The following is a 144,179-nucleotide window of genomic DNA, read 5'->3' on the forward strand; positions in this document are numbered from 1 at the left end:
TAAATCCACTGGAAGTTGAAAAAAAACTGTGATGTTATTGTGAAAAGTTTGGTGGAAACAAATAATTAAGTATCTTGGTAACAAAACCCAAATATGTTTTGGGCTTAGCCGGAGGTGCTGGGGGGGGGAAATATTTAACTGCTTGGAAAGTTAGGTTTAAATTTTTTGGTTTTCGTGACATCACTCTGGCCGCCTGTTCTGTCAACAACGGGCGCAAACAGCGCGAGATAAGGAAGTGGAATTTTGTGAAGCCACAAGGGGGGACTGCATTGAAAACAAAAACAAGAAAATCTCGAAAAGTGGTGAAGAACAAAAACCCAAGTCAATGTCAGTTTCAAGAATATTTTTTTTTGTTTAATTAGAAGCCGACACAGGTTTAAAAATAAAAAGTGAACTGCAGTTGTTAGGCACAGTTTTCATCACCGTCATCATCGTCGTCGATAACAACCAGAACATAATTGACCAATAACATCATCTGGCAAACTCATGTAAGATGTTGGTGAATACGTGTTAAACTGCCAGTTTGAGGGATACAGTTCAATAATAACTTGTAACGTCTAAAACGATTAAAACAGCAAAACTTGTTTTTGAAAGCAAATGTACACAGCGTACACGCGCACACACACACACGTAGAAATAAGTGGAAATACATTACAATGTCCGTACTGTAAAATACGTGCGCTACTTTGCGTGCAGATAACATGATAATAAAGTGTGTAGAGTTTGTATTTGTAAGACGAAAAAAAAACCTTAAATAATAAAAAACAAACAATAATTACATCTCATCAGTCTGAGAGTATGGACGCATCAAAAGAACCGATAAAACACACACACGTATATATATATCTTTAACATACTTTTTTCCCCAATGAGGTGAGCGATGGGAAAAAAAAGAGAGAAACTACGGGAACATGGTTTGCGAGAGTTGGCACGGCAATGGAAACGTCGCAACAACAAAAAAACCCCCATCGGGAGAACCCTCGTGGGATAATCTCACGTCGTTCCACACCACGCGGGAGAGGGCCGGGAGGGGAGGCTCCACAGAGCGACGGAGCCAAGTTGACGTCCGTCCCCCCCGCCACGAGCTCCCCCCCCACTCTGTGAAAATCAAGAAAGCCGACGAAATCTCACCAAAAGAAGCACCAAATCGGCATTCGGCCTGAACCCACCCAGGCGGACAAGTGGGGGTTTATAAATGGGATGTCAGGCAAACAGCACCGCGCCATTAACGGCTAAAGTATTATATGTTTAGTAAATTTGTTAAAATTACAGTAAACGCAAACGAAACGCAAAGAGAAAACGGACCGACCGACTCCGCGCGCACACGCGCCTGAAGCTAATTAAAGAGTAAAGGAATTTCTAGACGACAAAAAAAAGGATGGGGAGGTAACTGGCAGTGCATCACGTGATTTACTCCCACAGTCGTGTGATTGGTCAGCCAAGGTCATTCGCCACGGGCTGCCACCGCCGTCGACGGATCGCGTTAAGTTCATTTTGTTTACCCAGGTACCAGGTGAGAACTCCGGAGACCAGGATAGTGGTTTCATTTGCAAGAACGACTGGGGCATTAGTCTGGTGAGTAGGGGGCGATGATTACTGCTATGTATCATTCCAATTGAGTGACTGCGGCGTAATTTGCGCATTTGGTCAAATTTGGACCCAGACTTCGGCACACAATTGCCTACTCTTGCGAATGACGTCCAGGTCGGCATTTTTAACGCCAGCTGTGAGTGAAGAAGACGTCGCACGTAGTACAGTATTGTTACTCCGGTCAATATACACCGCAGTATTTACCAGTACGGCCACCGTAATTCGAACCGCGAACCTCTGCGGCAAGTGGCGAACGTGCCATCGCTGCGCCGTGATGAAAACAAATGTGTGGTTTCTTTTACAAGTACAGTAACGCAGTAATCGTTTTATATATATATACACACATACATATAGATATTTGCGTCGTCAGTTAACATTTGCAAATTTGTAAATACATTTGTTTTTCTACATAGAGAAATAGTTATAAAAAATACGTCCGTTTTTTTCCCCCCGTTTGAAGCCAGTGTTAAGAAGAAAGCCTGCCAAATGTACAGCTCATTATTATTTTCATGGAAGGACATTTTTGAAATCTCCTCCGACCAGCGTAACAGCAAGACCCAGGCGCGCACACACGCGTGCCTCCCTGCTGTAGGTTTTCTATCGTAGCTGCCACCCGCTCTCGTTTTAAGGCAACGCTCGGTTCGATCGCAGACAACGCGCACCTTGCACGCAAATCCGCCAAAGAGCTCCCCACGCGATGAAACTAAAACATCATCCCGCCGCGGAATGTTTTCCTTAACTCGTCAGCAAAAACGTATCGGTTCCACCGCTTGTCAGTAGTACTACCAGTTACGCTTTGAGGGGTGGTTCACATTGCGATGGCGTTTTGCGTCGGGTACGATTGGGGAAAAAAAAGAATAGGTGAAACTGGCATCGCTCTCGTTCTGACGCAGAACAAGAGAGTGTGCGCGTGTGTTCGTGCGTGTGTGAGAGTGTGTGTGCATGTGGTTTTGTCTTGTCATGCTGGGCAGAAAAGATGGCACAAGAAGTTGCTGTATTCACAGAATTATCTTTGATCGTGCATGGAAAATACTCTGTTAATATTCCTCCAATGGGAGAGAGGTTTGCAGTTTATACTTCTTACGAAGGACACAGCGGTTATCTTGAGCTTGCGGATGGAGGTCCTTGCCTAAAGTCTGAGGTTTGTTTAGAAAAATAGATGGGTCTGTAACCGAGTTCCTCGTGAGAGCGTTAGAGTCGGCCAAATTACCTATAAAAAAATCTTCAGTGCGCAGCCCATGAAAAATTCACATACCAGCATTAGCCATCAACTTCATGAAGTAATTTTTTTCTTTCCGTAATTTCATTCTTTTTTCTTCTTTAAAAAAATGAGCCAGTGCAGTACGACGGACGAGTGAAATGATCGCAAGTTTGGGGACCACCGTCGCTCCGGGCCGGCACATCCGGCGAGCGAGCGAGCGAGCGCGGGGGAACCAACCGGTTCATCAAAGAGGTCATCGTTTATCGGATGGGCCAGCGGCCCCCCCAAACCGCCCCCCGCCCCCCCACCCCCGTGCCCGCCCGCCCAGGCCTGGCGCGCTGCTCCCTCACATCCTGCCGTTGGGGTAAATGAGCGGAGAGTGCACCATGGCGGCGTAGGCCAGTCGGCTGCGGTGCAGAATCTCCTCGTACGACACCGACGCGGGCGACAGCGTAGGCGACGAGGAGGTGGACGAGGAGGTGGACGAGGACGTGGAGGAGGAAGAAGAGGACGAGGACGACGACACCGCCGACGGTGACGAGGGCGACGGGGTCACGCGCCCGTACGCCACCTGCGGCCGCACGGGTGCCGGCAGCAGCAGCGGCCGCCCCTGAAAAGTGGCCGGCACCAGGAAGGGGTTGAGCGGCAGCCCCGGCAGGATGGGGATGCCCGCGGCTCGCGCCTTCAGAAGCTGCTCGGGGATCGGCACGGGTTGCAGGCGCCCGTCGTGGGTGCCGGAGAAGGTCACGGTGCTGGCGCCGCCACCGCCACCCGCGTCGCCGACCGCGGCCTTCGTCTGCGGCAGCAGAGCCATGCTGAACGGGCTCAGGTAGAACTGCGGCGCCACGGCGGAGCTCAACGCCTCCCCCTCCGTCTTGAGTTTTTTGCTCGGCGCGTCGCCGCTGCCGCCACCACCACCGCCATCAGACGCCGTCCGTTTGCGGGGGCTCGTGGCGCCAGCGGAGGGAGGCTGCTCGGCGTTCTGCTGCTGCCTCGCGGCCACGGTTTTGTCCAGGAACACCGGGCCGGCGCCGGCGGCGACGCCCGGCTGGGACTGCTGCTGCTGCTGCTGCTTGGAGGCGATGCCGCCGCACAGGCGGTTGAGGTCGAAGAACGCGTGCGAGATCAGGGGAAACGACGCGAATGGCATCGCCTTCAGGAACTCCGGCACGGCCGGCGACACTGGGTGACCCTTGACCTTCGACGCGTCCATCGCCGGCGACGGCACCGGTGGGGGCGGCTTGGGCCGCGCCGCCGCCTCCGGCTTAGTGCCCGACGCAAGCTTCTGCGGCGTCACCGGCTTGCGCAGACTGAGGTCGGTCGGCTGCTCGTCATCGCTGCACGGCTCCGCCGGCGCCCCGGCCACTGGACCCCGCGCCGTCTGCGGCGGCGGCGGCGACCGCAGCAGTGCCGGCGGCGAGCTCGGAAGGCGGTCGTCCAGCTCCGGCCTGCGCCGACTGGCCTCCTGCTCGCCCCGGCACCGCGGCGAGTGCCGCAGCGAGTCCCTGGCGTCGGCGTCGTGCCGCGCGCTCTCCGCCGACAGCGCCGCCGCATTGAAGGGGTGGGCGAGGTACGGCAGCGTGAAGTGCTTCCCGTAGAACTCGGTCAGGCGGCTCACCTCCTTGGAGGAGAGTGCCGGGTCGAAACCCGCCATCTCGTCCGCCTCCCTGCCCGCGCCGGTGCCCAGATGCACGTGCTGGATCACGGTCGGCCTCTTGCCAGAGGAGGCCGCGACGTTCAGGGGCGACGGCGGAGAGTGCGCGTCGGGAGCGTCGGCGCCGCCGCCGCCGCGCAACGCCAGCGGCGGCGCCGCTCCCACCGGCTTCATCGCGCTCACCTGCGCCAGCAGCTTCTTACGGGCGAGCGGCGACATCGCGCCCGGCCCGCCGCCATTACCGCCGCCGCCCGCGCCGGCCACCGGCTGCGGCGACGGTGCCGCCAGTCCGGTCGCGGCCGTCATCCCGTTCTTTGCGGGGCCTCCTTCGGCGGCGAGCGAGCTCAGCTCGGGGCCCCCGTCGTCGGCCGCCTGCGGTTGGCCCTCGCGGGCGGCCGAGCCAGCGTCGGTGGCGCAGCGCGCGGGGCCGAAGTCGGAGAACTGCGACATGATGATGTTGTTGACAAAGTGGCCGAGGTGGCCCTGCACCGTGCGGGCCTGCAGGAGGCCCGGCACGGCGTGGCCCACGGCCAGGCCCCGCTGCTCGCCGGCGCCCGCCTGCCGCTTGAGAACGCTCTGCAGCCAGTCGTCCTTGAGGATGCTCGCCGACTCCTTCTTGAGCTCCGGGATGACGAGGCCGCTGACGAGCGGCACGGCGGACGGGCCGTCCTCCTTCGAGTCGGGGTGGAGGGCCCGCGTGGCGAGCTCCACGCTCTCTCGCTTCACCTGCGAGAATCGATGGGGATGGTTTAGTTTTATTGGTATGTTTTAAAGGGGATTTAGATTTATTTTTTTTACCCTTCTTGTACTTTTAACTATTATCGTGTTTCGTATTGTTTGTTGATGTTATGTTCTTGCCCGCCCCTCCTGGACATCTGTCAAAAGGAGCTTTATAGCTCATCGGATTCCTCCAGTATCAATATTCTGATTTAGACCTGCCCTATCCTGTCAGACCTCACGAGCTCGGCGGGTTTGAGCCCGAGTGGGCGTTGTGGGGCAGCAGTGGGCAACGAAGCAAAATACGGTGTTCTCTGTACTTCCTCCTCCTTCATCAACCCGCGGTGAAGTATGGTCAAACAAGCCACTTGAACCGACATTGCATGGTGGGTGGGGCCTTCATGGAGCAGTGGACCCGACAAACCGGCTAGAGCCATCCCCGAGTAACAACGAGGCGAGGAAGAACACAAAAAACTAACACCCACGTAACAATCGCCACGCACAAAACAATTCTCGCGATTCACCCGACCCGCCGAGCAATCGCACCTCCTTGTCCTTGAGCACCATCGCGCTCGGCCTCTTGACGGCACCGTCGGCTGACTCTCGTCGGACGGCCGCCCCCGCCGGCGCGGCGACCGCGTTACCCGCGTCGGACTCCAATCGCCGGAAGCGCTCTTCCTTCTCCTCCGCCGTCATCGTCGCCTCCTCCTCCTCCTCCTCTTCGCTCTGCTGCTGCTTCTTCTTGTCGCCGGAGGAGGAGGAGGCGTCGCTCCGCTTCCGCGGCTTCACCGGCGGAGGGAGCGGCTTGTCCTCCTCGCCCTTCACGTGCCGCTCGTACGGAAGGATGAGCCTGCGTGGGACACGCAACGTTTACATTCCGCGTCGCGGGCACCGGAGGCAGGTTTGGGAAATGGCAGCGCGGGACAGTGTCCCGTGTCCCCCCCCCCACCTCCCACCTCCCACCCCCTCGCACCTCTCGTAGTGGCGCCGGGTGCACGTGGCGGCGCTCGTGCTGCCGCGGTTTCCACCCAGTGTGTCGTAGATCTGCTTCCAGAGCCGCTGTGACGTCACCTGAGCGAGACGCGTGGCACAGGGACAGCGGTTTGCGACGCGGCCGCGGGGGAACGCTCGTGTGCGTGCGTGTGTGCATGCGTGCGTGTGTGTGCATGCGTGTGCGTGCGTGCGTGCGTTGTCGTTTCGTCCACCCCAGGAGTAACTTAATTTGCCCGCCCGTGAACCGCGAATCAATCGCGATGTCCGGGCAACCTTCATTGAGCTTAACTTATTCTGACCGGAAGGAACCGTGTGGGACGTTAAGTTGTTGACAGTGACCTACGTACAACCTGTGACCTCCCTGACCTAGGCCAAAAGACCAGCACTGTAAATGTTCCCTGTGCTGATATCTACTGAAAGTTAAAAACACGAATGAAATACCTTAGCTGCATGTATGCAATAAATAAATAAATAGCGCGATTAATCTTCCATTCAAAAATGGAAGCAGACCTTTCCGTGAGAATTCTTGGCCCGGAGAGGCTCTTATCGGTGGCGAGATGTTAACTACCTCGCCTGGTATACAGAGGGTCGTGGGTTTTATGATGTCTCTCTCCCCATGGTCGCGTGTTTTTTTCCTCCGGGTACTCCGGTTTTTCCCTCCACATTTAGAGTCAACACGTATTTAGAGCATTTGGCTGCTATTAATTTCCACATGATAAACCACTTCGTTGAGCTATCATTTGTGGCCAGGTCGCTTTCTGAAAAAGAGCAATATACAGCTCAGTGGGCCTTACCTAGTGAAATAAAACATAGTTTAGTTTTTTTATAGTTCATATTAACTGCTCACAATGATCAATGAATATTGGTCACCGAGAAATGTTAAATGTCACCGTGGTTTCACGAGCGGAGGGTGAGTGTGTGTGGTCATTGGTTTCACACAAATTTGCTTGAATTTGACACGGCTGACCGGCAGTTGCGTGCGCCGTATAAATAAGGGGGCAGGTCCTGGAATAAAAATACTTGCTAACCCACAGATGTATAATTGATTTTACGATAACCCCGCTGCCAGCTCATCCATTGGGGTACTTTGCAATCCATTGGTGATCGTTTCTATTTGAATCATCTCCCCACCGACCGCTGCCACACAACGGGTTTAATAATTCACGAGTTTCATTCCTTTTAATCCGCCCTCCCCCCTCTCCACTTCAGCCTGTGTTCTCTACGCTTCCCAGGACAACACCTCAAACTTGCTAACTTATCATTAATTTCATGAATTTGTTTGAGTTATTTATATCACTATTTCACCTGGATAAATCCCTTGAGATAAAACACTCGTTTGCAATTGTGTCCAGGGTGTACAACATACTGCTAGAGCATCCATACCCATACGCACCCCCACCCATACCTACCCAAACCCATACCCACCCACCCCCATCCATACCCACCCACTCAAACTCAAACCCACACAAACCCATACCCATCCACACCAATAACCATTCACCCAAACTCATACCCACTCAAACTCATCCCCATCCAAACACATACACACCCACCCAAACCCATACCCACCCACTCACCAAAACCCATATCCATACACACCTCCACCCATAACCACCCAAACTCATAGCCACCCACCCAAACCAACCCACCTACCCCAATTAATACCCACCCACTCCCGCGGACGATCGCAAAAGGACGAGCTAACGGGTCGCGTGGGTGTAGTGATCGACGGTGATCGAGACCAAGAGAGCAGACGTACCGCTTCGTAGCCGCCGAGCTCCTGCACCGCTCTGAACATCACCCACAGGTCGACTGCCAGAGGGAGAGACAAACAGAGGGCGTGACACACAGGCGTTAATCTCGTGATGACGACAAGTCACGGTGCACGCGCTTACGATGGGACAACACCGGAGGGATCCGCACGGATAGGTTATCAAATCTGCAATTGACGAGAAAATCCCACGATGACATAAAAATGCGTGGTGGGACAGAAAACAAACGGATTTAACGACACGCAAAGACGATTCAACACGAAACGCAAACATGCGTAAAAATCACACGGCCGTGTGTGCATTACGCAGAAACCATTTCCTGAAGAAGTGCATCGTGGTCTCTTGGTCTAGGTCACAATCAAAATGCACAAAGGGGGAAGTGCTTTTTATTTATTTTAGTTTGACACGTATGGTTTTCCAGCCTTCGTTATACAGCAGACTCTCGATTATCCACGCTAAGGACGAGGAGGACGGCCGCGGATAATTTAAAATCGCGGATAATCACGAAAAAAATATTCATTTTCCGCGGATCTCTGTGCTAAAAAAACTAATATACATATAAATGAGTGAATTTTGAAGCACACTCGATTTAGAACGAATGCTGACGATCAATGCACGTGCTCAGTGATAACACTTTCCTGCTCTCGCGCAGAAGAGTCCGCCCATTGAGTGGACAGCAGCAGAGCTGCGCCAATCAACATCAATCAAACTTCCGCCCACTGATGTAAAGATATACAACTACTCTACTGTAGAGGCGATCACGTGGATTTCGGATTAACCGGACCACATATTTGTTTGGTTTAAGCACGTGACTTGCAATACAAATTTCCAAGACTAACAGTGTATAACTGTTTTTCGATTATTAATTTGGGCTTAAGGGAAAATCCATGCGCTATTAATTTTTGGCAAAATCTCACAGATAATCAAGAGTCTACTGCATTACTCAGTGTTTCTCATCATTTATAGGCTTGACACTAAAATGTGCATTGCATGTACAAGCCCTCTCAACCCTCACGCAGTATTGGAAACCACAAGTTCACAAGAACTGCATTGTCATCCATCTGCTCTCCTACGATCGCATGGGGCGAACAGGTTTACATAACACAGGACACGTATACGTACATAAGACTTAAATTACTTAAGCAATTTTGTCAATCTACTGCTGGGCGAAGGCCTCTCAACGCACTGTCAGCACGGGATAATAGAGGGTGGACACACAACCGGTTCAGATACCACTTGCTGCCGCGGCTGGAAATCAAACTCGGGTCACCAGGTTCACGGCACAATGAGAGCGAAGCACAGCTTCACACTCCCCCCCCCGCCCCTCATATTCTGTGATCAATAACGCAAAGGTAAAGGTGCAACCCGTCAACTGCCAGACTCATACCACTGCCACAATAGCCAGACGTCTTGGAAGAGATGGCGAATACCCACAATGTATCTCACCACGCGTGACCTGCCGATTGACTCGCTGTGGCGACCGATGACACAATTCAAGTTTGATTTTCACGTCCGGTGTTTTGTTGTTGTTGTTGAGAACTTCAAGAAAATCCCCAGATCTCATTATTCGGGCAATCGAACCTCACAGCAGCGGCTTCACGGTGTGGCGGCGGGGGCCGAGGGGGGGGGGTGTGGGGAGGCGATCGCGGGGGAACGCTGCCACGGGAAACACAACTATTTAAAAGAGCGGGCGGAGGAAAGTTTTCCCCCCCCCCCGTGTGCTGGGTTAGCCCACGGTCGCCCACGCTCGCCTGCACGAGGGCAACCGACCACGTCGCCAACATCGCAGGCGCGAGCTGTGACACACGCACCCGCCCGTACGTCGCCTTATCTCATCCCGCGCGGCCCGATATCGCTCTGCTCTCGGGAGAGTAACGAGCGAGCCGGCACGCACGCACGCGGTACACAGCGGGAGTCTCCGTGCGTTCCCCGCCGTAACGGACGTTCAGAGGGGAGTGAGTGGGCAAGGGAGCAAGTGAACAGTTGAGCCAACGAGTGAACGAGTGAGCTATTGAGCCAGTGAATGAACAGGTGAGCGAGTTGGTGAGTGAGCGGGCCATTGAGCGAGCGAGTGAGTAAGCAAGTGGGCGAGTGATCTAACAAGTGAGATCGTGAGTGAATGAACAAGTGAGCGCATGAGCGAGGTAGTACTGTTGCCAAGCGAGTGATGTGTTGAAACTGTGAGCAAAAGAGCGATCGAGCAAGCATGCAGGCGAGTGCTCAAGCGCGTGAACGAGGCGAGTAGAAGAAATTGGACGCGACCGCTCACCCTGCTTGAAGCCGAGGTTGGGGATGCGGCCGATGGGGGTTTTGCGCGTCCGCATGAACCCGTGCAGCTCCCGCAGGAAGTTCTCCTCCTCTGCCGTCTTCTCGCCCTTCCCCTGCGCGCCGCCGGTCACCGCCGCCGCCGCCGCCGCCGCCGTCGCCGCAACCGCCGCGGTGACGACTGTGGCGGACGCCGCCGCCGCCGCCGCAGCCGTCGCCGCGGTGACGCGAGCGGCCGAGTTGGTCGCTCCCTCCCCCGGAGACGCGGCCCCCGCGGTCGGCGTGGCGGCCAGAGACAGAGCGGCGGCGGTGGCGGCGGGGACGGCCACGGTGGCGCCCCCGGCCGGGGGGCAGGCTCCGCCGGCCTTGGGCTTTGAGGCGCCGTCGCCAGCGCCCGTCCTGGTGGACGAGCCGCCGCCGCCGCCGCCGCCGCCGCCGGACTTGCTGGCGGCGCGCGGCCTCGTGGGCCCGTCGGCGCACGTGTGGTTTTTGAGCTCCGACTTCACCTGCGGGGAGTGGCGGTGGCGGCGCTGCGGTGAGCGGGAGCGCGTCGGCGGCCAAACACGGTGGCGGTACCGGATCCGCCTCCCTCTACCGTCTCGTCCCCCATCCCACTTCGGTCTCAGCTGCTGCAGTCATCTTTAAGTTATCATTATCATCACAATGATAATTCGCGTGATTATCATCATCAGCCCTGACCTATCACAGCTGGATTAATGCCCACCCCGTGTCGTGTAAGTCACAGTGTTTGTCATGACCATACTTCACCACGACCGTCAGTGCGGGTTTGTAAATTAAAAGCACCCAAGACCGGTTTGAATATCACTCGCCACTGATGTTAGCCGTGATCTGCAGGGCGTGAACCGCCGTGCCAGCGTTTCCCGCTCTCTCAAATGTGCTCTTTCTACGAGCATCCTCCTGTGCCATTTGCGCTGATCTGATCACGCGATTCCCTTCTGCATCTCCCCTGCAAGTCGCTTGCCAGGTCTCCCTCGCACAAGAGACTCGTCAAACTCGGTGGCCCCTCCCCTCGGATATAAAAGAAGTATAGCGAATACGAACGAGCGAACGCATAAATTGATGAACGAATAAATGAAATGATCGACCCAACAAATGAATGACTTGCCAATGCCTTCAGACCTGCCCCCCCCGCCCCATAGCCTTGCCCGCTGCCCCTGCTCCTACCTTGCCCTTGGTTTCCTGCTCCTCGGTGGAGCTCCTCGAGTCTCGGCGACACCGCGAATCCGAGCGTCCGAACCGCGCGCGTCTCTTCCGGGGACGGCCCTTCAGGTTCGGAGCTTCCGGCGGGCACGGGGGCGATAGCGGTAGTGCAGGAGGGAGGGAGAGAAAGGAGGTGGGTGGTACGGGGGGGGGGAGGGGAACAAGAGAGAGAGAGAGGGAGAGAGACGCGCACGTTAAATCGCGCCGACAGTCATTTGTTGTCGCCGTTGTTGGCGGTGGTTTGGAAGAGCACAGCACGCGCTCCCTCCCACTGCCGTGCTGCACTGCCGAGTTCCCTTTTCAGAAGTGACGCACGGGTGCACGCACGCACGCGCGCACACACACGCACACACGCACACACACACGCACACACACACGCGCACACACACACGCACGTGCTCATTACCCTACGGCATGCTCACACCACCGCTACCGCCACCAAGACGGCGTCGATAGCGACGCTCTCAGCGTGGCAGCGCCCGCCCTTTGCAACAACTGCACCCCGCCAAAACCGCGAGACCTTTTCCAAACCAAAATGAGTACCACTCTAACCCCCACGCATTGCTTGTGCGTGCCGATTTTTAAAAGTGCTTTGAATGTGGATTAGAATAGGCCCGAATTATTAAGACAAAGCAAGCGTGACCGTCAGTGGTCACAACCAGCACTGACTTAGCCACCGGCCGAGACCATCGGACTGTTTTAAAAATAACACCGCTCGCCCGTCGCGGATTGGACAAATTGATATGCGATATTTAATTCGCCAAACAATGGAGACACTTTTGCGGCACGGCCCCGCGTTTCCTGCCACATGCACGAATAAAAACAAACGCCAAGCCAGAGAACGTGCCCCCCCCCCCAACCCCCTTAATCCAAAGTCGGGACCCCCCACCCCCCCCCGTGCAGGATTCCTAAGGGACCGCTAGAAGCCAACCGTGCACTCCAGATGAAGCCGTGCAGCCCGGATCGCAAAATATTTCTGCACCTGGCACACCACATCCAGTATACCTCTCGCTATGGATCATAGCCATGTCCACCTGCGACCCGTAAAACATTTGGCAAGACACGAAGAGCTGCTTGTAAGAGAGAAGACGTTTAAGCCAAAAAAAACAAAAAGCCGGACCCCCCGGATATCGCCACGCGCACCGCATCAGGGCGGAGAACGCGACGGGGGAACGCAACGAAGAACGCGATGGAGAACGCGACGGGGAACGCGACGGTGGAAAGCAAACGTTACCCATGGTGGCGGCCACTCGGGCAGGCGCGAGGAACGAGGACGAAGATGACTCGGGAGCAAATTTAGCGAGCAATCGCAAGGGAGTCAAGAGTTTTACCACCTCCTCATTTACATCTTGCTATCAGATAAACACGCTGAGGTTTTGGAGGAGTGGGGGGGGGGGGCCGAGGGGGGAGGGGCGACGCGGGGTGGGGGACCGCAGCGTTATAATGTGGTCGCGAGCTGTGTGCGCGTATTACGGGATACGCTGGACCTCCACGCTTGCGCGGCCGTGACGTCAACGCCCTGCGAGCCGCCGCCGCCGCCGCCTGTGTCATTGAGAGGAATTAACGCAGCCTGACAAACACGACGCGGTGATTCCAACGCTGCAGCGGCCGCCACCGTGTACGGGTTGGGGCTGGGGCGCCGAGGGGTGGCAACGCCGCTTGGCGCGCTTTTAGAACGGCGCTAAATGTGCTTCGCTGGAAAAGGAATCGGTCTTTTTTTTGTTACAGTGTGGTGGCCACTTTCTGTGTTTACGACGGCCGATGCGGATGCAGGCCAAAGCGATGGTGTCCCGTGCAGCAGCGGCTATCGCCGGCTGTTACGAGCGAGAGGGAAGTCACGGAGAAAACATTTTAATCAACGGCAACAAAAGAGGGGGGGGGGGGGGGAAAACTAAAGAAGGAAATAAAAGCGTGGGGAATTACCAAAAGGCACGGAAGAGCCTTTACAATAAAGAGCTCCGGGCGTTCGTGCAGCTTCGGAAAACATTTACGAGCGATTACCGCGATGATTAATTATTGATCGGGCATTAAACAAAGCGTGACATCAAAAGTTGTTTACTGTAAAAGCACACAGCATAGTTAAAGGCACAAATACGGAAGGCCGAAGTGAGTGCGGGTCCGTGTGTAAACACTCGGCACCGACTAGCGTGTGACGGTGATCGCATGGCTCGCTTGCATGCGTCTGAATTCAGGGCCGTAATTGGCTGGCGTTTTAGCCACGCAAAAGTGTGAAGAAAATATTAATTCCGATTAATAATTATTTTGAAAAATCTTGAAACGGTGTCTGTATAGCATCCCGCAAACATTGTCTCACCGTCACGTGCAGTGACCCACTTCTTAGAACAAAAAAAAAACACTGCCGCAAAAAAAAACCCCACACATCCGTCGCCCCACATCATCAACAGCAGCAGTTTCTCAAAATCAGTTTCCCACTGCTTCAATTCCAGATGCAAATTCAGCTTCACGACAAAATGTTGGCCCTGTTCCGCTATTTAAGTCCAAGAAAATGTTTGCTCTCAAATTATATTCCACTTTGCAGTAAAGTCGTCCGATTTTCCATGTTTTGAATTAAAAAGTAGAATATCGGCTGCACCGTTTGATGCAGTACGGATTTGGCGACAGTTAACGGCGCACTACGAGCGCGAAGGGTTTACGCATTTCCCAGTTTTTTTGCTACAGTTGTGCGAACGCCGTCATGTCATGAGAACCGTGTGTGTCTCTTAGGAACCCACACGGAGTAGCAGCACGACAACCATGTGTTCAGAGCATGGTATCCACAGAAGCAGACATCGCAAAACTACTTTTGAGATTCGTTCAAGCGACTTCTTATTCTGCACTCGGAGGGTGGCAGCACATTCCCACTTACCCTGCCCAGGAGAGATATGACCGTTCATTTGCATGATCGTCAAAATTTTATTTAAAAAAAATTTGAGACCTGAATATAAATAAAAATGTACTGCAAACTTTACTTTAATACTGTCATTGGTAACCGAGCTGAAAACATCAACTCACTACACATAAGAACGTCTAAACCACAGGCGGATGAAACCCGGATTCAACCGTGCTATAGTTTTGAAAATCGGCATTAATCAGTAACCGCACGTGACCAGGTGGTGCAAGCGATAAGTGTGTGGATGCATCACAATCGGCAGGGTGAGATTTGACATCCCAGTCAGTCCCAATCAGGGTTCGACTCGGCCCCATTGCTCTTCCGGGGGGGTCAATAAAATGAGGGACCATTTCGTGAAAAGCCAAAGGCGGTTTTGTCCCCCCGAATGGAATTGGATGGGCCACGGTATTGTGACATTTCCACCGCTGGGCTCAAGGCAGTGAAATGGGGCACGAGACCAGTCCCACAGACATTTGAGCGGAAATCCAACATGACCTACTTTCACTCTGAGTCACCAACACAACCCCATCGCGTGTGAAGCCCGGCCACTTGGACACAGCACGCACAGACAAGAAACCCACAGAGATGCCGCGTAGGTACCGGCGAGAGCCTGTATGTTGAACTTCTTTTGTACCGTACGTAGCCAACCATGCTATTGAGAGTGTGCAGTGGGGATCGGGGGGGGACGGACAACAAACTAAACACAAAAATCAGTTCAAAAGAAATTAGTTTTCATTATAAGCCACTTAGTTAAGCTTATAATTTGTGATGACCAAGGTCGCTTCTGAAAAACGGCTAAACAGGAGCTCAGTGGGCCTTACACTGGGTTGAAATATAAAAAAAATTAGTTTTAATTTTTATATCCTGGGTTCGAATCCAGGTTCAAGCCAACAGTGAAAATAATCCGGGTTTCTCAAGCAAAGCGAGTTAATAGTCTCTCTGCATGGTCACCAATGATGGCATCATAAAAAAACCCTCATCGTATTACATTTTGGTTTTTACTTAATTCGGCCGATTCCAGCTCAGAAAATGAAAAACTTTAATCTAAACTTGATGACAGGTTAACTCACTTAGCAGGGCTTACAACACACGACGTGCACACGGGCGTGGATAAAAGACCAACGGACAGAAATAGTTTCGTGATATCATAAGCCAGGGCCGTTTCACGAACACAATGTAACAATAATAACAGTGGCATTAATTTATCCAGGAAGGCCTCACTAAATCTCAACATACTTTTTGAGGATCGTGCTGCTTTGGGATGTTTGGCCAATTCCATTACCGTGTGTGGTCCGGGCCACGTGCCGGAAGAGCTTTTTCAGTAAATACATTTTGGGAAGGGTAAACAACTGGGATAAAAATATCATTTGTCTCATGACAACACAGCACCGGCGGCAGCACCAACCGAGAATGGTGGAATTTGAAAAATAACGTTTTAAATATAGTTGCGCTGAGGCCAGCTGCGTGGCACGGTCGGCACGGTCGGCACGGTCGGCACGGTTGGCACGGTCGACACGGGCCCTGGTGCAAAGAAAGCAATGGGGGCTCCCCAAACTCTGTCCAACATCCCCACCCCCTCTTCAAACATCCCGATGCCCAGGCTCCTCCGGGGCCCATGGGGTGGAGTTGCACTGCCTGCAACCGCAACGAGGCGGAACCGGTGGCGGATCCTCACCAAAATCCAGGCACACGGCGACATCCTCCACCAGGCCCGGGTGCTCGAATGTCTCTCGGCAGAAGAAGACTCGCACCGAGGCGCCCGACTTGAACACGGGGAACTGCGGCGGCTGCAGCGGAGACGTGGGGGGGGAGGAGGCCGGCGGGGGGCCCAGCACCCCAAGCCCCCACAGCGCCAGCGCGGTGGGGTCCGATAGCGCCTTGCCGGGCTCGTGCAGGCGCTTGAGCAGCGCGCGGTAGCGGCAGTACTGCGGGAAGCCCAGGATGAGGGCGGCCGGGCAGTAGCAGTCACCTGGTGGATGGTCGCGGGGTGAGGGGCAGAGTTGGCGTCCGGGTGAGACAAAGGTAACGGTGGTGGGGAAGGGGGAGGGAGGAGGAGGGGCGTAGACACAGGTGAGGATTGCTGAGGTGAGGCAATGGTGTGCAGACACAGGAGCGGAGAACTGGGAGTGCAACGAGACCGAGTGAGAATCACGAACGCGCGCGCACACACACCTCGATTTCATGAAACTGATTTGGTGGGAACAGTGGTGCAGTGGATAGCGCAATGCACTATGATTTCGGCGACCCAAGTTCCAATTCCCAAACCGGTCCTGGCGGCCCCCCTTCACCAACCCACCCCTCCACTGGACAGCGTGGCAAGATAGCACCCACGGCTGACACATTGTGGGGAGGCCTTCATCCAGCAGTGTATAGACTAAGGGCTGTAAATTACACACACAATTTGCAACCGATCCCATCGGAGCTCGCAAGCCAAGCAGCGTTGAGCTTGGATTGTGCTCGGACAGGCAACCATCGTGCACAAATTGGGCGCTGTGGGCCTGCTGTGGAGAGGGCTCTATGTCCCTGTGCAGTGGAGGGGCAGTGCAGTAAAATCCATTGTTGTCCTGTACTTCCACCGCTCCCATTGTCTACGTTCGCCACCTCCGCCAACCCGCACCGACTAGCGTGGTGAAGTATGGCCCAAGTGGCCCACCGCAAACCGCACCCGGTGTGTGGAGGGCAGTGGACTGACCAAAGTAATAATAATTACGATTGAAATTCATAAAGTAGCGGTTAAATAATGGATCTCAGGACACCATGCGTGTAAAGGAGGAAAATAAGTGAAAATTAACCAGAGAGAGACGAGATAGGGAACTAGAGAGAACGAACGCTCCTTTTAAACAAGTGGTGGGATCTCAAGTCTCTTATGGACTGCGAGCTCCTGACCTCAAAGGACAGGGAACTCCAGAGCCTGGGTACCGTCCGGACGACAACCCGCGGGTCACCCTACAGCAGTGTTCTTCACTAATTTTCCAGGGGGGGGAGGGTCACTTTCGCCAATAAGACATCATCAGTGTGAGGGCCGCCACAGATTTGAAACCATTGAGGTTTGACACCACGATGATGATGGAACGTGTTTTCCAATTCGTATATTGTTGTTACCCCACAAGCCAGGGACCGCACTAAAGGCCACCAGGGGCCGCCAGTGGCCTGAGGGACTTGCAATGAAGAACATTGGGCTAGGTCAGTGGATCTCAGAGGTCTCAGTGGATAAATGGTGTGGGCCGATTCAGTCCACTGAAAGCCGTGAACACAAGTAGGATAATTTTTAACTCGTTATGGGTTTGAACTGGAAGCAAATGCAGAGACATGAGCAGAGGTGGTCCTGAAGGAGTGTGAGTGAGTGCACATTCTGGCGGCCGCATTTCAGACGGACTGCAAAATTGCTTTGCATGTGCAACAACAACCGCCATTCATTCTCCAAGTGGCGGTGACGTCACCGCGGCACTTGTGCCAGACTATTATCTAAGTAGGCTTGTGCATGTGCACGTACACATCCGATTAGCACGGTTGGCTACGTATGGTGGCGAAAGAAGTTCAATATACATTCACACACACGATATTGGCGTTGTGTACGGCTTACTGCATGCGACGCATAAATCTACAGGCTCACGTGCGACGCGTTAACACAGCCGGTGCAGAGCTATCGTGGAAAACTTTCGTTTATTTTGACCCGGCTTTGATTCCCCGGTGGTGAGCAGCTGGTTTCATTTTACCCCAGGTCTCTCTTGCAAGAGTGACCTCTCTCTCAGTGGGGCTCTCGCCTGGTTATACATTTCATGCATTGCATATATTTACGCATGTGAGTTTTATATTTTACGTACATATGCGTTTGCGTGTGTAAATAATTTTAAGTCCACTATTAACGGACAGCAATCAGCATGTGTGCAGGTGTTAGTAAACTGACGCATCGCAGAATCGTGAATGGTTCAATGGATTGGGAAGGCCTTCTTCCAGCAGTGGAGTGACCAATGCCGCTGATGATTCACGGCCAGAATTTGCAGTGGTGCACGAAGCACAAATACTAATAGCTCGCTGCCATTAATCACTGCACTGTAATGATAGCAGAGCAATTAGATAATATGACCTGACTTGCCATTGTCTGATACATAAGCCCATTGTGTATAGAATGTGTTATAAGACAGCACAATACTAATTAAAACATGGCATATTTAATTCGAACACATTCAAATTATGTCCCCAAATTCTTAATGAAACCCCAATGCACGCGTGTGTGTAAACATCAGCAATGGGGAGACAAAGGCAGGCCAGGCATGGTGCTGACCACAACACCCCATCGTGCACCATCCCGACTATAATAGGTGCTCACCAACAGCACAGGGTGCCAAGTTGGCAAAAAGTTAACTCCCTCGCCTGGTTTGCAGGAGGTCGTGGGTTCGATCCTAACCTGGACGCTTGTATATTTGGAGTTTGCATGTTCTCCCCGTGGTCGTGTGGATTCTTCTCCGGGTCCTCCAGTTTTTCCATCCACATTAAGAATCAAAATGCGTTTAGAGTATTGGGCTGCTATAAATTTCCTCATCACGAGCCACTTCGTTGAGCTATCATTTGTGGCCAAGTCGCTTCTGAAAAAGAGCTGTATAGCTCAGTGGGCCTTATTTGGCAAAATAAAAATAGTTTAGTTTACGTGCCCCAACGGTCTATATTACGAGCTACACACGGGGAGAATCTTTGTTTTATATTAACAAGCAGGGTGGTTCCAATTTATTTATGGGGCCAATAACACTGAATTGTGAGATAAACACTGGAAAAAATAGCGGGCCATAAAATAACCCACTCTTTTATTGTTGACATATATATAAATCGGAACTTTGAAAGCGTTGCGACCTTTGGTGGCACCAACGTTTAATCTGGCAGCCCGTGGACCACGTGGCTGCCGTGCCTGTCGTGACGTGGGTCGTTGTGTTGGCCACCCCCAGTGCCCGCCTTCATGAGCGCTGCTACTCGCTAACAGCACTTGCCCCCAACAGTCTGTTAAGGCTATACGGTGGGAGGGGGGGGGTCTTTGTCTTTGGTGGTGCGTGGCACCCGGTGACATCCAGCGCCAAACCACTGCGGGGCGCCACATCACAGCGTGGTGATGATGACCCATCCCCCTCCCCCAAGCTTCCACTTTTAACTTCACGCATCACTTCCTGGGCTGCGAAAATCGCTGCACAAAAAAACAAAGTTCGGCCCGTAAAATACCGTGTTCTCCGGATTACGAGACACGCACACCCCCCCCCCCCTCTTGTCGAGCGTGTACTTTTTAAAGCGACCGTTTGTGAAGCGCGCTGTCTTATAGCTCCGCTGTGTGTGTGTGCGAGGCCAGATTTGTTTGATTTTATTGATAACGGGGGGGGGGGGGGGGCACGGGTTTCGTTACTTTCCAGATTGGCCATTTCACCCGGAGAATACGGTAATCGTAATCATTCCTCTTTTTTTCCCAAGACTACAACCACCAAACCTTTGGTTAGCCGCCGGCAGGCCGTCTTCGTTTTCAAAGTGACCCGAATTCGTTATTCGGTATTGCAGGATCACTTTGCATGCGATTATTCTTCATCATTATTATCATCAGCCATGGTCAATCCACCGCTGGATGAAGGCCATCTCATGCCACGTGTGATTATTATGATTCTATCAATTATATATTTTTAGCATTTGTTTAGGTTACATCGGTGGCGCATTGATTAGGAGGTTTGAGCTGAAAACCCGGCCACCTTTGTCTTCCTGACTCCCCCCTCCACCTTCAACTGTGATGACGTAATGGCCTGATGAAGTAATAGTCAAACAGCCCCCTGTAGACTTAACTGTATGGAAGACCCCCTCATCGAGCAGTGGATTGACACGAGGCCTGTAAATTATTGTCATTCTTTTTAATGGACTTATTTTTATCTTAACCTTGTTAGGGTGGGTGGGTGGGGGGAAGGTACAGTTAAAAGTGTGGCATTAAACTAAATGTGCAGCCAGGGCTGTACGAAAACACCACCTGTCCGTTACAATTCCGGGGCGGTGTCTGGATTTTTCACGGAGGAGTTTGGAGGGGTGGTGGTGGTTGTGGGGCCCGCACAAAGACCCCACCACCAGCTTCCTCCTGTAGCCTTGGAACACGCCGATTAAAGTAAGGAGGCCCGCACGGCAGAGCCCACACCGGCTTTGAGGGTTTTTGCGTGAGCAGTAACCACTGCCTTGGCCCAGCCGCCTGTGCCTCCCACTGCTGATGATGGTAAAATGCACCGGCACACCACCACGTGCTCGTATTGAAGGCCGAGTCGACCGAGGGGAAGGGCCCCAAGCGCCGGTTCGGATATTTTACCACTGATTATTTTGATACAAGCCTTTTTGCCCGTCCAAGGACGGGTGTATTCCAGTAAATCTGAAACTTGCAAGCGAAAATCAGCCCTGCGACGTGCTATATTCATTGCATCCATTCGAGTGCAATTTGTAAGGGCGCGGTGAAACGGACCTATTTAATTTAAAGGTTATAATCCCTTGTTCATCACGACGTCCTTTTTACTTTGATGTCTCAGCAACAGCGTTACTGAGATCACGTGATGACGTGAGGGTTCTGCCTTTGTAGTGAGGGTTGTCAGTTGACGCCGAGGAGGGGGGAGGAGGCGCCCCGCCCCCCCACGTGGAGTGACGTCACCTGCTCATGATTATCAATTATCAATGAGGGGGCTGGTCGATGTAGTGACGTCACCCGCTCATGTTATTAATGGAGGGGGAGGGTGCTCCATTTGGAGGACGTTACCCGCTCATGAATATGAATGATGGGGGCTGGTCTACGTGGAGTGACGTCACGAGCGTTAAGGACAGACATTCCTGGGTGATTTTACCTACGTGACTTTACCCAAAGAACCAAAGAGTATGGATCCTTGCAATCACGAAAACTTCAAATATAGGATTATAGTAGGTTTTATTAACACGTGCGGTGGACACACACACACGGAGGGGTGCTAAAACGCTCTGCTGCTGCCCTATAACAACTTCAAATGAACGAATGGCCGTGTCGTCGCGACATGCACTAGCACGCTGGAACTGCGGTTACGCTTTTACTGTTGCAAAAACAACCACTTTTGCATCTCCACGCATATATCACCGGCTCGTCAGAAGGTGATAGATAGTGCTCTACCATTAACAGCCAGACTCTCCCCCTCTCTCTCTCTCTCGCTTTCCTCTAATCTATGTATCAGTTATAAAACAGCCGACCAAGGCGGTCTAAAGTGCAACACCGCGACAGCTTTAAAAAAGGATGTTTAGGGATGGAACATTTGGTGGTTGTGGCGGTGGGGGGCGGGGCCAGGGGGAGGGGCGGGGCCAGGGGGAGGGGGGCGAGGCCAGGGGGGAGTGGTCAGGAGGGGGCGTGGTCAAGGGGGCGGAACCAGGGGGAGGAAGGCCAGGGGGAGGGGGGAGGGGGCGGGGCCAGAGTGGGGGGGGCGAGCAGGCAACACGCCCGCCTGCCCCACATGTGGCTACGCCTATATTTATTATGCCGCACTAATGACATTTAGGAATGCATAACCTCCCGTTGACACAATGCCCATTCTTACCCTGCAATATTTCCAGGCGGCTCGTGCCTGCAAACAAGGAAGGGGTCACAGGCACGAGGTCCCGGGACGAACAGCGGCGCAAGAGCACACAACTTTTGACTCGTTACGGATCGCTCAGTGGCACCGCAATTTAGGACGAATTCAAAAAGAGGCGACGGCGTTTAAGGGCGACAACGGCAGAGCGGCCAGCGGGTCAGTTGCGGTGGCGTGGTGGGTGGCAGGTGGGGGGGGGCAGAGGAGTGGGGCAATGATTTGGACAGATATTAATTTCATGGGGGGGGGGGGGGGATTGATGGCGGTGTGGGGAGCGTTCTGAAATTAAAAGAGTTTTGTGACCGCCCCCCTTCGAATGGGGCGTCGCGAGTCGGGATTTTAAGTTGCGAATATTTCGTGCGGGGAGTTTGAATGAAACCGGCACGATCGATGAGACAAACCGATCACAATAATAACATTGACGACCATGATGCCAATACCGTCATGTATCAAGGAAATACCTGGCGGAGTCTCAAGACTCATTGTCGGGAGGGTGCTGTTGCACTTGGATGTTTGTCCAATTATATTAATGAACGGTTGGTTTATATGAGTAATATACTAGTGTGGTAAAAAGATGGATGACAGGTTTCATGTAAGACACCTCAGAGTAGGGTGGTTTTTTGCCGAAAGGCATTATATATTGCTTTATTACAATTGTCGAGAGGTGGTAGAGGGCCGAACACATCAAACAGAGTTCGAATCCTGACCACGGCTAATATTGGTGGCAAGTGATATTTGAACCAGGCCTTGCCAATCCATCCACTCGCCAAATCGCACTGACCAGCATGATAAAGTATGGTCAAATAACCTGGAATGACCAGCACGGCGTTGGCGAGAGTGCGGTGGGGGGGGTCAACCAGCAGCGGACTGACAACCCGCTTCGTATTTGAACCTTATGGCGGGACCCCGGGGTCCCGAATAAACGGAAGTCAAAATCGTAATTCATACATTTATTTTTGGCGACTCCGTCCCACCGCGCACATAAACGCCGCGACCCGCCTGGCGCGGATCATTCTGTTGTCGTGTCCAAGCGCAGCAGCAGCAGCGAGCACGAATGCGCACAACAAGAGCTGAACAAGCGAATGCGCTCCTAGCTCGGGTATGGGCAGGATCATAAATCTTAACCAAAGCTGCTCAAACTGCCTGCACGACTTAAGTCCTTTATTTGTCATAACGGAATGCATAATAATACAGTGAAACTGCTCTCTTATCTTCATTATTATTTGTGACCTACCAATGCCTGCAGCCAAGATCAATCGATGACAATCCTATTACCTGCAGATATTTACCAGATGAGATGCGCTGCACCGTTAATTCCTCCTGTTTGATAAACTTCTCTTGTCCGTATGCATCTGTGCAAATAGGTTTTTTTGCGGTCAAGCCATAGTCCCCACATACCACTTGGATCAATGCGGATAAGAGGAACGGCGACCCACTACTCTGTAGACTGTAGAGTAACATTGGGATAAACGCTTGTTACAATATGAACAGCCCATTGAAAACGCGTACTATTTAATGTACTGTTTACAAAGTGTGTTCACAAATCCACACTGAGAAACACGAAGATTGACAGAGGGCTGTAAATTATTTTTTTATAGTGTATTTAAATAGAGGTACTGCCGGTAAGTAGTTTTCAGTTTTCAACGCATAGTTTAACAAGACCACACTTGCCACCATCCTTCAAACCCATTGGTGAAAAAGAGCAAAGTTTTTGTTTACATTATAATGTTTACATTATATATAATATATAATATGTTTACATTATAATATGTTTATGCGAGAGCCGGGGGCTTATGGGACCCCGGGGTCCCGTCATAAAGTTCATTTGAATAACAAACAAAACGCGCCGTTGAAAAAAAAATCTCTGCAAAGCGGCTGGAAGTTGCGATGAATGTTTTTACAACAGAAAATGGAAAGTATTTCCACCGATAAAAAAAACCACCACTAAATGTGCATCGCTGTTCATTCGTTCGGGTGTTTTGTGTCCACGGTTATCACCGGGGCACGAGGAGGGGGGTTAGGACAAAGTTTGGGGTTGGGGTACAGGAGGGGAGACGCGCGAAGGAGGGAGGCGGTGGGATGAGGATTGTTTCTGAACGGAATTTGCATCATTCACGTTGGCGGCCGTTTTCGCGCGCGCGCGCGAGAGAGGAGAGAAGCGTGTCGGCACACGGTCCAAACCCGTCCGACGGCATTACAGCTACGGACGTGTCGGCGGCGGGTGCCTTGCCCGCTCGCTCGATCACTCGCCCAGGTCACCCCCGCCCGCAACACGCGGGACTCCTCTGGCCGCCCTCCGCACGTTCCGCGCTCACTCCTAAGCACGGCCCCCACGGATTCAGCAGAAATCTCCAACGGCACCGGACCCGGCCTTGGGAACGGATGCTCATCATGCCCGCTCCGTAAAATTCCTCAACGACTGTTTTTGCTCTGCACCGATGCCCCACACGGATCTCCCTCGAAAACCAGCTGGGCAACTGGCTAAACGGGATTTTCCCTGTTACAAATAAACATTGATTGATTGGGAGCATAATTTTATCCACCTAGTGTCCAATGTTTTCTCAAGGGGCTCTCACCTCTGGTAAAGGTGAATGGCAAAATTGCAGCCCAGAAATTTCTGGCTAACGCCACTGGAGGCAGAATTGGCCTCCTCTGGGCAGCGACACACAAACAGTGGAGAAACAGACTCATCCACAATTTGGATTTCAAAGGATTTACATCTGCATCCCATACAATTTGGTTCGTCAGATATTTATGCGGCGCGAAAAGACAGAAACATTAAAGCGCCGAATGTACACATCTCTCACAAAAATTACGTATTGAGGAATATTCACTCGTATTATTGTCAAAACATCACCATCAGGCTGAAAGCAAATACATGTAACGAGTATAATTAATTTACGAGTGTCAGCCTAGGCAGTTGTGTGAGTGGCTTGGCGGGACGCCAGCGTGCTTTATATGCCGAGTGCGGGGCACACGTGATGGAACGGTGCAGGCGATTCCGCCATCATCGCAGCCAGCCAGTGGGCACGCAGCCTGTGCCCTTCGCCACCGTGTGCGCTAATACCTCACTGCCAGCCATCCATCTGGGTAGCCGGCAAGACGGGCCCGGCCGCACGGCTTCACCAGTCATACGACGAGGCAAGCCAGGCAAGACAGCCTGCGTGGCCAGCCAGCCACAGGGCCACTCAGCCAGCCCGTGTACACGGCCAGCCAGCCCGTGTACACGGACAGCCAGCCCGTGTACACGGCCAGCCAGCCCGTGTACACGGCCAACCAGCCCGTGTACACGGCCAGCCAGCCCGTGTACACGGCCAACCAGCCAGCCACACTGCCAGTTAGTCACACAGCTAGTCAGTCATATAGCTAGTCAGTCATATAGCTTGCCAGCCAAGCAGGAATCCAGTAAGCCATACAGCCACCCAGTTGGCAATCCACAGCCAGCTAGTCACCAGTGTAAATAATTGTATAATTCATTATGTAATGCAAAGTGTGTTTATACAGTTCATATAAACGGTGCACGATTATGCAAATATAGCAGTTTAGTGGTTTGTGCACATGTACATTATGGCAATTTTTTATTCAATTGATAAAGTGTTGGTATTTATCAAACATAATGATGATGATGTTATTTATAACTACATATACAATATACACAAATGTGCATATTATGGGTGTATTAATCAAACTGTGCATGTGCGTGCAACTACGCTGTGTAATTAACTTAACACGCAAGTGTATTCAGCGTATTATAAATGCAAAATAATTACTGCACCTTCACTGCAAACTGATCCGGGGGCATGCCAAGCTGGCACCGCAGTTAATAATTTCGTTGCTTTATTATCGTTGCATGCGCTCACTCTCCAGAGCCATTCTTTATTTTTCCTTTCGTATGTTTTTTTGTTTTACTGCACGGGGGGAAGAGAGTTTGGGGGAGGAAGGGGGCGGATGGAGGGGCGAGGGTGGTGTAGAGAGAGAGGGGAGAGAGGGAGGAATCGACGGCAAGCCCCCCTCTGCACGCACGGCCACTTGTAAATTAGTTCTGCCAGGATAAGAAACGGCCGTCTCGGAGCGGACTGAATGAGCAGTTGTTTTTTTGCCCACAGAATCTCACGGAAATAAATCAAAACGATCTCACCGACCGTTCACAAAAGCCGCGCCGTGCCAACAACGGAGGGTCACGCACAACAACACAAAAACACAACAACAACCACGTGCAAAGAAGCTATGGAGAGGCTTCTGCTGTCGAGACGTGGAGGGCAGACGCAGGCTGCGTTGTCAAATTTAGTTTCTGCCACTCCAACATAATTTTTACTTGCACTGTACCGACCCACTTTCAAGTTTCACTAATATATTTCGCGTGATGAATTGCCTTTGATTAACGTGGTGATTTTTACTAAACGTTTTGGTTCTTTTGCCAGTTGGGGTTTTTACGATGTGAATGTATATGACGACGCACGATAACACGGGATGGGGTGTTTTTTGTTTAGCGTCCGCAGAGATGGCATTTCAAACTTGCCTAAAGACATTTAGAGAAGTCTTAAGTCAAGGACTGTTTTCGGCCATTTTCCCGAGATTCCTTGTTTTTTTGTCAAAACGCAGTCCCCGTAACTTAACTCTGCATCGTGGGGTTCGCGGCCCCGCCTTAAAAAAAAAAGTTTATAACTTTGTGATATATGCATTACGAAGCATAGTATGAAAGTTATCGGGGGGGAGGAGGGAGGGAAACAAGACAGACCCGTTTAGCGCGGACAACTTCTAAGCCGGCTCGCAGGAAACGTGAAATGGGTTTATGCAAACCCACTCCGCCAATATTGATTGTGGGCCCTCCGCGTCGGCTCGTTCCGATAAAAATCACTGGACTGCTTCCATTTTGAGCTAATTTGCCAATTATCCCCTTCCATCCGAAATAAATCGCTTCCTGACGCAACCACTGCGACATTTGAATCGGTCGCAGGAACCGGTGGGGGCCTCCGAGCGAGCGATTATTCGACGACGGGACCGATATGCCAACGACTCGCCGGCAACGATGGGGCCCCCCCCACCAGCCGAGGGAAGCTCCCCCCACCACCGGCGGTCACGATGCAGTGCAGCAAGTGGGATCATGCTAACGGAGTGGGGAGGGGAGTGGGGAGGGGTCAAGACTCAAATGCCCAAACACAAGCAATAAAAATTAAACCCAATACTGTGATGCTACGCTGGTGGCAATGGTGCACAAACACAAATAACAACTCGACACATTTGTCAAAAAACACTGCCCTATGATTTAAAAAAATGCATACAACAGGGGAATAAGACCGACAATGGCCCTACTTTATAGCAACGAGTTTCATTTGCGTTTTTTCTGAAACTCTGGTTCGTCGCGACCCCAACTACAGTATTCCAAATCTCCTTCATTTAAAATCTTAGTCAAGCCCTCGCAGGAACCTGGACGGATTGGTAAATCCATCGGGGTGGCGCGCGACGATGGGGTGCTTGTGTATGTGCGCGTGCACCGCCGTGCGATTTAGCTTGTTCGTCAGTGTCACATTTGCGCCAACAAGAACCTTCATTACTTGTCAACCGCGTGTGCATATTGAAATAAACACTGTATATTTAGTACATGGCCAATTTACGATTTGTATTTATAGACTGGTAGATTTAGCATGTTATCATTTCCATTTAAGTACAATGAGTAAAAGGTTTAAAAAAAAAACAGGTTCAACCGTGGACCCCGAAATGGCATAATCGGAGCTCTATTTAGCCTCAAGTGTTTATAGAATGTTCACGTTTACACAAACACCTATTTATTTATAAATCAATAAAAAATCTCCGCACAACTTTAAAAAAAGCAGATGTATATCCTGCAACAGTCCAGCATACTGACTGGGGCAAGACGCTGTATAGAGGCACAACGGCCACGAACGTTTATGGAGCTTGTCTCGCGACTAAATTGTTTTAGATCGTTATCAAAACACACAAAGGAACGTACTGTAACGCTATATATAGGGAGATTGAGTTTGTTTCAGAATGCTTTTAAATATATATGCCATTGCCTCAGCTTCTAGCCGAGATAGCCTGAAGACGGCAGTTGATTAAGATGCAAAAATAATTATCTACACAAGCAGGACGCCCCTTAGCAAACAGGATGGGACAAAGACTGGCTTCATACGTCCAGGGAAGTAGTTGAAAGGGCCAGACTGTGGGTGGAGAGGGAGGGCACATATGTGGTGGTGGTGAAGGAAGGTCGAGGCGGTGGCCGGAGGCAGGGCCTCCTCGAACAAAAGAAACCAGACGAACTGTCGTATAAAAATAACGCCAACGTGTTGAAAACTACCACGTGTGTTTTCGTGTAAAAACGCCGATCTACACGGCGCGGAAATTAAAATTAGGCACGAGGGCATTGTGGATTTTCAGAAGCAAAGCACGGCCGTGCCTGTGGATTGCATGTTTTATTGAGCTCTGGTGGCAGTCGTGGCGGTGGGTGAGGCAAGGCGATGGGTGTGGGACACCGTTGCAGGCTGGACCCACACTAAGGACCGTACTCTGACAATAAAGAGAATAAAACTTCTAGGGCTGTCCATACCGACCCGTATCAGCAACGTCAAAAGCGATTGAGGCGGGGGGGGGGTCACAAAGCCAGCCACTCAGTCCAGCGCATGCCTCCTGGCAATAAGGCCTTCCCAGGAGGTATCGGGTTACACCGGATCATTTAAGACGAGCTCAAAAATTGTTATGTCATGGTCCAGAAGTCAACACTGTACTAAATTGTGGTGGGAAGGGGGAATGTCTTTTGAATGTGGAACGCTCCTGCATCTCTACTACACGTTTTGGTGCCAATTCCACCTGCGCCGGGTTTCAGTTTCGCCGCCAGGCCAACGCTCTCTGGTGCTGATGATTTTGCTCGTTTTAATATCGGATATATATTGGGTATGTAGAAGTCAAACTGTCTTTCTTTGTTGCGAGGAAAACTTTTTCGACTCGTGTTATTTTCAGTGTCTGTTCTGTTTCTACGTTTGCAATTTGCTGTTTAACGGCGTTTATTCAATTGATTTAAACCCAGGAAAATGAGAGACTAGGTATTAATGAGTTAATGCCTCTTCGTAAATGCTATCTGGATAGGTTTCCGATTAAAAATTAGGATTTTTATGCACAATTTTTGATCTGTTTTCCGTATTTTTGAGTACGCTGCACTATTTGTCAATTGAAGTTTTGTTCATGCAAGTCCCACTACTTGTGTCGGTTAAAAAGTACGGAAGTGATGTAATGTGACAATTTATCATGACATCACTCTCAGATAAATCTGCAACAAATGTTTTTTTCCAAACCATACAAAATGTAATATCTGGGCCAGATTTTTGCATATTTCAGATTAATTTTAACATCGGGAACACCTTCCTAATCTACAGCGATAACCAGGTGGAGGGTAGTTGGCTCAGCGGTTGGCGCACTGCCACGGCTAACATCAGTGGCGAGTGAGATGGGTACCGATCCTGTGCCCACGCCCCCTTCACCAAACCACACTGAATAGTACGGCGAAATATGGTCCACGATAGACACATACTGTATCTGTCAACATCCTTATCAGTTCCTACCTAATGACAGACCAATTCAGATCTTATTGGTCACCCCGTGCCCTTAAACATATCAACGTTCATCCTACCAAGTCTTTCCCATCACAAGGGAAAAAACACAAACAAATAGACAAAATAGTTTTTGTCCGTATGGAAATGGCTGTATGCCGTATGGACCTGAAACACTCAATTTCCCCGGTACAAGAATACGGGGTAAAACGTATGGGTTGACAGGTACGTAGACGCGGCGTGGGGAGGCTTACCACCGTCCAAAGGTGCGTACGTTATTATTTTAATTACAATGACTAACCAGGCACCCAACAATGCAATACGATTGTAAGGCCCCCCGAGATGCAGGGCATCCAGGTGGTTCAACGGGAGAGTGAGCGGCACGCGATCGTAAGGTTGCGAGATCAAAGCCTGGTTGGGAGTTCACTCAACCCATTATCTATTCGGGATCGATACAATGAGTACCATTTTGTGGAAAAGGCAAGTGGATGGGCTATGGACAGACTCACCCACCTCCCCGTCATAGTAATGTGGAATTTGGCTTAGGGCTGTCAACAGGAAATGAACACCGCCTCAGTGCTCACTTGAGCAATAAATCTGTTTGTAATGCCATTAGACGCAGGGCACAGTGAGAGAGACACACACACACACACAAAACAAAAGAAAAAAAACCTACAGCATCGAGCATTTGCATTCACAAGGGACGCCTCATTAGCAATGCGCGGGAGAAAACTATTCGAGAACACGCGGCGGCGATGGCTGTGGCCAACCGGGCCGGCGGCACGTCGAGGGCCCGTGCAACGCCGAGGGCCCCACGGACGAGACGTTGTTGCCGATGGCGCATTCCTCCCCCTCTCGGCGGCAAAAAAAAAAAAAACCTCCCCGCTAATCCCTTGTGCTCGTGCCAACCGCCGGAAAACGCTGGCACGGAAACGGCAAAATACCAACGGGCGCACACGGAGCCCGCAAGCGTATGTGTGCGCAAACAGGACAGCGCGCGGGACATCTGTAATGTGCCCGTTATGAAAAAAGCATGTCTATTTATTAAATTCGCGTGCCCATCCCCGGCGTGACGTTTGAAACAAATTACCATACCATGTTACAGTATACGAGTGTATGTGATATGCTATTTGCACACTTTTTTTTTATATATAGGACCTGTGTCAATCCACTGCTGAAGGAAGGCCTCCGTCATGCCCGGGGTCAGTCATGGGAACTGTTTGACCATGCTTCACCATGCTGGTCAGTACGGGTTGTTAGTAATGAGGACGGCGCACATATATTAATTGCTGCCAACTCAAAAGCCTCAGCCCGGCATCGAATTCAGTGTGCCGGGTTCAATATTATCACAGTGCGCTAACCACCATCGTGTACATTTTTTCCAAGTTCTAAAGGTTAATTACATTTCTATAATTGCCATGCTACCGTGTTGTTAAAGATTACACGCCTGCACTACACGTGGCGTTGTAAACATCAGCATTACCGTGGCGGTGGTGGTGTTGTTGTTATTGTTACCGGTGCCGATAACAACAGCGAACCAAGACACTGCTCAAGAATTTACTAAGCATCCGCGGGTCTGGAATTTGAAATTCACGCAGGCACCAGGCGCAGCTTTGAAGCAACGTTTCCACGGCTAATTTTTCATTTGGCGCCGCAGAAATCGTCCAATTTCCCACCCATGGCTCTCCACACTCCCACGTCCTTCTGCTGTATCCCTTTACTACTACGGCTCACGCTTAGTATATTTTCTCGTGACATATTTCATGACTCTAGAGAACGGGTCGGCAACCAAAATAACACAAAATTGAATTTCAAGAGCCATAATGCATGTAAATACGAGACGGTGGTCCTTAATAAATAATGTCACAAAGCAGTCCTTAAAGTGCCGCATTCGGCTCCGGAGCCACAGATTGCCAACCCCTTGCTCTAGAAGTCTACCTAGCGACACCTATCAACTTTCTGAGGTTCCTTTGGCGTCTTTCCCCTTCAAGGAGTTGGCGACACTTCAACGGGGGGAGGTATAGAGGCAGCTCCAGTCCACGCAATCTCGTGGAAACAAGGCCTTCGTGACCTAGAAAGTTGTTCTGCGGACGCGATAGGAAAGGGACGGGATAGCTGCAAGGACGGCGGGATGGGGAAGAACTCACCGAGCTGCGCGCGCTCCTTCTCCACGTCGCCGAAGTCGAGGCCGCAGACCGCGGCCGTCCCGCGCGTCGACGCGAGGCCCTGACGGTGGGCCCCGCGCGGGGAGGGGGCGTCGCGGGTGCCCGGCGAGGGGCCCCCGGCCCAGGGGGGCAGCTCGACGCCCGAGGCCCAACGCACGAGGTCCCGCAGGCGCAGCACCACCTTCTCGGAGACGGCGAGCAGCTCGTCCTGCACACGGCGACGGACCCGCGAGAGGGAGGAGACGGAGGGTTACTGACGCCGCAAAGCCACGAAAGGCACCACACCGGCATCAACCACCACCACCGTGGCTTCCATTAGGACACCAAACACTTATACTATACCAATGACAAAGATCCCCAGTATAGCTTTAACAGACTGTTGGGGCAAGAGCTGTTAGCGAGCACCTATTAAACCCAGCACGGCACACAAGGGGGGTGGGGTGGCCAACACCACGCCCGGCCGCCTTTGTCTCCCTAGTGGCGATGTTTACACATCGCACCAGGTACCAATTTGAGGCCGAGTCGACCTAGGGGAGGCCCAGAACCAGTTCAGATAATCGTCACTGGTGTCGGCCGTGAGCGGTAATCGAACTCGAGTCGCCGGGTTCGTAGCACTAACCGCTGCACCACCGCTCCTCATACTATACCACCACTGGTGCCACCACCTCCACCACAACCATCATCACGACAGCGAACAATACTGCCGAGTGCAACCAACGCTACGGTAACGCTCCTCACCGCTCCCTCCGGCGCCGCCTGGCGCTCGAGAGGACACCAACCCCCAGCTCTGTGCGCCACCGCCGCTTGTTCGTGCCAAAGCGACTCGCCAAATCACCAGGGTAAATTAAGAGTTTTATTTAATAGTAATAATGTTTGAAAACAAAACACGGCACCGACGATCAACATCCAACAGAACATGCGCAAATGAAGCAAAGTAACGCTAACGGATTAGTAAATACGATCCCACGTGCCGAGTTGGCCGTTACCCAGGCAACAGCAGTAGTGCTTTTTTGGCATTATTATGTGTTTCAAAAGTCAAGGCGTATGCCACTGTGTTGCTCTCCGTGCAATTGACACAGTCACAGCTCAGGTCTAGACTCAAGACTTATTTGTTCCTCTCAAGCCTATAGCTAAAATTGTTTTTAAATACCAACGTGTCTGTATATATTTTTTGGGATCACACGCTATTTATTCGTCTTATCAACGTTTATTTTTTTTTTGTAAAACATGTGGCTGTGTATCAATGCTATGGAATAGTGGAACTGAATGACGTGTAGTGGGTTCAACCGAGTCGCAGACACTCTCTTTGGAGGCACCACATTTATTAACACAATCACACGGGGTAACTACCCCTTAACAGAATAACAACTTATGGCTGTGACCATCACGCTAACTACACTAATTACACCGTGACTAGCTACTACGGACCGGACCACAGCTTGGGTCCCGGTCCACGTGTTGGCGACTCTGTAGAACGCAGAACGTAGACAAAGAGATGTACACACACACTGCAGTGTCGTGGTAAAGAGTGAACTTCATGGAACAATACGCGGGGCGGCAGCCAACCAGGGTTGGGGTCGCGCAAAGGGGGGCGGTGCCAAAAGGATTTTAAAATATTTAACCACACTGAAACAACGCAACACCCCCCCCCACTGACCAATCACAAGCTCACAACACCGCAAAATACACAACGCACCTGAGCCCCCACTTTCTCCCCATCGTATCTCATCAGCCACTGCAAAATCCATATTAATGTGGGTACGGCTCAAAGCAAAGGACGCGCTCGCGAATCACCGCCACCGGGCACACACCTGCCCAGGTGTACCTGGCCAGGTAACACCTGGGCAGGCACTCAAAACGCGACGGCAAACACCGTCTCAGCCACTGTGCGAAAGTTCCAGAGCGATCGCGTCCGAAACGTTGAAAAAGTGATCTCCTGCACGCAAGCTCCGGGGGCGGCTGTTAGTTGAAAACTCGACGTTGTTATTTTGGGTCGTAAGCCACTCTTGCGTTGCTCAGCAGATTATGGAACATTAACGGCCACAATTAAACACGTGGCCGGCCCTGATCGCAATTTAAGAGCGAATAACAGACAAATAAATATTAATGGAAGAGGAGAGGGGGGGGGATGAGCCGACGCGTAAATCCGATCTGATTAGCACGCATCCACAATCCCGACTAAATTTATACCCGGCGTTACTTGAAATAGCGTCGACTCACAAGGAGACATCTCGTGCTTTATTTATACGGCACAAATGGTCCCGGTGAGGTTAACGCATTCATATTTTTGTTCGTGCCTTGCATAATGCTTACGCATTTCTCCCAAGGAGCGGCTGTAGTAGTAGTCGTAAAAAAAACACTGTATATAAAAATCACAGAGCTCCTGCACATGGGTCAACCCACAGTCACAACGGCACACACGCCTCCTCTATCAGATGCGCGGACAAATTGGTCGTGCCTGCAGCTCAAAATTTCAACTTCACTGGCTTCCCCGTTTTAACGACGCTTTTCTCCAAAAAGACGCCGTCCTCTGTTATATACAAAGCTCACACATGCGGTGGTGGCGCTGGGTGTCAACCGGCATGTTTAGCTTCGGCCGTGTCGTCGTACGTCCCCCGTCTCGCAAACTCCGACCAACCTCAAAGCGGCCTTCCGCGTCGAACCTCGTCATCTCCCGAGCCAGACGAGGCCCTCTGCTATCACGGCTCCAGCCGCCTGGATTTCACTGCTTCCTTCCTCTCTCTCTCTCTGCGCCACACGTAGGCGTCGGGCATCGTCCCCTCGTGTCGGACTCTCCAAGACTTTTCTGAGTAATTCTCCCGCGTCTCTGACAGTCCCTTTTTCAAGTTACATTTGCGAGCGTTTCAATTTTTTAAATTAAAGAATGAATGGATCAAACAAGCAGGTTACACGCACTCAAACATAACAGACCTGCCGCATTTTTTCCTTATCCAAGCTCCTCTTGTCCTGTCAGGGCTACTGCTCAGTGCCCCGTGCAATAAAAACGCAGAAATTAATTCCAGATGGTGTGCTCTATTTTCCTTTAACAAAAATAAATCCATATTTCTCCCGAAGCAGGCACACGTGAAAATCATTGATTAGCCTGCACAAAAAGCATTCACGTCACAAATAATTTGTCGTTTAGTTACCGGCCGTGTTCTAATTCTTCCAGCATATGTAACAAAAAAATATAAAAATTATATCCAGGGCTCAAAATTTGCCGCAAGCCAATTTTTTTTGTCAAACTGTACGCTGCCTTGGGAGTGACATTTAGACATTCCACAATGGTGCCCTGCTCTCAATTCCACAACAGCAACCAACAACACATAAATGGGAAGAATTAAAAATTTAAATAGTTACGGAAATTAAGCACAACCACAGCGCTATAATAAACTCGGTCTTGGACTAAACGAGCCAGCACAACTGTGTCTGAAAAGTGTTTGGCAACTACACAGATTAAACAGGGGTTGAACAGGGCCCCATGGTTTAGAGATTGCTCTCGCTAGTAACTTATTGGCAACGCAGCAGCATTATTTTTTATTTTGTTTAACAAGCCTGACTCTGCTGATGAGACCCAGGTCTCTCCAGTTCAGAGTTTGCTTGTTTAAACAAATTCTGCTGGATAATGCTAGGCCAGAAAAAGCGAAGAGGCTGAAGGACTCAAAAGATTTTCTATTCATGTTTGTGACAGAATTAGTTCTGCGTATATATTTAAATTACATATGACGATGCATTTATAGATACCTCACTGATTTCTAATGAAATAATACATTTTCCCCTTTTAGAGCCTAGTCTCAAACAGTGGTCTAACACAGTGGAGTCTAACACAGTGGAGTCTAACACAGTGGAGTCTATCACAGTGGTTAAACAACTGTTTTAGCCGAGGCTCTAAAGAAATCTGTCTCTGGTGTGGACCAATCAGTTTAAAAGTCAATGCATATATTATCAGAGTATATTTTTTATTGTATTTTCACCATAAGTATCTGTGGTTAATGCAGACATAATTCCTTGCAAAAGGTTTTAGTTTGGTGTTTTAACATCTTAACACCTGTTTTGTTGCCAGAAAAAAGGGGAAAAACTATTCTTATATTCTGACACTGGCAAAGGAGGTCCCATGATGATTTCTAATGACCCTGATAACTCCCTTCCCAACAGGTGAATGGATATGAAAGAGCGATAGCTGATGAATAACTGCAATTAGATTGATGGGATACGAGTAGAGGCCTTGAAATAACAAAAATATATATCATCTCTGTAATTCCTCCATATAATTTTATCAGATTATCTATTAAACGGATTTACGTGCATTCCACGGGAAGAAACGTCTCCTCTCTACCCTGTGCACACGCAACTCTCCATTCAGATAAATCACAATCAGAATATTTATTGACACTGGAGGAATCCGATGAGCTGCAAAGCTCTTTTTCATAGATGTCCAAACACTCGGGTGCTGTGAGTGAGCGAGCGAGCGTGGTGCCTTCAGCGCAGTAACGCAACGTTCATTGAAAAGGCAAGGGGGGGGTGGGGGGTTTATTCTTCTTTAAACCCGAACAACGACAACAAAACGAGACTGCCGGGCCTGCCTTTTCACTTAATAGAGAGTGCAGGACACACTGTGCTGCCAGCTGGACCACGACCACTCCTCCCTCGCCCGCTCTCGGGGAGGACGGAAGGAGGGGGAAAGAAGGAGGCGAGGGGTGTCAGTGTGTCCAGTGGTGGATAGCTTTTTTTTTGGGGGGGGGTAATGAAAAGGACAAACAGCCAACGTGTCCTGTGATGGTGGTGGTGGTGCTGGTGACGGGGAGCGACACGGTGGCGGCAGCAGCGACGACACAAGTCCGCTCACGCCGAGACTTCAGTGGCTGCTGACCCAGAGCCACCCCCAACAATCGCGTGTGATGGTGGGCGTGGTGGGACAATGAGAAGTTATGTTGGCATCATTACCAAAGCTAACGCTTACAGCCCGTGCTTTCATATATACAGTATGTATGCTTTTATATATGCTTTTATATAGATATATATCTGTACATGCTGATGCAATGTACGCATGAAACAAGGATGACCCAGGATGCGCCCTCTCTCGGAAGCTAAGCAGGCTTTGAGCCTGGATAAGTTTTGGAATGTGTGATTGACGCGTGGGCTGCACATGATGCACATGATGCAGTAGTGTACACGTTTGAGTGAACACGTGTAGACACACACACACAAAAAGTTGTGTTAGGGCGTGTTCACGTATAATGATACTCGTAACATTAAACTATACGGCACGGGTTAGGGTTACACACTGCCAAAAAGGCACGTTATTAAAAGTAAGCGGACTCATTCTCCCCGGTTGAATTTTTTGAACATCGCCTTTATATTAATGTTACCACCACAGCATGATGCGATTTTCACATTTAGATGGGTAATTCAAAGTGTCCCATGTATAAATGTATCTAAATTTTATAAAACACATTGAACGAGTTCCTTGCACTTTTAAAAAGTCAATGTGCGAGCCACTTCTTAAAATCACGTAGCAAGTATTCTTCTAATTCTATGTGTAACTAAATTAAACGTGGCGTTTATTACCGTGTTAACCGAATGTAACGTTTCTAGACAAGACCAACTAACACACAACTAGTACAGTCATGATGAACGCCCGCCAAATAAGTAAGTCAAATCAAGTTTGGTTATCTTACAGTTAGCGGTCTCCGTTCCTGTTATCCAAGGAGGTTAAACACAAGCTGTGTTGCAAGGGTGTCTCCTGTTGTTACAACTTATTTAGAATGCAATAGAATTTCTCACTTTCGTACCGTTTGTATAAACTCTTACAACATGAAAAACAGTTCTACTTGTTGCTAGCCGCTTGGCCCTTTGGGTCTGTGGCTCAGCAACCGTGATGAGAAATACAACTTTAAAAAGTTACAAAATCTAGACCAGGTATTAAACAAATCTAACATTTGTCAGTCAGATGCGTGTGCGGCATGAGCCACTAATATACAGACGGCAGATACACAAACGTTCCAGATAATTACTACCACGTTATTTTGCGGGTGTATGCTGCCCTGGTGTTAATGATTTGCGCACTGGACTTGCAATCCAGAGGTAATCAGTTGAATCTCCAGTTGAAACAGTTGTGCAATTTTCTTAAATCCCCCACCTCTTTCCACCCAGCAGCATAAATGGATACAGCACAGTCTACGATCGCCTGTGTTGGGGGAAAAGTGTGGGTACTACCACCTCTCTTCCGAGGCGTCTGGCCAGCGTGGAAGAGTAGGCCAAAATACAATTTTAGAGGGGCTCTCTTGAGCGCTCAACTAGCGGAGGCCCGCCTACAAGCAGCTGGCGTGAGTCGGCGATTGTAGGGGTGCACCTTTCACCTTTACTTTACGACGACGCTGCCGCTTTGCAGCTGGAACACAGACCACGCGAGGGATCTGGTCCCAAAAAACATAGATTCATCACTGCCTCCGTGTGCAGTTAAGGGTTGTGATTTCACACATTCCACGGCGAGCCATGGAGGAGGCGGCAAGAACCACCCGTTCCATGCCCTCCATCTATCACCACCACCACCATTCGCAGCAGAAGCGCTCTCCTCCCTCCCAACATCGCCATTCTCGTTGCAAGCCATCCTTGTGTTTTACGTTGTAAAAAAAATGATGGAAAATAGCATGCCGCTGGGTTTTTTTTATTATTCCGTTTTGCCAGAGGTTGAATTGCCACACCGTTCAAGAACACAGCAGCAGCTGACGGGGCCGCGATTCCGTGCCACATGGCAGAGTCTAATGTCGGGAATTATTGCAATCCACGCCACCGACCGTGCCGCCAAAATAATGTCGCATTATTTCCTTTTTTTATTGTTCCGAATGAGTTTTTTTTTTAAGAACAGGAAAGAGTACACAAAGATTCCAGGTACTTAATGGGATTAGGGTTACCACGGCAACATTCGGAATGGAATTTTTTTTAAATCCTCTTTCATACATTACACAATGCCATTATATTAAAAGCAATCATATGCCCCACATACATGACAAGTCCTGATTAGTTCCCAAAAGCCAGATCATTTACCGTACTTTCGTAATTGTGTTCTTGTAAAGTACACACTGTTATTAATTACGTGTGTTACATACCGTTGGCATTCACTTCCATTTTGTTCCATGAATGCACTGTACAGGCATAACGTCATGCAAATCTCAAGCACAATACAACTGTTTGTATAAATACATCTAATATTACTCCAGTGTCAAGGTCTCACTCGCTGTTTGAAGCCACTGACATCAGTGAATAACCTCTATTGAAGTTGCACGGCTAATGAAATCGGTTCATTTTGTGATCATCGAGACGTGAACTCGTACAAAATTATAATCCCATTTTGATTTGAAGCTTTCGTGACTGCAGGAATCCATACTCTTTGGTTCTTTCGGTAAAGTCATTTTAAAAAAAGAATATTTTATACCTACGTGACTTTACCGAAAGAACCAAAGATTGTGTAATCGCATATTCACTTCGACGCAAAGTGCAATTTGGCCATATTCTTGGTTCTTTCGGTAAAGTCACGTAGAAGGGGAAAAATAATAAAAATATAAAACAATCAAATTCTCACGGTTTTTTATTGTTTTATATTTTTATTATTTTATTGTATCCCTTCTACGTGACTTTACCGAAATAACCAAGAATATGAATCCCTGCAGTCACAGAAGCTTTAAATCAAAATGCAATTTGCCCGTTATTATTTTAAGAATGGCATCGGGAGTCGCAGTGAATTCTCACAACCCACACCAGCAGCTGTCACGAAGTTTGCGTCACTGCTCTGAGCGCGGGACATGCTTCGCGTCGTCCTTAGGACCCTCCCCACCACCACCACCGCCCTTCCCCCTGCTCCCCACCAACCCCCGCCTCCCTTGCCTCTGCTTCCACCCCCCACCACCACATTATACCACAAGCGCGTGGGTGGAGCCTTGGGAGAGGTCAAAAAACATTTTGGTTCAGAGGTCGCGACACCACCACCAGCCAATCCTGTGGGGCCGTCAAAGCCCAAGCGCCACCCACCCAGTGACCGCCGAGGCCACGCGGCGAACCGGGCTCACACACTTCGACTTGTACAGCCGCAATCGCCACTAACAGAACGGCTTCCCCCTACTGGGGGGAGACTTTGCCAACGAAAACATCGTCTTGCGGCCGGGCGTTTTGGCAATTAAATCTTAAGTTTAAACTTTTTTTTTCAATGAATCTGGCATTATTGTCTAGGGGATGTTTTCTTCCAGCAGTGAGTGGACTTGACCTTTAGCCGATGGTGATGACTCTGGTATTATTATTAATACGGTTGTCACTCGTACTTAGGGGCCATCCATTGAGTAGGTACGCAAAAATCTGTCAAAACTTGACCACTCCCCCCCTCCCTGTACGCACGCGGACTTTTTACAACCCCTCCCCCCCCACCTGCGTACGGACGATTGACCCCCCCCCACCCCGAATCTTATAGTACGGCCGATAATTAATCCACGCAGAAACGATCAAGGATTAACAATATTAACGTGTTTAAGCAAACAGTCCACCGCCGGAATATCTAACTAATTTGAAGGGCAAAGTAGACAAATTATCGACGCTTCACCACCCCCCCCCCCCCCCGTTTCCTATGCGTACATCCATTGTCAGTAGAACCACCAAACACAAGCGTACGCATTTGGGTTAACCCCCCCCTTCCCCCCCCTCCATGCGTACGTACTAAATGGATGGCCCCTTAATTAGTATTGGGCAGAACATTTTACATCGGTCTCTGCTGGGCACTTTTATGGCCCGTTTAAAAATATCGTGTGATTCTACACTGTTGTCCCAAACACCTATTTGCGAGGATACTTTGGTTTGCAGCACACGAAAATGTTTTATTGCTGATCTTTGGTCATCTTTTAAGATTCAAAGGTGGAAAACTCTACTTCTGGTATTATAGCTTAACTTGAATGTTTGGGAGATGTTGGAGTTTTAAAGATTGTATTGTGAAAGGCCTGGATCCCGATGAGAGTATCATACTAGCTATGGCAAGTCATAGCTAATTTTTTAAGTAATTAAATTATGGGTTTAGTATTCGTAGCAATGTTTTAAACGTATATATGAGGGTGTGTTTTCCACAAAATTAACATCGTTTTGAATTAAATAAACTTCACCGTTACAAAAATGAATTCTGAAAAATACCACCATTAAGATTGAAAGCTGTATATTTTTGTAAAAGCATTGAGTAGAAAAAAATGTTAAGTGTCATTCAAAAAAGCAGGAAGTACTTTTACACAATGTATAACGTAACGGCAAAAAAAAAAACTCCTTCACGGTGAAAAATGTTGCTCATCGTTAAAATGTAGCCTAAAAAAAATGTCACGGTGTAAACGGTTGTCCCAACTTTAGTCACGACAATTTTCCAAGGAAGCTGATGATTGCTTACATGACTCATTTACTAATCACGTAATCCATTTACCACCATCGTATTACTGTATAGTGACAACTTTCGAAATATATATTCTCAACACCCTTAAACATGTTACAGGAGTGACCGTAAAAATGAAGTTTTACAGAAAAAATACCGCAGTTAAATTTAAACACCATATTACTGTAAAACGTCGTTGGCAGACCAATGTTGTAAAGACATTGTTAGTAAACAATGTTAAGTGTCATGCTAAAAACAGGAAGTACGTTTGTACAGAATGCTGAACATGAGGGTAAAAAAATAACTCCTAGTAAACGTTTCCAAAAAATATAAGCGTAAAGGGATAAATACACACTGTACTACCACCACCACCCTATGTGGCTGTCCCAAGGGAGTCTCAACTGGAAGCGAAATTTTCCAAGGAAATAGATTTGTTTAATTGTTTAAGTGACCAATTACAAAATCGATTTACTACTACTGCTCTTGTAGATTATTTAGTCTTATGTAAGTGACACTTTTTAAGGGGGGAGGGGAGAAGACCTTCAACACCTTAAACCTGTTGCAGTCGGGTTATACTTATTTGGCCAACTCCCGTTTCCAAAATGACATTCTATGGCTCTAACACGTGGGGGAGAGAGAGAGGGAGGGGAGAGAGAGGGGGGGAGACGCAAATGTCTTCAACAGATGTCCGTCTTGACAACTGTTCCCTGGAAATACGGCGACACAAATAAATGAGCGCGCTGTACAAAAAAACCTCCCAGAAACCAAACATAGGCTCAAGGTTTTTTTTTTGTGTAAAGACACAAACTCGAAACTGGCAGTGTCTAACATTAAAACCTTTTTTTTAAACCCCACATTTAAAAAGAGTTAACGTGTAATTTAATCTCTTTTGCCTTCTTTAATAAAGACGCGAGCCGGGGTTGGGTGGAGACAGCTGGGGGTTGTGATGGGGGGATGGTGAATGGAAGAATGAGGTTGAAAGTTGGGAGGGGGGGGGGCAGTGGAGGAGTGGAGGGGGGTGATTGGAATTTCTCCACCAGAATCTGTACTGGCGTGTGCAGTGAACACTGATATAGTCATTTCTATATCTAGACGACCCTCGGTTGAGTGAGACAAATGATCACAATTCTACATCAAAGAGCTCTCCATTACGTGTCTGCGCTTTTAATTATCCGGGCCAAAACATAAATACTTCAGTGCAATTAATAAGTAACCAATTAACTAGTAGTACGTGTAAGATGGCAGAGAAAACACCGGTGTAAAAAAAGATTTGTGGAGTTTCTCAATGTTTTATTATGTTTTCGAGAACATGGTGTTTTCATTCCATAAAAATTCTGACATATTCAAAGAAGAAAATTTACTGGTTAAATAGCAAACGCCGTGCATGGTCGGCTGCCGTGCAATGTTTGAACAAGCCCAACTAAACAAACCTCAACCTCGTAGTTTTACATACGTTAGCAAACCCTTTCCCCCGTGAAATCATGAAGGTATTTATGCGTCATACAAGCGTGCATTTGAAGCGCGCTCCTTTGCTCATTAAAAGCAGCGCACGCTGCATTGACCTTCAGCTTGCCAACGGAAACAAAATGCAGAGTTGCCAAGACATATTCCACTCAAGTCACCAGTGCTTGCCTCCCAGTGGGGGCTGGTAGGTTGGTAGAGCCTCTAAGTCTGGGTATCATTCAAAGGGGCCCACCCGTCCCACCAATGCCACTAACGCAGTAATACCATCTACAATTCTACACCCCCCCCACTCAAAAGCCAACCCACCTACCCACCCAGCAAACTCAATCAACCTCGCCATACAGCCACCACTTACGCCACCCAATTAATCAAGACTTCAATCCACTTATTCAACCACCCAACCAACTCCCCCACCTCAGCCTATGAACCCGTCTCAAGTAAGCCCAGCTCAAACCCACTTTCAACCCACCTACCCAACACCACAGCTACACTCGCCCAACCATCAACCCACCCCATCCCTTCCTAACGAAGTACAGTACTTACAAATAACTCCACCAACCCAATTAAACCTTGCCACCTACCCCAAACCCAACTTTTTAAACTCACCAATCCCCCTGATCACACACTCACCCACCAGGCCCAACCTCTCAACCCACAACCCTGAACAGGCGTAAACTTTAATATAAGAATGTAAATAACAGCATGGCCATTTCTCGTCTCCCGCCGCCGTGTTTCTCGAGTGGATAGAATTCCTGTTGCCGTTAAAAGAAGAAGAAAAAAAAACATGCGATTCTGACTTTTTGCGCACACACACACACCACACACAAAAAAAAGCTGTGGCAGCCAGGCCCGTGTTTGAGAATTTTGAGTCTGTGCCAAGCAGGAGGGGTAGAACACGCATTCTACTACTCTGCATTGTACAAAGCAAACAGACGTAGGGAAGCCATCGACTAGCACGGCGCTTTTATGCTGTTAAGTCTAAAAGTGGCCTTTCGAATAATGCTGTTGCACACCACCTCGCATATTATACACCGTGCACTTAACTCATTAGCGTACTGTACCGTATTTACAAATCCACAATCTGCGTTGTGTGCGCGTATTCCACACATAGCTTATTGGGGCAAGTGCTGGTTTTTTCATGAGCACTTGTCAACAGCAGTGCCCAAAAAGTAACAAAACATTGTGTTGAGTTTTTTATTTATTATTTGTGCCTTTGCAGCACCACCAAACGCAATATCGCGGGCATGTATTGTACAGTTTTGAGCACGTGTTAAAAGGGGTTTGTTTTGTTTGGTCATATTCATTCCCGACCGCCTTTGTATCCCCAGTGCTGTTGGCCACACCAGCTTTGAGTTTGTACACGTAGAGATCAAATGTCAGAATCTGTATTTATACTGCAGGAATCCGATGAGCTATAAAGCTCTTTTTTCCACAGATGGCACGTAACAAAAATATACATCGAGCCAAACTTCTCAATACTCGGAGAACTCGTTAAAAACTATCGAGGTTCTATGAGGCTGACAAATTATTCTAAATATTAAGATACAATAATGGTAATGACAAGATTCACGTTGTGTAAATTACATACACTGTGCATGACATTCCATATGTACATGTCACACATACCAGTAGTACTGTATTACAAAAATACTCACATTCGTCGATAACACTGACATTTAAAAGGAAAATATATAATAGACGTTTCGAGCAGTAACCCTTGTTTACAGCACATAAGAGGCCAGACGAGAGACAACGTGGATAACAATAATTGTAGACTGCACGTTTACACCACGAGGGCCTGATGAGAATAAAACAAAAGACAAATATTTTCTGATTATCAGTTTATGTTTTAACCCAATAACAGCCATTGTTTGATCATGCAAACCCATAAATTTACCAAAGGAATACGAATATAACGCGCATTATAAATGCGCAATTACAATTAATGTGTAAAGCACGCAAGTGTGCACGTCGAGCATGTGTGCGGTCGTGTACTTTGCCCGTACACAGGTGGCGCTTGAACACGGCAAACTTTGTGAGTTTTGTTATGAATAAGGGGCGATACGGAAAATATAAAGCGCATTGTTGCAGCAGTATAGATTAACCACGTTGCGCCATCGCCTCTGTAGGCGCGCAGCCACAAGCCTCCGCTTTTCATCGCACGCAAGAGTCGCCCCATTTCAACTCCCTCCCAGAACAATAAATTCGCCGCTAAAATAAAAAAACACCACAAGGGCCGTAACAAAACAACAACAAAAAAAGGCCTGCGAATGCACGAGGACATTTTTTTGTTGCTAAACACTGCGAACCTTAACCGACCCCTTCCACCCTACCACCCACCCATCCCCCTAACCCTGACTCAACAAGCACCGGGAACGCTTGGAGGTGGAGTGGGTGGGGGGGTTGTTTGGTGAGTTTGTGCACGCGCAGGAAGCTGTGGTGCACGGCCACTCCGCTTCTGCGCGACTTGTTTTCCAAAGCGGCATTGACCTTGCCAAGTCACGTGACGTCCGCGCGCATCTCAGCTCCCGTCACCCAGCGGCGGTGGCTTTCCGGCTCCCCTTAGCCCCGCCCCTTGCTCCTCCCCCCAATAGCCCCGCCCCTGACCATTCCCCCCCTCATGCATCCCCCACTCTACGCCCCAAGGCCCCCCCCACCAACACGCTCAAAACCACGCCCCACCCCCCCTAGCCCCCATTCCACCAACCACCCCCTCAACTAATAACCTCCTCCTCCACCACCAACCCACCGCTCTCTACCCATTAATCCTCCAGCTATGCCTCCCCCACCCCTATTTACCCCTCCCATCTAGCCCCAACCAACCCACCGCTCTACTCATTCTCCCGCCCCTCCACCCATGTCCCCCGCCCCCCCCTTTGCACCTATCCCCCCCCCATCTCTACAACCCGCTCCGCCTCGTCACCCCCCCCCCCCCTTATAACTCCCTCCTCCTCCTACCCCCCCCACTTCTCCCCCCATCTACCCACACCTAAAGCATTACAAGAACATAAATCAAAGTATCCACATTGGGCAGGATGACGTGTAACAAAATAAAGCAGCCCATGTATCTTTAAAAGCTTATGATGATTGCCAAATGCAATTTACTTTTCATCGTCACTGCTGCTAACTGTTGCTATAAATAAAAAACACGATTTTAACTGCATTATATTCGTTATTGCTAAACACGGTATGCGCGTGTTAATTTTGATTTCTGGCCTTTTTGCCCGTCCAAGGTGTATTGCAGTAAATCTGAAACTTGCAAGCGAAAATCAGCCCTGCGACGTGCTACATTCATTGCATCCATCCGAGTGCAGTTTGTAAGGGCGCGGTGACACAGACCTATTTAATTTAAAGGTTATAATCCCTTGTTCATCACGACGTCCTTTTTACTTTGATGTCTCAACAACAGCGGCACGGAGATCACGTGATGACGTGAGGGTTCTGCCTTTGTAGTGAGGGTTGTCAGTTGACGCCGAGGAGGGGGGAGGAGGCGCCCCCGCCCCCCACGTGGAGTGACGTCACCCGCTAATTATTATGAATGGCGGGGGGGGGGGGTCATGTGGAGGACGTCACATTATGATTAATGAGGGAGGCTGTTTGATGTGGAGTCACGTCACCTGCTCATGAGTATTAATGTTCATTTGGAGTGACGTCACCTGCTCATGATTATGAATGAGGGGGGATGGTCTACGTGGAGTGACGTCACAAGCGTTGCACACAGACATTCTTGGCTCATTATAGAAGGTAGTAATAATGGGGGGGGGGGGGTGGCCATTTAGAGGACGGCACCTGCTCATGATTATTAATAAGGGGGGCTGTTCGATGTGGAGTGACGTCACGAGCATTAAGGACAGACATTCCTGGGTGATTATATTTGGTATTCATGATTACAAAATATGGCGTTGTATTCTTAAGTATTCCCGAGTTCATATAGCAAGTTCAATATAGCAAGTTAATCATAAAAAAACTTCCACGGGGAGAAAATTATATATTGACGTTTCGGTAGAGTGGCCTTATTCAGGTTTCTTAAGTCAATGTTTACGTTGGTTTTCCACCAGTGGACGCTTTAAATTAAATTACAATGCAATCTGTTGTATTGTAAGTGAATCTCGAGCGCCTTAACATGTTACCATTTCTTGTTATTTTGACACTACACGTGTATTTTACATTGTATATACACACACACTGTTTATGTTGTAAATAAAAGCAATGTGTATGCGTGTCATTGCGTGTTTGTTATTGCATGTGTCACTTGACACCCTTACAAACGAACATGTTCCATCGCAGGGGAATTTCCAGGTACAATATGTACAATTAGCAAGAATCAAAGGTACTGTATTTTTACAAAAAAATCTCATTCGTCAATAACATTGCGTGGCCATAAAAAAAACTAAATCAATGCCCCTTGTTCATAGGACATAATTCTTCATAAAGCACCCTTCTCTTCACAAACATTTGCTTAAATGTTTTTTTTACCAGATCTTTTTTTTATATATATTATCCCATCTATTATCTGGCTTAATTGACCAAACACACTGTGTGCTGGGCCTGCCACAAATGTCTAATAACCCCGTGCAGATGCCAACACTGCATTATTAATGCATTACGTATTGCAGTGTTTAGAATGTACAATAATACTGTACACACACACCGCTTTTTAACACGATACAACGTGTGGTGGGGGAGGTGGTGTCTGAAATGGAGGGCACACTCTCAGCTACCTAGATATAGGACACGCGGTTATGTAATGGTATAACATATAACGTCATTGTGGTAATTAGCTAATTAAGCACTGTATATCGGATTGCAGTCCGCTACACACTTTTTTTTGTTCAAAAGGTCATTTAAATCCAGTAACATGCGTTTAATTAAAAAGAGTTGCTACGTATCATACTCTGAACGGTACTTATTGTTGCGTTGCGCACACCTAATAATTCATTTCCATTTCTTCACGGAAGATTAATAATTTAGCTCTATTTTTGCAGGCACTGCTGTGTCGTTCGATTACGTATTCATGCATCTATTTTATTAAATTTATTAATGTTGTTAATAATGTACAACTATCATGAAAATAACAATATATTTCTAACACCCCCCCCCACACACACACACACCCTCTTTATTCTAAGACGTCTTGGGCTAGAGTGGAAGAGTAGGCCAAAAACACACAGCAAGCAATTGCAGGGCTGCGCCTTTACCTTTTTTTACTTTGATGCCGAAGACACCGTTCTCAAATAAATTACCGTACACACATTTACATTATTCATTCGTGTTCTGAGAAACTGTGAAAGAAAGGTATATGAACGAGCACCGATTACAACTGCTGCATATGCACTCTGATTCAACAGCACTTCCACCCTTTTCTGCTATGATGCTTGACAGTCATGTCACGACATGTCCTATCCACTGCTGGATGAGGGCCTCCGAAACGGTATTTCGGGTGATGGGGTGGGGAAGGGGTATTGAACCATACTTCACCACGCTGGGTGGTGCGATTTGGTGAATGCGGGGAGTATTGACGCGGAACAATAGAAAATACAGTTCCCTTCATCATGTTACTTGCACGCTTGAAAGGATTTGCGTTAATATACTGTATCATTAACGAAGCTTCTAACTCGTATCTTATAGCCCTGAACACACAGCCTCGGTGACATCTACTGGAGGTGTTTGTGTTTATTGTATGCGCAATTGTTTCGCCTTGTGTTATTAAGTAAAAGTTGGGGGTGCGCAAGACGAGATTTGTACCATTTCGCTTGACACCGGGCACAGGACGTCGGTGCAAAGATGGAATGACATGTAAAGGTTTCAGTGAATTTTAATGTCCCCGAACTATTCTTACAAACACAATTCAACCACAACAAAAAATACACACGCAAACATATATTCGCGTGTGTATCGTTAACGTGTCTCGATTCAAAGCAACTCGCATGCGAAGTGCTTCACAAAGCCGGCTTGGTTTGCGAGCTGTGACGTCGGTGCCCTTAATCCGACCTAGTCGTGTTCCAAGTGGCAAAAAAACACAACCTTTCTCCCTTATTTAATGGGAAAAGCAACTTTTCTAAATGGGCAATTGGTTTGTGAGATTTACCTAATTCAATGTCATAATGCATAGCTTAAGAGTATTGCGGTTACAAGGAGGATTATGATGATGGTGAAAAACAACTTAGCTATTTTCCTAAAAGCAACACGTTTTTATTCAGTGTACAGGGTGGTCCAGATGTCTTATGACCCCCCCCCCATTCAACTCTAAAACTTTATATTTTTGCATACCAATTGGCGTGAAAATATAAGCAAATAAGCAAAGGAAAAAAACCGTTTGGGGTAAATTAATTGTGGGGGGGGGGGGGGGGGTCACATCTGAACCACCCTCTACATTACCTGAATCACAAACGTGGGCACGATCAAAGTAACTGGAACAACAGATGACAAGTGCGCCAACGAAACAAGTTCGAAGACTACACTGAAACACGACAAAGGGAACACGTGAATCGATGAGAGAGAACACGCACAAGTTCGAGGTGTCATATTGGCGTGTGAAGAAAAAAGTGGTGGGGGGGGGGGGGGTAGCAGCATGGATAGGACAGACCGTCGCTAAAAAGAAACTATGGCCGGTGGTCAACACTCTTCATACGACGGGAGCGGCAGCCAAACACGTGGGCAGGAGGAGATCAATTCTCGCATTGCAGGATTGTCAAAAACAAATGGCGAGAGCTTGCAGGGGCATCCATCCAGTAGCTGATATAGACCACGGCTGATGATGATGATAATAATATATATACCTTTCATTTATCCATGAGAGCCTCACTGAGTCTCAACACTCGTTTGCTGGAAGAGACTTGCTGTGGGATTGTTTGGCCAATTCTATAAATACGTGTTTGGCTTATGAGACCGGAGACGAGTGTCTGTGTCTTTAAATAATGTGGAGATTTTTGGTGACTACAGGAAAGTGTTTCATCCACACATTACAAGCAAGCGGCATAAAATCCCCACGTCCTAATCTCTCTTACATGGACGGTGATCATATCTTATGTCCCCGAGTATTCGGCAAACGCCCCATGATATCATTCCTCTCAAAAGTAGGCCACCGAGTCGGTGATGGCATACATCTCACGTCAGGCACGGACATAATTATCATTTTACTAAAAGTGTACAACTGTGTAACGTTGAACACGGTACATTTGTTCAAAATAATAATTAAAACATCGCAAAATTTGCAAATTCATATTTAAGAGTGAATAACAAGCACACGCGCACTGTTGTATAATTATAATTCATTATTATACAGGACCTACACTTTTTCTTGGTTCTTTCGGTAAAGTCACGTAGAAGGTAAATAATAAAATAAAATATATTCTATTATGTTTTATCAAATAAAACAATAAAAATAAAACATGTTATGTTTATAATGGTATTATGTTTTATTATTTTACTATTTGATTAATCCCTGCAGTCACGAAAGCTTTAAATCGAAAGATCTACTCTATTTGGTAAACATTCAAGGGAAAAGGTAGGTTAGTGGTTTAAGCACGTTTGCTATGAATACCCCTCCACTACATCAACATGCACTGACAACCATCGATAAAGTATGGTCCAACAACCCCCATGACCGACACACCATTGGAAAACCTTCCTCGAGCTGCGGATGTAGAAGAGCCCTAAATTATGATTACAATACTACTTGTATTATATATATAGATCATGCGACCGTCGAGACTCGTGTCTATTGCAAGGGAGATTTGGGATTAAACACAGACTCTGTCTCTGGTTACCCAAGTCTCACTTGAGAACGAATTGATTTATGTCAACAGTCCCAACCCCCACCCTTGTGAAAACAAGAGACTCCATCAATCATACAATCAAGTGTGGGGGGGGGGAGGGGGTGCCACCGTGGTACATCGCGCAATAACCAGCACCACCACGTGGCACATCACGCAATAATAGTCACCATCAATACAGTGCACATCATGCAATAACCATCACCACCACGTGTCACATCACGCAATAATAATCACCATCAATATAGTGCACATCATGCAATAACCATCACCACCACGTGTCACATCACGCAATAATAATCACCATCAAAATAGTGCACATCATGCAATAACCATCACCACCACGTGTCACATCACGCAATAATAATCACCATCAATATAGTGCACATCATGCAATAACCATCACCACCACGTGTCACATCACGCAATAATAATCACCATCAAAACAGTGCACATCATGCAATAACCATCACCACCACGTGGCACATCACGCAATAATAATCACCATCAATATAGTGCACATCATGCAATAACCATCACCACCACGTGGCACATCACGCAATAATAATCACCATCAAAACAGTGCACATCATGCAAAAACCATCACCACCACGTGGCACATCACGCAATAATAATCACCATCAATATAGTGCACATCATGCAATAACCATCACCACCACGTGGCACATCACGCAATAACAATCACCATCAAAATAGTGCACATCATGCAATAACCATCACCACCACGTGGCACATCACGCAATAACAATCACCATCAAAATAGGGCACATCATGCAAAAACCATCACCACCACAATAGTGCACATCATGCAAAACCATCACCACCACGCAGCACATCATGCAAAAACCATCACCACCACAATAGTGCACATCATGCAAAACCATCACCACCACGCAGCACATCACACAATAACCAACACCACCAAGTGGCACATCAGGCAATAGCCATTACCACCACGTGGCACATCAGGCATAATCCATTGCCACCACCAATAACCGTCACTACCATCAAGCGGAACATCATGAAATTACCACCACGCGGCACATCACACAATAACTATCACCATGTGGCACATCACGCAAAAACCATTAGCTTGCATGTCAAATAATTAATCACCAGCCGAGCTCGAATTACTGTCATTAAGAGAGACGCGCCAAATCTCAGCGAGTCACCGGTCACTGGAAGTACTCATGTGGGGAGGAAGGGTAGAGTGCCAATTTATAATTATTATACTTTTACTATTCATTCACTCGTTTGTTTAAACAGATTGTGTCGCTCCGCTTTATCTCCCCAACAAGAATTTATTGTTGTGATGACAGCCGATGGTCGACAACAATGACCGTGGCATCCAGAGGAAGGCAATGCTCCCGACAGGATGTCCACTGAGGAGATGGAGCGATGATGAAACCAGCTTGCGTTGTGGGTGCTGGGTGGATCATTACATTGTCGGGTCGTGAGTGATTGCTACGCCTTGGGGGAGGGCTTCATTCAGCAGTGGATTGATCACGGCTGATAATCACGGCTTATTTTGAGTCAATGTGCCGTTCATGTTGACACGCTCACCCCCTATACAGTTACCCGAGACTCACAAGGTATTTAGATGCTATATAAACTTAAATGAACGTGTTTTTTTTATTTGGAAGGGGGCAGGGTCGTTTGCTGCAGCTAAACCGATCAACAGATGGCATCGTGACCCCGTGCTTAACGAAGGGAGCTCAGTGCTTGCGAGTGGTTTAGATTAAACGTGCAATGCTTAGTGCTATTACGGTAGCTATTAAGGGTAGGTGGGGTTTATAATTACGGTTGCTGTGCACATGGCTCAAGGGCCCAAAAACACCAAGCGGCCAGCAATGAGGAGCACTATTAAAAGTTGTACTATATAAAAAGTTCACTTCTCTTGAATTGGGCAATGTTATGCGAATTTGGGGGAGGTGGTTTGCTGTGACTTGCATTCGTAAGAAACGTAAATACGCGTGTACAATCGTCTGCTAAATTTGCCAAATTCTGAAAGTTCATGTAAATTCCAAAATTGGCTAAAACAATCCACTGCAAGACAAATGCCCACGTTGCATGGCTGGTGCTGCGTAGCATCTTGGGCTGCACAGGGACAGCTGCCACTGGGTGTCCCCCCTGGGTAAATATTCAACTGTGAAATTAAATTATTGAGATGTGATGGAAGGCCCTAGAAATGCAAATCCTTCATTCTCCCAATGCATCAATGAATAGATAACAGTCTGTGCAAAAATAACATACAGAATGACCCATCACAATATAACGTTGCATTTAACTAGGACTCGTATCATAGAGGGGGTCCTTGTAAGTAATATTAGCAGTTGACCAGAATTCGTTAAAGCAAACCTAGCTCTGCTGATGTATGTTTGCAGAACGTGTGTTGAACCGTACGTAGAGCCAAGCGTGTCAATCAAAAGTGCGGGGTGACTAAAACACTTTAATGTTTAAACTAGTCCAGAGTTTTGCTTATCTTGAATGGATGCTGCACAAATTATGCACTCCTGGAAGGCCGTGCGCCTGATGGGTTGCACAATAATGTACTTTCATATATTTCTATGTGGAGAGATGGATATGTGAAAGGAACTAATTGTCTTGGTTATTTAGTTGCGCTATTTATATTCTCCACAATGACATTATAATTATTATTTTGATCAGCCTATGGGTCTCTATGAACCGTCATCTCCAGCAGAATTATGAAAAAATAAGAACAAGTTTTACACTTTCTGGCAACAAAACATGTGTTAAGATGTTCAAATACCAAGGAAATCGAGTCTACATTAACCACACGTAATTTGTGGTGAGCATGCAAACAGACATGCTCTGATAATAATAATAACAATAGGGTGTTTTTAGGGCCTATTCTCACCAATATCAGACCGCCACAAGGCGAACAGCACAAAGACAATGACACTTAAAACATATCTCTTTTTGTTTCCCGATGCTTTTAATACTGGCGTTAAATAAAAGAATCCCATGTTGTAGCTGCTCACAATCCAGCAGAATTTGTTTTAAGGAGTCCTGTGCCCAAATAAGGACACAATAAAGCCTGCCATTAGCAGACTCCGTGAAAACTATAATTTGTAATTAAACAAATTATTAAAGGGAATGGGGTAAGGCAGTGGGGTTTACGAGCACAAATAAAATAAAAACCAATTAACCCCGTTCATCATTAACACTGCCCCGACAACGGAAAGAGATGTATATAAATATATTTATATTTAAGTTCAGTGTTCGAGCAAACGGAGCCTTGTGATAATAAGGCTCAGTTCGGTGCGAGTCTTTGTGAAGAGTCGTTGTTCTTTAGATGTCAATTAGGCACGCGTTTTACAAAACGAGGAAAAATAAAGAGAGACTTTGATCCGCAGGGATATTTTGTGGTGTTTTTGTTGTAATTGACAACGAAAATCAAAGGTCACAAAGCAAGCGGCCGTCATTTCCGTGCTTTTCCCGCCAAAAAGTGCGGTCACGTGACGGCGACGTTTGCTTAAGTTAATAAATTATATTTTTCAAAAGTCAACGTTTACATTGTTGTTTTACCGACGGCACTCTGAAATAACAAATACAGTAAATGCACTTACGACAATTAAGATTGTGATTCGTAAACAAATGATTACGATTCGATCGAGTGAAATCCGAAGGTAACAAAATCCAACACAATTGGGGCTGGAAAAAGGTGGGTTTAAAATAAATAAATAAAAGTGATATCCGAAAAATAAATGACATCCGAAACTCAATTGACCGACCTATTTTTTTGTTACTACAACTAAACTACCACCGCCACCACCAACAGTGCCGTGACCGCACAGTGTGTGCTCGACAAAGATTCAATTCGACAATTGTGACATCAACGTTGAGAAGTGTCATTGCGACACACAACAACAACATCATCATCACCATCACCACCATCATCAACGTTTCCCTTCATCTAAGCACCCCCCACCCAACTACATTTAAACCGATGATCTATGACGTTCTTTCACAAACACCACCACCGTCAACCACGTCTCTTCTCACAAAAGGAACCGCTTGCAAACGACTCCAGCCCCCCTTAATGCGTAGAACTGGTCAAACTTTACCAATCAATGCACTGGGGGGGCCCTCTACACTAAAGAGAAACAAAAACGACTGGCTGGCAGCTCGATAATGGACACTTTTTTTGTATCTTATCATACTCAGTACTCAAGACTATCCATCGTTCATTTAAAAAAGGGTAATCAAACCCGACGCGTTTCTTCTCATATGAAAGTGCCACTGGTAACAGTTTACACGCCGATGAGTTTTGCGTAGATGCCACACACCAAACGACCAATGGGAGATTTAAAAAAAAAGAGAAAAGTCAAGGACATTTAAAAAAAACAAAAATCTCAAAGCCTCCACGCGTTTTCCCCACCAAATCTCAAATCGCTTACACGAAACCCACCCATTCAAACTTAGTCCCAACACAGCCGCTAAGGTTTGCTTACAAACATTGGAAGATGCGCACAAAAGTCGTGGGCGATTAGAAAACCGAAGTTCGTTGTCGAAGTCCTTGGGTGAATGGGGGAACCTATAACACCTGGGTTGTGTGCATGGTGCTCAGCCCATCCCAAAGCACTATCACAAGACTCAACTTTTGCAATCTCAACGAGACTGGCCGCATACATGGAGAGATTTCGTCACAGGCGGATGCATTACGCCCTTTACACGTTAAATTATGTTACAGTATTAGCTTGTACGCAGCGCACATTCCAAGGAGTGTTTGTACGATGGACAAGGTGATATACCCACACACACTGCTTTAGACGGCAGGATGTGGAATAAAGCTTTAAAAATAATCGTGTGTCCGAGTTGCTTTCGCTAAGTAATTCTCAAAATCTCTGCGCATTGAGAAACAACGAAAATAAGACTCCAATGGGCTTTCATGCAACACCAAACGAAAAAAAACTATATCGGGTCACTGCTACGCTCTCTATATTTAGCAACTACATTGTACACACTCGTGTCAAGCGCGGGTATTTTGTTTGAAAAAAAATACCTGTAATGTGAGTCTTGTGTATCATCAATATCTCGGCACTCCAAACTATTTTTTTACTGCATCTTAAGTTGTACACTATATAAAGTAACAATCATCATCAGCAGCGATGGACAAACCCACTGCCCCCCCCCCATCTCTCAATCCAGATTTATGCATCCAACATTCCTATGATACAGCATTGCAATGTTTTGACTTTTATTGCTTTACGTTTAACATTAGTTTAATCTTTTAACTCAGCAGTTCCGTCTTTCGTGATATTGCAATGTAATGATCCACTGAGGCCACGCACACAGGCACATTTTAAGGCTCCATCTCCACAGTTTCACGTACTCTCTTCAACACTTTCCATTCTTTGGCTGCCACTGCGTAGTTATTTTTGACCATCCTAACTTATAGCGATGGTGTAAGTGCGAATGAATTTAGTTTTCTTAACAGTTTCGAAAATTATCATTCATGCAATAATAAGCACATACACAGGCACAATAACACAGTAACACATATATACCGAGTTACACCACACAACACACAAGTAATGTATATTCTGAACAACGTAAACACCATACGTACTACCCACATCACACACACACACAAATGACGCATCAAAAATACAAATTTTAACATTTCTAAGACATTCATCAAAGCCTCGCCCAAAAAAATATCTTGTTGGGTGGCAGCCATGCCTTGCGCTGCGTCCTACCGAAGAATAAAACACCAGCGAAGCATTTTTTTAAGGCACAGGATACGGTGCATGCAACTCTTATTATACACAACAAACACTAGTTTCACGTGCCCATCCACACTGCCCTAAATATAAATGGGTCTGGTTAGTGCCAACACTTCTCGATTCTTGAAGTCTTTGCCTGTTATCTAATAGCTACTATTGGTGGAACTATTGAAGCTCCCGATTTAAAAAAAGTGGCAATTATGAAACATTTTAAATATATTTTATTCTTATGAAGGCACCATGCAGTCAAACAAGTGCTCTCAGTAGTCACTCTCTCTCTCACGTCTCGTTGTGCTATGAAGGGCTATTGCCCGAAACGTCACCGATTATATATTTTCTTTTAAGGCAGTGTTATTGACGGAAGTGTTGAGTTTCACTGCTGCACTTACTGCCAGCTATGACCATTCACTGGAAAAAAAGATTTGTGATACTGCCTTGGCAGTGTTGTAACAACAAAAACTCAACATCCGTCAATGCCACTGCGCTGAATATATCAAAAAACGTAATGGCCTTTCTTCATAGTAGAGATGAAGAAGGGACATGAACATGTAATGATGCCCTCTTTAATGTAGAGTTGTTGATACATTATTAGGGTATTTATAATTCAATGGGCAATACTACAGCCATCCACATGACCACCCTTGAGCCATGAATGGCTCAACAGCCTCGACATTAACATATAGCCTTTGCTCATCACACCCCTACCCAACGGGGCATTTGAAGTGAATAGGAGACATTGGACCCCATCACAAACAAAACCAGTGCCTTGCTTTGGCACAAGGGAACGAGGCCTGCTCACTGACACGCAGTCGGCGAACGGCTAATGAATCGGACGAGCGAACCAGAGATGGACTTTGATCGTAATGGAGGAGTTTGGAGAAAAAGACAGAAAAACAAAAGCCCGTTTCAAATAAAATTAAGTGTCGACACAGTCAATGCACAAAGCATTTGCATTCCTCTATTTTTAACAAAAATCCTTAATAGATGTGTGATGACATTGCACAATCGAGAGAAATGGTGGCAGTAGGGGCTTTAGAAGTCCTCCATGCAGCAGTGGACGGATCGATCATAGCTGGTGAAGATGACGATTAATCGATGGCCACCCGCATGATTTTACACAAACACATCACGCTGCAGAGACCATTTACGTCAGCATCTCCCCGACCTTTAAAACATTGAGTCGCAACATATCATGTTTTGCGTCTGCAGTGTTGTTATTGAATCCTCCCTGCTATATAATGAAGGGCATCATCAAGGGCATTGATTGCATAAGTTAATCGCATCTACCTCTACGAGTCTGCATGGCCGAGGCTGATGAGAACTGGAGAAGCTGACCGGGCTGGGTGAATGTGAATTAACATTTGTCTGCTTGCATGGGCCTTGGGCCTGGATTAAGGAGTTCTTTGTGGTCCTGGGTGGATGGGTGACTGTGTCATGGCCTCAGGTAAATGAGGCTTAATGCTTACTATTGGCTTCAGCGAATGTTTTAATCAATATTATCCCAATGGCTTGGTTGAATTGGTTATGGCCTGGGAAAATGGACTAATCAATGTCGTTCCGCAGGCCTGTGGGTAAATTGGACATGGCCTGAGTTGGGTGGCTGGATAAAAAAAAACAGGTCAGCCGGGCAATGTTGATTGTGGTCACCTGCATGCGTGGGGGTGCATCTCCCCATGATTGTGGTACAGCTGGCTGGGGCGGTTGGAAAAAACCTGGATCAAAATTGTCTGACCTGGTTTTATTAATGGTACCCCCCTGCGTGTAGGTACAGAGGGAGGCTTAGTCTCTCACTCAATAATATCCCAAATGCTGCTCTATTGGCTTGGAATAAGGCATATCGGCGCAAGGGACCAACCACTAGGGTACAGGGTACGCCTTACCCATAATAATCGCATATCATGTTACCCCATACTATGATCCCTATATAATAATTATAATTTTGCCAAAATAAGGCAAGATGGATGTGGCATCCCAAACTAATTACCAAAACAGCTTTCTTGACTGTTGTGGTTGAAATTAAGCCCTGAAGTGTGAATTTAGGTGTGTGTGTGTGTGTGTAGGAAGGCAGTCTGGCTGACTGGATTGGCTCTGAGTGTCCATGAGTGACGTGTGTGCACAATTAAATAAGTGTGGGGGATTGGGGGTGGGGATTTGGGAATTGGTGCATGGGGTTTGAGGATTTGTGGGGGGTGGGGTGGGAATGGTGGGGGGTGTGGGTTGGCGTATCGGGAGGGAATTGGGACTGGTGATGGTGGGGGGGGGGGGGGGATATGGATTAATGGTGGTGGGGGCAGTGGACTGCACGCTCTCTCACTTGTCCATGTTCGGCCGCTCGTCCACCGGCAGTGTCCTCTGGCTGGAAGTAGAGACGCGAGCTGGAGAGCATCTCTCCACGACCGCTGTCCTCCCACAGCAGCTGCAGCTCGGCCAGGCAAGCCGGCTCGCCGGGTGCCCAGCGCAGCGCGAAGAACTCCCCCAGCGCCAGCACGCGGGGGGCCCCCGGGCGACCCTCGTCGTCGGCGCACCTCCTCCTCCTGCTGCTCACGCGGGGCCCCTCCGCGCCGGGCCCCGCGGTGGGCCAGGCTGGCACCGAGGCGGGCCCCGCCTCTAGGGGGCTCACGGCAGTGGGCACGGCCCCCCCGCCGCAGCAGGGTCGGAACGTGAACGCTTTGTAGAAGGTGTAAGGTCCGTGCGATCCACACGGGGCCCCCACCCACTGCAGGGAGAGGCGCGGGCACACCGTGTAGGGGGGGGGGGGGTTGTGGAGAGGATGAGGCCGAAGGTGGTGGTTGAGGTGGAGGGGGGCGGGTGAGGTGCCGGGAGTTTGATAGGGGGAGGGTGCAGGTGAGAGGATCGTGGGGTGAGTTGAGGTGGTGGGTGGATCGTGGGGGGAAGAGTCGGAGGTGTGGTGGCATGCAGTTTGATGGTGCGTGTAATAGTGTCCGATATAAGACGACACAGGCACATACACAAAAAAACACAGTTTACGTTGTTGGCGAAATTTATTCAAATGCACACATCCACACACACACGGTACACACATAGCTATGTAGTATGCTATATATTGTAAAATACGTGTAACTATACAATACCTTAGAATACATTGATGAAATAATACTTATTAAAATACACGATATTATAAACACACAATTCCATTGCATATTAAGATTTATACACAGTTGTACACACGCACTCGCAATTAACACTGCTTTATAATAAACAAGACAAATACAGAACAGGATGACGTTTCTGGCAATGGTCCTTCTTATTCGTAGAGATATGACACGGATTTTACTGGCTATCATTACACAATTTACACTGCAGTTCCTTAATTAAGTTTCAGAGCACACAGTTACTGTCCATATTCTACGGCAAAACACGATTGATGGACAATTGCAAGTCAAACACACACATTAAATCGCAGACTACCATATCGGCTGTAAGACAATGAAAATAGTCCGAGAATCACTTCAGCTCTGCAGAAAAATCCAGAATAAAAGTTTGTAAGAGTCTTTACTTGAAAGGGCAGACGCACACACACACACGGGACTCAACAACAACAGTGTCCGACAATTCGTCAGCCATGAGCTCAGCATGTTTTGTTCTCTCTCTCTCCTTTGCACCGCCTTAAAATAATAATAAACTTGTCTAAATTCACAGATACTTTTTTTAAACCTTAGTTTTTTCTTTAATCCAAAACAAGACTCAAACAAATGTGCCCGTCTGCAGACAACAATCACACACCGGCAGCGGTTGCTGGAACAGAAGTACAAGCGTGTGTGTATATATATTATTTTTGTTATACGTACAAGAATTGTTCGTTATTCGCGAATGGAAAATTAGAAGGAGACCGGCGGAAACATTAAATGAAACTTAAACGCGACGCAAGAGATGGAGCGAGGGCCGGCGGGCGACGATTAATTTAAAAAGGAAGCCAGAAAAGCTACGAGACACGGGGAGTTTGGGGGAGGGTGGATGACATCAATTAAAAAGAGAATACGTGACAAAAGGCACGTGGGGGGAGGGGGACGACTGATAATTATGTTTGATGTGTAAAAAAAAACCCTTCTTTATTGTAGTAAAAAAAAGAACTACTTTGAGAACCCCCCCCCCAACACCATCACCCCAGAGCGGATTTTAATCTGCGTTCGGTCAAAAGAAATCGCGCCGCCACGTGACTCGCTTAGGGAAGGATATTTTGCGTTTCTAATTATAACCGCGACTCTTTCGTTCTCACAGAAGCAAAATTCTGCGCTTAATTCATTCATTTTACGACTTTTACGTTCACGGCACAACGGCTAACGTTGTTGTTACCCGCTCTGGCGAGTTTAAATGTCGCGGTCGTTAATGTTATAAAGATGCGCTTGGCCGTCATTGGGGATTATTGTTTGTTTGGCCGACGTCCTGCCTCCCCCCTCGACTGCTGTTGTATTTTAATTGTAACGAATGTGGCTGGGGTTTTTGTTGTTGTTCGTTTGCGCTTTGGTAAAAAAAAAACGAAGCAACGTAGTAAAAGGAGTCGGGGGGGGGGGAGACGCAAAGGTCATTCGGATCGGCTCGCTCAAGTTGCGACTTTAAATAAACGAGGCGAGGCCTAAATTCAGCGCAAATTTTTTTTTTACAAAAGTTTTAAATTTGCACGTTTAAACTAAGAGTACGTTGTGGTGTGGTGCCACCCACCCACCCCCCCCACATCACGACCGGGTCGTCCAGAGCCGAAGGTCGGCCGCGGACGGATCCCGATAACCAACAGGCAGGCGGCGCAACAACAACAATAAATAACGTTATCAAATTAAACGCGGTCGGAAATTATTCTAATTAAAAAAAATTGAATTACGCATCGTTAATAATAATAAACGACGGCGTGCGATGTGGGGGGTGGGGTGGACAACCTTACCTCGATTGGGTTGGGTTCCATAGCTTGAGCCGCGTTAAGTCTTCTTACACGGCGCCGCGCATTCTCCGCTAAAAGTTGGAGGCTGTGTAAATTACATGCCGGGCCTGCTGCACGCAGCTCTGCCCATCTCCCTCCTCCATCCCTCCCTCCCCAATCCACACACCCACCATCGCCGCCCTCCCACCGTCCGCAAAACCCCTCCACCAACTCCCCGCGACTCCCATCGTGCCGCTCCCCGCCCCAACACACACCAACCCACCCACCCCAATACGCTTACACCCACCCACCCCCAATACGCTTACACCAACACACCAACCCACCCACCCCAATACGCTTACACCAACACCCACCCACCCCAATACGCTTACACCAACACACCAACCCACCCACCCCAATACGCTTACACCAACACACCAACCCACCCACCCCAATAAGCTTACACCAACACACCAACCCACCCACCCCCAATACGCTTACACCAACACACCAACCCACCCACCAACTCCAATACGCTTACACCAATACGTTAACACAAACATGGATATGCAGAGCCACATGTACATATGCACACCCCCACCCCCCGTTCTATCCACGTCATGCGTACATTGACCTCCCCCGACACGCTTAAATTGCGTACGTACGTGTAAGCCATCCACTTTAATATATTATAGACACTCCACATTAACCGATACTGTACTGTACAATTAATATGCATTATACGTTGCACCACCCCACCCCACCCCATACACGCGCTCGCACACTCATATATGCACGACACACCAAAACACATAAAACAGACAGACATACGTAATACAATTATACACCCTACCCACTCACACATACACACACATACGTTCACGTTACAGGCCTTCTACACGCACGCATATATTCACGTATCCCACCGCCCCGACGCACAATAAGGCTTCACTTCCCACCCAACACACGCACACAATCATCACACCCCAACCTCCTCCATCCCCTCCTCCTCCTCCCCACCCCAATATCTCCGCCTTCATTTCCCCGCCCCCACATCTCCCCCGCTCCTGACCAATTTAATATGAATGTAATGAAACGGGAGATGAATTTGGGAGTTATCAACCTGTAGGGAAAGGTGGTGGGTGGGTGAGTGGTGGTGTGACCCGTCGCGCCAGCTTCTAACAAAGCGTGGGGGAGGTGATGGTGGTGGGTTCCTGGCGGAGGCGGTCTTGGTATTGGCGAGAGATGTGGAGGGGAGATGAGGGCGGGGAGGGGAAGGAATTCATTGTTTGAAACTTTTTTTTTGTTCCTTGTCCGCGTTGCGCGACGTGACCCGTCGGTTGCACCACCACCGCCACCACCACCCCCCAATCCCTCCTCAACAAGTTGGTTACGTAGACTGAAGAGGCGGTGGCCACGGACTCTGCGGAGTGGACGCGGTGGTGGGGGAGGGTGAAAGCGTAGTTGTAAAATGTATTCCGAGCAGAATTATTAAATGTGCAATTAATTTACTCGAGTAACCAACTTTATTTTTTTTTGGGAGGGGGAAAAAAAACGAGTTGCCGTCGCGTTCTTAACCGTAGCTTGGGAAAGCACAGGAAGAAGAAGACTATAAGAAGACTTAAGCAGCAACACAAGTTGTTGAATTGCGTCGCCGTGCGCTCCATAATCGACGCGACGCTTCCAGGAACACGTGACGTCACGGGGCAATCAACGAGCGAATTCGCCACATCCGGCAGAGCGTCACGTGACGCACCTAGCCCGGCCCCTCCTCCTCCCTCTTATCACCCCCCCCTTCCTTACCGCCTTCATCCCCCACCCACAACCCCCCCCACCCACAACCCACCCACAACCCCCCCACCCACAACCCCCCCCCACCCATCATCAATTCCCCCTAACCCCTCCCCATCACCCACCATCAATCCGCTTCCCCTCCCCTTCTCTTATTCCCCACCTCCGACTTCATCCCCCCCACCGTACCCCTCCCTCCTCCACCCATCTCACCCCTCCCCCTCTCATCAATCCGCTACCTCCTTCGCTTATTCCCCACCCCCTTTCCCCCCCCCATATCCCCCCCCATATCCCCCCCCATCCCTCCACCCCGCATCAATCCGCGGAACGAAGGGTAAACCCCTCCCCCCCGCCCCCTCCTACCCCCCGCCCCCTCCTACCCCCCGCCCCCTCCTACCCCCCGCCCCCTTTCCCCACCCTCTTATAACCCACGCCGCAATTTGAGAACAAGTCGGAGGGGTTTTTTTCATTATCAAAAAAAAATCGTTCTGGCAAAAAACAAAGTCATGCTAATGCGATTATGCAACTCCAGCCAGCAGCGCGCTCCGAAGCCGTTTATTTATACAGCGCACACACGCACGCGCAATAACTCAGACAAACATCGCCTATTGTTTTAAGACTCACAAGGTGTAACCATTCATCGATTACTATTTGACTTTAGTGTTTTTGTTTAGCACGTGCTATACGCACGTCGATTCGCGTTATGCATCGACAAATGTTCGATCCCCTGTACGGTTACGTGCGCCGTACTGCAACGTGGTTCAAGCAGCCACTAGAGGCCGCTACATTGTTACAGTAAAGCATCGTGTTCACATCGATTAATTAATCTAATCGCGAGTTGGATGTAGGGGGGGTGGGGCAGCGGAGGATAGAGGGTGAATAGTTTCAGTACTAATTCTTAAAAAAAAGTAAACTATAGACTGTACATTATAGACTGTAGCAATATCGTCACCACCGGCTGCGCATCAACTTCATGCAGAAGTGGAGGTGACGGCACCGCGAGATGAGCCGCGGCGTGGTCGAGACCCCCTTCATCCAGCAGTGGACAGAGCACGGCCCACGGTGATTAAGACACTGTGGCGGTGACGTAATTACAACGCATCGCTTTTCGCGAAGGGCGAATTGCTCGGGCCAGTTGGCGGAGCGCGTGGCGCACGTGCGTGCGCACGTGGCACGGCGGACACTGTTATTGGCCCATGCGGCACGCAGAGGTCAGTTTTAGTACGGTTATCTTTGGGGATTTTAAACGTAATGCGCAGCCCTCCCCCCCCACCACCACCTTACCCACCCAACTACCCAGGCACCCTCCGCCCCCGTCTCGTCCCTACCTCCCCAACCACCCAGTTCCCAACCTACTCGGCTCATCTGCCGACCGGGATAAGGAGGGGGGTTGAAAGGCACGCGCACAAAAGACACCGGGTCCCCCGTGTTGCCTACACAGGCTGCTGGGGCAAGTTGCTGTTAACGAGCACCTACGAAGAACGGCAACGGCGCAACGAGCCTGTGGGTGGCCAACACCACGCCCGGCCGCCTTTGTCTCCCTACATTGGCGATGTTTACACCGCACCAGGTACTCGTTTGGGGCCGAGTCGATCTAGGGGAAGGCCCAGGACCGGTTCGAATAATCGTCACCGGTGTTGGTGGCCGTGAGCGGGAATTGAACTCGGTTTTGCGGGTTACACTACGGCGACACCACAGAGGTCCCGCACGCCGACGCTCCCGGTATAAAGTGAGAGAGTTGCGTTTCAAATCATGCCGCTGAATGCGCAAAGAGGGCCCTGCGGGTTGTTAATTCGATGCAGCAGTGGCTGGGGAGCGGTAGTGATGTAATGGTGAGCACGCTGCGCTACGACCCTGGCGACCCGAGCTCGATTCCCATTCGTTCACGACCAACACCAGTGACGATTATGTGAACCGGTCCTGAGCCTTCCCCCTAGGTCGACTCGGCCTCAAAAGAAGTACAATACCTGGCGGTGCGGGAAACAAAGGTCCCTCGGCCTTGATAGGTGCTCGCGAACAGCACTTGCCCCAACAGTCTGTTAATGCTTGTGCATAAGCGTGTGTAAATGTATAAGATTTTTAGTGTGTTGTTCACTGGCCCCATTCCAGCTTTGCAGCTCACATGGGGCAATTACACAACACACAAACATTGAACAACTGACTGCCAATTACAGAAGCATAAGTGGGCAACACTTGAACACAACAAGATCGTCTCAATTGAGACAGCCTGATGATCTTCCATTGATTAAGGATGACTAGTGTACAGTACTGTACTTTAAAATTATGTTCTTGTGAGGGAATTATTTCATTTAATAATTCACCCCCCACTGCATGTTCACTGATGCTTCCACTTGAATAATGTTTGAATATGAAATATAAAAATAATGCAAATCCAACCCCCATTTCGGTGCGTGGGAGTTGTTTCACTACGCTGGTCAGTGCGTGGCGAATGATTGTTCTACAAAATTATCTGTCTCACCAAACTACGTTCCCTACAGTTTTGTTGCGAACTTCCACTCTGTGAAATCCACAACAGAGAAACTGCGGGGGACAAGGAATACACTTCCACTCGTGTGGTGTGTGCGGTGTGTCAGAGTTGTGCCACTAACGAAGACAAAGATCCACCCCTATAGGCTCGAACGGACTTTTTGGGCCATGTGCTCTTAGCAAGCGCCTATGAAGCCCTGCTCAGCACACGAGTGGGTAGGTGGTGTGGCAGTATCTTCTTATTTCCTCTGATCGTAAAGAAAAAAATGAACCACGTCCCTTTGTCTCCCCAATGATGATGTTTATCCAAACCGCTCCAGGTGCTCATTTCAATCCACTGCTGAATGAATACCTCTTGGATGAATGCCGCCGCCACACGATCATGGGATATAACAATCGACCTATTTATGAATCCACCTATCAATCAATAGTTTAATTTTTGTAGAGCGCTGTACAGAAAAAAACTAATAACTGAAACGCATAAAAAGATTGTAAATAGATTGTTCAAATATGCACGTGAACTGTTTTATATAAGATTGTGATTACGGTATTTAATTAATTAATGACGCGATTTATTAATGAATCGCGATTTATTAATGAATCGCGTCTGGATAAATAGAACCGACTCGAATTGTAACCATTCCATTGTCTGCATGTTTCTGTGTCACTAACCCATGCATTTATTTTGTAACCTAAGGCGCATGTGGAATCTTTATGACATTATAAAAAACTACATGATCGTGAGGCATGACTGCGGTTTTCAACAATCCCTTCATCCAACAGTGTATTGACCATGACAGAGGATGATCACAATTGTATGAATGAATATATAGAGTACATGGTCGCTACATTAAGTGCCGTATAGCAATCGGCAATAGTGTATTCTATGTGCGTGTATTTGCTGCGTGGGAAAATATGTTTGACGCAGTCCTGAGCCTCACATTTTTTTCGTAATCGTTGAATTGTCACGTTCCTAAGAATAATCCTTTCAACCCCCACTCGCACTCACCACGCTCACCAACCACTCCTCCCCCACAGCCTGCAACCCCGATTCCCCCCCCCCCTCTTCCTCCATCCCTGACCGACAGCAGCCCTACCTTCACGAAGCAGGGGAGGCCAGAAAGACACGGAGTTGTTTGCGTTGCGTGTTAATGAGTGTTGGACCAAGAGGGAGGGAGAGAGAGAGAGAGACGCGCCCACGAATCTTCGGTTTGTAAAAAAAAAGGTGCATTTGCAATCAGTTCACATTTCATTCCCGTGACCACGGAAGCTACGCATTGGTAACTTGCCTGCCAATTGTGGTTTGACAACGGTGAATTTGCGAGTGAAATGTAGCCTTTCTTTGAGATAATGTTTAAACTATTGCGTGATGTCCTTAATTCTACGTTAGTCTCTAGTTTTGTTTCAGTTTGTGTGAGTGAATGATTAATGTAGCTACCTATGTAACCTCGAATTTTAAACCGTTGCCGATCCCAGCTTTGGTTGGACACCCATGATAAGGAGCTTCACGGCTCATCGGGATTTTTCTGGCTTAAATCAAATGTCGTGTGTCTTATGACGTTACAAAAACATCCACCGCTTAGCATCGTCATCACACAAAGACACAATATGGAACAAATCATGCTGATGTTGCAATCATATGCAGAGGGCTGTACTTTTACCTTTTGGCCAGCGATTTCACAATATATCCAGCAGTGGATACGCGTATTGTGAATATGTATTGCATACGCAGTGTGTACGCTACGAACCTGGCAACCCGAGTTCAATTCCCGCTCACTGCCAACACCGGTGACGATTATCTGAACCGGTCCCGGGCCTTCCCCTAGGTCGACTCAGCCTCAAATGAGTATCTGGTGCGGTGTGTAGTAAACATCGCCACTGGGGAGACAAAGGCGGCCGGGCGTGGTGTTGGCCACCCACCCCCCTCGTGTGCCGTGCCGGCCTTCATAGGTGCTCGCTAACAGCACTTGCCCCCTACAGTCTGTTTCAGGCTATACGGGGGGATCTTTGTATCTTTGTCCAATATAAGATTGGAAAGTGTCACGATCACCACTTAATTTAAAGGTCAACGTACGGGTCATGGGTGTTACTGACGTATAAAAGTGGTGATCATCCAGCAGTGGATTAACGATAGGGCCTTGTACAAAGTTGGACGGGGGACGGCGCGGTTTCGCGGGACGGGGGCCAAAAGGAGGTTGCGGGAAAATCTCACCCCACCCGTAGGAGTGGCTGCCCTCTTAATAAATAACAGTGCTCGCAAATATCAACGTTAAAACTATGTTAGTTGAACATACACTTACTGCGCTGTGGTCAATCCACTGCTGGATGAAAGCCTCTCTCTATCTCTCTACAAATTAGCAAGATTACTGTCTCGGGAAGAAGAGGTTTAAAAAAAATCGTCGCTTAAGCTAAATCCACGGCAGAGCCGCGTGCAGTTTAGCTGGCGTCAGCACAAACGTCAAGGGTGCAGGAGTGGGTTTAATCAGTCCCAGGGCGCATATTTATTTATATATAAGTACATTCGTGTGTGTGTGTGTGCTCGCGTGTCTATGTGTACGCGTGCGTGCGAATGGGATACGCGAGATTTGCTATAGTTAGCGATAATTAATCACAAAGTCAAAGTCGCGGATTCTAGGGACGGGGAATGGTTTTAAAACGCCCCACGGCGTGCGGGCGTTTCCGAAGCCACGGCGGCAGCCCGTAGCACGTGTCCCGTGAGCGATTGGCGATGTGAGACACGCTTCAGTTAGCCAGGGTTATGGTGGTGGGGGCACTGCGTGAACTTCACAGAGATCTCGAGCACAGGGATCTCTCTCCAACCCCACCTCTACCCCCGATCTCTACCCCACCCCCCTTCTCCCCTGCACCACTCTCATCCACCCGCCAATCCGCTCCCCATGTCCCCGAGACCCAGCAAAGCATCGTCTCTCTCCCTCCCTCCCTCCCCACAGCCCTCCATCCCACACGTCACACAACCTTCCCGCTACATATCATCCCAGCTCCTCCTCCCTACCTCATCATCATCACCACCCCCCCCGCTCCACCACCATCACGAGCAGCCCCACTTGTTCCGCCCTTCTCCTCCTCCTCCTCCGTGGCCGATTCAGCCAAACACAACACAGAGGTCGTTGAAACTTCTCTCCCTCCCAACATTCACACACCACCACCCCCCACCCCGTCGCACCCCGCTCCATGGATTACAATATAAGAAAGAAAAAAACACACACACAAGGCGCCCTGTTGGTGTCGAGTCATCTTACATTATTACAAAGGACATCTGGTTTATCTAGCAGCATTTGCTTTGACACGCCTCGGTCTGCTGATGAGAACCAGAAGGGGTGGGGGGGGGATACTGGTCCCAAGTTAACTCGCTTAGAAATTTGCTTCATTGATGGTATTGGTCTGGAATGCCAATCGCCTGAATTGTTCAACACAATTTTATTTGTTTATTTATAAACAGTATACATACACACCCACACGTACTGTACATATATACAACATCCTCCTAGAGTCTTAACATACTTGTGGAATATACTACAAGCGAGCACCTATGAAAGCCAGCATAGCTTGGCACCACGCCCGACCGCCTTTGTCTCCCCAGTGATGATGTGTTCGCACCGATTTATTGGGGGGGGGGAGGGGGGGGAGATTTACAGAATCAGGTCAAGAAATTCGCCAATGAAGTTAGCGCAGTGCGCTTTAACCACTACACGACCGCTCCCCGAAAATATAAACAGCACAGCACGTACACACGGGCACGCACGCTACCGTGTTTACGTGTGCATATATATCTGTAATCTCTCTCTCTATATATATCATGGTATTTCTCTGGAGGTTTTGTAAGCGATCATGGATCGGCGTACGAGCCATTAGCAACTCGGCCGTTGCATAACAATGCAGTGTCTGGGGACAAAGTCGAGTGTGCTTTTTTGTGTAGCCAGCAAGGCGAACGCGTAAATAAATAGAGACGTCAATTCCCAATTGTTATTTAAGTTTGCTAAGTTGGTATTGCGCTGTTTAAACATCCAGTAGACGTAAAATATAAATGTTTTATGTACGGCCCATTGCGTCAATCCACTGTTCGATGAATGGCTCCCGACGCAGCGTTAGTTATGTTGGACTTTTTTCGCACCGTACGTAGCAGAACCGTGCTCATCGGAGATGGGGGGGGGGGAGTTATGAAGTTCACATAAAACATCAATATTTATATAATTCCAATGATGTAACCAGCAAAAGAGCCACGCTGCGTCTCAGCAATACTCTTTCCAGCAGGGATCTTGCTGCTGCCTTGGAATGTTTGGCTAAAATTCCATTCACGCGTTTGGCTTCATGTGGGGAGAGAGGAAAAAAAAGACAACCTGCCAAACCTCGCAGCTCCTACAACACCTGGCAAGCCCCCCAGAGGTGGTCACCCGTGGAAGGACGAGGCCAGGCTCAAGCACGCTTAGCTTTCGAGATCGGGAGCGCTTCGGGCGACGTTCGTCACAGACTTAACTATTTTTTTGTTTTCTTGATACTCAAATTTGCATTTGCGAAACATCACTTTGGAAGACCCGTACTGACGGTACTGTACAGTGCTATAGCGCCTCTAGTGGCTGCAAGGGATCGCATGCACCAACTTCGTGCTGTCCGCCACTAAAATCTGCAAATTCAAGAGCAACTCCGTCGTGCTCTCACCGTTTAGCTGAAGCGTCTTTATTATACTCCATCCATTCATTGATTCACCACGCATTTGTTACACCACCTCCTCCCCCACCCTGCATCATGCCTCATGCCAAACACAAGCACACATTGCAGAGATTCCGCAGGCTGGGGTGGATGTTTATGATGATCAATAACACCATTATAGTATATTAATTAAATGGAGTTCCCTGTCCGACTTAACTCTCTTAGCCCACTTGCCCGCCACCTTCTACTGCCACCCTTTTGGACCCGTGGGTCTCGGTGTGCAGTTCCACCGCCTGCACACTCCACAGCTAGCAAACCACTGCCCTCTACCCACAGGAGGGACGGGAAGCTTTTTTACTCGCGTGGACTCTTGCACCGAGAGAGTGAATTCCGCCGAGGGGCACCGAGTCGTGATAACCTCTTTGAGATTACGTGAGTGAGTGCAGGCCCGGGTCTACAATTCCGAATGTGCCCAGACCAAGGCCGCCACGGTGGCGAGATGTGAACTACCTCGCCTGGTATTCATGAGGTCGTGGGTTCTATTCCTACCCTGACGCATGTATATTTTGGATTTTGCATGTTCTCACCGTGGTCGCGTGGATTTTTTTTCTCCGGGTCCTCTGGGGTTTCCCTCCGCATTTAGAAACATGTGTTTAGAGTATTGGGCTGCTTTTCATTTCCAGATGATAGGCTACTTCGTTGAGGTATCATTTATGACCAGGTCCCTTCTGAAAAAAAAATTGCTATATGGCTCAGTTGGCCTTACCTGGTAAAATAAAAAATAGCGATGTTTAGTTTTAAATCTTTTTCTTGTTGGTACTACAGAAGATGCAGAAATATCTTTCAAATCGCCATTGAAATCAAATTATGCAGTCACCCCTATTTAATACACAATGTATAACATAAGCAATTAAAATAAGCAATTTTAATTGCCCATATACTGTATATAAAATAAATTACAATGACAATATTTGGCACCACGTGTAGGATCTACTGTGTCAGCCCATGGATTATACTACAGAATAGCTATAGGGTCCACTTCTGCATCGAAACCTAACCCTGTAAAATGTAAAAGACAGCCTCATTAATTAACACGTACACAAAGACAAAGATCCCCCGTGTAGCCTTAACAGACTGTTGGGGCAAGTGCTGTTAGCGAACACCTATGAAGGCCGTCACGCCACACGAGGGGGTGGGTGGACCAGCACCACGCACGACCGCCTTTGTCTCCCCAGTGGCACTGTTTACACACCGCACCAGGTACTCATTTGAGGCTGAGTCAACCCATGGGAGGCCCACGATCGGTTGGGATAATCGCCACTGGGTGTTGGCCGTGAGCGGGGAGTCGAACTCGGGTAGCCGGGTTCGCAGCGCAACACGCTAACCGCTACGCACAATCACAGACACACATACACACGCATGGCGTTTTTTTAATTATTATTATACCATAGCAGTCCAGAGCCTGTGAGCTGTTTGGAAAGAATGTGTTTGAGCAGCAGTCGTTTTAGGTAGGTAAACGTTGGATGGGTTTTGACATGAGTCTCACCACTCCGGTGTGGCTTGTTTACATACGTTAAAAACACATTAAATAAAGAACAAATTCATAGGTAACAAAGCGATTAGGTTTGATCGTCTTTGACATTCGGAATTTAAAATATAATACACGTAAATTTGTTTTTCGGCTAGCATGCCCATCTGATAACCGCAAATAAAATAGTATCAACTCCAGCACGCCACCTTAAACACAACGAAAGTAGAGCACATTTGAAACCGAGATGAGCGGACAGATAACCATTTCGAACTGTGACAATCTTTCCAAGACGTCTGGCCAGCGAGGAAGACCAAAATATCCCCGAGTGGAGAGATCCTCTCTATCGACACCCGGAGATCGGCAACGAAAATAAAAAAAAATGGCATTCTTATTTTCAAGAACCCCCAAATGCATGATGTGCATATGTAACGTACATCACGTCACGGAGCAGGTCGTAAAGAGCCGCATGCTGACCCCAAGATCTCGAGCAGCTACCTCTCGTGGGAGCAGGAGGCTCTTTTACCAGCGGTGACGTGAGTACGAAATTGCAGTGCTGCTCCTTCACCTACAATTCACCGCCTCCGCCCCTCTATTACTCTATTTTCAATCATTCAGGTCAGGACTGGCGGTTTTAATTCGTTTCTGTTGCCTCGTTAGTGCTGTCTTGTTTGCAACGTCTGCCTCGTATGCCCCGTCTCATTTGTTTCGCCTCGTTAATTCCATCAGCATGACGCTGCATTTGCTGGTAATTTGCACACAAAAAATAATGGATTCTTGCAAAAGCACACAAATAATGAAATAATGAGCTGTGACTCAATTCATCTCCATGTGTCTAACACTGTGCGACTGTGTGTAAACAACACTGGGATGTAAAAACCTGAGTGATTGTTGGGGTGGTTGGTGGGTGGGTGGTGGGATGGGTGGTTAGTTGGTGGGATGGGTGTTGTGGTGGATGGATATGGCGGTTTGTGGTTGATCGGTGGTAGGGTGGGATGGGTGTTGTGGTGGATGTGTGGGGAGGTGGTTTTCGTGGTGAGTGGGTGTTGTGGTAGTTGGGTGATGATTTAGCCTGGGCGTTGTGTGTTGGGGTGGATGGGATGGCTGAGTATTGGGGTAGATCAGGTTGTGTGTGTGTGTTTGGGTGCAATGAGTGGGCGGTGTGGGTGGGTTGAGGCTATTGTTTCTCATTCCAGTGTTAACACAATTGGGACAATTGTTGTGGAGGCCGTCACACAAAGGCCAGGTTTGTGCCTGATCTCTCCACGCTCATGCCATCGTTCCTTCTACTAGCAGCCAATAGTGGAAGGGGAGGATGGGGGGAGGATGGGGGGGGGGTGAAGGGAGACCTCTCTCTCCGACATGGAACGCTAAGGACCTGGAGCGAGCCTATTTATCAACATATTTTATTATTTATTCGTGATAATATTGCACTTGTTATCTAACTATGGTGTTTATAACGCTTTGGCTACAAGCGGAAAACAACTAACATTGATAATAAAGGTTTTGGGGTTAGATCGCGTTATTTATAAATGTGTCGTAACCCTCCACCACCCGACACGGCCAAACAGTAAAAAAATGTGTCACGTTTACAAAGGACAAAAAGTTCACTACTTTAGCCCACCGGTGTGTTGAAGAGTAAAGCAACATCATTTAAAATTTGAGTACGACGTTTCGCTGGTAATTACATCCAGCTTCATCAGGCGATTTGCCAGAATGGTGAGGCCCTCCTCTTGCTCCCGGTCTTAAATAGAGCAGCAGCAGGGAGATGTTCAGCTCAGCATATTTATGTTGAGCTGAACTTTGCAGCCTCTTTTTTTAAAATTAACTTATTCAAACGTAGCGTGTGGTACCTGCAGTGCAAATTCCGGAGTTCACTTCCACTGGTTGACACACAATTGAATTGGAGTAAACAATAAAGGCTGAAGCTTAAACTGAGAAAATATTAACCACCGATTTGCCGAGAACATAGTCACACAACTTTATTCAATGAACTTAATCAGGACCGGTCACGAACACAACAAGTGACAATGGACGGATAATCTTACAGGAGGAGTAAAAGCCAAGTGAAAGAGCCTGGGAGGGTACGACCCAAGGAGAGACGGAGTAATGAACTGTGCACACACGTGGGAGTGAGATTGATGGATCACAGCTGCAGAGCCCGCTGAAGGCTGGCACTCGGCAGTACATGTGAAGCAACTGGGCAATGATTATAAATTTTGATAATATATAACACAAGTTAAAACAACCAACATGTTCGTCATTAGCTTTGCCTTACACCACAAAAAAACATGGTTAGGCAATGGCCGTTCTTCAGTGTCCACCCCAAATCTCAAATTCTACTGTGTATCATTATTATAACCAACCTCGATCAATCTACTGCTGGATGAAGGCCTTCCCAAGCCGCCGACACCACCACCATCAAACACACGCAACTTCTTGCAATGTTATAATAATCCACCTTGCACCAGAACTGATTTAATCGATCCATCTCCTCGGTGAATCTACTCTCTCAAGAGGCTTTCCATTCCATTCCTTGGCACGTAATGTTGTGTAACTGCACGTGCTGTGTTATGTGTGAAATGTACAATGTGGGGCAAGATGCTGTTTTAGTTTCATTGCTGTTATTAATATTACTCCTACTACTACCACCACCATCAATTCCCAGACACACTTAATATACATCGCCAGTCTCAACGTGTGTAAATCTTCAATTAAAACACACTCGCACAAATCATCTGCTGCAAATGTAACTGTTCGGAAACAGTGTAGCATTGTACACGAACGGTGTGTGCGATGTGTGTATATGTGTGTATGTATGTATCGTGTGTGTATTATGTATGTATCGTGTGTGTATTATGTATGTGCCGTGTGTGTATTATGTATGTGCCGTATACAAACGAACAGCTACAGATTTTGAATGTTCGTACTGTATACGTGCCATTACTTATTTGCCATGTATGATGTGCAAATTCACACCCTTGTAATAACCCTTGGCACGCGAGATGTTCCATCTCAAGGGATTTTCCAGGTTGAATTTTTTTTATATATATTATAGAATAAATGTAAACAGGAGCAGCGGCAGCAAGCAGCAGCAGCCACTGCTGCTGAGATGATGAATACGAACACCTGGTTAAATAAGGGACAATGCGTGAATGACAAATACAGCGATTACATGAGCTCACTTGGAATGCGATCAAGCGGGTTTAAACAATACCGTCCGTCTCTGCGTGGGCCAACATACACCACGAATTCACCACCAGACTCTCACACACACACACTTACACGCACACAAACCTCGAACAGAACGCTGGGTCGAGTGCTGTCAGAGGACGACTATTCAAACAGGACCTACACGGCGCAACAACCCCGTCCTGCTTTGTATCTCCCAGTAATTGTTTAAAAAAAAATACTTTAACGCGTAAGCTTTCGCGACCAATATCATCCATGTGTCGTTCAAACCCGCCACAGCCAACTAGTAAACTTTTATTGTGTTTTTTTTTAGCAAATGATAGCTCAACCGAGTGGCTTATCACGTGGAAATGTATGGCAGGCCAAACACTCTGAAACGCGTTGTGATGTTGACTCTAAATGTAGGTGGGGAAACACCGGAGGACCCGGAGAGACACCGCAAACCCCAAATATACAGCAGCAGCAGGGTCGGGTTCGAACCCACGACCTCCTGTATACCAGACGAGGTAGTTAACATCTCGCCAACGCGGCTTAGGCAATGTCGAGGCTGATTCGCTCCGGCTTAAGACTGGAACCGGTTCATGTATTTGCCACTGATGTCAGCCTTGGCAGGAAATCGAAATCAAGTCGTGCGCTAACCAATGCGCTACCCCTCCCCCGCCATAAATAAACGTACAGTGTATCCATATACACAAACGACCTCTTGCGGTAGAAATGTGAAATCCGGGCACGGGCATCAACGACAATGAGCGACATTTACGGCTACTGGCGATAAGTTGATTTATTTGTTTTTTTCGCGCGTAGATGCAGCAGCCGGGATTGGAGCCAACACAATAGAGCGGCGAACACGTGCAAGCGGTTCGGTGTGGTGGTGATGATGATGATGCGTGGTTGATGGTGGTGGTGATGATGCTGCGTGGTTGATGGTGGTGGTCATGATGCGCTGCGTGGTTGATGGTGGTGGTGGTCATGATGCTGCGTGGTTGATGGTGGTGGTGGTGATGCTGCTGCGTGGTTGATGGTGGTGATGATGCTGCGTGGTTGATGGTGGTGGTGATGATGCTGCGTGGTTGATGGTGGTGGTGATGATGCTGCGTGGTTGATGGTGGTGGTGATGATGCTGCGTGGTTGATGGTGGTGGTGATGATGGTGGTGATGCTGCTGCGTGGTTGATGGTGGTGATGATGCTGCGTGGTTGATGGTGGTGGTGATGATGCTGCGTGGTTGATGGTGGTGGTGATGATGCTGCGTGGTTGATGGTGGTGGTGATGATGCTGCGTGGTTGATGGTGGTGGTGATGATGCTGCGTGGTTGATGGTGGTGGTGGTGATGATGCTGCGTGGTTGATGCTGCGTGGTTGATGGTGGTGGTGGTGATGATGCTGCGTGGTTGATGGTGGTGGTGATGATGAGGCTCGTGAAGGACGCTGCTGCTGCTGGGCAGTTGCAGGCAGTCGCTCCACAGCAACAAAGGAGGGCGGTGGAGCGACCGCTCACAACAACGAGCGGAGCGCCGGGCCGGATAAAAATTCGGCAGGTTGCCACAGTAGGGGGCACAGCTTGATGGTGCATCGACCGGTCATCTCAAGTCAGCCAACGCATGGCACCTGCTGGGTCTGGTCCCGAGATCTCCTGCCAGCATTGAGCCTTCGACACGTGGCAGCCTCAAAGTGCACCTAGCCTGGCACAGGCGCCGTGGTAACGTCACCGTCACTTGGTAGCGAATGTCGTGGTATTGGTGGTGTTGACGAGGTTGACGATGACAGGTGCTAAAACACACGCTGCTTTTCACACACAACGTTGTTTACGCACCAAAAAAGCAGTCCGTTGCGCTCTGCCTTTGGCGTGTTTGCACGACGCCACCTGCCGGATTTGTTGTGCAAGCGTGTAAAGTTTTGTTTAACCCTTTTAGATTTAAAGCTTTCGTGACTGCAAGGATTCATATTCTTTGGTTCTTTCGGTAAAGTCACGTAGAATGAGAATAAAATAATAAATTGATAAAATAACACAATAAAATTCTCACGGCGTTTCGGCCACAACACAAGCGGCCTTCATCAGGTGAAGGGACGAGACTGTCTGGAGGACAGCGCTGGAGCGAAAAAGCCACGTTCAGATCACGACCTTTAAGCTGTGAGAGGAAACAAAGCGCCTTGACAAAGGAATTAGCATAGAATTTAGCATTGAAATAGCTGAGTGATTAGCTTGTGACTGGTCACAGAAATAGCTATGTTAAAGTCAGAGCATACACATTCACAGAGGCACCTAGTACAAATCAAACAGGAGAATTTAGCATTGAAATAACTGAGTGATTAGCTTGTGACTGGTCACAGAAATGGCTATGTTGAAGTCAAAGCCTACACATCGGAGCTATTCACAGTAACTGGGTATACACTACACTATATAATGAATACTATATAGTAAACCAATAAAAAACTAAAATATAAATTACCTCAATGTTATCAATAAACTCTATATATTCTCCAATCAGCTAAGCTACCAACAATAAGTCGTTATATATCACAATGCTATATGGCGAAAAAATGGGTGGATTCTTACCCTCAACTTTAGCAACACGGATAGCTACGGGCCCCGTTCAGACGGACGAGTTTATCCATGGTCGGAACAGAGGAGGGGGAGAGAGACAGCTGCGAGGCGCTGTTATACTCCATGTTGTAAACCATACCATTAACCGTGGTGTGAGAGGTATTAAGAGTCAATGCCAGCGAAAGAGCTGCGGTCTGAAGGTCATCGTGAAATACAATTAATTAAGAACGGAAATGGTTTAAAACATCTTTCCAATGGTTACTAAGCCAGAATCCATCTTCTCGGTTGAAATTGTCTCTGTGCTTGTATATGTGAATGGCCTCATGAACGAATCTCTCATGGTAGCCGGTTGGTTTGCAAAGAACCTCCGTCTTGGAGAAGTCAATGTCATGTGAGCCCACTGAATTATAACAGTGATCTGCCACGGCAGAGGAGTTCGTTCTACCGTGTTTCAAGTCTGCTTCATGTTTGCGGATGCGGTCTGAGATATGTCGTTTGGTTTCTCCAATGTAGCTACTACCACAGAGGCACTTTAGTTTGTAAACGCCCGGGTACTGTATGTCTGGAATAGCATCTTTTATAGATGGAATGCTTTAACTTTAACATAGCCATTTCTGTGACCAGTCACAAGCTAATCACTCAGCTATTTCAATGCTAAATTCTATGCTAATTCCTTTGTCAAGGCGCTTTGTTTCTTCTCACACAGCTTAAAGGTCGCGATCTGAGCGTGGCTTTTTCGCTCCAGCGCTGTCCTCCAGATAGTCTCGTCTCTTCACCTGATGAAGGCCGCTTGTGTTGTGGCCAAAACGTCGTGAGAATTTTATTGTTTTATTTGATCAATTTATTATTTTATTCTCATTCTACGTGACTTTACCAAAAGAACCAAAGAAGATTGAACCCTTTTAATAAATGGGATCGCTTATAATTGCGTTGGACTGGGGGCGGTGGGGTGGGGGTGGGCAGTCGTAAGATTCACCGCAGTACTGTTGCCAATAACATCTGGGTAAGCCAGCAGCATTTTTTGTTCAACACGCCCGACTGACGACGAGACCACTGAACGTGAAAACCAGCCCAAGTGTTTGATGACTTGGCCCTGACTGGACATGTGGAAATAAAAGAGCTTCATAGCTCATCGGATTCCTCCTGCAGTCGAAATACTCTTGAGTCTGAGCTAAAGAAATGGCTGCTGACAATATTGGTCTATAAAGCGAGGACAGTCCCCATTTTAGAAATTGTTCACAAGTTAACTGTGGAAATTGGAGCAATTGTTGTCAACTATAAAACAAACAAAACAAATATTCAGTTTAACGCGTAGGCCTTCGCGACCAATGTGTTTTTTTTTGTTAGATCGCGTAAATGTGTCATTAAACCCGACACAGCAATTCGCAAGGGTTGTGACGTAAACAAAACATGCCAATTCGTTACCAGTTTAGCACACAGGTAAGTTGGGAGAGTAAACCCACATTTACAACAAAAAAGTGGCAGGACTCTCGTGAAAAACGTCTCGAGACAAGTGAGCGGCTTTAATTGGGGAAAATAAAAGTGTAATATCGTGCGGAAACACAAGGAGGTGAGAACTGGGCTTCTGTTAATGCCCGAGAATAAAAACTCAACATTTCTGCTTGGGCTTTTCAACATTCCGTTTTTGCCGAAAGGAAAAAAAATAATTGGAATATTTGCCCACGTGAGAACTTCATTTGATTGGCTGTCAAGTGGCGGAGAGGACATTGGCATCATACCTACACGACCTAACCCAAAAGGAATTATAAATCATATTGGTGGTGAAAGTCTACGTATAAAATTGGAACGAAGTTCTGCATATATATGCTTTAATTATGTATGTTGGACTTCTTTCGCACTGTGCGTAGCCAGCCGTGCTAATGGTCTCGTGCGCCAGACCAGTGACACGTGTCCGAGGCGTCCAACAAATATCCGTGGGGCCGTTGTCTTCCCGTGTGACCTGCCAAGCACCAGACGGTAAATCCAAGACAATTCTTCACAAAGAGGCCGGGGCGGCTGCTGTCTCGCGCAACGTGGCCCAGGATTGACCATTACCGGAGCTCCGTTTGTCTCGGGGTAAGAGGAAATTAATCCCACTTCCAGCGGCAGATGGGTGACATTTAAAAAACATCGGCGCATTACGCTAATTGTCGCGGGGCCACACAACGCCTGTGATGTATGGTTAAAAATGAGAATCAAATTAGACCAAAGATTACAGCTGTTTATTGCTCATTTTCAAGTACACTTAAGCCGAAACTTGTATGGTAACAGTTTATGTTTAACAAAACGTTATTTCTGGTAGGCAGACGAACACAAGTGACAACATAACACAATGTCAATGCACGATCAACAATCAGTCCAGGGAAAGGGGAGTCTAATAATTGTCAATATATTTGTTTGGACTTTAACCACTGTGATCCCAATAACCAACAGGTATTTCAAGCATAAGTCAACTAATTACAATAAAAATTGCATCAGGCACTTAACAAAAAAAATACAACCCTCCACCGTATTAGTACATAAACATTTTGATAGTAAAGATCGTTATCCTGTGTTTTTCAAGTTTCATATTCAAGAGAGATGACTGGATGTGTAAAATCATGGACCTGTAAATAACACTCTTTTATTAAGTAAGCCTGCACAATTTGTTATCATGCACTCTTGTGAGCCCAGTTCATTAGGACTGCGAATGACAATCATTACTCTGTAGGATTTATGTGTGCAATCAATGACTGCAGGCATATCCATTAACAATAGAAATGAACATATTTTTTAATACCCCTACCAAACCCCACCTCCCCCTTCCACCACATGCTTGAATAATTAAAGGAAGCTTAGAATACAGCCATTTCCAATGAGGATAAACAATCGGGTGATCCATTGATAGACACCCCCGATAAAATATGGCGGCATTTGAGGAAATCCTCAGCACGTCTCCCAACATCTCAAAATGTCCTCTTAACATTCCCCCCTCAATTCATGCCGTCACCGATCCAACAACATGTTTAAACACTCATTCAGAAGCAAGCCGGTAACTGAAAATGAGTGGGTTATCTCCTTAAACGCATCACCCTGTGTATTAAGCCTCAACTGGCTTTCATCTGGTTCAAGGGCAGTGCGCTCAAAGACGTGCAGCTCTCTGGGGCGGCCACAAAGCAGCACGCGAGCGCCGCCGACTGGGCGAGGTTACCAGCGGAGACGCCGCATTTCACACGAATTCAGCGAGCCACGGCGAAAGTCTCGTCCTGTCAGAACTCCACTGCATAGCCAGGGGACACGCAGCTGTCCCAGAGATTTTATGAATCCTGCCCATGAAAACAGGGGTTCCCCATGGAATGGGCCTTGAAACCGGCATGCTGTCATCACGTGACGAAGCAAATTTAAAAAATCTTAAAACAAAAAATCCCCCGCCTATATATTTGATGAGCATCAGCCATGGACATTCCACTGCTGGATGAAGGGTTCCTCAAGCTGCCATCACCTCTCATGATCCTGCACTGCAATACTCCACCTTGCACATACATATATATTTACCATACGTATGAAAAGAGATATACTGCAGCTGTATAATCAATCACAACCTTTGGAAAATCTCAAATCAGGACCACATAAGGCTCAGAGATTCGGGCACTGCTACGTGTGGTTCACTTCTAGTGCACACACACCTCTTTGGTCCTTGAACCTGAAAGTGCAATAAAAAGCATTTGGTGTCCAATCACTTAAAAAAAAAACATCAACAAAATAGTGGAAACCCCCAACTTGCATTTACGATATAAACTATTGTACCCTTGAAGTGCAAATAAATTTTGGGACAAATTCAATGGGCGTTGAAGTCACGCACGTGCTCCACTGGAGAATAATCGTGCAAGAAAACACAACAGTGAATAAAAATAGATATTGCGTCATTTAAATTGTAAGGCAAGATCTTTTTGGTATGGTGTGGATTGGAATGCATTTTTGGCTGCAATATCAATATCAAGCAGATGTGTGCAACGTTTAAATTTAAGATTGTCAAGCCCACTTGGTGGCCGGAGCGATGAGCTGTCAATGCTAAGATCCTGGGTTCCAGCCATGCGCGATTAAACCAGATTCTTACGTGTTAATGAATTGATGGGCTCATCCTGGTCGCCAATGACTGCACACGCCCATTTTTTTTTGTTAACATTAAATGTGGTTCTGCATGGCTAAATTCCCCCTCTGAAAATGTAAAACATTGGTCTGTCAAGCGATTACTCTCAGTGGTGGAGTGGGTGGGAAAGTGCTGCCCCCTACTGCTTGGACCAGTTCAATTGAAGGCATCTCAGAAGTAGCTCTATAATATCTGCTTCTGTGGGCCATTTTAGAACACAAAGGATTGCACAGATATGCGAGAGATCTTAAGTATGTCTCATGACAAGCCGCAATAGCACAATTCGGATAAAACTTAGGAAACACATAAAAAAGAGATAAAATAGGTGAAAGCAAACACATGGTTCAAGGCCTTCGCATGAAATGTTAGCGTGGTACTTTTCTGTGTTTAACCAGGGCTGTGCTCTTTTGCACGCACCATCATTAGTCTCAAGAGTGCTGTGCTTTTAACTCTCATGTAACACGAGAAAAAGCAGACTTAAAATAATAAAAAATGCTAGCTCTGCAGGTTTCGCCAACACATTCGATATGAAAACACTGGAAGATCCACCCACCCTACCACAATCGGTAATGGCTGCTGCATCAGATGTGAGGCAAGCTCCCCTCCCTTCCCCCCCGCCTCTCTCTCTCTCTCTCCTGGAAGACCACCGGGCCCCTGGCTCGTTTTCAAGAAATCTGGTGGCGATGACGATCCGAGCACCCAAGCGGGCGCGGGGCCATCCAGGAGAACAGGCCCCCGTGCGGCCTTCACTCGACGAGCTCCACGTAGTTGGCAGGAAACATGCCGCGAGAGCCGTCGGGCCCCGATCCGTTCCACCAGCCGTCGTCGATCTGCTCGATGTTAGAGATCAGGTCGCCCGGGTCGAACGAGATCTCAGTGTCGTCGGCTACAAGGGGTGGTGGGGGGGGGGTTGCATGTGAAACGCAGAGTGTGACATGCGCGGTGACGTTAAAGGGGCCACGTGAAACGCAGTGAGCGTGGCTTGCGCGGCAAACTGTAGAGGTTCGCGGCTAAATAGAGGTTTGCTTTCTTCAATGAAAATGTACGACTACTTTCGTTTTAAAAAAACTGCTCGTACAATTTATTCTCGTGTTATTAATATGGTTCAATACGATAGAAATAATAATGTTTAGTTCTGTATAGCAGTCGTTCATGGAAAATTGCATCTCACAATCATGGAGGAGACGCAGATACGCTGTAAGACAGCCAGGTGGTGAGCCGATGCCAACAATTGTCCAAGCTCGGCAGTTCTCAATATAATAAGTTGTTTTCGGCAAATTAACGAGTGTTCATACATGTGGAAGATAGGTATCACAGCGAACCACTAAATTATAATTTGAAAGACTGTAAAACTACATTTGATTACAAATACTATCAATGAATTGGACCAATTTTAAATAAAAGCTCCACAGTTATTGGTGGAGGATTTCCATTAGATTATGGTTTCGTCACCGAACGATGCTCATTTCATACACACAGCCCTGAGCCAGTGGTGAAAATTCCACTTTCCTATAACAGGGGCGGGATCACGGGCTCAAACGTATTTGCTTGGTAGTCGGAGCGAGCTTTTATGAATCCGTCATACCTGCTTGGTAGTCGTAGAGTGCTCGTGCACACTGGCCCAGGCCCTCCGATTTGGCGTTCCCCCCATGGTCGGGTTCCTCCTGCACGCATGCAAGACGCACGCAAGACGCACGCAAGACGCACACACGCAAACACACACACGCGTGCCAATGTCTATGGTTGAGCGGTGGCAGTGGTAACACTTGTGCCTCACGGCAAGAAGACCCCCCCCCCCACCCTCCCGAGTTGGATTCCCAACCCGGGCGCCTTTCTCTGTGGAGTTGGTCTGTTTTCCCCACCCGCCCTTCCCCCCCTGAATCACGTGGGTTTCCTCCGGGTTCCCCGGTTTCCTCCCAAAGCTAAACAAAACGACCAAACAATGTAACTGGTATTGGTCAAACAACCCAATGGTGAAAAATTATCTACAAATTACTCGGTGGGGATTCCACATAGCAGCAACATCGTCCCCTAGCACACAAAAAAACGTGGCAGGACCCTCCTGACAAAGAGTCTTGGAGAAGCCAGCAAAGCTTGCCCAGGTAAACAAGCACAACAAATGAATCAATAGAGATACAATAATAATCAGTGAGAACGTCAAGTTTGGCTGGGCCCAGCGTGCTTTCTCAGATTGCGCGGTCTGCTTGCGGCGACTGACAGGAAGGGGGGGGGGCGGGGGGAAATGTCGCCAGTTAAAACAGCAATCTGTGATTGTCAAGGAAAAAACATCGAAGGTGGCATGTGCAGGACGGCGCGCACAATGAAGCACTAATCCAGATGAGAGCTACCGAACGCAGCAAGCAGTGGGGGGGGGGGTGGTGTGTGAGGTGGATTACCAGAGCGAACTGTGGGGGAGGGGGAACACCAAGGCAAAGCGGCACAAAGAGTCGAGGATTTCAGAGTAATGAGATTAACTCACGCAAGTCAATTTTTCAAACGCGAACCTGCAGACCGCTAATGAACCCATCTGAATTTTATTGCAGCGCGGGGTTCAATAAATAATAAGTAAAGTAATGACTCGACGGAATTACAAAATTCAGATCAACGAGGGGCCCCATTGCTCAACGGACGGCTCTTTACCGCTCGCTCTTCCGGTTCTTCCACCTCTTCTCTTCCGACGGGATGCACCTCCTCTTCTTCTTCTTCGGGCTCGTCCACTAAATGATTAAACACAGCGACCCGACAAGATCATGGCACGCATGCACGTGCGCATCCTTCACACGCGCGCGCGTATGTCAGACGTCAAGTCAAAGTGATTCATCGCCTAATTGAGCATCGAGGTGGTGACCATCTGTTGCTTAAGAGTCCTGAGCCAGTGGTGTAAATTCCACGTTCCTCTGGAGGGGGTGGGGGGGCAACGACACTCTCCATATCCACAGGATAAGCACTGTTAACTGCCACAACATGGAATTCATTTTATTGACCCCCGAATCGATGATAGGTCAAGTCAACTTCCAACCAGGATTTGAAACTGGCAAACCTTCCGATTACGAGCCGCTCGCTCTCCCGCCAAGCCACCTGCTGAGCAGCAGTGTGCGGTCAATTGGCAATGGATGGGATGAACTCAAAACGTCTCCAGTTTGTGCAGATATGTATTTCATGTTCAACCACATGAGCATGTAGTCTCCACAAGCAGGCATGTTCGTTGATGCAAAATGTGCCTCTGGGGGGAACGCATTGCCTCGTGCGGATGTGTTTTCTTGCAGAAGTAATTAAAAAGTAACCACGAAAAATTATTAGAAAAGCAAATGCCCTGCAAGATCTTTTACCTGGTTCTGGGTCACCTTCCCAGGGCGGCTGCTCAGGAGACGGTGGACGGACGTTCTCCGGTTCTCTCTTCGGAGCTGCGTTCCTCACCCCTGTGCCAACGATGGGAAAAAAACCCACGCATAAATTGCTTGGTCAGCTTTGTTTCCATTTGCGCCGTTTCAATTAAAAAGCAAGGAGGCTAGGTCTTGCAAAGCTCTACCAATCACTCGGCACGGCCCACATTCTGCAACTCGTCCCCACCAGTCTACCGTCACCATCGCACATTTACATCCTGTGCCTCTGCCCGCTCACACACCAACCAGCATCCCCCATCCTGAGAGAGAGGCATAGTCATCCAAGAATTGCTCGCCATGGAAAAAGGAGCAAGGGCATGACGCGAGGAGGAATGAGGGGGTGACACAGTTGGGGCGACGCAGCTGCCACTGCACATCAACAGCTCGTAAACAAACCCCCAAAAAAAGGTCAGTCTATGTTTGATGTGCGCTGAGGATGATTGGAGCAGATTGCACTGCGGGGTGCGGGCGCTTGGCAGCTGAGGGCCTGATAGTCAGCAATAGCAATGTCTCTCTCCGGGCTTGCATAATGTAAGAACTTCAGTACGCTTTGTGTGTGTCAATTACCTGCGTACTCAAAAGCTCTGCGCGTAAGTAACGTACTGCGTATTTTTTTTTCCCCCAACAAATTTCAACCGCCGGAACTGGCTGCACTTGTATGGGCGTGGGCAGACTATTGCAGTATTGCCGCACACTGTCGTGTAATCTGCGGAGGACGAAGGCTGCGAAAAAAAGAGGGCTGTGCATATTTTAGAGACGCATGAGGATGCAAGTGCTCATGCGTCTGAAGGGGTGAATATTATCCTAAGAAAAATGAGGATGGCAGTGGGGGGGTATATCAGATAGTCTCTGAGGCTTAAGAATATTTCATTCGTTTTTTTTGTTGCATGAGAAAGCTGGAAGGAAGTATTCTCCAGTTTGAAAAATATTAAATTGGCATTGCCATTACGGGCTACGAGAAATCATAGCCATACACGTCGACAAACTTTCACAAAAAGAGTTTTCAAAATAACATTGCATGAAAAAAACTTCTGGTTACTAATGCATGTAGCTTGAAGGTCACGTGGCTGACCGGGTAGGGGTCCTTGAGGGGCCTCTGGCGCAGGGGACGGGCGTCCAGCTTGCTGCTTGAACATTTCACGCGGGTCAGCGGCCCTCTGGGACACCAGCGAAGCGGCCTCCTGGAAATTCAATGACAGAGTTTAATTAAATCCCCACATTAATTATGGCACGAAGGTTTAACGTGTTACAACTTGCAGATCTGAAAAAACGCAAAAATGTCACTGCCGCTTTTAGCGAACTTCAAATTTCTTACAAATGGGTTTAGCGAGAGGTGATTTGAACAAATTACCAGCTGGTGGCTCTCAACATACATTTTCAGTGAGCATACGTCAAGACAGACGGGAGCGGTGGTGCAGTGGTTAGGATACTGCGCCATGAATCCAATGATCTTCGAGATTGATTCCCGGCTAACGGCTAATGTAACCGGCAAGCGATATCTAAATCGGTCCTGGCCGCCTAATTTACCAACCTGCAGTGACCAGCGTGGTGAAGCATTGGTCAAACAACATGGATAGGCCTTCATCCAGCAGTGCATTGCAAAGAACTGGGAATTTGAAGTCAAGCCAGATTTTATCCCGCCTCATGTGACAGGCACACTAAGTGTAGAGTAGGAATTGCTGCGGCAAGCTAAACACTAACACCCGCTCATGGCTGATGATGCAACGCAAGCACGGGGGAAGAGTGATTGGACCGATTGGCGCATTTGACGTGTTGGCGATTTGGCACTTACCGCGGCTTTTCCTCCACCTTCGTTATTCTCGCGCTGCCGATCTTCGTGCGAGCGGCGCTCTTGCTCTGCCTGTTGGCACACGCACACGTCCACACACAAAAGGACGAACAGCCGTAGTCAGCGCGGCGTAAATGTCAGGGCAGGTCCCCGGCTCGCGAGCACACAAGGGAATGGTGCAGCGAGAACTGCACCTCACTGCCTACATCTCCAAGCCTGTACGCAAGAGTGTGCTCGTGTTGACCAAATGCACTGGGTAATTATTCTTCAGGCTAAGTGGACCTAGGGGGCAGGGTTTTCCAAACTCCATGACCCACCACGGAGATGGCTTTCGACGTGCAACTGTCTTCTCCGTTCAAATATAAATGAATTCCGTACATACTGCAACGCCCCGGATGACTGCCGAACACGTCCCTTGTAATGCAGGGAGTGCATTTAAATTTTAAATGGTGCTCCCTATATCACGTGGAACATGCAATATACACATGCAAGCACAAGATAATGATCTAAATCTGTCACATGGGAGGTGTTTAGCAATCACAAGGCGCATATAGCGTTTAACGACTTAATTGGATTCAAATGGAAAAAGACTGCTAAACGTGGGAAGGTGACCCGTTGTGGCTTGCAAAGACTGGCGTTTGGAAAGTCCTGACCTCGGTAATACCTACACCAAGTACAGAAAACATATTGCACTGCTGGGATCGGTCAGTAAAGAAAGTTGTGACATGCGGTGTAGCTGCCACACGACCAAACCGGCAGTGCGCTCCAAAATCGCCACACAAAACGAACCACTACAAGCACAAAAAGACAAAGATCCCCCGTATAGCCTTAACAGACTGCAGGTACTCATTTCAGGCTGTTTGTGCGTTGGGCAAACACACACGCACGCACAGCAATTACACGCTTTATTACGTATTCGTACAATGTCATAGAGACATACATCACATTTATGCACTGTGTCGTCAAATCACTGCGGAGCCAATGGTGCAAGGCGGCACACAATTATACAGACGGAGCCACAGGGGCCAACACGCTGGGGTCAATGCAGCGTGTGTTAATACGAGAACGAAGAGATCGACTCCGCTTTGGAAAATAAGTTCGTGCCCACGCTGCTGACCAGCTGCGCCCATTAAAAGTAGCGGACATTTAATAAGCGATGTTAATAAATGAATTGCAATGCATTTATAAGGGGGCATTTCATCCGTAGATCGCAACACGAACTTCAGAGTGAGGACGGAGCACAGGGGACAGGAACAAATGCGGTTACATTTTCCAGGCAAGCTCACCCATTTTTCTTTCTCTCGCGCTTGCTTCTCCGCTTCAGCCCTCTCCTCGAGCTCCCTGCGAGGAGAGAACGAGCTTTCAACGACGCTTTGCCGCTGGAAACACTTCGGTGTTAGGTGTCACGCGTGCGGCAGCTGCAGGCAGGCAGGACCCAACATATTAGGGCTTGTATTCGTGCAATTTCTGGGCGTGCTATAAATCAAATTCATACCCAACACCAACACGAATTTCAACAGAATCACATTAGCCTCTTTTCTTAGCTCCAAGTTTACTGCTGCTACTGCTGCTGCATTACATAATCCAATCGTTGACAATTACCATTGGCTAATCATTTTTGGATAGATGCTCCATTGAGGCGTTTAAGGTTTTTTTGTTGTTGACAATTTGGCACAAATGCTCTCAGTTAAGGAAGCAAAATTAATGAAATAACAAAAAAACCCAGAAGAGACAATGAATAAAAATAAACGTCTCTAATGTAACGTATTGTTTCTTCATGTACAGTGAGGGAAAGAAGTATTTGATCCCCTGCTGATGTTGTACGTTTGCCCACTGACAAATAAATTATCAGTCTATAATTTTAATGGTAGGTTTATTTGAACAGTGAGAGACAGAATAACAACAACAAAATCCAGAAAAACGCATGTCAAAAATGTTAAACATTTATTTGCATTTTAATGAGGGAAAAGTATTTGACCCCTCTGCAAAACATGACTTAGTACTTGGTGGCAAAACCCTTGTTGGCAATCACAGAGGTCAGACGTTTCTTGTAGTTGGCCACCAGGTTTGCACACATCTCAGGAGGGATTTTGTCCCACTCCTCTTTGCAGATCTTCTCCAAGTCATTAAGGTTTCGAGGCTGACGTTTGGCAACTCGAACCTTCAGCTCCCTCCACAGATTTTCTATGGGATTAAGGTCTGGAGACTGGCTAGGCCACTCCAGGACCTTAATGTGCTTCTTCTTGAGCCACTCCTTTGTTGCCTTGGCCATGTGTTTTGGGTCATTGTCATGCTGGAATACCCATCCACGACCCATTTTCAATGCCCTGGCCAAGGGAAGGAGGTTCTCACCCAAGATTTGACGGTACATGGCCCCGTCCATCGTCCCTTTGATGCAGTGAAGTTGTCCTGTCCCCTTAGCAAAAAACACCCCCAAAGCATGTTTCCACCTCCATGTTTGACGGTGTGGATGGTGTTCTTGGGGTCATAGGCAGCATTCCTCCTCCTCCAAACACGGCGAGTTGAGTTGATGCCAAAGAGCTCCATTTTGGTCTCATCTGACCAAAACACTTTCACCCAGTTGTCCTCTGAATCATTCAGATGTTCATTGGCAAACTTCAGACGAGCATGTATATGTGCTTTCTTGAGCAGAGGGACCTTGCAGGCGCTGCAGGATTTCAGTCCTTCACGGCGTAGTGTTTTACCAATTGTTTTCTTGGTGACTATGGTCCCAGCTGCCTTGAGATCATTGACAAGATCTTCCCGTGTAGTTCTGGGCTGATTCCTCACCATTCTCATGATCATTGCAACTCCACGAGGGGATATCTTGCATGGAGCCCCAGGCCGAGGGAGATTGACAGTTCTTTTGTGTTTCTTCCATTTGCGCATAATCACACTAACTGTTGTCACCTTCTCACCAAGCTGCTTGGCAATGGTCTTGTAACCCATTCCAGCCTTGTGTAGGTCTACAATCTTGTCCCTGACATCCTTGGAGAGCTCTTTGGTCTTGGCCATGGTGGAGAGTTTGGAATCTGATTGATTGATTGCTTCTGTGGACAGGTGCCTTTTATACAGGTAACAAGCTGAGATTAGGAGCACTCCCTTTAAGAGTGTGCTCCTAATCTCAGCTCGTTACCTGTATAAAAGACACCTGGGAGCCAGACATCTTTCTGATTGAGAGGGGGTCAAATACTTATTTCCCTCATTAAAATGCCAATCAATTTATAACATTTTTGAAATGCGTTTTTCTGAATTTTCTTGTTGTTATTCTGTCTCTCACTGTTCAAATAAACCTACCATTAAAATTATAGACTGATCATTTCTTTGTCAGTGGGCAAACATACAAAATCAGCAGGAGATCAAATACTTTTTTCCCTCACTGTAATTGCGCAAATGCACTTTCAGATATATGTTTTGTAACAGATCTCATATGGCGTAAAAGAGGAATTAAATATGTTATGTATTACTGCACAATGTTTAAACTCAGAATTGGAATGAATAAGTTAAGACACAAGCTCGCAACAAATCTACTGCAGGTATTGTGAACAATGAAAAATAGTCCTGAGAGATTAACTCATGTTATCTGACATATAAAGGGATGTCATGGGAAAAAAAAAATTGATAACCCACATATGTTAAGATAACAGATGCTAACTTCCTTGCAACACTTTACAATCCAGTGTCGATCATATCCCCAAGAAGTCCACATGATGAACTTAACAATTAACTTTTCAAAACCATTGAATCTGCCTGCTCTCAACAAAAGTCTACTTTATGGATAATGCCATTGTGGTTTGTCAAGTTTTCCAAGACGCCCATCCTGTGCAAGTGCACCGAGGCTGTTCAACAAAAGCTTCAAAGCTTTGCCAATGATTAAAAGACCAAATTAAATGATTTAACTGCCAGTGAACTCTAGTGGTGTAACTGGACGGACGTTGCGTAAAATCTCATGAGTAACGTTCCAGGCACTGACAGAGAATCGCTTGAATGTAACTTTAAAGTATTTTTGCACATATCCCTCGCTTAAAAATTCCTGCTGGACTGTCCAGAACACCTGGCTTTTAAGTATAAACAAGACAAGAGATATTCCTAGTTCTGGTTGTGTCGTCCATGAACATCTGTTTGTACAAAAAAAACAAGATGCTTTGCTAATGGCTTGTCACATTGCCGATAAGCCACTGGCATTGAACCATCGATTAGGGCGGTTGGTGCTAATTGCGGTTGGCTACGTACGGTGCGAGAGAAGTTCAACATACTTGCACACATCGATCACGAGCAAATCAGCCGAGTATGTATGCATGCATGTTGAACTTCCTTTGCACCGTACGTAGCCAACTGCGCTAATTGGAGGTGCAGGAGTTGCGAGTACGTGGGACACACGAGCGCCCGGCTCCTCGGGGAGTACCGCGAGCAGTGAGCGGGTGAGCACGTGGCACTTCTATCACCCACTTCTTTTTTTTTTTACAATTTTGTTGACAATTTACAACAACGGTTTTTTTACAAACGTGAGACACTGAAGCGAGGTACAACAGACAGAGAGAGAGAGCGAGGTCGCGATGGATATATCAGCCCCGCGCTGCCGGGCACAAACCGCTGCTGGGAGATCTTCTGCTCCTTGTCACGGACGTGTCTGTCGCGCTCCGCAGCCTCCGCTTGCTCGCGCTCCTTTCGCTCGGCCTCCAGGCGCCCGCGCTCCATGTCCGCTCGCTTCTGCTCCTCCGCTTTCCGCTGCGCCTCTTCTTGCTGCGTGGACAGACTCGAGTTAGCGCCCGGCCCGTGGCCAAATGACAACCACACACCTCTGATTAGCATGGCTGGCTACATACGGTGCGAAAGAAGTTCAACATACATACATAAACTATGAAACAATTTTTTTTTATTTTACCAGGTAAGGCCTCACCATTGGAACCTCCTTTGCCAGTAGCAAAATATGATAATTGGTTTTTTACCCTTTTATCTGGCAACAAACTGACACCTTTTTTTACAAGGAGTCATGTTTGCATTGACCACAATACCTGCGGTCCAACACCACGTGAGACGAGGCTCAAAGGGAAAGCTGCCTCGGGTGTGGACCAATCAATTTCAAGGACAGTGCATACATTATCAGAATTATGTTTTTTGTTTGCATTCCGACCGCAGGTATTGTGGTCAATGCAAACATGACTCCTTGTAAAAAAGGTGTCAGTTTGTTGCCAGATAAAAGGGTAAAAAAACAATTATCAGGTAAGGAGTATTGAGCTATATAGCTCTTTTTCAGAAGCGAACTGGTCACAACTGAAAGGTCAACGAAGTGGCTTATCACGTGGACATTTACAGCAGCCAAATACTCTAAAACGCATACTTCTAAATGTGTAGGGAAAAATAAGGAGAGAGACATGCAAACTCTAAAGATACAGGCATCAAGGGTCGGGCTCGAACCCACGACCTCCTGTACACCAGGTGAGGTAGTTAACATCATAACAACCGACTCTCGTGCCCCCATTCCTGTCGGATCTCGGAATTAAGCAGGACTGTGCCTGGTTACATCATGGATTGGCGACTGCATGGGACAAGGCGTTGTACTTATCCAGTATAAAAATAAATTTTATGTGATGGGGTATTTTGTGCGCAGGCACTGGTGACCGGGCTGAGACCACCAACTTGCTAAAGGTGACAACCTGGTTTATTCTTTAATGACACGGGTTCGAACCCAGGATTTGAATGGTGCCAGCTGAGAGCTCTTAACCTCAGAGCCACCCGGGCACCTCTGTGTAGCTGTAATTTACAATGAGCTATTGTTATCTTGTAATCAATCGCAGCTCAGGTACAGGCCTGCTGAAACCCGGTCTTTCTTAAAAGAGATTTACGTAGCGTTAGTAAATTGGGAAATGTCACTACAGTTTTCAATAATTTATTTATATTCTTGGTTCTTTCGGTGAAGTCACGTAGAAGGAAAACAATAAAATAAAAAATATATAAAACAATAAAATTCTCACGACGTTTTGACTGCAACACAAGCAATCACAGCAAGACATTTTTTTCAAATTTTCTTGCTGTGGTTTTCACACCTGATGATGATTGCTTGTGTTGCAGTCGAAACGTCGTGAAAATTTTATTTTTTATATTTTTATTATTTTATTGTTTCCCTTCTACGTGACTTTACCGAAAGAACAAAGAATATGAATCCCTGCAGTCACGAAAGCTTTAAATCAAAATTTATTTATAGGTAAATACCACAACTAAATGAGTTACATGAACAAGCTTCAGTTAAATTGTGAATGCAACGAACCAAACTATATCGGGTTTCATTTGGTTTGAAAAGTACTTGGGGATGAGCTCAAACATAATCTGAAAGAGACATTCGTTTCTTTTATAACCACATCCGCACGGTTCGCTTTAGAAAGATGCAAAACTCCTCCCGAGCCGCTCAAGGCTTTTTTGGGGCAGATTCACCGGCACAACAAGCTCTGCGTAGACTCAAATGTAAAATTAATCTGGACCGTGCCCTGCAGTGCTCACACGCAGGGAGGGTACATCTCTTCGTTTCCCTGCCGAAGCGTCGAAACGCACGCGTCACCAGCCGACCCCGGCCACGCAAAAAGCAACTCCTCAGCACATCTCTCACACTCACTTGCGTTTTTGCCCAAAAGCTGTTGTCCTTCACCCTGCGGATTTCGCTGGCAGCGTCCGTCTTCTTGTACACCGATGCCTGGACGCCGGCCACAAGGACACGGGCAATTAAAAGTAGACACTCTGCAAAGTACAGACTTATGTCTTTTGCATGCGCAGCAACAACACTCGGCAACCCTCAGCAATCTTATTTATATATATAAAGATAACACATCGACTCAATCAACTCAGCAATACTGTGATGCAGTAGCTCTCAATCTCCCCCCGCATCCCCCTCTAGATGGGTTGTGCCCCTTTCTGGGGGCGTAAACACCTTTCAGGGACTGGGCGGATGCAGGCTGCGGCATGGATGCCGTGCAGGAGAAGGTAAAATAAGAATTAGCACTACATTCACGCGAGATGTAAACATATAATCTGCGTATAGTGGCCTTAGTAACCGTGGTGGGTCGGGGGGGAGCTGGCACGGAGATGAGTGGTCTTAACCGGGAGGGCGGGGGGGGGCACGGGGTGGGGGGGTTGAGACCCACTGCTCTAATTCATGGCCGTGGATTATTGCGGTGTGTTGAGAGGTTTTCCACTCTCCGTGGCGAGCGGGTGAGGCGAGGCGCCTGCGTGTTTCATTTAATTCCCATACCACGGGTCCCTGGGGCTTGTTGTCGGCCACGCGAGGCTTTTCCTTGTGGATGCTATAATTGGAGCCCGACGCTTTGGCGACCTTCTCCCTGATCTGGTCGGGTTCGACGTCCTCCTCTGAGCGGGCGTTCACCGTCACGTGCGCGCCCTGCGGAGGGAAAAAGGACAACGGCTCAGGACCGACACTCTCCGTCCGTGCACGACGCAAAAACCCGTCGCAACAGGAAAGTGCGTGCGGCATTCGAAATGGCCGCGGCTCTTTTGAGCTGGTGGTCTGGACAAGGCCGAGAGCACTGCACGTGTGTAAGATGTGGTCGTCACACGAAATGCATGCAAGGAACGATGGGGGTTGGTGCCTCTCCGCTCTTTGCGCGCAAACCTGAGCGTGTTGCAATAACTTCATGACGGTTTGGTTTTTAATGGAGCACCCTCTACAACGGTAGGTCTCAGTGCTTTACACGAGCAAAGACAAGGCGCGAGTCAACGTGCTGTAAACAAAAGCGTCACCCTCCTCTGGCACAATGAAATCACATTCCGTCTCGATCGCTCACGCCATTTTTGTCCCTCTCTTAATATCCAGCCTTAGATCGATACGTTTGGCTTCACCGATGCATCAAAGTGCCTCATATTTTCTGGTAAAACAATACGCACGCGCATGAATGCGCGTGTAACGATTGGCAGAGGTAATGGAGTTGTTTTATGATTTAACATTTACAAACAAAATGCAATCGCTGCGTCAAATTAAGCATAAGTATTTTTAGTCCTATGTTTTTTTTGGTTAATTCCTCGGCAACAAGCTTGTCAAAAACAAGCTCCACCGCAACATGATCAGAACAAGTGCCAGATGCACTTTTATGGAAACCGGCACTCGTTCAAAGGCTCTCATAAAACGAAGAAAGTGAAGCGAATTTAAGGAAACGTGAAAAGCTTCTCTTTCAGCGTCGAATTTTTTCCGGCGCATTAGCGGTAACGGACACCGGTAAATGTGCTCATTAATGGAGGACATCAATGGAAGTACTGAATTCCAATCCGGTGCGCCCATAACTTGCCCTCGCGCCCCCCCCCGCCGCCGAGAGCCGGCCCCTTAGCGGCGTGCGCAGTGACGCGAAGCGAGCGACACGCGGTGGCATCGGGTTACACGTATCCCTTCTCCGTCCACTATTTTTGGGAGCACTCTGCAATTCGTTCGGCACACACGACACCAGACTACCGCGTCCTTAGTGACTGCGAACACCCCCCCCCTCCGCCTCCCGCACCCCCCCCCCCAAAAAAAAACTGCAGCACGTCCTGCTCTGGCCTCCCATCAGCAATTCAAGTTTCCGCTGCATTCACAAAAAAATGACGTCGCTCATTGAAGACCCTGCCAGCTTTGGCAATGACACAGGCCAGTTTAGCCACTGTGGCGTTTCATCGAGGGTTATAATGGCATGCATTTTCGTCAGCATATTCGTGTCCAACGCCAGTAGGTTCACGGTCAAACTCTTTTAAAGGACCTTTTTTTTTAGAATCTTATCCATTATTCAAGCCAGACGTGCCAAATGTCTAGAATACCTTTCTGCACCTCAGGACCACATTGGCATCCCTGGGGATAAAATTGTCATGGCTGCACTGTGACGTAAAGCAGCAGCGAGGCTTGTTGAGCACACAGAGAAAGCCAGGCGTAAAAGGCGTGAGTGGAAAGGGCCAAATGTTACAGCCAGAGAATAAGCGATTGAAATGTACTGGACGACTCTTGCCCACACTCGTTAAACTTGAAACGCAACTCAAAACATCAAAATACAGCTAATGTGACTGTAAACAATCAAACTTTGCTGGGACCACACACGCACAGGATATGAGATTTTAACTCGCAAAAGGAAAGCACTGAAAGAAAACAGTTTAAACACATTTGTAGTGTTAAAGATAACAGTGGACGGGCATTCAGATCACTGTCTTTGTGTCGTACATGAAGCGTTCTCTTAACAGTTTTGCCGATCAGTCAAAACACTTGCCGCTGACATTTAAGGCCACGATGCTATGAATGAGATTTTTATGATATTTTGCAAGTATGCTCTTTCCCCATAGCTCTTCTCCCTGTACACCAACAGCTGCACCTCCAATCATCTGTCCGTCAAACTCTTGAAGTTTGCGGACGACACCACCCTCATTGGGCTGATCTCTGGTGGGGATGAGTCTGACTATAGGTGGGAAGCTGACAACCTGGTGACCTGGTGTAGCCAGAACAACTTATAGCTAAATGCTCTAAAGGCAGTTGAGATGGTTGTGGACTTCAGGAAGAATACAGCCCCACTCACCCCCATCACCCTGTGCGACTCCCCACTCAAAACTGTGGAGTCCTTCCGCTTGCTGGGCACTATTCTCTCCCAGGACCTCAAGTGGGAACTGAATATCAGCTCCCTCACCAAGAGAGCTCAACAGAGGATGTACTTCCTACGGCAGCTGAAGAAATTCAACCTGCCAAAGACAATGATGGTGCACTTCTATACAGCAATCATTGAATCCATCCTCACCTCCTCCATAACCGTCTAGTACGCTGCTGCCACTGCCAAGGACAAGAGCAGTCTGCAGCGTATCATCCACACTGCTGAGAAGGTGATTGCCTGCAATCTACCAACCCTCGAGGACCTGCACACCTCGAGGACCATGAGGCAAGCGAGGAAGATTGTGGCCGATTCCTCCCACCCTGGACACTCTTTGTTTCAGCTACTCCCCTCCGGCAGAAGGCTGCGGTCCATCAGGACCAAAACCTCATGCCACAAAAACAGTTTCTTCCAATCCGCTGCTGGCCTCTTCAACAAGGCCAAGGGCTTACACTGACTTTAACATTTTATCTACAAAATGACACCTTGCCATAGTTACACTATGTTACCCTATTTGTATTTTTTGTATTTTTAGATTGTATCTTATAGCTACTTTATATTAAGATGTTAAGATTCCTATATGTTGAATGTATGCACCTTCCTGCCAAAGTAAATTCCTTGTCTGTGCGAACTTTCATGGCGAATAAAACCCTTTCTGATTCTGATGACAATAAAATTTACTGTAAAATCGTCCACGATAACAATTACTGATCAAAACACTCAAAGTGGCCGAAGTATATTTTAAGATATTTTTTTTATCAATGATGACATTAGCGCCATGTTGTTTTTAAAGAACCCCGCTCTAAATTTTCACATCTTTTCGAAATTGTTCAAATTCGAAAATAGACAAAAAAAGTGTTAAAACATTACGTTTATAAACAACCGAATTAAGTTTAATTTGAGCTTGGCTGTGATTATTAATAAAATGTTAAGCTCTCTTTGAATCACTCACATTTATCAGCTTCCTGTGTTCGAGTGTGTGCGTGTGTTCATTTGCGTGCTTGTCCGAGCACAAAATATCTCTGTAATGGTTTCCCTGATCTTGACAACATTTTAAAGAGATTGCCTGGGACACTGCCCATATTTCCTGAGATGTATTGTCAGGTCAGAAGGTGAAAAATTACCATAAGCAATGTCACCAAATGTTACTGCGGAAAGGAAAGGAAGTTGGTTAGATGGAAATGAAGACTGGATTTTATCGCACACCCTGTGTGTCTATACGATTCAGGGGGTTGGAAACGGCATACGGAATGAAAGTTGGGGACTCTGCTAACGCGCCACGACATTGGACTGTAAACACAGCCCTGTAGACTTATCAATCCCAGTGTGATGTCGACAGCAGGCCGGGAGTTGGGAAGGGGGTGACATCGGTGTGGGGAAATAAATAAATAACCAAATAGAAACATTATATCTGCCAAACATTATTTTTGGAGGAAAGCGAGCCAAGAGCAATCAAAATAGATTGGGGAGCAAAGATATGCACGGTACGTAACGGAAAACAGCGAACCAGCAATGGGTCAGAAACAATGTACAACAACGAAAGCAAACATTAACATTAATATGCCCCACCAAGAGGCTTCAAAACAGCAATATCCACAGGCTGGTATGTAAGTACATTTATAAACCCTCAACTCTTATAACCTACGGCTCTTGGTTCCGGAGCGACATGCAGCGCTTTAAATACTGCTTCGTGACATGATTTACATCCATTTCAGCTAATGAAATATTGTTTTTTACCTAATAAAAAAAATTGCTCTTCTTGTTATTTTAGTTGCCGATCCTTGACCGAGGTTATCACGAGTGCCGCGAAATGGATTACCACTTCCTTCGATTTTTTTCCTTTAATTTTCTGCCTAAATATTAAAGACATTCCTTACATATGATGATGATAATAATAATGATGACACTGATGGATTGTTAAGAAAAGTAAACTGGCTTCGGTAAAATACGTCGCGAGGAAAGTCTGACGGTCGAGACCAACGATAGAGTGGCAGCCAAGGGAGGGGACGTGCCCGAGAGAACATCCACAGCGAAGCTGCAGCGATGAAATGAGCGGGAGAGCTGGTGCCGGATAGACTGTCGCAGGCTTAGGAAGGCATTCATCCAGCAGTGGATAGTTCATGGCTGATGATGATGATGAAGGGGTATATTTGGCTGGAGGGCTCACCTTGAAAAAGGCAGCGATGGCACTCACATGATTGGCACAGATCCCTTTCTGGGAATCCTTGACTCCCTCCCCAGTCTGCCGACCAGGAAACAAACATTACAATAATCAACAAAGTGCAAGCAATGATTCCATATACACATTTATATATATTCTTACAATGAGCAAATTCTCAGCTGGAGGCATGATTTTTTTAAAAGGCTAATTACTAAAGTCTCATACGCCATAAATGTCTCTTTAAGAGGTGGAGCAGAGGAAGTGGTTAAGGCACTGTACTATAAACTTGGGGACCTAAGTTCGATTCCTCTGGACACGGCTGACACGGATTGCGCGTGATACCCGAGCTAGTCCCGGGGGTCCCCCGCCCAGTCACCTTCACCAACCCACAATGACCAGCGTGGCGAAGTATGGTCAAACAATCCCCATGATCGACACGGCATGGCGAAAGCATTCATCCAGCAGCGGAATGACAAAGGAGTGTAAACGTTATATATTGCCTTGGATAGTTTATTTAAAAAAAAAATATCTTCCGACACGTGGCACAACCTTGGTGCCTGCTCAAGTTCAGGTTTATTTTGTTTATCTGCCGGTGGCACAGACCCGATACAAGTGTTGCCGCTCGGAGTGACAGGTGAGAAAAGCCACACGGTCGTCGACTTGTGAAGGCTGCGGACAAATGTGGATGACTTTCAGCCTATTGGTGTGCTTTTACACCTCTTACTGGGAGCTACATTTTGCAAAATTGAATTCAACATCTTGATTTAAGCCACAATATTAAATGTGTAAAAAAAAGTAGTCTCTTTTCAATAGCTTGCAGTGCATGATGCTTATAGTTATTTGATTTCAATAACACGTTGTGGTGAATCTTTTCCACTGGGACAATGTTTCTGCCGGGAATGTGTTGACAAATTTACGATTGTTTGCGTAATATTTTACTGTTATAATGCTGCTTCGCCGAATCACTTGAAATGTTTGGTGTGCCATTCATCTACCCCTCTCCTCCCAGGGGGGACGGGGTCGCTCTTGAAAAAGAGCTTGCTAGCACAAATGGGCCTTCCCCCGGGAGACCAAAGATAAAATATTTGAATTTGTCCGCTGTTCATTAAATTTCCTCAGACCGCAAGGGAGCAACTTGAGTTGGATGAGGCAAGCTTCAGATTCACTCAACCGCATGATAAATATTGTCACTTGTTTTATTCAGCAATGCCTCACCGAGGAAGGTTCTCTATTAGAATGAGTGGCAAAACACTTTTCAATTAATGTTTTTAATGTGGGAGAAAATACGAGTGAATGGATAACACTCATAACGTGCAGGGATAATGCTCAAAGATCCACACAGATGGGTTTGTGAACCAATTTTTACTTGTAGACATCTCCTGGCTATCTCACAACCCAGTGACGTTCACAGATCCACCGCAACCCTTTTCCTCCACAGCAATCCACCATAGCCAGATACTCTTTTTTACAATTAGCGCAGGGTCATCAACAAACGTGTCGAGTTTTTGTCATTTTTGCGTCACCAGCAGCAGCATCGCAAAACTACATTTATCGAAACTTTAAAGTGATGGATCGCAGGCGTGCGCCGCCGACACCACCACCACCACCACCGCCCCCACCACCCCCATGCCCAACTGGTTGACTCGCTGACCCAAGAATTGGTCGACTCACTCACCCAATTGATGAGGACGTACTTGGCCAGACCTGTGTTTGGGTCCTTCACGCGAGCAAATGCGTACATCACCTTCCCGCTGCTCAGCTCCTCGACCAGCTCCTCCAGCCCACCCGCTGCATGCACAGTCCCACAGAGACAAAGATCCCCCCTAGAGTCGTTAGGGCAAGTGTTCATGCCAGCAGGGGGCATGTGCAGGTGTGGTCTGGCCACCATCATGTCCGACTGCCTTTGCTTCCCCAGCACTGACATTGACACACACTGCATCGGGTACTCATTTACAAGCTGAGTCGACCTAAGGGAAGCTCACAACCGGTTCAGATAATCACCACTGAAGTTAGTTACGGCCGAGAATCAAACGCAGGTTGCTAGGTTTGAAGCACAGCACTCAGTCTCACACACACGGCCAAATCATTCAAGCGTTCATTCATGGAGCCACAAAGCCACCTCCGCTGATCTTTACATGAGTCATGATTTCACGTGCAAATCTATCAATGCAAAAAATGCAACACCCATCGACATTATAGCAAAAACATTTGTAGTGCAATCTTTTTTTTATAGAGTTGTGACACCTGCGCAATGTTATTGCACTTGCTATACAACGACGGAGATCAATATGCGACATTCTTTAAATGCAATCGGTCACAGCTTGGGCAAGATGCTGAAAACGTGTTTACGTGGCACTTTGTGCTTTAGGTCCGAGCCACAGCCTTCTGTACCCGCAACATCTCAACAGGACGAGCATTTCCTTCGTCTTCTGCCAAGCCAACCACAACCTTCTCATTAAAAATGCAACATTGAGGGGCATGAAAGTGATATTTAACTCGGACCAAACATCTCGCCACGTTATATTTAAACGAGGCATCAGTGTCACAGTAATACCCAATTTCTCATGTTAACTACTAAAAATGATTGTACTTGTACTTTACTTTTTGTCAATCCACTGCTGGATGAGGGCTTTCTCACACCATGCGGCACGTGGGAGGATTATGTGACCTTACTTCACTACGTTGCTCAATGTGGGTTGAAGGCGGAGAGCAAAGATGTTGAGACGTAATACGGGAGAATGGATTATGTTGCACTTCCCGATATTGACAACATAGCCCCACAGGCACCCGACAAAAACATGTTTTTATGCCATGGTGATTGCCCTTCCAAGCACTATCCAGGCTAAATCATGCTAAGCTTCTGAGATCGGACAAGCTCAGTTGCATTCTGGGTAAATTGGTTTTTCCAAAAATGACTACCGGTGCAAAATGTTCTGCGCGAATCCGCGCAGCTACTTACATCCTGTGCCGGCCGTTTTTACATCGTTGCTGTTACCTTCGTACGTGAAAAGAGCCCTATGAGGAAGAGAAGACACGAGCCAATTATTGTTGTGTTGACACGGTCTGCCCTCCCTGCAGACGCCATGTGACACTGCCAACATGCAGGAGCAGGCCCACCCGCCGCCCCATTTGCGTGCCACCGTCACGGGAGATGAGACAGCATTGGGAGGAGGATATTGCAGGGCATGTCAGTCCACGTTAGGCAGTGCTCACAACCCTGCAACTGCGGGAACATTTGAATGTATAAATTAACGTTTTTAAACCACCCCCCCTTAAATATACTGGGAACTTGATGATTTAGTGAGTACGGAATGTTATTATGTCGTAAATTAATATTTGTAAAAGAAAAGACATGCCTAATGCATAAGACACGATGGAGTGTTTATTCTGGGTCTCGGAAAGAGAAGAATATATAATAACACTGCACGTCATGGTGAAAATATGTATTATACACACGGGATGCATAATTCATTCTGCATCTTTTATTCCATACCAAACAATACACTTAATATTCTTGCAAGTAGAACACTAGCCTGCACTGCATCCACATTTTTCCATCTTAGCAAGCATGTGCATTATGTGGCAGTCGATTTAGGTGAAACAAACCAGCAGCACATCTTATGCTTGTCAATTTAACATAATACCAAAAAACAAATAGCCTGTCAGTACAGTGCCATGATAGAGCACCTGCCTTCTTTATGACCAAAGAGGATTAACATTCCTGTTTGACAGCCCAGGATATGCTGCCTGGGTAGGAATCGACACGATAAGGGCTATTTGTTTTTTGGGTTGTCCCCTTATTTTAAGCCACACAATTCCAAGAATGTATATGAGCACCATCACACGTAATGCTACTTTGACAGCAAATTTAGACCGACAGATGACCTTTGGTGGTCAGAGGATTAATTAATTTTGGTTTACTGACGGTAAATCCCTTTTGTCTGATTGTAATAAGGGGCTACATATGCCTAATGAGTATTTCATTGCAATAAAGAATCTGCTATGAGAATGAATACTAAAAAAACAATTTTGTTAAAATATCACGGGAGAGCTGCATCAAGATTATTTAAGCAGTTTAAAGAATAACGCTGTAAAAAGGTAGACCATTGGAAATATCTAGGAAGTGCAAGAATAGAAGATGTCAAAATCTGAAATGAAATCACAGCCAAGATTTTTTTTTTCAGTCCTTCCTACCATAAGGATTGAAAGAGATTGAAAAATACAAATTGTAATGGCTGTGGTATGAAATGTAGGAACCTGTACATTAAGAAAGGAAGATACCAGCAGAGGCTTTAGAATTTAAAAAAAGCATGTTTGGGGTCAAATGGGAAAAAAATCCACTGGACAGAAAGTAAAATTCAACAGGTTCACAAATCTAATCATGAACATTCAAAAAGGGCATCACAACTAAAAGGGGCATATATTTCAAATGGGAAGTCTTGCTTAGGAAAGCTCTAGAAGGATGCTAGAAGTTAAAAAGGGCAGAATGGATTACATGAAAAGAGAGACAAATATTCGGAAATGAAGAGGAAATCAATCACAAGATCATACTTGGTGGAGACACCTGGAGTGGAGACCTTGCCTTTAGGCAGATACTTTGAAAAACCTGGGATTACTTGAAATAAGAACAGCAAAATAGCACAGACATTGTTGAAAACACGATGAGGAAAAAAAGTGTTTCAGAACCAATGATGTTTTTGTGCAGGCCCTTATGTAATTAGCCACACCCGAACATTTGGGTTGTCTATCTATGAATTATTACACAATCTGTCACTATCACATATATGCAGGCAGTATCACCAGCTGTTGTGCTGGCGTGCTGTGCACACAGTTTTGTAGGGCAAGCAGAAGCAATAAAGGAAAACGGATGCATATTGTGCAGCAACTGCGGGTTGGAGTTGTGGCAATGCGGTTAGGGCAGCGTGTTACTTACCCAGCGAGTTGAATTTTATTTTCCATCGTGGATAATCGGAAGTGATTTAGAGTGTCCCCCCCCACCACATTCACCTACCCTCACTGACCAGAGTGGTGAAGTATGGTCAAACCCCTACAATGTAGGAAGGCCACTGCCTAGCAGTAGATTGAGAAAATGGGCTGTAAATGGTTGTTGTTGTTATTATTATTATTTGTTGTGCTGCAACATTGTGCCGTGTTCGCCCGTTCACTGTCCTGGGACCACACCACTGCAAACACATTTGAACAATTTTTCGAGTTCCGCGCGAAGGGTCAACCAGAAGTTGAAAACTTCCACGGGCCTCTAATTTATCAGCAGGAAACAGAACGCTGTGTGTGTGTGTGGCTCTTAAACAGGAAGCCTGGCTTTCAACAGCTCACACTTCCCAAAACGACTGTGTGAGCATTCGCTATGTGGTCGTGTGCACCGCACGATGCACTTACAATCATGTTCCATCTATTGTGGCAGAAGGCTAGTGCTGGTAGCAGACAAACTTAATGGAGTCTTCAAACTCTGCTAATAAAAGTATGTGTATAATGTAGTGAATTGATGCTTATAAATAAGAAGGTATTAACGGGTTATAACGTGTACAATAAACTTGAAATCAAGTTAGTTAAGTACAGGAGATGTGTGTTGTGGGATACCGACATAACAGATTGGTGCTGATAGTGGCAAGTTGTGGGCTGTGGACATTATTGAGACAATGGACTTGCAAAATACTGTGTTTACAACACAGTGAACTGCTTTGGGGGTTAATGTTATTGAATCAATATATGCATGCCGTAATCAAGGAATTAAATAATTCTGCTAACTAAAAGCAATGCAATCTACATGTTTGGAAAATGCATTTAGCAATGGCTTTTCAACTAAACTCGTTTTTTTATTATTTCCGTGAAAGCCCAAATATTTGTATGCAGTGACTACCTTAGTTTAAATTACTTTGTCAATTTAAGTGTCTCATTTTTCATATGTATCCAGAGAACTCCTCCTATACTCAAACCATTTGTCAATAACACTGCCTTAAAATTTAAATATATAACAGGTGATGTTTCCGGTAATGGGCCTTCTTCACAGCACATTAATTATCCGAAGAAAGCTCCAATTTAAATGAATGAGTTACTTGACAGCTATGGGGCCGTCCATAAATGACGTCACGCACCTAGGGGGGGGTCAGACATTTGTGACGATGTGTGACGAGGGGGGGGGGGGGTTAGAAATGTGACGTCACATAAAAATGCGCAACTTTAAATAAATATAGACAACACGTTCTACTTAATTAAACAGGCTTTTTAATAAATGTTTTCTCCTACAACATCAGAGTGCAGCGCCACATTAAATACGCACTACAATGACAATAGTTTAAAGCGATTTGAAGCATGTTTGATTTTGGGGGTAGGCCTTGGCAAGGTAAGGTAATTTACCCTTTTTACCGAGTAAAAGGGTAAAGGTAAAGGTGTCGACATGCCAAGGGGTAAGGTAAAGGGTAGGGTAAAGGTAGCTCGGAAGAATTACCCGGTAGGGTAAAGGTAGCACCAAGTATTACCCAGTAAATACGGTGCCTTGTTTACTGCTAAAAGCTCCGTGGCGCAGTCCGTGGCTTCCATTTAATAAGTAATATTTTAAAAAACTTTTTTTTTTAAACACGCTTTAATGAAATCTACGAGTAATGGAAGAACTCCACGACTCCAGGAAGTGACCCCGAAGCTTGCCATAACGTAAGGGACCGTGGCCAATTACAGCCAACGTCAGTTGACCGTGGACAAATATGATATAGTATTGTCATCAGTATGACATAAGTATACCAAGTTTGCAGTCGATACCACATTGGGAAGTGGGTTAAAATTGAGTTACAAGATTTGATACGACAACAAGCGTGTAAAATTTGAATCATCGAGAGTATTCTATAGATGAATAAGGCGCTCTACCTAGCATTTACCTGTTATAAACCTTTTTCATGTGTAGTAGTACCCCAGTAATTACCCTGTAAGGTAAAAGGTAGGGTAAAGGTAAGCTCGTTGTTTTTACCTTTTACCTTACCTTGCCGAGGCCTATTTGGGGGGGGGCAGAGCTTTGTGACGTCCTATTTAAGGGGGGTCTGACTTTTTGTGACGCCGTGTGACGAAGGGGGGGTCAAAAATCGCGTGACGTCATTTATGGACGGCCCTCTAATGATACGTAGCTTATACGAATGAAGTCAAAAGCACCAAAAAATGCATCGGTGCCAGCAGTTTATCCGCTCTATGACAATAAATAAAAAGGGCACGCGTTAAAAGTCACGTTTCAAAATCATACACCGGATTGACGTGCGCCGTTGGAGATGGGTGTTTGAGCGGGTGCTGGATGAGCCACTGAATCTTAATCGGATTCACATTCCAGTATACAGAACTGTATTGTATAAACTGCTGAGTGGTGAATAGCGGACAGATGATGAATGGTGAGTGGCGTCAGGTGAGCAATTAACATGTGACAATTGTCAGCTGAGTGGTCATGTGTTATATACATCACCACACCCACAGGGCGGACTCTCCCTTTAGTTTACCAATAACGACACAGTCAAAAGACGAAAGTTTCTGCCTGCACACATAAACAATGAACAACTGATCTCCAGTGGCAGACATTCAGACCGAGTAGTTAAATTACACATTACTATAGCGGGGGGACCAGTCTATCCAGAATATTCATAGAACAACAGACAACGATGGCGGCGGGAATGTACATTTGCACCACGTTTCTACCCAACGTAAATACAGACTGGCAGCTAGCTGGTGTCTGTTGTAGAGCGAGCGGCTCGCAATGAGAAAGTTTGCGAGTTCAGATCATGGATGGGAGGTTGTTGACTCAGCCCACGCCATCACCCCCCCTCTCTCCACTTTGTGGGCTCCTCTGGAAACACTGCGCTCACACAGCCACGAAAAGAATGCGGAACGTCCCACTCTGTTGGCTGGAAACAGGACACGAGCATCGCCTCAAATGCAGCAGGAAAATCACTTGGGCTGTTTTTTTTCCCCCTCGCCCAACTTTGTTCATTATCAAAGTTGTCTTTTTTGTTCGCATTTTGACTGCTTGTGTCGTGGTTATTGCAAACATGATGCCTTGAATAAAGGCGTCAGTTTTTGCGCCAGTTCAAAGGGGTAAAACCTATTCCTATAGAGAAAAAAAAGTTTCAACGCAGCTGGGCGTGGTTGTGGCTCCGCATTCCTGCGATCTCGCGCCGTGGAGGCAAGGGTTGATGGATCACGAAGTGATTAACGAAAACTCCCAAAGCTCAACGGCGAGGTTTGCCGTCGTCTCGCAGTTCAACAAGTGGATTCGTGAACCCATCTGTGCGGATCTTTGTGAAATTCCTTTTGCATACCCGGTTTTCCCCTTCACGAAGCAAAATGTTAATTGAATTGCATTAATAACACAGCACGTTGTGAACTTTACAATAAAGTAATATCCCATCGAGTTAAAAGATTCCTGTCTTTGGAGTCCAACACAGTACTGTAATCCCAACACAGCCCCATGCTGAAACGAGTCTTCACACTCAAGAGTATTTTTTCTCAAAAAACCGAAGGCGCTAATTATTTTTTGATCGCTTTGTCAATCCACTGCTGCTTGAAAGGTCTAAGACAACGCCACATCTGTCACAGAGGTCGCTGCCATTTATATTAATGTGTATATATTTTAACCACCTTTTCAATTCATCATGAAACACAACTTCGTGCTCCATTAAGTTCGCTCGGGACAGACGACCGAACTCCGCCCCACCCCCTTCGGGCCTGGTCGCAGTGGCCGGGTGACGGCGCTCCGCCCTCGGTAGAGGCAACTAGCCGAAGCGCCCTTGACGCCGAAAAGAACGCCCCGAACGAGGAAGCCGCTTCATTTAAAAACAAACCCCCCCGCCATTGAAAACTTGAAGGACAAAGAGGGAGAGTTGTGTGTGTGTGTAACACGCACCAGTCGGTGTCTGCCTTCTCGTTCACGACCTGCTGATACGCGGCGAGCAGGGATGACTTGTTCTTCGTCAGGTTGACCGCCATGGCTGGGTCCCGTGTGGGCGCCAGGTGTCGATTCCTCGATTCTTCTCTCAATGTTCCGTGATGGTGGGTGGGGCGGTGCTGGGTTTCGATTAATCGAACTCTCGATACGGCTGGATCGATTTGAAATGAATGAAAGAGGATGAATGAAACAGGAGGAATATTAAGGATTTTTTTTGTCCCACAAAATCTAGCTGTCTGACTGATGATGCCGATTGTAATTACTATGCGAAACGTCGTACTCAGATTGTAAGTTTTGTGGATTTGCTCTCCGACACACCGGTGTGCTGTCCTAGTAACGAATTGGCACGTTTTGTTTACGTGACAAACCTTACTAATTGGCTGTGTCGGGTGGTGGCGGGTTTAACGACACATTTATATTTACGCGATATAACCCCCCCCCCCCCAAAAAAAAAAACACCTATATTATGGAAATCTTATTCGCGCTACAACTATTTTTTTTTGCCAGGCAGCCATCGACTTACAAACACCCGCACTTATGAACCAGCTTCCACGAAATGTTTTATTTTTTACATTGACTAAAACATGTGCACCGCGGCACTATTTCGTTCAGCTGAGCTCTCCTCCGTGAGATGCAATGAGTCGTGCTCGGAGTGAGTGTTTGTGTGCGTGGTCATTTAATTCGATTACGGTACTGTGTTCCGACTTACGAACCGTTTGACTTACGAACGCGTCCCAACGAACGAATTGTGTTCGTAATTCAAGGAGTAACCTGTATAGCTATTTTTTTCTGAAGCGACCTGGCCACCAAATGATAGTTCAACGAAGTGGCTCATCACGTGGAAATTGATAACAGCCAAATTCTCTAAACGCGTGACGTTGATTCTAAATGTAAACTGGAGAACCCGGAGAAACATCACGCTACCGCGAGGAGAGAGACATGGAAACTGCAAATATTAAAATTACGTCAGGATGAGATGTGTTGTGAGGTATTTTCAAATAAAAGTTTTCTCTTGGATTTAAATATTCTGGCAAAATACATAAATAGGAGCACAAATTAAAACGTTACAGCAAATTAAATGAACCGTTGCAGTCTTCTGTGTACGTTACTCCCACCTCTTTGGTGTCGCTATCGATCAGATGTCTTCCGAACTTCTTCCGGAGTTTCAACTCAATGTTTATTTGTTACAGGGGAAATTCCGTTTAGGCAGTTACCCAGTGGCAATGGCCCGCAACCACTAACAACAGAGCCATTGTTGGGGTAGAAGGAGCCCAGCCAGCAGCCAGCCAGGCAAATCAAGGCATAGATAATTTTAATAGTTTCATTGATTTTGGGTATGGCTTTGTGTGGGAGAAAACCAGATTATCCTGCGAAAACCTACCAGGCATGCGAGGAGAGATACACTCAAAACTCCACACAGACGGGTTCGTGATCCCACTGCCGTCTCCTGACCACCAGCTCACAGCACCCCAGTGGGTTTGGGATTTTCACTGCGCAAATTCTACACGATCCACGAACCCTCGCTAGATCACAGGTGTGCCATAGTCAGAGGTGATGCTGACCCTTTGGGGGTCCTGAGTAGAATTTTTAGGGGGACCCCCCCCCCTTTAAATTTACAAACTTTCAACACGAAATATTGGGCCACCTTTGGCATGTGCTTGGAATTGTTGGACCAATGTTGGCCCAACGTTCCAAGTTTACTAGGCTGTGAGATGACGGAAGAGCTACAGACAAGAGACATAGATGTATGAGGCAATATTAGAAGGGAGGTGTAGATGACACCTATACCTAGTTAAGTGCGAGAGAAATATTGAGTTAAATCAGTACAGAGAGATATAGACAAGATAGAAATGCAAATGTGCTTTTAAAATGTCAATTAGCCTTGCTATGTTTGTTCAGATTTTAATTCCAGCAAATATTTGATTCAGCCCAATTGGTTTCATTAATCCGGGGCCCCCTGAGTTTCTTGGGGCACTAAGCATTTGGTCCATTTGCTTAGGCCAAGTGCCAATTCTGCGCATGGGCCACCATGCAGCCGTTGGTGGAAGTGGCTTCTGTCAATGCCCCATGTACATTAAACGATTTTTTAAGGGAATCGATGGGCGCGTACGGGTGGTCATCATGTATAACGGCGATGGTGCGATGCACAAATACGAGAGAGATGTGATTGATGGTTATGATCACGACTTTATGCGGATGACAGAATCACGTATTGTATATGAATGCAATTGTCCTTCCCATGTCCATTTTGCAGGCTCCGTTATGGCTACGGGTTAGTTTGGCGTGCTCTTAGTAGTGTCGAAGGGTTGGAGCGTAGCAAGTATGGTGTTTATACAATGTATAAATTAACGCGATCAGCGCTCGAGTGCATTGACTCTTAACAGAGCTATAACTTGAAACCAATAAACTCGAATGATGAAAGGCACTGGGGCGCCACGGTGGTGAGATGTTAACTACCTCGCCTGGTATGCAGGAGGTTGTTGGTTCGATCCACGACCCTGATGCCTCTATATATGGAGTTTGCATGTTCTCCCCTTGATCGCATGGATTTTTATCAGGGTCCTCTGGTTTTTCCCTCCACATTTTGAAGTATGCATTTAGAGTATTTGGCTGCTATAAATTTCCACGTGATAAGTCACTTCGTTGAGCTATCATCTGTGGGCCAGGTCGCTTCGCGGCTTTACCTGGTAAAATAAAACATTGTTTTGGTTTAGAAATACGGAGCGAACACACCTAAACTAAACTACTCTTTAATTTTTATTTTAGCAGATAAGGCCCATTGAGCCATATATCTCTTTTTCAGAAGGTTAGGTCGATGAATGCCAAGAACAGTTCTTGATGCTGTTCCTGATACTGTGGGGCAACAAAGACCAGATCTGTAGTTCCCTGGGATGAACAGAATCTGCACTGTGTCTCCGGCAGGACCTCCTCAGCAACAGGACTCAGACGACTGAGCAGGATGCGGGCCAGGATATTTCCTGCTATGGGAAAGAGGGAAATCCCTCTGATGTTTCCATAGTAAGACTTCAAGATTGTTACTATGGTTGCATTCCTGAGGTCGCCGGGGATGTCTGTTTCGTCCGAGACCCGGAGGATCAACTTGTGGAGCCCTAAAGTGAGCAGGTGGCTACCGGCTTGGAAGACTTCAGCTGGGATGCTATCCAGACCACTGGCTCTGTTGGACTTTATCTGCTTGATGACACACCTCAGCTCACCGATTGTTGGTGGCTCGCCGAGGTGGTACTCTTTGGGGTGTTGCGATATGGCTTGGAGCGTCTCATTCGTCAAGGTGAATTCCCTGTTTAGAAGCTGCTCGAAATAATCTTTCCAGCGTTGACGAATGGCATCGCCATCATTCAGGAGCTGGGATCCATCATGTGACCTGATGGGGTTCTGTCCTCTATACCGAGGTCCAAATAGGGTCCTTGTTGCTTGGAAAAAGTTCCAAATGTCGTGCTGGTCGGCGTATCCCTCTATCTCGTGTGCCTTTTCCACCCTCCAGCTGTTCTTCATGGCGTGGAACTGCCTTCAATTGGTGGCACGCTGAGATCCTGCACCGTGTCCTCGGCTAGTTTTGGTGGGTGAGGAAGGCAGAACGCTTGCACTCCAGGAGGTCGCGGATCTGGGTGCCATTTACGTCGAACCAGTCGTCGTGTCTTCGGGGTTTGTAGCCGATTATCTAAGCACACGAGTCTAGTACAGTGGTTTTGAGCTGGTCCCATTGTGCGTGGATGGTGATGGCCTCTGGTGTCGGAAGATTTTCCAATGTGGTGTGGATTTGTGCTTGCAGCTTCTCCTGGTTTCCGAGGCCGAGAGATTATGCTTTGTCTGGCCGACCTTCCTGGTCTTCCGGTGTCTCAGCGCCAGACGCATGACCATCACAGAGAGCACAAGACGGTGGTCGGTTCAGCAGCCCTCGCATCCCTTCATGGCGTTTGTAATAAGTATGTATCTCAGATCACTGGCATGGACGACGACACAGTCCAGGAGGTACCAGTGCTTGGACCTGGCGTGCTTCCATGTGGTCTTTTGTTGGTGTTTATGGCGAAAGACTGTGTTTTGTTATGATTAGGCCGTGTTGAGCACACTTGGTAAGGAGGAGGATGCCGTTGGTGTTGAGTTTTCCCACCCCTTCCTTGCCAATGGTTCCGCTCCAGATGATGTGGTCACGTCCAACCCGGCCAATTAAGTCGCCCAGGAGTATGACCTTGTTGCTCCTCTGAGTGGCAGTGAGGGCCTCATCGAGATCGGAGTAGAACTTCTCCTGGATGTCGTCATCCATGTCTGGGGTTGGGTCATAGGCGCTGATGACAGTTGCGCGTTGTTTTTGGCTGAGGTGGAGAGTCATCAGCCTTTCATTGATACCTAGAAGCGCATCAGAAATCGTATTTATGACTGCGAAGCCGACTCCGTGGATCCGAGATTCACTTTCCAGCTTCCCCTTCCAGAAGAAGGTAATCCCTCCTGTCACTTCCTTCAGTTGCCCCTCTCCGGGGAGTCGTGTTTTACCGAGAGCAGCGATGTCCATGTTGTGCTTCGCGAACTCTCTGGACACTATTGCCGTTCTTCGTTCGGGGCAATCACTCTTGATGTTGTCCATGAGTGTTCTTACATTCCAGGTGACGATATCTATTTTTCTTTTCGTTTCCTTTCCTTTCATACGTTTAGTTTTTGCTCGACCATCAATATGATGATCCCGCTGGGTGCAGTTCCCCAGCCAGTAAATGTGGGACAGCCTATGTTAAGGGCACCTTTTCTCGCCCCTTATCCTATTTGAGGATGAGCAGAGGGCATTCTAAAGAGGACTGCTCAACCGCGGATGTTGCTGCCGAAGAACACCTCTATCCCGATGCAGGTGTCCAACAATCATCACGCGTGCGTATTCTTGACAGAGGGCTTCCAGGTTCACAGCCCTGCCCCCTTTGCCAATTGTCCATCATTGCAGGACTTTTCCCTAACCTGACGAAAACCTACGTGTGGATTTGATTTACGTGGGGACCCCAGTGCACGGGCGGGATCCATACAATTTTTATAGGCTGGGTCCAGTGGAATGGCGAGCAGCGACGAATGGAACAACTTTTTATTCGTCCGCCTTCACAAGCATTGGGACCTACAATCTCGGCACGTTCCGCCGTTGAGGAGTTCTTGGATCGCTCTTAGTCTGGAACCTCCCCTTTGACCTTGCCACCAAGGGTGACCCCTACCAAGAGCACGAGGCTCCGCTCTCGGGATCATTGGAAAACGCAAACCTCTCCACCGCGATAAGGTGGCGATGCTCGAAGAGGATTAATCAATAACACTGCCTTAAAAGGAATCATAATACTCCGGGTGACATTTGGGGCAATAGCCGTTCTTAACAGCACATGAGAGGATAACACACGTGCAAAAAATCCATGCAGACAGGTCAGGGATCCATTGGCTCTACTGCCTTTTATCCACTTTTCAGCCCAGGTGGTTTGCGAGTCTTTTGGTACACGATGATCTGCGTGATCCACCAACCCCAACTGTAACGTGCGTTCACTACACATTTTACACGTGTTATTGCTCTGATGTATATTTTATTCATAGCTGTTCTTTATTTTGATTTGCTTGTCATTTTGTGACCCAGAACACTCTTGCAAATGAGACTATGCTGGTCTCTTTGAGTTCTTACCTGGTTAAGCATATAATGAACTTGACATTCATTCGATGGAACATTTTGCAGGAATAAATCAAATAGTACAACACGGGAATATGGATCTTGGGCAGTGGTGTAGGGTGGTTGGCAAGGGCCCTGATGCAAGGAATGAAATGGGGCCCCCTGTCCAATTCCCTCCTGCCCGCCCCCCCACCTGCAACACATCCTTCCCTAATTAATAATGGACAGAGGATGTAAATTTTTGTATTTTAATTAGCTTTGCTATGTTTATTTGGATTTACATTCTGGCAAATGTTTGGTTCAGCCCTATTGGTTTCATAAATCCTGGGCCCCCCGAGTTTCTTGGGGCACTAAGCATTTATACTCTTTGGTTCTATTGGGTAAAGTCACATAGGTGAAAATAAAATAACAAAAAATCACGACGTTTCGGCCTTCATCAGGTGAAGGGATGAGACTGTCTGGAGGACAGTCTCGCCGAAACGTCGTGATTTTTTGTTATTTTATTTTCACCTACGTGACTTTACCCAATAGAACCAAAGAGTATGGATCCTAGCAGTCACGAAAGCTTTAAATCTAGAATCACTAAGCATTTGCTTATTTTGCTTAGGTAAAGTGCCAATTCTGTGCATAGCCACCACGCCCGGCTGAAGTCTTTGGTGGAAATGGTTTAATGCCCTCTGTAACGTTGCACTCTTGTCGTGTTTCTGTATCGTTTCTTGTTGTAACGTTCTGACCCGCCCCTACTGGACATCTGTGAAAAAATAGAGTGATCGCTAATCGATGGTGCGGTGCACAGATACTGGAAGCGCGTGATTGATCCTTATGATCACGACCGACGCGAACCGCTGGGTCGGCTGTAGTCGCACCGCTTGCAACGGTCGTTAGCTCTGCCACTGATCTCAGGTGACCATCACAACACGGGGCCAAGCGTTCACTGTTCGCGTGTGCACGGGGGAGGGCACAATTGGTGACGCGTGCGGTCACACTGCGTGCCAGGGTCAACTGTCAACAAATGTCACCGTCGTTCTGCATGCACGCCTCAACTTTCACCAACAGAGGGCACGACGAGGTCGCCTTCTGGGACGTCCACGTTAATGTGGTGTATGTTGAACTTCTTCCGCACCGTACGTGGACCAACCGTGGGAATCGGATGGCTACGGGTAAGGACAACCAACTAAACATAAAAAGCAGTTTTAAATAAATTAGTTTTCAATCTTCGTTTAAAAGTGCATGGCTCCAGTGGCTTCCTAATATCGGAAGAGCATTCCAGACGACCGCAGAAGCACATCAGAAAGCACGCGATGCGGTGACCGCAGCCTTTGCTTGATGATGAGTCAAATGCCGCTGCTACTGCAAGGATGGCCATTCAACCCTCATTCAATCCCTCTCCGATGCCTCTGGTCGTAGGCTATTCAGGGCCAGTCTACGAATTTCATTTTGGTTTTTTTTAATGCCAATTATGCGTGGTGGGTATTCTTCGGTTTTCCTCTCACATGGAACCAAACTCACATGAAAAAAAAACATGAATTGGCCATACATCCCTTTGCAGGCTTTTTATTTAAAAAGGACATTTAGACTTATTGAGGCTTTCCTGGTTAGATAAATAACATATAGTTGTTTTAACTACTGTGTTGTTAATTATTATTATCATCACCAGCCATGGTAAATCCACTGCTGGATGAATAGCTCCTAAAGCCGCCACCACCACCTTTCACGATCCTGCGATGTAATAATCCACCTTAAACCTACACGTGAACCGAATCATTCACTCCATCTCCTTGGCGCACGTGCTCTCCAAGGCTTTACATTCGTTGGCTGCTACTCCGTTGGTATTCTTGAAACAATCAATTGTTGCGACGCATCCTTACCTTTCTTTACGGTTTCAACACAGATCGTGGCATTCATTACTTTTAATATGGTCTGTGATAAGTCGAGTAAGCTTAGCATTCTAAACCAAGTGTGTACAACGTCTGCATGGGCAGTTAGTTGTGTATGTGGGCTGTTGTGAAATACACGCGCGCTTGTTACCTCTGCACATTTGGTACATTGCCTTCACTGGGCACTCAGAAGTCACACGCACGCGCCAGGCTCACCTCGTCAGATAAGACCTCACTCCAAATCCGATGTGGCTTACGTAATGCCACCATATTTGTATTCGGGGCAATTGCATGGACGAGCGGTTCTGTGGAGAAGGGGGGGGGCGATGTGGGGGGGCTCGGCTGGTACCCGCACATCCGCTTCGAGGCTATATATAAACGGGACACATTTGCCTAATTGTTAATGCCCTACACGGTGACCCGGTCTAGTTTAGTGGGACGGGGAGGAAGCTGTAAACAATCAAAAAAAGTCGGTAAAAGAACACACGTAGCCCTAGGAGCAGTGCAGGGATGGAGCATGATAGATGACCCCTTTTAACCAACTGGCCTACTGCTCACGAGTACCAGCCATCTCACTAACCACTACCCTAACCATCTAGAAATCCAGCCACTAGTCGTAGCCTTCTTATCGTCCAGAACCTTAACCAACTAGCCGCTAGATCGATCACACTGGCGCAAATCATAACCAACTCGACCAATCGGCCAAAGTGATTTTTTTTTGTTAACACGAGCATTAAAAACAGTGTTCATCTCGTGTCAACAGCCCTGATCCAGTGGTGGAAGCTCCACATTCCTACAGTGGGGGGCCGACTCTCTCCATAGGACAACCACTGTCAGACTTCCCCACAAAGTTGCACCTAATTTATCGACCTCGGACTGACGATGGGCTGCGTGATGATGAACGTGGACATTAAGAGCGGCCAACGCCTGTGGTAACAGCGGCGATCCGGGGCGGGGGGCGTTGGAATCTGGGCTTGCCTGACTTGACCCTTCTTCCCCCCGCCTCGAAGCGCCGCGAGGGGCTCTCCTGCAAATTGCCCCCGCGTCACCACAAGCGTGATAATGATATCGGCACAAAGGGCCAGCTTTCGGCTCGATAGGGCCGCTGTGCTCGATAACCTCAAAAGTACGAGACGCTCTGCGACATCGATCTCGCCTTGGGTTGTTGGCTGGTTGTTGTTTTTTGTGTGTCCTCTCGCGCTTCGCAACAAATGCCCATGCCGTTTGCTGCTTGAACACTGCGCGACCTCGTCATAACGCGTCAGCCACGATCATTCCACTGCTGGATGACGAAGGCTTCCTCAAATCGTCACCCCCGTTATCACGGGCACCTGGCAACGACCCCGACGCCCAGCACGTGCCCAACACGTTCCCAGCACGTGCCCAACACGTGCCCAGTACCCAACACGTGCCCAGCACATGCCCAACACGTGCCCAACACGTGCCCAGTGCCCAACACGTGCCCAGCACGTGCCCAACACGTTCCCAGCACGTGCCCAGCACGTGCCCAGTGCCCAGCACGTGCCCAACACGTGCCCAACACGTGCCCAACACGTTCCCAGCACGTGCCCAACACATGCCCAGCACGTGCCCAGTGCCCAACACGTGCCTAGCACGTGCCCAGTGCCCAGCACGTGCCCAACACGTGCCCAGCACGTGCCCAACACGTTCCCAACACGTGCCAATCTCCATGGCTCCGTCTCCGCATTGGAGTGTCCGCTCGTGCGAGCACCGTAGCACCGTAGAGGCATACACGTGCGGGAGAACGTGAATATCCTTTCTGAATTTGGCCCTGTGCAGCCCACAGTGTTGTTCTGCACGCGTCTGTACATTGACGAGATATTCCGAGCAATGCGCCCATGCACTGTTTGTCACATTTGACTATTTCATTTTACCAGGTAAGGCCCACTGAGTTATACAACAAACACAAAATTCAGAAGGGACCTGGTCATAAATGATACCTCAACGAAGAAGCCTATCATCTGGAAATTTAAAGTAGCCAAATACTCTAAACCAAGGGTCGGGAACCTTTTTGGCTGAGAGAGCCATGAAAGCCACATATTTTAAAATACATTTCCGTGAGAGCCATATAATAAATTTTTACACTGAATACAACTAAATGCGTGTATTTTTAACTAAGACCACCAATTTTAGAATATAATAAGTCTCTGAATGTATCCTTTTTAATAACGTTGTTATACCAACAACCAATAATAAATAAAATACTTCTTACCATTAATGCGACGTCTGGTGCTGCATGGTTTTGCTGATGGCTTTGTAGTCTGGTTGATACGTGGTGAGGTTAAGCTTCATGCAGGCGTTGAGGCTTTCATCCGTTAAACGGGATCGTAGGTTGGTCTTGATGTTTTTTAGATGTGAGAGTGACTGCTCACATGAATACGTAGAACCAAACATGGTCAATACAGCAATACTCACACGCTGCAGTGTGTGGTATGTGACAGGAAGCGCGTTCCATGTTTTGACAATTAGCTGGTCTGCGGGTTGAAGTTTTTTCATTTCTGTCCACTTGTGTTTGCTCGCCAGCTCTGCTTGCTGTCATTCAAGTCTTTCCAAATCTTAATTCAGTGACTTGAACTTATTCACCCACATGTCTGAGGCCTTCAGGTCAGCAACTTCTAGCTCAAAATCTCTGATGGAGACACCAGGGATGTAACTCAGGTCGACTTTGTCCACTGCACACTCGTGTGGATGAGTGATGAACTTGAAAAGATGAGTGTGCTCACGAAATTCTCCAAAGCGTGCTTTGAATGACTGCTGGAGATCAGATGTGAAGCCAGCTAGCTGCTGGAGATCAATATGTTGAACGGGGTCACTTGCTGTGCACGCATCTTTAAATTCTCTCAGTTTTTCAAAGTGCAGTAAACGACCTGTTTCAATATCCACGATGAAGAGTTCCAGCTTGTTTTCAAATGCAAACACTGCTTGTTGAAGGGATAAGACTGTATTTCCAATGCCTTGCATTTTCACATTGAGCTGGTTCAGATGTCCAGTCATGTCCACAAGATAGTAAAACTTCAGGAGCCACTCAGTGTTAGCTAGCTCAGGATGCTCGACATCTTTCATTTCAAGAAAAGTCGGGATTTCGCTCAGGCAAGCCGCAAAACGGCTCTTGACAACCAACGAACATTTCTGTGCAAAAGCAGACTGGGATAATGATTCCCAACTTCATCCAGCAGTGTTTTAAACTGGCGATCATTTAAAGCTCGGGCAACAATAAAGTTGACCGACCGAATGACCAGTGACATCACCTCACCAAGCTGCTCGCCACACATTGGAGCAAAAGCGCCTCCTGATGTAGAATGCAGTGAAGACTTAGGATTGGTCTTTTTTCATATTGACGAAGAAGCGCTACAAATCCTATGTTTTTTCCTACCATACACGGAGCACCATCAGTACACACCGAAATAAGCTTATCCATCAGTAGATTTTTTTCTTTAGCGAACTCAATGAAAGACTTGAATAAATCCTCCCCTCTTGTTGACCCTTTCATTGGCAAAACAGCAAGACGTTCCTCACGCAGTGTGTCACCGGCAGCATACCTTGCAATCACACTGAACTGGGATAAATGACTTACGTTTGTTGACTCATCCAAAGCGTCCAAAGCGAGGGAAAAGTATGGCACTGCATTTATGTCCTTCACTTGTTTTGCCATCATTATGGTACGATCGTGAACAGTTTTTGCTGACAGAGGCATGTCTTTTATTCGTTTGATTATCTTGTCTTTATCCGAAAAGTCGTCAAGAAGTTCGTTGGCCACATCAAGCATGAATGTTTAGGCATACTCGCCATCTGTGAATGGCTTTCCGTTCCTCACAATTGCTAAAGAACCAGCAAAGCTAGCCGAATTCCAGTCACCTTGACTGGTCCATACACGGAGTTGCTGCTGACTAGCTTGCACTCTGGACAGTAGCTCTTGGCATGCCTTCTTTCTGCTGTCCCCCGCTGGATATTTCGATGCAAATGTAGCATGGCGTGTGTCGAAGTGCCACTTTATATTTGACCGTTTCATCGATGAAATTTTATCATTGCATATTAGACACACCGCAGAACCTGCTCTCTCCACAAAGGCGAATTCTTCTGTCCATTCGTGCTGAAATGTGCGGTACTCTTAATCTTTTTTTCTTGTCGCCATCTTTATAAAAAGGGTTTGCTCTGCATAAATTAGCTAGCTGACTATTTGATTAAAAGGACGGAAGTTTACTTCTTGACCTCACAACGACCCGTAAGCTACCGCATTATCCAATAAAAATAGAGTTTTGGTGTCGGACAGCTGGGATTGGCTGAGTCTAAACGTTTGTTTACTCTAAATATGGAGGGAAAAACTGGAGGACCCGGAGAAAAAGCCACACGACCGCGGGGGAGAGAGACATGCAAACTCCAAATATACAGCCGTGAGGCTTGGGATCGAACCTACGACCTCCTGTATACCAGGCGAGATAGTTAACACCACGAAGGCGCACCGCGTCTTTGAATATATACACACTATTACGGAATACACAGTGGTACAAACCCGTAAATACTCAATGTCTGGCCACGTTTGGCGTTAATCATGAAGGTGTTGAGTTAGCGATGCCCAGTTACACAACCGCCAATATAGTCCCGAAATGTCGTTAATTCTCCATGTCTTTATTTATAATCGCGTGAGAGCTAATTTAGACTGTAACGACTCCTTCAAAATAAACAGCCCTTTGTGAAAATATGAACAGTGGAGTATTAAGCAGCACAGACGCATGAGAGAACATGTGTTCATGCTAAAGGCACACACATGACATTGGCGGATTTCATATCGTGCTCGAGGCAATGATGCTGGGATGCAACAAAATCAATCGTTAAACTTAATAAATAACTCTGCTTTACAGCAGAGAAGAGTATGGAAATAGGCCGCTGACGTTTCAGGCAATCACCCTTCTTTAGAGAAGACGTAAAGATTAACATAAAAGTCGAGATGTTTCACTCCGCGCTGTTGCTGCCGTGATGCGCATTGTGAATGAAGAACTCAGCGGCGAAATCGACTTCTATATTCTCCCGGTGTGAAAATGTGTAATAATAAATGGCGTGCAGTTGCAATTTAAAAGCCCCGCACACCCGGGGGAGTTCCGTGCAGTCTCCGGGATACGTACCCGCCTCTGAGCCCGCGGGGGCGACGCGGAGAGAGACAATGGGACACGCGAGGCAGACACATCCTCCCACTCCCCCACACAACGAAGAGTCGCTCTCGAGCACCAGGCCAGGGGTCTGACATGATCTATAACATCGCATCGCTGCTCTCTCTCTCTCTGCTCCAAGTAAGGAAGGGCAACAGCTTGAAACGACGACCCTAATCACATACTGTATAAGCTTCTGCTTATAAAGCAGTGGTAATGACAAACGCGGAGAGGTTATGTTCGATCCGCGCTCGCACAACCACTGCTAATGCATGTTATTTTTTTGTAACTACATTAATGTTTTTTTTACTAAAGATAATTCATACTACAGTCATATTTTTAAAATATATATACTGGAATCAAATCAACTGCCGGCTCGCTGATGTTATCCTGTGCCTATCGTTGCTTGTCGCTGCAGCTGAGAAGAACCCCACACGGGCGCGCGACCCACGTGCTCGGGGCGGCCGGGACGCGTCCGTGTTTTTTTATGAATGAAACGCGGCGCGCGTCGCTCATTTGCATACGCGGTGACGTAGAGCAACCCCCCCTCCCTTTCGTTTCTGCAAACTGGCCAATTGGCGCGCTCCTCTCGGGTCGTGACGCAAAGGACGTCGCGATCGCTCCGCCTTCGCGCGTACGTCGGCGTGCGTCGTGACGTCACTTCCGGGTGCGTATGTCTCCATATATAAGGGAGCGCGCGTCCCGCACGGCTGCGTGTAGTCGCAGGCCGCGAGAACAAAAAGCGCGTTGCGTTTAAAAGCGCGATCGTGATCAACAATTCACAATTAAAATCTTAGCCGACTCGATTTTCACCTCGTCGGCGGCGACCTCAGATTAAAGCTTGTTTTTTTTTCCTCGCCCTCGAATTGTTGTGTGTATTTTTGTGACTTTTATTTATATCGTAGTTAATTTTTAGTCGCTTGGTTTTTTTCCTTACTTCTTGCTGCTGCGGTATAGCCCCATTTGGCTGTATTGTGAAGTGCTGCTGCTGGCTGCTGGTGGTGGTGTTGGGAGTGATGACGGTGCGCGGTGTTGTGTGAGGCCGGGCGGTTGCTGGCCGCGCCCGTCATCATCATCCTCAGCATCTTCATCATCCTCTTCATCATCCTCTTCAATCATTTAGCGTCGCCGTCGTCCGTAGACTCCATTGGCTCCCAGTGCCACTGTCGCCTCGTGCCGCCCATTGCTGTGCCTGGATACACGAGGACCGACTGCGGTAAGCGGAGCGTGCCTTTGCATTGTGCGTGTCGGTGCATGCATGTGTCTGTGTGTCGGCGTTTGCATGTGTGTCGGTGTTTGCATGTGTGTTGGTGTTTGCATGTGTGTCGGTGTTTGCATGTGTGTCAGTGTGCGTGTGTGTGTCACTGTGTGTCAGTGTGTGTCAGTGTGCGTGTGTGTCTCGGTGTGTGCGTGTGTGTCAGTGCGTGTGTGTGTCTCGGTGTGCGTGTGTGTCAGTGTGCGTGTATGTGTCTCGGTATGTGTGTCAGTGTGCATGTGTGTCAGTGTGCGTGTGTGTCAGTGTGCGTGTGTGTCTCGGTGTGCGTGTATGTGTCTCGGTGTGCGTGTATGTGTCTCGGTGTGCGTGTCTCAATGTGCGTGTGTGTGTCAGTGTGCGTGTATGTCTCAGTGTGCGTGTATGTGTCTCAGTGTGCGTGTATGTCTCAGTGTGCGTGTATGTGTCTCGGTGTGCGTGTATGTGTCTCGGTGTGTGTGCATGTGTGTCTCAGTGTGCGTGTGTGTCTCAGTGTGCGTGTGTCTCAATGTGCGTGTGTGTCTTATTGTGCGTGTGTGTCAGTGTGCGTGTGTGTCAGTGTGCGTGTGTGTCAGTGTGCGTGTGTGTCAGTGTGTGTCAGTGTGCCTGTGTCAGTGTGCCTGTGTCTGTGTGCGTGTGTGTCAGTGTGCATGTGTGTCAGTGTGCGTGCGTGTGTCAGTGTGCGTGCGTGTGTCAGGGTGCGTGCGTGTGTCAGTGTGCGTGCGTGTGTCAGTGAGGAGCGGTGGTGGAGTGGTTAGCGCGCTGCGCTTGGAACCCAGCAACCCGAGTTCGATTCCCGCTCACGGCCAAGACCAGTGACAATTATCTGAACCGGTTTTGCCCTCCACCCCCCTGGGTCGACTCGGCCTCAAATAACTACCTGGTTATTTTATGGCCGGGCGTGGTGCTGGCCACCCATCCCCTCGTATTACCTTCTTAGGTGCTCGCTAAACAGCATTTGACCTAACCGTCTTGTTAAAGGCTATATATGGGAGATATTTGTCTGTGTTTGTGTATTAGTTTGTGCCTTCTATGCATGAATCTTTCTGCGTGTCAGTTGTACGGGCGAGTGTGCGTTCGTGGCTTTGTAGGGTACACAGCGAATCTTTGTGTGTGTCAATATATGTGTCACTCGGTATGTATGTCTGTAGGCACGTATATCAGTGCGAGTGGGTGCAGGTGTTAGTTTATATGTTGGTATACTGTTAGTTTATATGTTGGTATACTGTATGTGTGTGTGTCAGTGCGTGCATGTCTCTTGTGCGTCAGTGAATGTGTGTGCGTGTCTTACGTGTCGATGTGTGTCAATGCATGCCAAGTGTGTCCATTGTGTTCATGTATTTGTGTGTTCGTGTCTGGGTATCCATTGTGTGTCGATGGATGTTTGTTTCTCCAGCAGTCTACGTGGGGCTATACGGTGGATTATTGCCTTTGTTGGGTCTATTCAGGTTGGGGAGCGGTAGTGGAGCGGTTAGCGCGCCGTGCTACGAACCCGGCGATCCGTATTCGATTCGGTCTCACGGCCATCACCGGCGACGATGATCGACTCAGCCTCAAACGAGTACCTGGTGTGGTGTGTAGACGTCCTCCACGGGGGAGACAAAGGCGGCCGTGCGTGGTGCTGGCCACTCACCCCGTTCGTGTGCCGTGCCGACCTTCGCGAACAGCACGTCAAAGGCCGATCACAGAGGCCAAGGGCTACGTGGATGGCCGAATAATGTTCTAGGTGAATGGTTTATGTGATTGACTATATGCGCTTGGTGATAATGAGTTGGGTGGCTGTATAATTGCTTGAGTGGGTTGGGTTATGAGCTGGGTTACGGACTGGTTGACTGGCTAGATAACGGACTGGAGTGGCTAGATGACAACTGCGAGTTTATGGGCTGTGTTGTTACTCGGCTGGATGGCTGAGCAAATTGCCAGGTTTTACAGGTTGTGTGTCTGGTAACCGGCTGGATGACTAGATGCATTTAATAGGCTGCATGGTGTGCTGGTAGGTGGACCGCGTGTAAGTGGGTTATGGGACTGATTGTCTCTGCCAACAAGAACATTGGCGGGGTGGATGGGTGAATAATGGACTGCGTGACTGGTTGATGGACCTCGAGGCGGCATGATGGGCAAGGTGGCAGGGTGGTTTGGCTTGGTTGATGGGGCTGGGGAGTGGGGCGGCTAGCTCTCGGGTGTTATGTATGGGTATTGGACTGGATGGATGGATAGGGTGGGTTCATCAGTGTGGTTGTTAATCTGGATGGCTTGGCTGAACGGTTGAGAGGGTGGCTGCTACTGGATTGGTTGCTGAAATGGGTGAACTGAATAGCAGTATGACTTGGCCGATTTGATTTTGCTCGTGAGCTTGGTGGCCTGCATATATGGGGTTGAATGGTTGCATAAAATGGTGGGTTGATGGACTAAGTGATTGCCAGATCAGCTGAGTGGCTGGACAGTGGGCTGGGTGACTGGTTAATGGGCTATCTGGATGGGTGACTGATGGTTTGAGTGGTCGGCTGATGGCCTGATCACCAACAAATTGGTTGAGTGGCTGTGTCAAGTGCCTTTGCTGTTAATTGACATGGCTGAATAGTGTGGGTTGGTTGTTGGCCTGTGTAGCTCTGTTATGGCTTTAGTGGAAGGATAGGGTGACTGGTTCGAGGTCGTGATTCAATTAAAGAAACACTATTGTTTTGTCTCAGTTTTGCCATGTCATTTGTGTTGTTCCACGTGTTTATATTATCTTGTTTGTACAGTTTCGTTCACTCTGAGCCTACATGTAACAGCATGCATGTTTTCACAGTAAATACATGTTGTGAGCATAACAATATTTAGTAAAATCTGTATCGGTCTATCGTTACAGGCCTACTGGAGAAGGGGTGGATGCCTTCACTCGATTGCCTGTTAATTTCAGCGGATGGCTGATGGGGTGGGTTGCTGTCAATGGGCTGGATGGCTGGTGTAGGGTGCGTGGCTTTGATGAACTGGGGTTGTAGACTCTTGGGTTGGGTATAATTTGCAGGTGAGCCAAGTGGTCAGTTGATGAGCGAGTTTGAAGGTGAGCCAGGTTGCTGGGTTGCGTGGTTGGTAAGTGAACCGGGTGGTTGGTTGACGAGTTGGGTGGTTGGCAGGTAAGTTGAGTGGCTGGTTGACAGATGACCTGAGTGGTTGGTCAATGAGGAGTGGTTGGCAGGTGATCTGAGGGGGTTTGACAGTGGGCTATGCGGTTACATCGAGCTGCCTGGCTGGTCTTGTTGCTCATGTTTGTTTCTTGTGTGTGTGTTTTGTAAAGTCGCGTGCTTGGTTACATGGTATTCAGTATTTACCTGTGGGAGCATTTCACACCAAGCCTGGGTACGTGTCCCAGATGCGTGAACAGGAAAGAGTTGGCTCGTTTTTTTCCCACAATTAATAAACCGTCTTGTAGCCAGAGAATGTAAATAAATCGCCAACTTCCGGTGTGTGTCATATATATCGAGAATTGTATTTCCTGGCCCAGTGCCACCAGCTTCAGGATAGAGCTGTCAAATAAGCGATGGATTTTTTAAAATTAAATTCATAATACACTAATTTACAGTCTTACTGTAATTAGTGCAGGGCCTTTCCAACCTTAGGTGTGGCACATGACATATATGCGACGGCAGTTGGAATCATTGCTTGTACACATTGCAAGAGTGTTGTAATGCCACTGTTTTGTTTGCATTTACAGCTCAATATCGGCGGCACCAGAAATACGGCACGTGGGGCTCTTTGTTATTCATTCCTTGCTTCCTTTCAAAACATAGGGGTGTTTGAACTGACGGCGATGCAAAAACATTGCACACTGACTTGTGTTTTCATAAGTTAAAGGCGTGCGTGCCGTCAATTCTGTTGACATAAAGGCGCTTTCACTATTGTAGTAATCTGCCACGGGGAATGCTGCTCCATCCATAAAGCAATATATAATGACTTATTTGGTGCTGTTGCATTGGCAGTGGTGCGCAAGCAAAAACAATTAGAATTGAAACGCACCCATCACCAACACTGCCTTAAGAGGAAAAAAATACATGAGGCAAAGTTTTGGGTAGTTGGCTCCCTTCTTCATAGCACATAGTGCAATGCAGAAGGGCCAGTACCTGAAACGTCGGTGCTATGAAGTAGGGCCATTGCTGAAACATTGTTATTCTGTATTTTTTCTTTTAAGGCAGGGTCATTAATGAATATTTTTTTATTTCTTATGGATTGGTTTAATAGATAAGCACTGAAATAGTAATTACCTGTAGGCTTTGGTTGTTCAGAATTCTCGCCCTGAATAAATGTGGTTTTGGATAGTCTATGGCCTTCTATTGCATCAAAAACAGTACAGTCCAGTGAACATTTGTCGGAGAGCTGGAATGGAGAGCTATCTTGCAATGTTTGGTCATGATTCCTTCCTAAATAAAATGAACCGACGCTGACCGAGCAGTCATTCTAATGGCGATACCCCGTATAAAGAGTTTATTATAAATAATTTGTTGCAACATGCAAGAAAAATGGAAGAACCTATCCAAATGGGCAGTTTTCATTATTAATTGCGAAGCCCATTTAAATGTGCCTATCCGGATTTGGCAGCTGTCCACACTTTGTCGATAGTAGCTGCGCTACAATAAATGGAAATAGAAATGTTAATTAAATATATTACAATAGAATTTGCGTGAGCGCAGGGGGAGGGGGATGGGGGGGAAATATACATTATTGTTTTAATATTGGCAAAATTACTTACCCTATATTTTCTACCCAGTGCTAGGGCTAAAAAAATATATTTAGCCGTACGAACAAAATTAATAAAACATGGGAGATGGTCCATTCCATTGCTACACTGCCACGTCTCCCGGGAATATATCCTCTTCAGAAGTGCGCTCGTATCGTCTTTCCCGGAGCAGCCAATCTGCATGCCGGGGAGTGCCAAGACGGGGACCAACTTGGCGGACAGCAGGCGGATTGTTGTTGCCGCGCGGTCCGAGAGAACCCGTCCTGAGATCACAGATTGTTCCGGGGGCTTTGCCACGAGCGGCCTATTTATCAACTAGACGAAAAAAACCATGGGTTTCGTGAATTTTTTTTTTGCCAAAATATTTGTAGTGTTATGATTGTGGGTCCATTGATATGCAGTATGAAACGTGCAGCCCTTTTTTGTTAATCCACTACTGGGAATGAAGGTCCTTCCTCCCATGCATTGTTGGTCGCTGGGGTTTGACCATACTTCATGCCAGCCAACCAGGAGCAGTTCAGATGTCGCTCGACAATGGTGTTCGTAAATAAAATAAGAGTGCAGCCATTTGTCAATTCACTGCTGGACGAAGACATTCCGCACGCAATGTCTGGACTGGACATGGGGGTCGTTTGGCCATACTTCACCATTTTGGTCATTGCGGGTTGGTGGAGAGCGTTGGGGGCCCAGGAGCGGTTCACATATCAGCATCAATAATCGATGACATTTATGTAAATCAGAATGTCGTGTTTTTTTCTGCGTCGTAACCCTGTTCGAGTAATTGTGAGGGTTTCATTAATCCTGGAAATAGGTTGATCTTTATTGTAGTAATCTCGTGAAAATATTGTACGTTTGCATGTAAATATTAAGGAGAACGTGTGGTGTTGTGTTTTTTGCGTGTTTACATTCCTGTGAAACGTGCTGTGCATCCCTGCCCCTTTCACCGTGGAGGCAGTGAGATTTACAAAAATTCTCCCCAGCCTCTCTTTGCTCCAGTGGTGAAATGGGTCTCACACTTTCTCGTCACGGTGAATGCTGGCAAGCAGAGGGAAAGATGGTGGGGTGGGGAGTGGAATCATGGGGCTTCATCCACCAGTAGACAGAACATGGCGATGTGGTGGTGATGATGAGAATTATTTTTTATTTACATGTCTCACTTGGTTCCCTATTTTTTTATTGAACCCCCTGCTTCACATGTCGGTCATTTGGGTGAAACAATCCTCATGATTGAAACGGCATGGGGGGAAGACCTTCATCCAGCAGTGGATGGAAAATAAATGATGATTATTTGATGAATGTTTATTTGTTAACTTGGGAGTTTATGCTATTGTGTACATTTCCACGGTTGTGCTATATTGCTCTCCGATGTGTTTGCGGGTTGCAGCGCGTTTTTCAGCATGATGTTCGACGTTTCACACCGGTGTTGGGTACTTCTTCAGGAGCTAAATTCCGTTGATAACGATGATGAATTCGGCTCCTGAAGATGCCCCCCCCCATGCACGTGGAGCAAAAACGTCAGGCGCCACGCCGAACAGCATCTGGTACGACCCGAGAGCCCATTGGAAAAAAACGCAGGAGCTAAGGCGCTTGCTTTGTGCTTGCTAATGGCCGGTGCTTCTGTCTCCTCTGTGTCCACCCCGGTGGCTGCAGATGGACATCGACATGGACTACGAGCGTCCCAACGTGGAGACGATAAAATGCGTCGTCGTTGGGGACAATGCGGTCGGGAAGACGCGCCTCATCTGTGCGCGGGCCTGCAACGCGACGCTTACGCAGTACCAGCTGCTGGCCACCCATGTGCCCACCGTCTGGGCCATCGATCAATACCGCGTGTGCCAGGAGGTGAGTTGGCACCAGCCGGCGATGTTTCACCGATGTGCCATGCGACACACCTTGCCAATTGTCGGCCATTGCTGAATTGGGCAGGCGTGGCAGAGAGATTTGGGGGGGGAGGTGGTGGGATGGGGGAGGGTACCGGGGGGGGGGGGGTGAAGGGGGGGGATGAGGGATGCAGTGTGTGCGGTGTCAGTGTCTCGTCTTAATAAAAGTGGTGAGCAGAGGTGACCGGGTGGCTCGGAAGTCAGAATGCTCAGCTGGCACCGTATTGGATGTTGAGTTTTTTGCCATATTTCACCATGCCAGTCATTGCAGATAGGCGAATTGGCTAGCGGGTGCCATGGTCGGTTCGGATACCGCTCGCCACTGGCGTTAGCCAAGGCTGGGAATTGAACTCAGGCCACTGGGTTTCGAGCTCAATGCGCAAAGCACGCCACTGCTGGTCCTCTCCAGTGCTCCTGTACTCGTTATAAAACACGGCTTGTTCTTGTATAACTTGCTGTGTTTTAGCTTCTCATAAGTGACTCTTGATAAATGATAAATGTCAATGCTCAAATTTGCTAAGGGGTTTATTTGGAACCTGTCTGGTGAGTGGGATGTGGAGTAACATGCACCGGCATACGCGCTTTGGTGTCTTGAAAAAGATATTAGTAAATAAAATTCAAAGTGTGCCACAATGTGCATTGATGCGCGCTTTTTCACCCAGGTTTCTCACGCATTACGCGACGCACCGAGATGCCCAGCATCGCCTGCGAGCCCGTTTTACTGGACATCTGTTAAAAAAAGAGCTACGTAGCTCATTGGATTTCTCCAGGATAAATATATATTGTGTTTATGTTGAACTTCTTTCGCGCCGTACGTAGCCAACCGTGCCAATCAGAGGTGCGGGGGAAGTACAACAAACTAAATACAAAAAGCAGTTTTAAAGAAATGAGTCTTGATTTTAAAATGCAAAGCTCTCAAGTGGCTTCCTAATATCGGAAGGAAGAGCTTCCAGATGGCCGCCGGAGCGCATCCGAAAGTGTGCACAATGCAGTTGCCCCACTTTGTTCGACGGCTAGCCAAAAGCCACTGCGAGGATGACCAGAGTTTTGATTCCGTTTCGGATCTGCTCAAAACATACTTGCGACCACTTGAATTGCTAACGTTCATTGCGGATGGTGAACTCGTGTGCCTTATTCCTTTGATCGGAAAAGGGATATCCCTTTGGCCCGTTTGCGACTGCAATTTTGCGTTCAGAAATACATTGCTCCCAAAGTATTAGGGCCAATGCCTGTCGTTTTAAATTTAGTTGGCCGGTGATGGGAGACCTGACAAAAGAAGGTAATTGCACCCCGGAGCGCCCGTTGTTGGTGTTAAATCCACAATGAGTGCAAGATTAAGTAGGATTTCTGTGCCGTGGAGCGGTTCTGAACGATGTGTGTGGGCAGCGCGCTAGTGGATGGGCACGGAGATGTGAAATGACACGGTACACATTGTTTAGCACAATTATGGCTCACTGGTAATGATCGGAATTAAATTGAGACCTCTGTCTCGGAAGCTACCGCTGGAGACAACTGGAGCCCTGCTTTTTTTCCCACCGCTTTTAACGATTGCATTTTTAAAAATTGCGTCTCCCTTGACAAGCGTGTGAGAAAAATTCTTTGACAGATCGCGTCGCAGGTAAAAAAATTCTAATAACGATTTTCTCGCATCCACCCCGGGATTGACGATTAAATCAAGTTAGTGCCGCTGCGCTGTTGTATTAATCATGGGCCCCCCCCTGTATTTCCCGCTGCCCCCCCCCCCCCCACCAATTATCCCACACTCCACCACCTACCTCATCTAGACCAGTAGAACATTTCAAACTGCGCCCCATACTTCCGTCGTTTAAAACCCTGTGATCGGCACGTACTCCTGCGTGGCTTTTGGTTGACCCCGCCACCTCATGAAGTTGTTGGCGTCGGCTCGTGGATGAAACGGGACACCGTGCCTGGACCCGCCGCGGCATTGGGAAAAGACGTCGAGGGTTGCCGCTTGTAATAAAAAACCCGAGCGCGCTTTGCCACTTGTGAAACTAGCGGTTCCGTTATGAGCTCTTATTGCAAAGCGTGGCGAGCGCTCTTGGGGAGGGAGGGGTAGGGCGGGAGGGGGGGGGGGAGTCATCTTAAATGTGTCGGCTCTGCCCTGCTCTCCCGCCGGGCCACAACTCCCGGCTCTACCAGGTGTTGGAGCGCTCGCGGGATGTGGTGGACGAGGTGAGCGTCTCTCTGCGCCTCTGGGACACGTTTGGAGACCACCACAAGGACCGGCGTTTCGCCTACAGCAGGTACGGCGATGCACGACGCAGGATGACACGACACAAGGCGCGTGACGTTCGCGCCGTGGTGCAGTGAAACCGCAGGAGTGAACGGCCGTAGGAACCCAAGAAAAGGCCACTGAATTGGCCAGGGTGGGCGAGCACACGTGCCAACTCAAACAAGAGCCCTAACTCTCGGCCGCTCGCTCACTGGCGATCGGCGGTGTCGTTGTTACTCTTCGTTATTGTTTCGTTGAACTTCACTCATTGATTCCTCCAACTCATAACGAGGACTCGCTCTACCAGTCTGACTGTATTGTGATCAACCAACATACTGGCAGGTGAAAGCCCTTTTCTTTTATGTTAAAACTTTGCTCGTGCGGGTTTGCTGCTGGTCTTTGGGCCTGTGCTCAGCAACTGTGTAAAAAACCAAGTAAAATAAGAAAAACAACGAGCCAATCAGACAATAGTACTCTCCTTCCCGCCTACCCCAATCCTTGACCCAAGCCTCTCACCCTTGGCATTCTGCCAGACAGAACCTGGTTTCATTTTCGTTGGCTTTTTACTTACGGTGTTCACAGTGCATGTGTTGTGCCAAGCTCGGGCGCCACGGTGGTGAGATGTTAATTATCTCGCCTGGTAATACAGGAGGTCATGGATTCTATCCGACCCTGATGCCTGCTGTATGTTTGGAGTTTGCATGTCTCTCCCCATGGTCGCTTGGATTTTTCTCCGTCCGGTTTTTCCCTCCACATTTAGAAACATGATTTTAGAGTATTTGGCTGCTATAAATTTTGACGTGATAAGCCACTTCGTTGAGCTATCATTTATGGCCAGGCCGCTTCTGAAAAAGAGCTATATGGCTCAGTGGACCTTACCTGGTAAAATACAAATATATTATAGTTTTTAGTTTAGTTTAAGCTGGCTCATTTCTATGAAGTGGTCACGATTTGCCTTAAACAAAAACATCTTTACAGTCGTCGCGTTTTGGCACTGGTCCATTGGAACGTTGAAGGCGTTTCGTTCAACATAAAATAAATGAGTGTGTCCTGTAACATAGGTGCCACTTCTAATTTGTTGTTGCCATGCTACTGAGCACCTCGTGAGCCGAGCCTTGCGATCGCGTTGTTCAATAGTTAATATCGCACGATCGTAACTAAAACCTTGCCTCCTGCCGGGATCCGTTTCGAGCTTCAAAGCGGTGTGCTTTTCCACAGGAGCTCTTTGACGCCATTGAATGTCAGCATTGACCTAACACTGCCAGAAACTCGCCTTTTGTAATCACAGTTCACGGGGCCGGAGCGGAAATCGGTACCATATAAGGTAGCGAAACTTTAGTTGTGTACCCATTTATTTACACGGCCATTAAGAAGAGCGAATTACTTGACACCCCCCCCCCCCCACTCTTTTGACGTGGTTATCATGTAATTCACTATTGTTGGCTGCATAAGGAAATTGGAACGCCAAACATTTACGGCCACATCAGGTGGTTCCCGCAATCTGATCCGGGCTGATTGACGATAACAGCCTCTCAATGTTGACAATCTCGAAGCGGACATTGCCGCTTTGAGGCCTATCGGCGGTGACAGCTTTCGACGCTTGCAGCCGTGCTTCCAGCCACACGAGGCTAAAGGCAAGCGGGCAGCAGCACTTACCCGGGTTACCATTGGAAACGGCACATAAGCATCGTGGCAACCCGCCTCCCATCGCTATGGCGACTGTGCCGCTCGGCTAAGATGCTCCGCTTCGGTTGGGCGCCCGGATTGCGGGGAATTAAATTAATCGCAGATATCGCGTGGACGCGTTTGTATTTCATTGAAATCGGTGTGGATCACCTGACATCACGATAAAATAAAAAACTGCTCGGCGCGGATTAGGCTGTTGTGGTGATTTGGACGTAATGCGGTGTGTTTTGTGTAATAGACGATAAAGCGTGAAAAAATAAATTCCCGACCAGTAACGCTCTATTTAATTAGTGGATTAGCGGAGCAGCATTGGGTCGGAGGCAGCGATTTGAATTTAGCGTTTGGCAATTGTGTGCAAATTATGCCACCGCCGGTGGAGAAAAAGATGCTGACTAAAAGGAAGCTTGGGTGTTCCGGTTGAGCAGCTCGGGGGGGAGGTGAAGCCAACTGCACGTTGCTGTGAGGATTGTCCATTTGACTGCTTAATCATTTACCAGTATGGCTCCCATCCCATCTGCCCGAGCACATTCTGACTTACGACATCGTGGCTTTATCGCATTGGCACCGTGTAATGGTTTTATGACTCGATACACCACCGCCCATGTCAATGCTGGTTCTGCGTGCGTGTGTGCGCGCGTACGTGCTCTTGCCAAAGGAGGTGGCGTGTTTATTTCTAGTAGCATTCCCCCCCTATATTTTGTCATTTGCTGTACAAAAAAATGGAGAAGGGCGTATCACCTAGGTAGCCAACGGTGGGCTGCTGTTGACTGTCCACGCTAGCTCACCCCTATATAAATCCCTGCAGTCTTCATTGGGCGTGCCATTAATGCAGGTTTAATGCGTTTTGACCGGTGGCTGCTGCTATTATGGTAACAGTCAATGCAGATGCAGCGTCCGTCGACAAATGGGCTGCTTTTAACAATAATTACTGCCAAAACACACATTTAGCATCATCCCAGCCGATCCGGCTGAAACTGAAAAATTCCGAACTGGTTTTTGGCATTTCAATTTTTAGTGAGCTGTGTATGGATAAAAGCAATCTGCTCGCTCCTCGGTCTCTCTCCAGGCTGCCTCGGTCACGGTGGGGGGGGGGGGAGTGTTTGGCCATCCTTAACCGCTCTAGTCAGTGAGTCCGTCGCTCGCGTCCGTGCACTGTCATTGTGTCTCGCGGCCGCCCTGACGACGGCCAGGCGGAACTGGTCATCCGATGCCTTAACCAATCGTCTGCCAGCTGCGACTACCCGCGGTTTTCTCCGTGACAATTAAATGCTTTTCGTTGACACGTCAAGAGCACGTCAAGGGGATGGCGATGAACGTCCTGCTCGGAGCGTTTTGGAGCCGACCATTATAACCGCGTGGGTAATTTATTTACGAACCGCTTGGCAGTCTCGATCTACGTCACGTGGGGGGGGGGGGGGGGTATTGGATCAAATTATTTTCACTAAATGGAAACCATTTAAATGTATCGGTTGTGAATAACCGAGTGTCACTGGGATTGATGAATTACTCTCGTCGAATGTTGTCTGGTTGCCGTGTTTGGATTTTTATTTATACTAAGGGAGGGCCTTTAGAAGATCTATACAACCGACAGATATTGGCTGGGAGAAGCCACGCGTGTTAGCGTGAGGAGTGCTATTGGTGCGTCGCTCAGTCCAGTTATTATTCCGCTGGTTCACCCAGGAAAGCCTCGCTGGGTCTCAAAGACTCTTTTTTTTTGTCAGGAGGGTTCTCACAAGTTTTCACAGAAAAGGGATGACGATGTTGTTGCTGCTGTGTCATCCCAATGCAGCGATTGACGAGGATATTAAAAAAAATAGATTTAATGCATGGTACATTCCAATAATACACATACTGACCAGCATTACGGGTCATGCACGTCCCTAAGTACACGGAGGCGTATAGTTTGGATTTTACAGGGTTGGCTGTTCTTTTATTAAAATTAACGCAGCGTGGGAGGTGGGAAAGGAGAAGTGGGGGGGGGGGCTGTCATATAGAAGGGAGCTGCGCACTTGCAGACTTTTTTTGCAATGGGACGTTTGGTCAATAGAAGTAAAATTATCTTTTTTTTTGTTATGGGAGAAAACCGGGTAACTCGTGCAGGAAACTCATGCCGAACAATGGGGAAAATTTAAAAAAAAACTCCACTCAGTAAGGCGGCCGAGTCGTCAGCAATAGGAACCCAGGCCCCCTTTTTTTGGCAGGAAGACACGTGTGTGTTACCGTTGTGACACCCGGCCAATGATGGGACCCCTCCCTAACGTCACCACAGCCACCGCATTACCTGGAACAGAGGGCGGTAAGTTTGCGGGGGTGGTGGGGGCACGGAGCGGCGGGCGGTGGGGGGGGCAATGCCCCTTCCAAACTGGACATCTTTATTTTATTTTCAGGAGTTTACAATAAAGAAAACAAATATTACATGCACCCGTGATTTTTAATCTGAGGGACCCAAGCGAACCCCTGCCCCCAAAAATAAAGAAGTCAAACTCCGCCTATGGGCAGTATGCAGTTGGGTGCAGCGTGGGGTTTTGAATGCGTAAACACGCCCTCGGATATCATTAGACGGCTGGATTACTCATGCGGCGGTGAGGGTTTCCACCGCATCAAATTCTTTGCACGCCACCCCTGCCCTGGAAACCCACGGATATATCTGGGGCAGCCTATGGGGGCTGGAATGAGCAAAACACACAATGCGTGTGGTTGTGTTTCCTGTACCACCCTTGTACCTGGTGAATCTCAACGTGTTCTGCGCTGCAGTTGGTAGGCTTTGCGCGTGTGTGTGTGCGCATGTGTGTGTCCGCGTTGTGGGAACGTTGTTATCCGGCAGTGTAGTGGTTGGCGCGCTGCGCTACGAATCCGGCGACCTGAGTTCGATTCCCGCTTACGGCCAACACCCGTGACGATTATTTGAACCGGCCCTGGCCTGCCCATAGGTTGACTCGGCCTCAAATGAGTACCTGGTGCTGTCTCATATCATAGCCACTAGAGAGACAAATCGGCCGGGCGTGGTGCTGACCACACACCCCCTCGTGTGCCGTGCCGGCCTTCATAGGTGCTCGCTAACAGCACTTGCCCCAACAGTCTGTTAATAGGCTAAGTCTTTGTTTTGTGCACGTTGTTATCCGTTGCCCTGTAGACGGGAATGGCTGCCACCGTGCTGCTTACAATAACGCGGATGATTTTAATTCAATGACCCTTTAAGTACGGGAGTGGAACGCTTTGTGCCATCAAGCTTCGAGCCTGCGGTTCAGGCGAATGGCGGCGCATAATTGTACAGGAAGTGTGCCTCTGGGCACGAGTCATTATTGTGTGGGGCAGGTCTTTTTGTCTCGAGCACAAAGAGGTTAGAGTCAAGTGAATGTGAGCCAAGGTCTTTTGACGCGTCATGGAATATCACGTCCCTTTAAATTCTACTAGTGTTTGTGTAATTTGTTCCTTCTTGATTATTCCAATGCAGTACATGTCATTGAAAAGCCTACATTAGTTTTGTGCATTTTGTTGTTGTTGTTGTTGGTTCTGGGACCGTCATTGTTATTGTTGTTGTGCTGCCTTGCCCAAGCTTGCATTTAGTGTTGAAAAATCGGCAGGAATTAATATATCAAATACTTTTACAATTTGTACTTATATACTTTATTTATTTTTAGTGACTTGCTTACTTTTAACACGTAGGCTTTCGCGACCAGTACTATTCATAATAAAGTTTTTTGGATTAGATCACGTTATTTATAAGTGTGTCGCAAGCCTCCACCACCCGACACGGCCAATCAGTAAAAAATGCGTCATGTTGACAAAAGACAAATAGACATTTTTTTTACTGCTTGGCCCTGTCGGGTGGTGGAGGGTTGCGACAAGGTTATGGAGGATTCTTCCTGTTTTGTTCTTAAATAGAGCAATAAAAATAAAGCTATAGATTGTGATTATTTTAATGGTCCTTGAAAGCCCTGCACAAACGTTACAACGTGAATGCTGGATAATAATAATGATTTCGGTTTCATATAGTGTCATTCACGCTAATTGCATCTCCCAACACTACAATAATTATATGCATAAATCACAGTAAGGGCTACATCCTATTTATAGCAAATTATTAAGTTCAGAAAATAACAATGAATAACCACATCTAGAAACGGTATATATATAAAAAAAGCATAAACAACAAAAAATGTATTGCAACAAAGGTATAGAAAATTATGCATGGTACAAAATTATGGGGCTCCATGGAGGCAAGATGTTAACTACCTCGCCTGGTATGCAGGAGGATGTGGGTTCAATCCCGACTTTGACGCCTGCTGTATATTTGGAATTTGCCTGTCCTCCCCGTGGTTGCGTGGATTTTTCTCCGTGTTCTCCGGTTTTCCCTCCAACTTTAGAAACGTGCGTTTTAGTTTATTTGTCTGCTATAAATTTCCACGCGATAAGCTACTTCTTTGAGCTGTCATTTGTGGCTAGGTTTCTTCTGAAAGAGTTGTACAGTATAGCTCGGTGGGCCTTACCTGGTAAAATAAATAATCGTGGAGTGTTTAGTTGAAACTCTAAGTTGTTCATGCCAGTGCGTACATTTTGAAGAGCAAAACAGTGGCTCTGCGACCTCTTCCTCTCTTTGTTTCCCCCCTTTACGCTTCCGTGTTTTTGTTGACTTCTCCTTTCCAGGTCGGACGTCGTGGTCCTGTGCTTTTCCATCGCGAACCCCAACTCCCTGCGCCACGTCAAGAGCATGTGGTACCACGAGATCAAGCACTTCTGCCCGCGTGCCCCCGTCATCTTGGTCGGCTGCCAGCTTGACCTGAGATACGCCGATCTGGACGCGGTGAACCGGGCGCGCCGACCGCTGGCAAAGTGCGTGCAGCCAGAGCCCCCGTTCCCCCTCGTCACCAGTGCTTGACGTGTCCTCTCGCTGATCCGGTTAAAAGGGGGCGGGGCGGGGGGAAGTGAGTCCTTTGCGAAGGCCAAGTGTGAAGGTCCGCTGCTTGATTTCGCGTGTGAGGCCCACCACTTCGAAAGCTGCCCGCAAATGAAAGATGGGCATCCCTCACTGTCAGAATATTACATCTTAGCCGGACTCTCGGGGAATATTTTTGACCTGGAAACGCTGTTTCTAACTGGCAACCTCTGGTTTGGGGGTCTGATGCACACGTACGGTTCAAAGACAAATATTCCATAAATATGTGTAGGGACTAGTAATAGGTTTTTACCCTTTTATCTGGCACCAAAACTGACACCTTTATACAAGGGATCATGTTTGCAATAACCACAACACAAGCAGTCAAAATGCAAACAAAAAGAGACAACTCTGATAATGATATGCACTGTCCTTGAAATTGTATGTATGGACTAGTTGGGGAAAGTGCTGACTAGTTGGGGCGTGCACTTATTAAGGCTGGCACGGCACACGAGGCTGAAACCACACCCGGCCACTTTTGTCTCCCTATTGCTGCGGCTTACACACCGTACCAGGTACTCTCTTCAGTCTGAGTTGGCATTCGGGAGGCCCAGGACCATATCAGATAATTCCCACTGATGTTAGCCATGGCCGGGAATTACATCCATTTCACTAGGTTCACAGCACAGTGCGCGAACTGCTGTACCAGTGATCTACAACTTGCATCTATATTACACACCCACACACAGACACGTAGACGATCAGATGATGAAACATAACCACACACGTGCCCAAAAAACAGGGTGCAATAACGACACAGACGTGAGCCAATGAGAACAACAGTCGCCATTCGCCACTGTTGGTGGCGACGTCATCAAAGCACTTGTGCCAGGCTCGATGCATTTTTAGTCCAGGTGAAGTGTCAAAGGCAGGAGGTTACAGGATAGACCCAGGTATGTCTGTATATATGTTGAACTACTTTCGCACCGTACGTAGCCAACCGTGCTAATCGGAGGTGCCGACTGTTATGAGTCAACTGACTTGGATGCTTGGCTACTGCTCCTCCTACCCACACAAAGATAAAGATCCCCCATATAGCCTTAACAGACTGTTGGGGCAAGTGCTGTTAGCGAGCACGCTGTACAGCAGGGAGTAGGTGGCTAGCACCACGCCCGGCTGCCTTTGTCTCCCCAGTGGCAATAATTTTACACAATACACTACGTACTCATGTGAGGCTGATTTGACCTAGGGGAGCCCAGGACCGGTACAGATATATAATCGACACTGGTGTTGCCCGTGAGTGGGAATCGAACTCAGGTCACCGGGTTTGTAGCGCAGCATGCTATTCACTACACTGCTGCTTCACACACACACACACACCTACCCACACACCCACACATTGACCACCACACACGCACGCAACAGGATCTCCATGACTCGCAGCGAGTGACTGTTTCACCTTCTCTTCCCCCCCCACCAACCCCCGCTCCCCCCCCCCCCTTCCCCGCTGATTATCGCGCCGGTCAGGCCCATCAAAACGGGCGACATCCAGCCGCCCGAGAAGGGTCGCGAGGTGGCCAAGGAGCTGGGTATCCCGTACTACGAGACGAGCGTGGTGGCGCAGTTCGGCGTCAAGGACGTGTTCGACAACGCCATCCGTGCGGCGCTCATCGCGCGCCGCCACCTGCAGTTCTGGAAGTCGCACCTGAAGAAGGTGCAACGGCCGCTGCTGCAGGCGCCCTGCCTGCCGCCCAAGCCGCCGCCGCCGCTCGTGTGCGTGCCCGAGGCGCCGGGCTGCTACTGCCCCGCCGACGGGCCCTCCTACGCCGATGCGGGGCCCGCCGGCCTCCTGGCCAGCCCGCTTTGCGCGGACGTTGTCTTTGCGCTGGGCGGCGCCGAGAAGATCTATGCGCACAAGGTGGGTGGGTTACTCGAGCCGTTCTTTCTGTGAAGGCGATTTTATAATTTTGTTCGCGAAAATAATCCGCCTGGGTAATCGCTTGAGGTGGAACATCTCGTTTGCAAGGGTGTTCCAGGGTGACAAGTAACACGTTCGTAGGAATATACTACCCAAGGATTGAACGGCGCTTATCATCGGGGGATATGTATGCCAGGTTTTCCGTGCGTGCCTCGCTGTTTGAAGCTTCGTTAATGAGAAAAATTAATTCAAAGTAACGACCAAGTGTGTTTTCACACCACTGTGGTGTTATGTCACTGGAATGCGAATTCAATACGTCGTGAATATGTCGGGACGGCGATGCCACTGGTGCCCGACTGTGATTTGTACAATTTAGTTTTATTTTAATGAAGTTAAAATCTTGTGCGAGACGGCCGGGCGCGCACAGACAAGTACTAGCTAGAAGATAAGAGCTCTTTTGTTTTGGGTTACGTCTCCAAGTAAGTGCGCTCACGTCATGCCAACACAGCTCTTACGATTTTAAATAATGTGCGTGTTTTGACGAACTTCCGCATACTTGTAATGTGTGAAACATGTTTTAATTTTGTCTCGTAAAGTTAATTCTAAAGTTAATGATGATTGTGCAGTGTTTGTTTTTAGTCCTCTTTCATATGGTGCATTGTTACACGGTTATTGCACCGTCAGTGATGATGCTTTGAAGATAATCGTAAAACTGTTATAAATATTAGTGCGTAACAAAAGGACATTGATGAATTGAGGTGTGGTTTTACAATTTGTTTTTTTATATATATGAGAGAAAGTGGAAAAAGTAACAAAAATTCTTCCTGGCAGTTTGCACAATCATAGTCCGTGGGCCAGAGCAGAAATTGGTCCCACCTAAAGTAGCCGAACTTGAGTTGTACCGATTTATTTACATGGCCAATACGAGTGGGTTATTTAATAACCCACCCATTTAATAATAATAATACTTTCATTTTATATATCGTCATTCATGCTATTAGCATGAATGACTCCTGGCCGTTGCTGCTGTCACTGCTCGGCAGAATTTCCAGTGACCTTTCCAATTTACAGTTTATGCGTGCTGCACGTTTGCATGTGTGTATGTGTGCGTGTTTGTCCCACATATTATTATTCCGACAATGTCTTATAGAGCTTTGATTTCGTCTTAAACTTCTTGTTGGTTAAAACGAAACAAAACAGGTGTACCTTGCCACCTCCTCGCCAAAGTTTTGCGACCTCTTCACCATGGATTGGGATCAAATGGACGAGCCTGCGTCCTCGGGTGATCCCATTGGTGGAGAGGGCGTGGCTTGGGATGTTGCAGGTTGCGACCCCCGGAGATTAGAGATCGGTGGCACCCAACGGAAGAAGGAGCTGGTGAAGCGTGCCATTAGCTTGGACATCGACGAGGATGTCACCCAGGATGGCCACAGGCTGTGCGTCGCCGGGCGAGGTAAGCAATCAAAAAAAGTTACAAACAGTAAAATAAATAAATTGCGCCTCCCCGCCGTGGCTTATCGCGAACGGAAATGACCGATTTAAACGCGTCGGCGGAGCTGTGCAACACGACCGCGAAAAAAAGACCCCACGGCGGTGGGCCTCCCCCCCCCCCCCCCCCCCCCTCTTTAACGTACGTTTTCTTTCGTGCCTCTGCCCTCTCGCGGTTCCGCCTGACCGACAGCGCGGGCCACCCTGCGCACGTCGAAAAGCGACGGCACGCTGAAGCTAAGCGGCTCGGCGGCAGGCCTGGGCGGGGGTCACGCGGCGCGCGACGGCGAAGGCGGCGCGCCGTTCCTGGCAGGGGGCGGCGACGGCTGCGACCTGGCCGGCGGTCGCTCCCTGGCGGAGTGGGGCCGAGGCTTCCTCAGCGTCCACGTGCAGCTCATGGACGACCCCCAGCACGTCGTGCCCGCACGGTCAGTGGCGGAGATGGCGGAACGCAAATCGTTGCGAAGGGAAGTCGCGTGGCGGCTTTGTTAGACTGTCTGCGGGGACGATGGCCTCTCCATAGCCGTGGCAGTCGTGGCTGTTTGTTTTGCCAATGCCGTCAACGGGTGCTTGAATAGGGTACCCAGTGAGAACACACACACACACACGTGGAGGGGTAAATATAGTTCTCAGCAGATGGATGAAATAATTTATGATGCACCAACTTACATGCTAAGCCTGCAAACACCGGGAAGTCTCTCATCAGAGTTGTGAGCAGGCGTTTTTAAAGCCTGCTTAGTTCACAGTGACTTGGGCCCGGACTATACACGGTGATTGTGCCATAACGGCAATTTCTCACCTGCTCCGTGTCTCCCACCGGTCTCCCATTGCGCGCGTAGGCCCATGACGGTGGTGACCCTCGACCCGTTGCTGGTGCAGCCGGGTCCCTTCCTCGCCGTGCTCCGCTACCTCTACACCGGCCGGCTCGATGTTCCCGAGAGCGGCGGGCTGGGATTCTGTGGATTTGGCAGTGGCGGCAGCGGCAGCGGCGGCGTTTGTGGCGGCGGCGGCAGCTGCGGTGGTGGCGGAGGAGGAGGAGGCGGTGGCGCAACGGTCGTGGGCACGAGGCGTGGAGACAACCTGCTGCAGATCGCCACCATCGCCGAGCTGCTGGAGGTGTTCGACCTGCGCATGATGGTAGCCAACCTGCTCAACGATGAGGGCTTCATGAACCAGGAGATCACCAAGGCCTTCCACCTGCGCCGCTCGAACCGCGTCAAGGAGTGCCTCGCCAAAGGAACCTTCTCGGGTGAGTGCGGTCTTCGTGGCTGTTTGTTTGCTCCACCATGGGGAATCCACGCCAGGCGGTGGGGGAAACTGTTTCCTAACCGAAGGCCAAATAACATTTTCAAAAACAAAGTGACACGCACCTCACCGATGTCCAATAATGATCAAATAAATAACGTGTCTACTGGCTGAACACATGGTGTCCACTTGCAGTGACATAAATGACCGGGCGTGCTAATTATAAACTGTGTTGCCCAGTTGAAAATCTTCTACTCAAGCACACGTCGATCAGTGCAGTGAAGATGTTTTCGGTGATGGATAACTCTCGTTTTCTCGTCAAGGAGCATAAACTATCACGCAAACTACGGTCATCCTCGCAGCGGCTATTGGCTAGCCATCGAACAAAGACGGTTACCGCATCGCGTGCTTTCAGATGCGCTTCTGCGGCCATCTGGAACACTCTTCTTCCCAATGTTAGGAAGCCACTGGAGCTACGCACTTTTAAATCTAGATTGAAAACTAATTTCTTTAAAACTGCTTTCTGTGTTTAGAATATTGTCCTTCCCCCGCACCTCCGATTAGCACGGTTTAGCTACGTATGGTGAAAAATGATTACGTACATACGTTTACGGGTCTCTTCGAAGCGACAGGCCTCATGTGGCCACTGAATTATGAAAACGGTTGTGGCTTTTTCACTAAGGCCGCGTGTCCGGCAGGAGGTGTAGCGCGCGGGAACTGCGGGGCGGTAGCCTTTCACGGCTTGCGTCGGAAAACTCGCTCTGCGTTACTTCATCAAAAGTCGAAGCGATTTAAAAACCTGCCCGAAAAACACGCCCAAACACGTGTGGAGCGTGACCCCCCGTGGGGAAGGGGAAGTGGAGGTTACGGTGGCGGCGCTGTTTTTTTCCACGGGTCTCTGGTCAGCTTCAGGGGTCGTTGCAGTCGTGTGCGTCCGTGCGGCGTGTTTGCGTTGCGAGCGCGTAAACAACACTTTCATGGATAATGACGTGCGCCATCCGCCACGGTGCGCCGCAGCCGCGGCCGCCACTGAGCCTGCGGGTGTGCTCACGTGACACGACCTCCCTGGCGGTCTGTTTACACGAGCAGATGTCATTATCGCACTGCAGGGGTGGGGGGAAGCTTTACCTTGCTGGGACTTTCAAATACCTCTGGTGGGTCACTCGGTACCTGATACACGCATGCGCGCACCACCGTTATCGAAAAATGTATAGGTTTTTAAGCAAAAGAGAAAAATAAGGCAAATTTTAAACGCACTGAATGCGATTCCTGCACGCACCCCGGTACGCATGCACACCAACACACGGTGCAGTCTGCATGATCACGACATAATCGTTTGCAACGTTGTGGAGAATATAAGTACAAAATAAAGAAGCGCAATAATATATTCTCCATCATATATCTCATGTGATCACCGACCATCGAACTGACTGTGCATGTTGTTCGAGTATTAAAGAGGCCCTTACATCAACAGCACATTGATTCCACGTTAAAAATAATCCCCTCCAGCAGCTTATTAGTGCAGCTGAAATGCCTGCGTTGATGATTAAAAGTTGTTTCGGGCTCATTTTTGAAGCGGCTTAGGCGTCACGTGGCTGCTGTCCTTGCGAACTGAATTCACGGGAGCTATCTGGCGCTCGGCTCATAGGTTTGCCTGGCCCGACCCGTAATCCGTTATCGGTCTTCTCCCTTGTGCCATCGTGCAAGATGTGGCGTTCCGTTCGGATGACGGGGAGGTGTCGGCCCACCGTCCCCTCCTCATCTGCAGCTGCGACTGGATGGCGGCGATGTTTGGCGGCGCGTTTGTCGAGAGCTTCAGCCCCATGGTGAGTCTTTTCCCGGTCGCGTCTTATTTTCCTCGACGTTTGTCGCCACGGGCGATTTTTTAATTTATTTTTTTAAACGAAACCTGTCAGGTGTGTCTTAGAAACATTTAAGGGCGAGCACACTGCGTGGGTGGGCACAGTCTGTGCACTGCGATGCCCTCGTGAAAAATTATACCATAATTTATTTTCGAAATAACGCCGTGTGGCTTTTTTTTTGGCATTTCTGCCGACTCGACAGGTAAAATTTTCAACGCGGCCCATAAAATGTTACCGATCGTCGGGCCGCGGGTCGTACTGCCTCGCCAGGCAAATGGCACGTTCGCATTTAGTTTGGATGCCAAGAGAGCGCATTGCTGCAGAGAGGGTGCTTACGGGCGCGGTTAAAGCTTCGGGCAAGGCCCGCAAAGGTTCGGCAGGGGATTACAACAACAGGGGGCCCGTTGTCACTCTGCGGCATATTTAATGCGGTTAAACGCTGAATCTGGACAACAAACAAAATGTATGCCGTGCCCGTACAAGCAAGAGTTTCGCTCGAGTCAGCGGCTCGGAATGACTCGTGACAGCATTTGCTGTTCGACCAATAAAGCGGACACTCATATGGGAAATAAAGTGAAATCCCAGCGCAAGTCTTAACTCGTTGGCCTGCTGAAAAAACCGACCTGTCCACTTAAGATGAGCACTTGGGAAATGTGCTTGCCGGTCAATAGCTCGTTCCCTTCCCAAAAACGTGCCCCTTAATAAAAAAATTAAAAAGGCTGACTGGCGCTAATCGATACCTGCCGAACATCCGCTCGGTAATACGTTACAGACGTACATTAATTATAGCAGCTATGTGTTTTCGAAGCTTGCAACGTTTCATTTTCATTATCTGCTCGTCCTGTGTTCATTTATTATCTAAAAAAAACTTTAGTGATTTATTTAACTTCATGAAATGCTTGATATTATTAAATACAGACAGTCCCCGGTTTACGGAAGGGTTAGGTTCCTGAGAACGATCCTTAACCCGAATTTTCCGTATGTCAGAAACTGAACAATTTCCCCCCCACAAAATCGACGATAAAATCCCATAGCCGGAAATACTTGTGCCTCCCCTACCAGATTACTAATTACTTTTCTCTCAGTATTGTATCGCACTGTCGTCCGTTTTCTATCGCTGCCTGTGTCGTATTGCTATACATGCGTGCTCTGCACTTCCTACGATTAATTCCATCGAATATCTACGCTCACACTACCCATAATTAAACGAATGGAAAATATACTGTATCCAATTGTTTATG

At 47.8% G+C, this 144,179-nt stretch overlaps 3 protein-coding genes across 4 annotated transcripts in view; 1 reads left to right on the forward strand and 2 right to left on the reverse strand.

The window, feature by feature from the left end:
• Positions 1–328: 328 nt before the first annotated feature.
• On the reverse strand, positions 329–61,079 carry LOC116940670 (uncharacterized). The gene is made up of 10 exons (XM_032950800.2): positions 60,918–61,079; positions 58,335–58,736; positions 31,599–31,824; positions 15,979–16,272; positions 11,378–11,490; positions 10,197–10,698; positions 7,915–7,967; positions 6,136–6,233; positions 5,709–6,012; positions 329–5,171 (listed from the first exon to the last, which is right to left on the reverse strand). Exons 1-10 carry the CDS (start codon positions 60,936–60,938, stop codon positions 3,138–3,140), a joined length of 4,047 nt encoding a protein of 1,348 aa, XP_032806691.2. The 5' UTR covers positions 60,939–61,079; the 3' UTR covers positions 329–3,137.
• An 18,230-nt stretch (positions 61,080–79,309) lies between these two features.
• Positions 79,310–120,215, reverse strand: LOC116940669 (drebrin-like protein B). Of its 2 annotated transcripts, none has more exons than XM_076065834.1 (15): positions 119,758–120,215; positions 107,060–107,252; positions 101,126–101,181; positions 99,842–99,954; positions 98,173–98,247; positions 93,647–93,793; positions 93,014–93,091; positions 90,995–91,146; positions 87,690–87,744; positions 86,407–86,475; positions 85,654–85,795; positions 84,561–84,650; positions 83,872–83,948; positions 82,817–82,895; positions 79,310–82,117 (listed from the first exon to the last, which is right to left on the reverse strand). In XM_076065834.1, exons 1-15 carry the CDS (start codon positions 119,894–119,896, stop codon positions 81,978–81,980), a joined length of 1,605 nt encoding a protein of 534 aa, XP_075921949.1. In that variant the 5' UTR covers positions 119,897–120,215; the 3' UTR covers positions 79,310–81,977. The 2 variants fall into 2 exon arrangements, with proteins under 2 accessions (XP_075921949.1, XP_032806690.2); XM_032950799.2 differs by having other exon boundaries at positions 85,687–85,795; positions 119,758–120,210.
• Positions 120,216–120,483: 268 nt separating this feature from the next.
• The window catches only part of LOC116940668 (rho-related BTB domain-containing protein 1-like), a 42,047-nt gene continuing 18,351 nt past the window's right edge, over positions 120,484–144,179 (forward strand). Inside the window, exons 1-9 of the mRNA XM_032950798.2 lie at positions 120,484–120,997; positions 127,401–127,592; positions 129,791–129,894; positions 136,197–136,382; positions 137,953–138,343; positions 139,544–139,796; positions 140,025–140,259; positions 140,671–141,080; positions 142,784–142,902. Coding sequence (XP_032806689.1) covers positions 127,401–127,592; positions 129,791–129,894; positions 136,197–136,382; positions 137,953–138,343; positions 139,544–139,796; positions 140,025–140,259; positions 140,671–141,080; positions 142,784–142,902 — 1,890 coding nt within the window. The 5' untranslated portion in view covers positions 120,484–120,997. The remainder of the gene's footprint in view (positions 120,998–127,400; positions 127,593–129,790; positions 129,895–136,196; positions 136,383–137,952; positions 138,344–139,543; positions 139,797–140,024; positions 140,260–140,670; positions 141,081–142,783; positions 142,903–144,179) is intronic.

The sequence above is a fragment of the Petromyzon marinus genome, chromosome 9 (genome assembly GCF_048934315.1).
Source record: "Petromyzon marinus isolate PM22_M1 ecotype Great Lakes invasive population chromosome 9, UKy_Petmar_22M1.pri1.0, whole genome shotgun sequence".
Lineage (NCBI taxonomy): Eukaryota > Metazoa > Chordata > Hyperoartia > Petromyzontiformes > Petromyzontidae > Petromyzon > Petromyzon marinus.

What these genes read in the sequence shown, in the direction of transcription:
- LOC116940670 (XM_032950800.2), bottom strand. Translation starts at nt 60,938, where the DNA reads ATGGAACCCAACCCAATCGAG. An exon ending in AGCTCGGCGGCTACGAAGCG is followed by an intron (nt 6,234 to 7,914) that starts GTACGTCTGCTC and finishes CGTCTCGCTCAG; the next exon opens with GTGACGTCACAGCGGCTCTG. An exon ending in TGGTGCTCAAGGACAAGGAG is followed by an intron (nt 5,172 to 5,708) that starts GTGCGATTGCTC and finishes CGATTCTCGCAG; the next exon opens with GTGAAGCGAGAGAGCGTGGA.
- LOC116940669 (XM_076065834.1), bottom strand. Translation starts at nt 119,896, where the DNA reads ATGCGATGTTATAGATCATGTCAGACCCCTGGCCTGGTGCTCGAGAGC. An exon ending in GCTTTTGGGCAAAAACGCAA is followed by an intron (nt 91,147 to 93,013) that starts GTGAGTGTGAGA and finishes CTGTCCACGCAG; the next exon opens with CAAGAAGAGGCGCAGCGGAA. An exon ending in CGCGAGAGAAAGAAAAATGG is followed by an intron (nt 86,476 to 87,689) that starts GTGAGCTTGCCT and finishes GTGTGCCAACAG; the next exon opens with GCAGAGCAAGAGCGCCGCTC.